We start from the raw sequence: 108531 nt of genomic DNA, 5'->3' as shown, positions 1-108531 counted from the left end.
CCTGGGGTGGGGGTGGAGTCCACAAAGCCTGCATGGAATTAGCTTTAGGACATTCTTTTCCCCCTAACAGATTCACCAGAGACAGAGTGGGGAGCAGAACAGGCGGATCCACTGAAATACACTGCTGAGGGGAGCAGCGGGGAGACAGGAGAGGTCTGCTGCACCCTGTGGGTAGCTCCCTGGTGGGGTATCGAACTCGTGCTGCAGCGGCTGCTGAGAGCTTCATAGCTTGCGTCTTAACCCCTTGCACCACCAAAGAGACCCTTATTTTCTAATTCTAATGAAAATCATCTTAAGTTTTGCGCACAGAAAAGGCCTTTGAGAAGGAGACCTGGAGCCGGGGAGAAGTCACCCCTGGGGAGAAGAGGCCGCAGTGGGGTGAGCCGGCCTCGGGGCCCAGCCCGGGGCTCCTGCGCTGCAGGGCGAGCGCGGCAGGTGGTGAGAACCACAGCGGACCCCAAATCAAAGCAAAATAAAGCCAGTGAAGCGACGGTCCAGGAGAGCTGCCGCCCCACCGACGACACGGATCGATTTTGGGTGAATTTCCTCTTCTGACTCCCGGCGCTGGTTGTCTGCACCCCGCTGACCTGCTGTGTGATTGCTCCGACACCGACAGCCTCATTTTGTGGTTTTTCAACAGAATTATTGCCACCCCCCCCTCCCCGGTGGCAGCTTTCGGACAGCAAGGCGCCCGCCTGCCCGAAGGTCCCCCTCACAGTCCGGGGGCGCAGGAAGCCACCCCCCCTCCACGGTCCGACTGCGCCCGGGGCAGCCACAGAGACACCTGGCCAGGACCCCCGCTCGCAAGCACCCGGGGTGCAGGGGCCGGCTGTGGGCGCCCCACCGCCCCCCGAGCCTGCGAAGCGTCGGGGACACGCAGCGGCCGGACGAGGCCCCGTGGAGGACCCCCTGGCCGGGCAAGAGAAACCCCAGCCTCACCGCCGGGCGCCCGGTTCTCCCACCTGTGGTGGGGTCCAGGCCCGAGCGCCCCTCCCGGGGGGCCCCCAGCGCCCCAGCCCCGCGCCGGCCGCGAGGTGGCGGCAGCAGCCGGCTCTGCAGACGCGCTCCCGCTCCCCAGCAGAAACACCCGCTGTCCCCCGAACTGGCCGCGCGCCCCACCCAGCTCCCACCTCGCCCTGGCGGCCCTCGCGCCCCGGCGGCCCCGCGGCCCGCGCGCGCCCCCGGGGCAGGCGCCGGCTTCGCGCTCAGCCCCCCGATGGCGCCGCGGCGGGGACTCGGGGTGCGGGCTCTGCTGCCCCCTCGCGGCGCGTCGGCGGCTCGGGCGGCCGGGGAAGGCGCCCCGCTTCCAGGGAGGCCCGGCGGCCGGGGGTGCAGGGAGGCGCGTCCGCGCGGGCGCCTGCAGGCTCCGGAGACGCCCTCGGGGAGGTGGTTTCGGCGCAGCCTGTCCGGAAACCTCAAGATCTTGCTTGCGGCCGCTCAGCACCCCGAGCTTGCAGTCTACAAGGCAGCACCTCCTCCTGGCACCCCTCTCTCCGCAGGAGCAGCCTCTGCAAAATGAGGCTTTTAAAGCTTTTTCCCCCCTGGAGAAGAGTGTTGGCTGCGCCCGAAGCCCGATGGCCCTTAAAGGTCCTTTTGGATTCCAACTGTCAGGAGAGAGACCCAAGAGGGACAGGTACCCGGTGCGTGAACAGGGTGTGCTTGAGCCCCAGGATCTCTGCAGGCTGGGGGGGTGGGGAGGGCAAACAGAAATCCAGCCTGCAGGGGTGTGTTCTCCGGAGCCTCTCCTCTGCTTGGTGATTTCCTTCGAAAAGTAGGAAGCACCTGAGACCCTAAGGCAGTGTATGCACAAGAGAACGCAGGCAAAACACTGCATGACATCAGCCTCAGAAGCAGCTCTGAGGACTCATCTCCAGAAGCCAGGGAAGGAGGGAGAAGATGAACAGCTGGGGCTGCAGCAAATTGAAAAGCTGCTGTACAGCAAGAGACAAAAACCAAAACCAAGAGGCACCCTTCCGAGTGGGAGGAAGTATTTGCACAGCACACAACTGATAAGGGGCTGATAGCAAAGATCTACAAAGAGCTTACACAACTCGACAAAAACAAAGCAAAAACACATCAAAAAATGGGCAGAAAAGCTAAAGAGACACTTCCCCAAAGACGAAATGTAAATGTAAATGCAACAGGCATAGGGAAACGTGTTCAGCATCATCTATCATCAGGGAAATGCAAATCAAAACCACAATGAAATAACATCTCACACCGCTGAGAATGGCCCATATTAAAAAATGCTGGCGAGGATGTGGGGGCAAAGGAGGCCTCACACTGCTGGTGGGAGTGCAGACTGGTCCAGCCGTATGGAGAGCTGTGGACGAGCCTCAGAACACAAAAACAGATCCACCATATGGATCTGTTCCACTCCCAGGAATCTACCCAAAGGACACAAAAACACTAATTCCAAAGAAAGCCTGCACCCGTGTGTTTATAGCAGCGCTGTTTGCCATAGCCAAGATGGTGGAAACAACCTAAGCGCCCCCAAATACAGGAGTGGAACAGAAAGCTGTGGTCTACAGACACCATGGAACGCTGCTCAGCGATCAAAGAAGACAAACTCATGCCATTTGTGGCCTCATGGATGGAGCTGGAAGAGACGATGCTCAGTGAATTAAGTGAGAAGGAAAAAGGTAAATACCGGATGTTTTCACTCCTGTGTGGAATATGGAGGAGCCAGACAAAAGGATGAGAAACAGACACAACTTGCAAGCTGACCACAGATTTTGGGCATCCAGCAAGGGAGGGGGAAGGGTCAAAATTGTCGAGGGTGGAGCACAAGGGGCTGTGGTGATGGACCACGGGGGTTATGGTGGTAGAAGAGCTACGGGGATGACACCTGAGGGGAGAAATCAAATATCGTGCAGAAATTAACAATTATGAAAAAATAAATTATAAAAAATAAAAGAGGAAAGTGAGCAGAACTGTGCACAGTTATGTGGTGATGTCCATGCAGACACGGGCTGTGCACACCCAGGCAGGGAGCCCTGGGCACAGAGGAGCTGCCTCAGAAAAAATACTGGGGTTCTGATCTGATACCCTACCACCTGTTGAAGTTGGGGGGATAAAAGGTTGACTCTGAGCTTAAGTGACCAATTTGTGGGAAACAGCTCCTGATAGGCAACGTACCATTAAGTGACCGAGGACCTCAAGTCCAGGGTCCCCTCCACAACATTAGGTTGCAAGGGCTGCAGGACCAGGGGCTAGTGCCAGGAAGTCACCCAGCCCTGCCCACAGGGCCTAAAAGTACATCCGTGGGGCAGCCGCGGGATAAGGAGCGGGCTCACGACAACGGGAGATCGCAGCATCTTGGGTCTCCAGGCACTTTTGTTCTGTTCCCCCTTGACTGAAGATAATACTAGGAGGGGCTCCTCTAACTTAGCTAAGGCCCCCCTCTCTGGGACAATGACAGACTGGAGCTTATTGGGTGGTGTGGGGGGCACAGACAATAAAGAAGCCCCTTCACTTGGCAAAGAGACAGTGACACTGGGGGGTTTTGACACCACTAGTAGAGGGACAGAGAGGACCTCTCTGGCTCCCCTCGCAAGGACGCACATGTGCTTGAAGCTGTTTGGTGGGCAGCTTCATATATTTGGTCATGTAGGTAGACATTTAAGGGGCCCACGATGGCATGATGATCCCAAAGCATTAATGAGAACTTTGCAAATACAGGAACTTACCCAGGGAGAGTCCAAGTTATAGAATTTCTGAATCATGGAGCAGAACTGGCCTCGGGCAGATTTCTGTGAGCTCAGGGGAAACGTGTAGGGAACTGGAGAGACACCCTGCCCGCCTCTCGCCTCTCCCCCTCCTCCACCTCCCCTTACCCCGCCTCCCCCCACCATGCCCAGGATGGGCATCCAGGCAGTGATTAAGGCCTGATTGCTGTTGCTCAGTGGCAGCTCTTTTGTGTAAGTCTGGAATCCAGAAGCTGGAGGAGCCCAGGCCAGCTCCAGCACTCAGAGGAGAGCCACCCCCTCTGCATACAGGGATGGCACCAGCCAAGCAGAGGGTCAAGAGTGGATGCTGAGAAAGCGGGGTCTCTCTCCTCTCCCCCCCCTTACCCGAGCAGCCCCACAGTGCAGTGGATGCATCTGAAGGTCCCTGAGCGACAAGTGAGACTGGGAAGGGGACACGTGTCCCACACGTCTCCACATATAGACACACACATTCAAATATACACACATGTTCCACAATATTCCTGACAGCATAGTTCACAGTAGCAGGGGCCTGGGGGCAGCCTAAGTATCCCTCAGTGGGTCAAGAAGATGTCATCCATATAGGCCATGGAATATTACATAGCCACAAAAAATAGCCAATTTCAACAAAATGGAGAGTATTCAAGAGAATTATACACATCAAACTAAGTCAGAATGATACAAACAATATTGGATATTCACATAACAATTAATCAATGTAAAACACTTTCAAAAACTAGTGGACGTCCACTCACATCCTGAGGGCTCTGAGGTTGAGGGGAGGGGGTGAGGAAGAGGGACAAGAGGATACAAGGTACGGTGGTGGCGAAAAAAAGAGGCCAGGAAAGGAGGAAGAAGCAACCAATAATAGAAGGGAGAAATAGAAAACAAGTAACAGCATGGGAGATTTAAACCTAGTCCTATCGATTACTGCATTAAATGTAAATGACATAAGTGCTGTAGTAAAAAGCAGAGATTGTCAGGCCACACAAAACAGCAAGCACCCACTGTATGCTGTCTACAGGAAACTCACTTTAGATGTAAAAGTCCAGATAGGACTTTATCAATGAAAGGATATATCCATGCAACAGTAAATATAAGAGAGTTAGACTGTTACGCAAAGTATTATATTAATTATAATTATTAATTCATTTGTCATATTAATACCAGACAAAAAAAGCTTTAGGAAATGGAATATTATCAAGCATAAAGGGAAGTCAGTTTCCAGAGCTAACAGGGTCAGTTCATCACAAAGACATATCAATTCTAAATGTGTATACACCTAATAACAGAATTTCAAAATGCACAAAGCAAAACTGACAGAACTGAAAATAGAAACAGACAAATCTACGATCATGGCTGGAGAGTTCAAAACTCCACTCCCAGTGATTGTTAGAACGAGTAGACATGTTTAAATAAATCAAACAACTTGATTTAACTGACATTTTTTTAGAAAAGGAAAGAAATAACATACTGGAAACATTATATATTAATAAAGTCTGTTTCTCCATTCCCAGACATACTCACATAAACCTTCTAAAAGACATTTCAGATTTTCTTTTTAAGTTGGTCCAATTAGGTGAGAAATGGAGGACAGAGAGGGGAGGGAAATGCTTGAGGAAAGGAAGCTGGGGTAAAGGAGGAAGGAAATATCATCAGGTGCTGCCTGGTCACCATGTGTCATCTTCTTGCTTTCCTGGATGTTTGTTCTTGGGAATTCTGCACAAGACTTCAGTTCCGCAGACAGTCCCAACCCAGACCATTTGGAGCCCACGGCTACCGTTTGCTAGCTAATAAGTAGAAAGGAATTTCATGGCCTGGAGGACAGAGAGTGTTTCTTGTCCTTATTTCCCATTGAAAATTGAGTCAAATTAATTATTGCTAAATACTTGTGAACACTGAAATAGGAGTTTTCAAGTCTGTACTATGTGATAATTCTTATCATAACCCAAGAGAAAGAATAAAATCAACATTAGAATCAATACAAATGCTTTATTTTTTAAATAAATTTATTTTCTTGGATTTCTCTTCTCAGGTGTCATCCCCAGAGCTCTCCCACCACCATAACACCCGTGATTCATCATCACAGTCCCTTGTGTTCTTCCCTCCCCTGTTTGGGTCAGTTTCCCTTTCCCTCCCTCACTGATGCCCAAGATCTATGGTCAGCTTGCAAGTTGTGTCTGTTTCTCATCCTTTTGTCTGGCTCCTCCATATTCCACACAGGAGTGAAAACATCCGGTATTTACCTTTTTCCTTCTCACTTAATTCACTGAGCATCGTCCCTTCCAGCTCCATCCATGAGGCCACAAATGGCACAAGTTTGTCTTCTTTGATCGCTGAGCAGCGTTCCTTGGTGTCTGTAGACCACAGCTTTCTGTTCCACTCCTGTATTTGGGGGCGCTTAGGTTGTTTCCACCATCTTGGCTATGGTAAACAGCGCTGCTATAAACACACGGGTGCAGGCTTTCTTTGGAATTAGTGTCTTTGTGTCCTTTGGGTAGATTCCTGGGAGTGGAACAGATCCATATGGTGGATCTGTTTTTGTGTTCTGAGGCTCGTCCACAGCTCTCCATACGGCTGGACCAGTCTGCACTCCCACCAGCAGTGTGAGGCCTCCTTTGCCCCCACATCCTCGCCAGCATTTTTTAATATGGGCCATTCTCAGCGGTGTGAGATGTTATTTCATTGTGGTTTTGATTTGCATTTCCCTGATGATAGATGATGCTGAACACGTTTCCCTATGCCTGTTGCATTTACATTTACATTTCGTCTTTGGAGAAGTGTCTTTTTAGCTTTTCTGCCCATTTTTTGACTGCGCTGTTTGCTTTGTTTATGTTAGTTGTGTAAGCTCTTTGTAGATCTTTGATATTAGTCCCTTATCAGTTGTGTGATGTGCAAATATTTTCTCCCACTCAGTAGGATGTCTCTTGGTTTTGGTTGTCTCTTGGTTTTGGTTGTCTCTTGGTTTTGGTTGTCTCTTGCTGTACAGCAGCTTTTCAGTTTGCTGGAATCCCAGCTGTTGATCTTCTCCCTTGTTTTCCGTGCTTCTGGAGATGATTCCTCAGAGCTGCTTCTGAGACTGATGTCATGAAGTGTTTTCCCTGTGTTCTCTTCTATATATTTTATGTTTTCAGGTCTTACTTTCAAGTCTTTTATTCATTTTGAATGAATTTTGTGTATGGTATGAGGTGGTAGTCTAGTTTTCTTCTCTTGCATGTGGTGGGCCAGTTTTCCCAGCACCATTTATTAAAGGGGCTTTCCTTGTGCCATTGTATATTCTTTGCTCCTGTGTCATAGATAAGTTGACCATATATGTGTGGTTTTATTTCTGGGCTTTCAATTTGATTCCATTGGTCTGTGTGTCTGTTTTTTTGTTCCAGTGCCATACTGTTTTATTAGTATGGCTTTGTAGTACAGTTTGACATCTCAAAATGTAATATGTCCATTCTTCACCCTTTTAATCAGGAGAGCTATGGCTATTTGAGTTTTTTTGTGATTCCATATGAATTGCAGCAATATTTGCTCCATTTATATGGAATTTGGAATTTATTTAGAATTTTTATTGGAATTAGAATCAATACACACACTTTAAGCGTAATTTTTCCCATTCTTGCTTTATCTCATAAGGATGAGAATATAGTGCATTGTGAATTCATTTCGGGGAACGATATACACATAATTTGGAGTTAGAAAACATGCAATCTAGTGGGAATAGAGAAACTTGGAGAATAACAAAATGTCTTTACTTGCATAGTCATTTCTACCCTGTTTAGGGGACCATGGAGACATAAGACCTATATTAATCTGTGTCTATTAGCTTCACCCATTATCAGCCATGTGGGCTTGGGAGGTGAAGCCTCCTTAACCAGAACCACCTCATCTCAAGTGGGTGGTAAGAGCTGCTTGTTTCCCGGTTTAGTTGCGCTGAGTGAGTGCCACTGGGTGGAGGGCTGGTGCACAGAAGGTTGTAGGCAATCCGATTTGATGTCTACCCAAAAGAAAGGGAAGGAAAGAAGAGAGAAGGAAACTAGACTAAGTGGGAAAGGTGAGGACTGTGGGTGAGGTGAGGAATCAGAAAATAGGGCCCATGAGTAGCTGGCAAGCAGGGGGCGGCAGGTGGGGGTGGGGGTGGGGGGAGGGGATCTGCTGCCTCCACTTCCCAGCAGCTATTGCAGATTCTACTCTCAAATGTTTCAACATCCTCTCATCAGGTGATGTTTGACCCCTCCCGCCTGCAGTGGGAGGGCCCTCGCAAATAATTAACTACTGATGGATCTTGATTGATTGTGGACGCATTTCCTCTCCTGCAAGTCACACATTTTGGGATTGGGACAGACGGCTTGCTGGAAACTCTAGCCAGTCCCAAAATGGAACATAAGGAAGTGGTCCTTCTGCTTCTTTTGTTTCTGAAATCAGGTAAGATTTAAAGTTTTCTTTCACTCTAATCAATAATGTTTTCCTAGCACTGTATTAGACAGAGACAGCCCATGTCTTTGGGTGCCATGTGTTCAATTTAATATTGACTCATGAGATTCCTGATTCATAATCAGGAATTGATGAATTTTTTTGATTGATGAATTTTTTTAACAATTTATTGATGTATGTATACAAGAGCTGGGGTACAGGCCAGAGGTGTGGGAGTCGGGTGAGAGGACCCACCAGGAGCAGAGTGTGAAGAAGAGCAGGAGGATCTACTGAAACCCACTGCTGAGGGGAGCAGCGGGGAGACAGGAGAGATCTGCTGCACCATGTGGGTAGCTCCCTGGCCGGGGATCGAACTCATGCTACAGAGGCTGAGTTCTTAGAGCTGAGACTTAACCCCTTGCGCCACTGGGGAGGCCGATGATGAATTCTTCAAGAAATAAATTTAATTTCACTGTGAACAGTGGGAAAAAATGGCAGAGAAAATGAAGAATGACTTTTCACTTCTAAAAGATTGAACCTAAATGATGGTTATTTTAGCAGGAAAAAAAAAAAAGCCTGTGTAGTTCACCATCCCAAAGCTGTCAGTCTTCTTTCCTTGTCTGAGCTTGACTATATAATTTTTGTTGGGGTGTCACATGCTCCTCACTTTCTATCTTAAACAATGACCCATCTCCTGACTATCTGCCATTCCTGACCAGCCTCTCATCGTCTTCGCTAGTTCCCTGTTTGCCATGGCTTAAGCAAAGCTCCAAACATACATGCTTGCTTCTTACACCCGCAGAAACCACAGGCATCTGTGTGCCCTGTGACGTAACACAGCAAATAGTCCTTTAGTGCCAAGGTTTGGTTTTGGTAGCAAATGTATCTATATTTGCTCTTGTGCATAAAAACACTTTGTTTTAAAAAAGATCTGTTAATATTCCTTTTTTTCAAAAAAAAGATTTATTTATGCGTACAGAGGTGTGGGGGCTGAAAGGATTCCCTAGAGACAGGGTGGGGAGCAGAACAGGCAAACTGACTGAAATCCACTGCTGAAGGGAGCAGCGGGGAGCCAGGATCGGTCTGCTGAGCCATGTGGGTCACATTCCTGGCTGGGGATTGAACTGGTGCCTCAGTGGCTGTGGACAGCTTCATAGTGCTGACGCTTAACCCCTCGCACCACCAGGGAGGCCCCAAGATCTGTTAATATTTCTTGGTCAACAAATAAACCACAGTACACCCCATTGCCATATGAGCCCTGGAGTTGGATTTAAGAAAACATTAAGAGAAAATTTTTCAAACCAAACGAGAAAAGAATAGTGCCTGCGAGGCTATTTCCTGGGATACCAGCTGCGGGGGCGTCTCGGCGGCTCTAGGCAAGGAACGTCCTAAAGGGACGCAAATGGGAGTTCTCATGTTTGGACACCGCAGCCACTGGCCTGCTCCGAAGTCTAAAAACTCCTCAAAAGGCTTAATTTCACTCTCCTGGGGATACCATTTATAGAGTTTCTGCATTTGTACTTTATATCACATGGACAGATTTACCAAAGCACAGTCTTCTGGAAATGAGAGCACAGACCGGGAGAAAATGCAGAAAAAGTCCTGACTGTGTGTCTTCATGTTTAGTTCTCCATCATCTTTTTTTTTTTTTTTTTTTTTAAAGAAGATTCACATTTATTTATTTATTTATTTAAAGATTTATTTATTTATTTATACAAGCACTGGGTATAGTCAGAAGCGCAGGAGGGTGAGAGAACTCACCAGAGCCAGAGGGGAGAACAGAGCAGGCAGAATGACGAAGTACACTGCTGAGAGGAGCAGCGGGCGGCAGGAGAGGTCTGCGCGCCATGTGGGACCCTCTCCTGGTGGCTGGGGATCGAACTGGCGCTGCAGAGGCTGCAGGCAGCTTCGCAACCCAGCGCTCAACCGCTGCGCCACCGGGGAGGCCCTAGTTCTCCATCATCTTTGATCCACTTGATCAGGTGCTTTTTGGTGGCTTAAGCAAAATTGCCCCAGCCAACTTCCCGGGCAACTACCCCCTCTGGTTTGGGTATGAGCAAGGAGGGCGAGGGCAGAGGTCAAGGACTGGGGTGCCTTCGTCTGAGTGTCCTGGGCATGGCTCTTGGGCAGTGTGTGCCCACCCGGGTGGGTGGGGATGGCCTCCCTGAGGATGAGGACCTGACCCTCGACGCTCCTTTCTGTTGGGTGATTCCCATCACGATGCCAACAGGCTCTAGAATGCCTCGTCTCAAGTACAAACTGTTCCTGCAGATGCTTTGAGGAAGTGCTTCCTTCACAGCAGCCTCTGCATGACCTGTCTCCTCCAGCTGTCCCAGCGCCTGTCCCTGTCCCCCTCCAACCCGCTCAGGCTGACTCTGGGCCCAGCCCCCTGCTCCCAAAGTGGTCAAGGTTGCCATGTTGCCTAATCCCATTTTGGCAAACTTTTGGGAAACTTGTTAGCTTCATTTTCTCAACTTGCTTTGGCCTCTCATCCTGTGAAAATGGAGAGTGTTCCTACCCAGAAGGTCAGAGGTCGACAGCTCCAGGCTTGGGACAGAGCTGTTGAACTGGGTCAGGTGCGGCCTGGGGCCTAGGGTGGGAACACGCTGTGTGGACCTGCATGGCACCACGCAAGGTCCCAGGGGGGTGCTCGGCCTCAGATTTGATCTCACTGAAAAATGAGGCCCAGCTTTTGTCCCAAGCTGTGGTCTTTCACAATTTCTCCTAAACACCTGGCATCAAGGTGAAAACCATTCTCTCCTGTTATTAATGGTGACGTGTCACGGGACTCAGCCCAGCAAAGATGACCTTGTATTGCAGCTGAGATTCAGTGCAGGTTTTATTGGTTCTCAACATGATCAACTCACCCAAATCTTTGTTATCTTGAGGTGGAACCATTGAGAGATAGTTAATTACATCCGTTACCGTGAGTGTCACAACCGAAGCTTGCACATTGGAAATCACAGACGGGCTCCAAGTTCTACCCTTCCTGGCGTGGGTAACTCCAGGGCTGCCACCCGTGGCAACTCCCTGTCCACCAGGACCCGGATGTGCATAGCAAGCAGATCACGTTTTCTTATCCAAGAGCTCAACCCCATTAAAGTTGTCACAAAGAAGTTGCTGGATAGTTCTGATCTTTTACTCTGGAGACCCAGTCTTTCTTTCAGTATCACAGTGAATTAATGGAGTGGATTCCTGACCAGATAATCTCATTCCTAGCCCCCCATTCTCTCCTAATAAAGCACCCAGTTTTATGATTGCTACAATGCAAATAATGGCAAATGATGATAATTACAGAGTGCTATTGACTACAGGATCAATTGTCCCACTTTCACCCCCATGTACAGGTCAGGGAGACCCCCTGGACGACTATGTGAACACCCAGGGGGCCTCGCTGATCAGCACCACGAGGAAGCAGCTGCACCTGGGAAGCATCGCAGACTGTGCGGCCAAGTGCGAGGAGGAGACTGGCTTCATCTGCAGGTACTTGCACTCGCGTTGAACTTAGGCCGGGATCTCGCATTTTGAGGCTATCGTTGTGGCAATACGAAATTTGTTTGTGAATTTATTAACAAACATAGGACTTAACAGGAAGGAAGAACTTCACAGGACCAGTTTGGAAGCTGTATTTGTTCCTGTCTGGTACCAAAACAACAGTTGCTAGCGTCTGCTTTAGAACAAGGATCCTGAAAGAAGTTATTTCCTTTTATACATTATATCAGCCACTATTGTTCTGAGCTCTAGTTTTTAGTATATCTTGTAGGTTTATTTATTTATGCATACAAGAGCTGGGGTACAGGCCAGAGGTGTGGGGGGTGAGAGGATTCACCAGAGACAGAGTGGGGAACAGAACAGGCAGACTGACCGAAGGACACTGCTGAGGGGAGCAGCAGGCGAGACAGAAGAGGTCTGCCGCACCATGTGGTTTCTCCCTGGCTGGCTGGGGATCGAACTCATGCTGCAGAGGCTGCGGATTGCTTCATAGTGCCGTGCTTAACCCCTTGCACCACCAGGGAGGCCCCAAAAAGCATTTTTTAAAAGGCAGCCAAAGAATACAAAGTACCAGTAAGCATCATATCACTACATATGCTGTGAAGGTTCAGAGGAAAGAATCCCCAAGGATGAGGCAGCTAGAGAAGGCCTGCGGGCAGGCGGGAACCCAGCGAGGTTCTAGTGAAGATGACATGGAGGGGCCTCCCAGGCAGAGGGGCAGTGTGGCCATGAGCCTGAGGGAGATACCAGGGACAAACCAGGCTGTGCAGGAGAGGGGCTGCAGAGGCACGGGATGGGCCTGGATGCCAGGTGGCATAGCCCCGAGGCCCATGAGGATGGGCGAGGGAGGGTGAGGTGAAGGGGAGGGGTCGCATGTAGAGCTGGGGGTCAACGGGAGATGGTAGGAGTCAGGCGTCATTTAGAGCCTCTGGGGAACGGCTCAGAGCGTCAGTCACCTCCTCCTAGCACCAAAGCAAATGCTCTGCACTTCATTGGGATGAACAAGTGAGTGATGAGTCGAAAGAGAACATTTGGAGAGGGGTGGTGAGGGCATGAGGTGAGGAGCTGCCTGCTCTTGTGGCATAAACTCTTCTGCGCTCCTTCATCCACCAAGAGATACAATCGCCTCTGGAGTTCTCTCATTTATTATTACAAACTTGCTTCCCTTAAATAAAGGCAAACCTCTGCTGTGCTTGCGCCTCTGCCCGCAGGGCTTTCCAGTTCCACAGCAAAGAGCAGCAGTGCGTGCTCATGGCTGACAACAGCAAGTCCGCCCCGGTGATCCGGAGACGGGATGTCATCTTATTTGAAAAGAAAAGTGAGTCCAGTGTCTTTCTCCTCCTCTGCCTCTTTTCCTTTTCCTCCCTCCTAGCCTTGCCTCCCCCATTTTTTATTATCTGTGATTTATCGGAGCAGAGATTATCTTGAATATATGAACAGAATTTTTGTTGGTCCATGCATTCTTTTTTTTTAAATCGATGTTGCTGATTTACGGTTCACCCACAAAGCTATCTAATTTGAGGAGCCCAGTGCCAGGCCCCACCTGCACGCCAGTGTCGCTCACGCCACCAAAGCTCTGGTGTCTGGGCACCAGGACATCTCCCCACCCCCCTGCCCCCGCCCCTCTGCTAGCCACCGTGCTTTCCAGTGTCGAAGAGCTTTGCGTGTGCCCTCGTCTTTGATACACTTGATCGGGTTTATTGCTATCTGACGAGTGTGAAGTCATCTGGTTTCCCGACCGTTTCACTAGGCCTCGCCACCCCCAGCTGCAGCCACATCGTGCCCTGCGGGGGTGGGAGGAGCGAGGCTGAGCTGAGTCGGAACACTGAGCTGCTTTTAATCCTCAGTATCCTTTGGGTAGAGAGGGGTCCTTATTTTTATTCACAAAATTCTACTTTTGGGGGGTCATGATCTATATTTCTCCCAGACTCTGAAATGCTATTGGGAAGTGTGTAGGAGTTAGTAGTCCTTTTCCCTAGTTTCCCTGAATTTCTAGATAAACAGTCCCAGCGTGTAGAGTTCCTGTCTGTCTTTTTATACACGTGCATGTTCCAGTAAGGAGGACGTGTGGTGCTTCCCCTTCCCATCTGTAGGATCCAATTAGCCCCCAAGTTCTATACCACAAGTGTTAAAGATAAGGAGAACTATCCTGCCTCGTGGATTTTTGACAGTGACTTGCTACATTCTAGTGTCATCAAAAAAGAAAAAAAATTAAAAGTATTTAGTTAGTTTAGGGTTATTCTACACACTGGCTCATCCTGAGCTCTGCGACGGTATTGCTGCTACTGCCACCTCCACCGCTTGAGATTACAGAACAGAGTAAATCTGACATTTCTGCGGTGACGTTATATGTTCTTACCTATAGCGAGTTCTTCCATACAGCATTACCTACTAGCCATCAAATGAAAACAAAGAAGGTCCAGTGGATTCTCCCTTCAAAATGCTAATATTTAAATATGACATTTGTGCCATACATCCCTGCAATTCCACTCCTAGGGATCTACCCAAAGGACACAAAAACATTGATTCAAAAGAGCACCTGCACCCCTATGTTTATTGCAGCACTATTTACAATAGGGAAAACCTGGAAACAACCCAAATGCCCAAAAATAGATGACTGGATCAAGAAGATGTGGTACATATACACCACGGAATATTACTCAGCATTCAAAAAGATAAACACATGCCATTCACAGCAATGTAGATGGAGCTAGAAGGAATGATGCTCAGTGAAATAAGCCAGAAGGAAAAAGAAAAATATTGGGTAGTGTCACTTATAGCAGGAATATAGGGGAACCAAATGAGATATAGGTGTAAAAAATAATAATAATAACAGTACAAACCACAACAAAGCAAAAACAGACAATTATAAACCAGAGACATCCTGCAGGGGAGGAGGCAGAGGGGTGAGAGGGAGACAGGGAGGAGCACAGGGGACTGAGGTGATGGTGCACGGGTGCCCCGGGGAAGGAAGTTCTGTGGGGACTCAATCTGAGGGGGTGGGGGAGAAGCAAATATTGCCTAAAAAGACGTAAAAAATGATAAATGTTAAAATAAAAAAATTAAAAAAAATAAATATGACATTTGTAAATTGTTAACCAGAAGGAGCATCAGGAGTTGAATCGTTGCTGGTTGTCAAGGTGGTGGAGAGGAGCGAAGGTTATATAAACGCCAGCAGGTACATATAAACAGAAGAGAGGTGAAAAGTCAAAAGTCATTTTTGATGCTTGTTTCTTTACTGTGGGCTATCCACCCACCGCGGCCGCGCTGCCAGGCTGTTCCGGGAATAGTCAGGTCAGTTCCCATTTACATCTGCCACCTGCCGCCCTTGGGTCCTAGCCGCGTTGTCACTGGCTGGGCCCCCGAAGAGGCTGGTTGGTCTCCTCCCTGATGCCCTTGGCATGACACTCAGATACCGACCCAATGCCAAGGGCCCTCACTTCTACACTGGCAGGGATCTGGTCCCGCCCACTTGCCAGGCCACCTTCTTCTGCAGGGGACACCTCTATTCTTCCCATGGCCAGATCCTCCCTATCTCCCGGGTCTGAGGCTTCCAAAGTACCTTGAGTTTGCACTTTTGATAAATGTAGCATGTCTATGGTGACAATACCTCTCCATGAAGAGCTAGTGACAACATCACATGTCATGCTTGGTTGAACGCATCAGTTTGCCGTAGGTGCCCTACAAGTACTGACCCCAGATAATTGATCAATTAATTAAAACATGGCTAATGTCGGGGATCATAAGGGATGACACATCCACCTTAAATTCTTTACATGCTCATTGACAAACCCAGTTTACCTGGGTGTTTCTCATGAACAACAGATGCTTTTTGCTTTTTGTTTTTTCACCTCTGGGGTCACCAGCAGAAGGTATCTGGTGTTTTCTTGCATAAACCACACTCTTGTGCACTGCCTGTAATAATACATTTCCTCTTTGAAGTGGAGCAAGGTCTAGAGACAGCTATTGATCGCTCTGACTGTAGAATAACTTTTTGTTATATGAGTTTCTCTCACACTCTGAGTCACTCAGGTGAGGGGGTTGCCCTCGGTGGATGTGATAGCAAATCTTGAAACAGTTCATCCCTTTCAAGTACTTAAAACACTGATCTTAAGCTATACTTTTAAATATTCTTTTCTCAGTTTAGATCCTCTTTAATCAAATCTAGTTGTATAAACAGTTGACAATAAAAGCAACTGAATCTCGGAAGCATACAACCCAAGTGGTGGGAGCAGAAGTGGGTGGGCACCCTGGAAAGTGACTGTCGGTCACAGGCAGGTCACCAGCGGGCAACTGACAGTGTGTTTCAAAGAGAGGATGGCGCCCACTGGCCGGTGGGTGGCTGGGTGGGCAGCCGAAAACATGTTGTAAATATGTAAAGTGGCTAACAGTTTGATAGCCCATTCGGTACCTTTTCACATTCAAAATACTGAAACCTCAAAAAATAGGAGTGAGTTTGATCTCTGCCTAAAACATCTCAGCCCCATTCACTCTCTCCTCAGGGTGTTGTTTCTGCTACCATATATCCCCTCATTTTATAATTTGTGTCCTTGATGGCTCTTGGACCAGCCCCTGACTCCTCTAGAATGTGAGCGCCGCCAAGGAGGGTCTTGCTGCATGTTCCCTGCGTCCCCAGCAGCTGGCAAGCTTGGCCCCAGGGGGTACCACGTCCAGTGCATGAGCCACAGGCCAAAAGGCTCGGTGAACACAGCTCTTTCAGAACTAAACAGGGCACTTCCTTGCTGCTGAGAGCCTTGATCTGCCACCTACTATCTTTAGAGTTTATCATTTGAGTCTGTTATCACTTGAGGTCTAAATTTCTTCATCTGGAAATGGGAAGATCAGGAATCGCTAGAGGAACCTTCTAGCCCTTACAACGTTGTGTTACTATAATGTTTAGGATTTGCTGCACTCGACCCATTCATATTAAAACATTATTTTTTTTTTCTTACTTTAATAGGCTCATAAATTAATCAATGACAAGTTTCTTTTTTAAAAGTATATATTTTTTATAGTGGACACTTATGGCTTGTCATTATTTAACACCACCACTAGGGCCACACCAGCACACATTCAGGGGACGGCAGTAAGATAAATGCACCAGTGGACAAAGCTGGCGTTCATGAAATACTTAAATTGCTGGTAAACAATTGTATGAACTGGAGGCACCAAAGCAAATATTTATAAGCCGCGCAAAACCTCCCAGTTGGCAGCACTCGCTCTTTAGATCAGAGGAAACGGTGTCTCCCACGTGCAAGCCCTTTCTGTCAACCCGTGCAGGGTCTCTCCCTGGTGTTCTTGGGAAGGCAGCTGACCACTTCTTCCTTTCAGTGTATCTTTCAGAGTGCAAGACCGGAAATGGGAAGAACTACAGGGGCACGATATCCAAGACGAAAAATGGCGTGACCTGTCAAAAGTGGAGCAGCTCGTTCCCACACAGACCCAGGTAAGCCGCTCTCTCTCACCTCCAAGTCCACCTGCCGGACAGAGGCGGAGCCCATGAATTCTAGGTCAAAACAGAATATGTGAGCAACTAGGTTCAGAGAACCTTCCAGAGATGACGTGGGAAGGGCCACTGATTTGTAGAATGAAAGTGGAAGATGGTTGCTCTCCCGCAGTCTTGTGTATGTGCCCCCCCAGAAGACTTAGAACAAGGACCAAGAACACCATGGATTCTAGGCCGAGTCTGAGAAAAGACCAGAGATCACTGTGTAGGGCAGATCGGCCACAGTCAAGCTCATCAACTCAGACCCTCGCCTGTGTTCACCGGAACATTTTGGAGCCAAACAGGAAATAAAACCTCAGTGAAAAACAGATTCTCTCACAACTCTGCTCTGCTTTAGTCTCTCTTTTTTTTTTTTTTTTTCAGACTTTCCCTAATACGGTGTTAGGAGGCCTTATGTTCTCAGTATCTGCTCATTCAATAGGAATTTAGTGTCTGTTAGCTGCCCTCAACCCCCACATCACCTTCTCACATCCCCATGAGAAGGGCAGAGCTAATATTTCCAGGACATCGAGGTAAAATAATTCAACCAAATGGTCAAATCACTGAGCCAGGGTCCCGGGCTCACGTGGGTCTGCTCCACCCAGCAGCGGAGGAGACCAGATCTTGAAAGGGTGCATTTTACCAGAAGAACCAGAACAAACGCTGCCTTTCCAGATTCAAGTCTTGGGCTATTGATCTAATTTTTTCTCTCTCTGTAGCGGCTCACCCCCAGAACTGACAATGAGCATGAAGCCCTCCCCCTATTAACTCTGCCGTGTTTCAGGGGAGCACTTAGGGACCAGCAGCTCCAACTCTAAATACCTCACTTGCCACTCACTTCTCATTCAAGCTCAGGCAAGATTCATTCTGTTTTGTGTTGCTGCTTTTCCATATCCTCCTCTGTCAAACCGGGGTAACCCCATCCTGATGGGGATTTTATTAAGACTAATTGAGAGACGGCACACAGAGGTTTCAGCGTTAACACTCGGTACGAAGTCCTCACAGACATGAGGTAATGACTACAGTTGTTTTTACAGAGAGAAATGCGCTGCCAGATGCAGGGTTTGGAAGGTTAGGAAAATGATAGGGTTTGAGACTTTCTTTCTGCCCACTTCGTGGAAAGGTGGCCCTCTGTCTCAGACGTGGTGTCAACATTGCAGCTACGGTCACACCAGTGACTGTGCTGGAGACGCCAGTCCGTGGGGAGACAGAAGATCGCACAGCACAGAGCTCAGCGCTCAGCCCAAAGATTGTTGGACGACAGAACCTGCAGCCTCAGATAGAAGCTTCTCGTTTTGCAGATAACACACGGATGTGCAAACACTGTCAGTGATTGCTTTCCTTCCTCCGCAGGTTCTCCCCTGACCAATACCCGCAAGAGGGCCTGGAGGAGAATTACTGCCGGAACCCGGACAACGACCCGGACGGGCCCTGGTGTTACACCACAGATCCTGACCTCAGATACGACTTCTGCAACATTCCCCAGTGCGAAGGTCAGCGGGGTGCTCTAGAAAGTCTGTCCACGCCTGCCTGCACGGTCACTTGCTGTCCGGCAGTCTCCCACGGGGTGTTATTAGCTACCAATTAGCACCTGTCGGGCAAGATGGAAAGATGGGCACACCTCCTGGAAAGCACCAGAAGTTTGCACAGACCTTTGTTACGGTCACGATTATTTTTATCAGTGTTACTTCAACACCTCCAGATATAAAATGAGATATAAACTCCAGAAATAAACTTCTGGTGCTTAAAGCTCCTATACCACCAAACAATTGCTGAACTAATTTGCAATTAAATAGCTCAAATAGAAGCACCAAACTCAGAAAACTCAAACAACAGTGACTGAAGGCAGTACACGTTATTGTTTGGTTGAAGCTAAGCAATGAACTGGATTTCACATCAACACTTCATTGTTTGAATAGCCTGACCAGTCAAGCAGTTCACCCGAAAAGTCCTTGCTAAACGGACTGAGTTTTTAAATAATTTAAGAAAGCCCAAATCAGTCAGTTGTGCTTCTCAAAAATATAAAAAGGAATGACTGTCCTTTGAGACAACAGCATTCTCCAGCAAAGCCAAGAGCACAAGCAGAATCTCCCGCTTTAAGTCCTAGGAGGGTCCCATCTTATTTTGTAACCACCCATCTGATCAGAATAATTTTATAGAAAATTATAAAGATCATGACTGAAAATGAAAATGTCAAAAGTTAAAAATCCTATAGAAGATCGACAGACTTCTGAGAACACAGGACCCTAGTCCCCCAGTTTTCATCCTGCCCACCAGGGGTCAGTGTGCCCCTGTTTGCAAACAAGGCATTGTGGAATGTGTGGGTTTGTTCGTGAATCTACTAGTTGATGGGGAGGGAGGCGTTTGACCAAAATATGCTGATTTTACTCTTTGAAGAAGGACGTTTTAAATTGTATTAGAGAATGGGGTCTTCATTGACAATTTCATCACCAAGCAATTGTTGGAAAGTACATACGAGCATGTGGGAAGAGGTATTAGAGGCCTTTCTGTGGGAGTCTAGTTTTTACCCTTGTCTGCTTCATCCATTTGGCTTTTTTCATCCTCTCTTTCCTTCTGCCCCTGTCTACCCAGATGAATGTATGCACTGCAGTGGAGAACATTATGTGGGCAAAATTTCCAAGACCATGTCCGGAATTGAATGCCAGGCCTGGGACTCTCAGACCCCACATGCCCATGGGTACCTCCCTTCCAAGTAAGAACCAGCTGAGGTTACACAGGTTTTAGGAGGCAGGATTATGAAAAAATGAATTCAATTTTATTGTTTGAAAAGCAGACTGAGGGCAAAGAAATGGTGGACTTGGCTAAGCTTCATTGCCCAGTCTTTGGGCAGTTCATCCGTAAGTATGAGGAAGCTTTTCTCACATATCTGAGGTTTTGAATTTCTAGAGTGGGTCCCTGCCTCTGGGTAGGATGCTTCTCCTCTGCATTCTCATCTCCAGCTGACCCTGGAGCTCAGTTCAAGGTCATTGGCTTCTACTTGCTCAAGCTGGGTCAGTGAGATTCAGAATCTGCTTTCTGTAAATACAAGCTTCAAAAAGTTTGGCTAACTTTTTTCTTTCTTTTGCACTCTTGGGGTCTGGAAAACAATGGCACCAAAGCTCAGTTTCAGTCTCACAGTCCTAGCCACTGACTGCGCTAAGGGGTGCACTGTGGTGTGAGCTCACAGAGGCACAGCTTGTCTGTGAGTTTCTATAAATCTAGAAGCTAGCAAGACTAGAATCTGCTCTACCAGAAGGACCGTTCCTTTAAGCTTTGAAGGTGCCAACTTCTGGCTGTACTTCTTGACTATTTCTAGTCAATGAGTACTTTATGTTTTAAAAATTGTTATTATTTTAAAAAATTGTGATTATTTGCACATGAATAACTGGAGTTTGCTTAAATCACTTTTCCAGATGGAGATAGTTATTGATTTGCTCGGTAATGTCGTACATGTAAACTAACTAGCATGCTTCTTACGAGACTGGCACCTCTTTGAGGATGGCCTTTACCCCACCACCGACTCGGGTGCTTGCCCTGACCAGCATGTGGCAGGTGCTTCAGACGGGCTCACATGACACTGCTCTCACCATGAGTGTAAATGTTCGGTGCTGTTAAAATCCTTCTCACCTATTCAGATTTCCAAGCAAGAACTTGAAGATGAATTACTGCCGTAACCCGGATGGAGAGCCCCGCCCCTGGTGTTTCACCACAAATCCCCAAAAACGCTGGGAATTCTGTGACATCCCACGCTGTAGTAAGTATGGCTCCACCCAGTCTTCAGGGATTCTGGCCTGTCCTTCCCTTGGCACAAAGAAAAAAGATGTATTAGTGTCTGCAGGCCAAGTTCCACGAGATGTGACTGGTCTTTATTTTATTACTCTTCTAAGGCGATTTATGGTTATGAAGGCAATTGGCCAGAGCATCTGCTTGTTGTTTTCCTTTAGAAATTCCTGCCTCTTCAGAATACAGTTGAATGTGGGCTCTAGGAAGGCATCTCTGATTTCCTACTTCATTCTGGTGCTAACGGGAACTCAGATACATACCTTCTAGAACGTGGGTTTCATCGTCAACTACAGTCCTTCCTAATTGTTGCTTTGTAAACAAAAAGCTTCACTGGGTGTCATTTGTTCAGTATTTCCAAGGTGTTGGGAACAGTGGCAGAGTTTGTGGAAAATGAACACCTCGGCAAGAAAGACTTGGAGGAAAGAACTTTATAGTATCACCCTTCGGTGAGAATTTGAAGGGACTGAACTTCTAGACAAAGACAGTTGTCAGTGGTGAGGTGGACTCAGCTGGCCTGCTGTCCTCAGCTCTAACAATCATTCTGTGGGACGTCAGAGAGCTATAGAGCTCTGAAGAGAGTCTCCATTATGAACCTCAGTTCCTTTCTCACCGTCTTTTAATTTCCTCAAGAATATCTTGATACCTGCATGCATGTGCTTTTTCCTGGAGACATTTTGTGTTCTTTCCGAGGACACTCCTGTCTCTTGTGTGGTCTTGTGACTGCTGTGTGTAATTCAGTCATGGACATTCAGTGGATAATCTACTACTCACTAGGGAGCTGAATGATTGATGTATGTCAAGATTTGGGGCATGGGTTTTACACAGTTTGATCCACACGTGACTGACTGAGCAAAGCAAATAGAGAAAGAAGCATCCACCCAGGACTTATATGCCCAATGTGCTCCTCATGAGATGGGTTGTCAAGGGCCTGGCTCTGAGGAGGAGAACAAGCAGACAGGCTGCTGCTCCCTTCAGCATAACCTGTGCATTCTTTATGTAAAAATTTATTCAGTGTAATTTATTTTCCCCACTCAAGCAACACCTCCACCACCATCTGGACCAACATACCAGTGTCTGAAAGGAAGAGGTGAGAGCTATCGCGGGAAGGTGGCTGTCACGGCATCTGGTCACACCTGTCAGCGCTGGAGTGACCAGACCCCACAGAGACACAATAGAACCCCGGAGAACTTTCCTTGCAAGTAAGTCTCCCTCTGGTGTTTCACCTGTTCACTGCTATGGACTGCGAAATCCATTTATTTTCCCTTAGGTTTAGTTACTGTCAAAATCCTTGAGCTAGGATTCAAGTATTTTGGAATAAAAACTAGCCCAGTAATTAAAGTGAAAATTAGCATTTATTGTCCTAAAATACTGATTCTCAAATTGTGGTTCCCTAGACCAGCAGCAGCAGCATCAAGAATTTGGTCCAAATCTAATTCTAGGGCCATATTCCAAGGCTACTTACTAATCTGGAAATTCTGGGAGCAGATCCTGGCAATGGGTCCAAATGAGGACTCCACCCCATGTACACTGTGGTTCAAGAGCAGGCCAACCCCAGGGCTGGATGCCTTCAGTTGCATGGCTCGGGTGTTCACTTTTGGAGACAGCAACAGTGTGGAGATGGCCAGTGTGCTCCCAGCCCATGGCACAGTGCCCGACATGTGGCCAAAGAGACTTCTTTGGTTTAACTCTACACAGTCAAGGAATCTATTCCAACACTGATCCCAGGGAAGAGAAGCATGTATGTCAGTTTGATGAGATCTTGTCATTCAATTTGTGTCAGCGTAGTGACTACATATGTATCTAAATTGCCATTCATACAGTGTGTTCATATAAGAGTGATAGGGTCAATACAGTATTCATGTTAATATTGAATGAAAGTCAACTTGTTTCTATATTTAACCTTTTTAGAAAACTGGACTCACAATCACTTCTTTTCCAGAGATTTGGATGCAAACTATTGTCGTAACCCTGATGGAGAATTAGCTCCGTGGTGCTTTACAACCAACAGTTCTGTGAGGTGGGAGTATTGCAACATCCCATCCTGTGACTCCCCGCCCTCATCCACTGAACATATAGATGCCACAGGTGAGCAGGGCCATGAACACTCAGCCACGTCCCTAAGTGCTGTCTTGGCTTCTCTGCCTCAGTGGGGTCACCATGAGCAGCAGCTTCATTGACCACTGTGCTCTGCTCTGCTCAGGCATATGCTCTGTTTGTTCATTCCATATTTGTTGAAGTGCATATTATGGTTCTGATAATGGCATTTTGGGTAAGGTTTCCTGTGCTCTTGAAATGAATGCACCAGCAACTAATTATCAGGTAGAATGTTTCATGAAGCTCAATTAGGTCAAGTCACTTAGGGCTCTTCAGCTGTTCTCTGTCCTTGCTGACTTTCTGTGACCTGCTCTATTGCTTGCTGAGATGAGTGGTGATGTCCCCATCTCTTGCTGTGCATTTGTCTATTTCTTTTTGGTTTTGTGTTTGTTTTCTGTCTTCTGGAGCTCTGTGTTCGGCACAGACACACTGAGGATTATCATGCCTTCTGGAAGAAATGACCCTTTCTTTAAAAAAAATCTATGCATACAAGAACTGGGGTACAGGCCAGAGGTGTGAGGGGTGAAAGGATTCACCAGAGACAGTGGGGAACAGAACAATACAGTGCTGAGGAGGAGCAGCGGTCGTGTCAGGGGAGGTCTGCTGCGCCATGTGGGTTGCTCCCTGCCTGGCCGGGGATTGAACTTGCACTGCAGTGACTGAGGATAGCTTCATAGGTTGCATCTTAACCCCTTGTGCCACCAGGGAGACCCAGAAATGGCCCTTTTCTCCTTATGCAATGTTTCTCCTTACCCCTGGAACCTTCCTCATTCTGGTCTGCTTTTGATGATATGGATACAGTCATTGCTCCATCATTTTCACTAGTGTTAGTCAACTTTATCTGTTTTCTGAGCCTTTTTAATTGAGATATCTGAGTCATTTACATATAATGGCATTTATAGGATTGGATTGAAATTGACCAGCCATTTAGTTTTGCTTGTCCTATTTGAATTTTTTTTTTTTTTAAAGATTTATTTATTTATTTATACAAGCTCTGTGTACAGTCAGAAACACTGGAGGGTGAGAGAATTCACCAGAGCCAGAGCAGGGAACAGACTGATGAAGTACACTGCTGAGGGGACCAGAGGGTGGCAGGAGAGGTCTGCGCTCCATGTGGGACCCTCGCCCCGCAGCTGGGGGTCGAACCGGCGCCGCAGAGGCTGTGGGCAGCTTCGCAACCCAGCGCTCAACCGCTGCGCCACCAGGGGAGGCCCTGTCCTATTTGAATTTTGTCCCTGCCTTCATCTTTTTGATTTTTGTTTCACTGAATGTTTTCTATTGTATTTTGTCACCAATAGTTGCTCATTTGTTGAAACAATTTTTCATATTTTTAGAATTTTTCTAATAGTTCCAATACACAGTTTTAAGTCACAATCTGCCTTCAGATAATCTTATCTCACTTGATGTATCATAAAACTTATAACATTGTACTTCTTTTTCCTCCCTCCCCTAATGTTGTGCTGTTATTCACACACAGCTTACTTCTATTATATTGTAAACCTCACAATATATTGATTCTGTTTTTGCTCTGAACAGTTAGTCATGTTTAAAACTGTATATAAAAAAATCTTTCTTGGGCCTCCCTGGTGGCACAAGGGGTTAAGACATAACCTATGAAGCTATTCACAGCCACTGCAGCTTGAGTTCGATCCCCGGCCAGCTAGGAGGCAACCCACATGGCGCAGCAGACCTCTCCTGACTCGCCCACTGCTCCCCTCAGCAGTGTATTTCAGTCAGTCTGCCTGTTCTGTTCCCCACTCTGTCTCTGTTGAATCCTCTTAACCACCCCCCTGCACACACACCTCTGACTTGTACACCAGTTCTTGTATGCATAAATAAATCTTTAAAAAAACTAAAAAAATCTTTCTTGTTTATTAAAATACACTTTTATTAATTGACATACTTTTAAACATTACTTTTGCTTTTCATTTCTTTTTATAGATGAACATTTCCATCTGGTGTCACATTCTTTCTGTAAAAATTTTCACTTTCATTTATCTTGTTGCACAGGTCTTTTGTAGCACAGCTTTTATATGTATGAAAGCATTTTGCTGTTCATTTAAAAAATAATATTATTGGTTATAGAATTATGGATGGACATTTATTTTCATTCACTTCCTGAAAAATTGTAAAATATGCCACCATTATTACTTAATTCTTTTTCCTGCTCTCTTCCTCTCTGCTTCCTCTTTTGGGCTTCAATTACCCAAATGTTAGACCAGTTTATATTGTCTCATGTTCTCTTATATGTTTATTTCACTTTATTTCTGACTCCTTCTTGTGTCATTTAGGATGATTATCTATTACCTACTTTCAAATTCATTGATTCTTTCCTCAGTTGTGTAAAATCTGTTGATCAGCCCACTGAAAGAAATCTTCATCACTAGTATCTTAATTTTTACTCTAAGTAAGAGTTGCATTTTATTCTATTTTGCAGTTTCCATTGCTGCTGAAATTCTCTTTCTGTTCCCACTGCTCATCTGCACCTCAAAATTCTTTAACATATTATTTTATCACACTCTCAATGTGATAGTGTCCATAGCTAGTTGGACTGAGTCTGGCTCTGTTGATTCCTTTATTAAGAGCGGCTTTTGTCTTTCTGGTTTGGGGATTTATTTGGCAACTTTTTAAATGAAATATTTGACATTATGTGTAGAACAGCTGAGATCACAGTTGATATAATTTATACACTGAAATGTGCCTCCTCTGCCTTGGTCAGCATGTTGTGTGCTGACCACACATACAGAGAATCAATCTCTGCAGTAGATGAATTGAATTTGCATTTTGTTGTTCCTGCCTTTAAATTAGGTGAACCAGGATTCAAATTTTTGCAGCGATAGTCTGCTGTTATCTTGTATCTGAAGAGGGGACCCAAGAGCTGGGGCATTTTCTCAATATTCCTAATCATTTCCTAGTTTTCAGCAGTCACCACATGCCTGCAGCCAGAGGAGGTCCCTCTCTCTATGCAGGAAACCCAAGCTAGTGGTGAAACTGCTATTTCTTTTTACTCAGCACTAAGCTTTTTGTGGAAGTAGATGTCTTTACCTTTGTCTTCAAAAACCATGTAGAGCTGGGCTTCGAGGGCATGTTTGTCATTGTTCTTACCTCTTCTTCACGTGGAGCTGAATGCTCATTTTTGTCTGTGGTGGGTGTTGAATGGAAGAGAAGCAGACTAGTTGTTCATATGGTAAAGGATCCTGAGCACAAGAGGATTCACTTTCACTCCTCCAGGGAAATAATATTTTTGCCTCTGCCTCTTCCTGAGAAGCAAAATATAATCCTGGATGCAGAATCAATTCCTGCTCCATCTGCCAGTAAGTTAAAGCTTTGACTTTCTATAAGCAAAGAGTCCAGGAAAATACGTAAGAGGTTCTGGTCTAGGCCTATCATCACCTTCATCCTCACCACAGAATGTGTCTCCCTCTCCTGATCACTTGTTTACATGAACACCCAGCAAGGAGGCATAAAATAAACATTGATACAAGGGCAATTTCCAATATAAGCATTCTGACTTTTTAATCATTTCCTGCATTGAAAATTAAATACTAACCCCTAAAACTAGGCCATTAAATGGGGTGGACCAATTGTCTTTGCATGTCCAGTGGCCAGTCTGGAAAGAAGGCACTGTTAATTCCAAGCTTCTGTTCTGTTTGTGTCTAAAATTGCTCCAGATATTTCTCTGTTCATGTCATTATTCAGCTGATTTCTTCGGTTTTAATTTCAGTACCGCCTGAGCAGACTCCCGTGGTCCAGGATTGCTACGAGGGTAATGGGGCGAGCTACCGGGGAACATCTTCCACGACCAACACAGGAAAGAAATGTCAATCATGGTCATCAATGAGACCACACCACCATACAAGGACCCCCAGCAAATATCCAGGAGCGTACGTATTCATAAGACCAGCAACAGGGCACTGAATTAGCTTTTGGAAGGGTCATGCTTGAAGTTAGGACCAAACTTCTCTTTCCCTCTGGATGTGAGACAAATGCCTCAAGCATCTTACTTTTTGAGCAAATGACTGAAAGAAGAGAAGTCAGAGGATAATTCTCTTTTCTGCATAGTTTTATGGAAGCAGGGTTGGTTGGGCATCTACGGAGCTGTTGAGGTCACACTAGTGGAATGTTCAGAACAAAGGACCAAAGCTTAGAGAAAGCATCACTCCATAGCACCTGCTGCAGATGTAGTCTTTCATCTATGAATTTTATCACTCCAACATCCAATCCCTAAGACAAAGTATATTTTTCTCGTTGGACATAAGTAAAAATGTGTCTTTTGACTTGGGAAGACATATTGGCCCTGAGCTCCTGTGGTCTGAAAGGATATGAGTTGCTAGGACATGAAAAGCAAGAGCAGGACGGCAGATGAGAGCTGGGAAGTATACAGACGCTGATGGGTGATATTGACAGATAAATAGGCTAAAGATCAGGTCTGAACAGATCAGCATTTCTATAATAATTGGCTGTCAAGTCAATGAAAAACTATTTTCACATTATGGACAACAGGCAGCACAGGATTGAGGCTTTTTAGAATGGGAAATAAATAGGATGAACCATACAATTACCATGGGTTTAAAAGACTATAGTGCCAGGAGTTGGATCCAAAACAGAACCCAGTGACCTATTCAACTGAGGAGAGAGAGACTGGAATGGGTTTACTGAGGCAGCTGGTATTTTTTTTCTTTTTAAATTTGTAAGTTTCGAAGTTCCATTTTCCTTCTTTCATATGTACATATGTTCCATTCACACTCCACGGAATAACCCAAGCCATACCTCATCTGTCTCCCTCCTCCATCCTTCCTCTCTCCCCTCCCCCCTTCCTGCTGGTAACCATTATGTTCTTTCACAGAGCTCAAGATCTAGTCCTACTATATTTTACCTGTGTATTTTTTTGGTTATTTATATATATTCCACAGATGAGGGAAATAATTGATATTTATATTTCACTTTTTATTTATTTCATTTAACATATTCATCTTGAGGACAACATATTTTGTCTTAAATGCCACTGTTTCATCCCTTTTCACAGCTGTGTAGTACTCCATTGAATATATATACTGTAAGCTGGTTAATAATTATACAGGATCTGTGCAGAGAAGGAGTTCCAGAAATATGCATAGATGTCTTCAAAAAGTATTTGGCTGAGTAAAAAGCTGCATTTGTGAAGGGAGAGACTCCAGCAAATAGGAAAATAACAGCTACCAGGAAGTGGTGAGATAAATGGAGATTACAAAATTCATACATCTCTGGGAGAGTCTGTGTGTGGAGATTTGTGATTCTGATCAGCTAGAGAGGAGAGACCCTGTGGAATATTTGTGCATTCAATAGAGACACTAGAAATGTAACATTTTAGCATTAGGGTATAACTAGAGTAAAAATTGCTCTAGAAATACCCTAGTAATGATTCAAAGCAACTACAAAAGCATCAAAGTAAAGTAACTGACTTCCAGAAGAAAACTCAATACTCTTGAGAGGAAAACAACAAAATTAAGTCACTCAGGAACATGACATCCAAAATGTCTGGCATAAATTTCAAAACCACTAGATACACAAAAAACATTAAATGTGATCCTGACCTAGTGTATAAGCAGTCAATACAAATAGAAATTATAGAAATGATGGCATTAGCAGACAAAATATTTAAAAGATTTTATAACTGTGCTCAAAGATTTAAAGGAAAATATGAACATTAAAAAAACAAATGTGGGGCCTCCTCGGTGGCGCAGTGGGTTGAGCACAGTGCTGTGAAACTGTCTGCAGCCTCTGCAGCACTGGTTCAATTCCCGGCTGGCCAGGAAGATTCCCACATGGCACAGCAGACCTCTCCTGTTGCACCTGCTGCTCCCCTCAGCAGTGCATTTCAGTCTGTCTGCCTGTTCTGCTCCCCACTCTGTCTCTGGTGAATCCTCTCACCTTCCTGCGACTCTGGCCTGTACCCCATTTTTTATTTATTGTATAAATAAAAAAATAAATCTTTAAAAAAAACAAATGGGTAACCTAAAGAGAAAGGAAAGGCATACAAAAAGAAGCAGGATGAGATAGAGCTAAAAAAGACAGAAAAAGATAGAAAGGACCTCAGATTGGAACATATAAGGAAATTAGTCTTTATTCACAAAAAATTAAGTTAATGGCCACAAAGAATTTTAAGGATTGATGTCTATACGAGGTCAATATGTAAAAGCTGACTGTATTTCTATGCCCTATCAGTGACTAGTTAGGATCAAAAATTGAAAATTAACATTACTGACAGTAGTATCAAAAGCAAATGAATTAGTGATCATTTTAACAAAGTATGTTCAAGAAACTATATACTGCATATTACAAAATGTTGTTGAGGAAAAAATTAAAAGATCTCGGTAAAGATATACTATGTTTATGGGTTAAGAGAATCAGTATCTGATCTTTGAATTCAACCCACACCAAGTAAACTTGCAATATTTGGGAGGATAAAGGATGACAAAAATATGCAAGGACTTAAAGTCACCAAAATCATCTTTAAAAGAAGAACAAATTGGCAAGACTTGCGCATCTGAGTTAAAGACTTCTCATCATCTAATCGAGAGCCAGGCAAAAAGGTAGGCAAATGGGAAAAGCAACAGCCAGACACCGACACACATGTGTGAGTCAATTGATTTTCAATATGCCTGGCAAAACAGTCCAACAAAGAAAGAAAATTTTTCCCCAAAAGGTTCTGGAACACCTGAATAACCTTATAGGAGATAAAAATCTTGATTCCAACCTCAAATTAATTTGAGAAATCTCTTAGACCCAATAAAGCTAAAATGAAAGCTGACATATACAGCTTCTAGGAAAAACCGTAAGAGAATAATTTCACATTGTAAAGGAGACCTTTTTAGAAAGGATCCACAAACACTATAAAAATGCACAACTAGTACTTTCACAAACAGATAACTGGTTCTCACCAAAAGTCACTGCTAAGAAAAGAGACAAATCAGAGCCTGGAAAAAAATGCTCTCAGACCTTGTATCTGACCAATGGCTTGTGTCCAGGAGTATAATCACTCTGAGCTCTCAGCAGAAAAAGTCAAACAACCTGAAAAAAAAAAAACGGGCAAGTGGCTCCACAGGGCATGCACGGAGGCCAGTGGCCAGCGAGCCCCTGAACGTGCTGGACACATGAGCCGTCAGTATCAGTCAATAGACACGGAGATACCAACTCACACCCAGGGCAGTGGCTGGATGGACAGACAGACAGCAGCACCTGGGGCACGCATGGGGCAGCCTTAGCTCTCATGTGCTGGTGGGGGCGTCGGGGGACAAGCACTTTGCAGATCAGACGACGGCTGCTCGTAAAGGCCAGCATGCATCACCCGTGGGCGCGCAACTGTGTTCACAGGAAGTGAAACGAAAACTCAAGTGACGACACGGCCCACAGAGGATGCAGGCAGACTTGCTCCTAACCACCCTGGAAGGAAACAACTTTGATGCCTTTCTAAGAAAATGAAGGAATAATTGCTGGCATATTCATAAACCAACATGGTTCTATTCAGGAATAAAACGAGGCACATGAGGCACAGCTGCTTACAAAAGCATAAACCAAGCTCCAGCCCGCAGCACTCAGGAAAGGAGCCAGGCAGAGTCTACACCACCAGGCCTGCACAAAGGGCAAAATCCACTCGTGGTCAAGGAATCAATAGCAGTTGCCTCTGGGGGCAGCAGAGGTGGATGGGGCAGTGACCCAGGGACCTTTCAGGGTGAAGGAGATTGTGAGTCACACCAGGCGAGGGGGCTGTCAGGACGATGCTCATGAGGGCGCATCAAACCACCCTACGCGTGTGCGTCTCCCTGTGTTGGTAGAACTCAGGTTATAAAACAGAGCAGCCGCCTGTTCAAATGCAAGGCCTGTGAGCTGGTCCAGCAGGACACGGAGCTGCTGACTGGCGTCCCTGGACTGGGGGTCGGGGCCTGAGCCCGCGTCCTGCGTCCCTGGTATCTCCAGACAGGGTCTGGATCCCCATAACCACAGCACGTCCGTGCCCTGTGAGTCACGGCAGGGAGACAGTACCTATGCTTAGAGAAAATTCCAAAATCTGTGCTTCAAAGTCCTCGCTGGCCATCCCTGGGGAATGCCTTTAACAATGTGGACAAAGACATTACAATGTATGTATCATCTCTGTTTGCATCTGCAGTATATCGTACTCTGGATTTTAAGTTTATAATCTATTTTAACATGTATCCAGTAGCTGAGAAGTTGTGACCCTCTGAGTTGTGGCAATACAGTGACACCGGAACTTAGATGGAAATATTTCAAATATGTGACAGCACTTTGTGTAACAAGATTCAGAGGGTGCCGGGGGCTGCTGTAATTCTCCCTCTCCTGACCGCAATTATTATGGAACTTGCAGTGACCTGAGGATGAACTACTGCAGGAACCCAGACGGCGATAAAAGCCCCTGGTGCTACACGACCGACCCCAGCGTCAGATGGGAGTTCTGTAACCTGAAGAAATGCCCAGAGACAGAACAGAGCGGCTCAAGCTCTCCAACTGTCCAAGTTCCAAGTCCACAGGATCCTTCAGAAGTAGGTAAGCGTCTCTGACCACACACCTGCATCCTTGGGCGTCAGGTTGAAAGGAGCAGGAAGGGCTCAGGGATGCAGAGGCTGTGTTCTGCAGGGCTCTGATGTGTTGGCTGAGGGGCTGCCGTGAGGAAGGAGGCACTGGGGTGTCAGAGCTGCTGCTGGGGATGAAATCTGGGAGTGTGGTTTCTTTAGGATTTGAGAAGTCCTAGGTTGTGAGGGATGGATAAAATTGAGCCTGAGTGTATTGCAAGACTGATATGGTGGCATTGGCAGCGTTGGAATATTCTGGAAAAGCAAGTCCATGCCTCCTCCCTGGAGGAATAGAAATAACTCCTTTCGTTTGGAATGTACTGAACTAGGGCTGCTAGTCAGATGGCCAGGTGGCACTCTCCCACAAACACGTGGACAGTGGGGTGTAGCTCAGCAGGGCTGGGGGGTCTGAAAATGAGGCCGTGGTCACCATGTATGGTGGGAGGACACAGATTCCCCACTCATTTCTGCTGCCCTGGCCCTGCTGTGTAGCTGCAAGGGCCAGGCACCTGGCACCTGGGGTCAGATTTAGCAGTCCAGTGCTCTGCCATGCAGGAGGAGGAGACATGGGGGGGGGGAGAGGGGGAATGGCTGCTGCTGCTCCCCCTAAAATAGCACGCAAACTCAGGGTCTCGTGACTTCTCTGATGAGTTTTGCATAATTCAAAGTGCTCCAGACAGTCATGATTAGAAAAGAGAACTTGATTTGACATTCAGACCCTTTTCCTTTCCCCCAGGGCCTCGCCTCCCCCCAGTGCTAGTGTGTGGGGGGGCTCATACTGGTCCCCAGAGCAGGGAGAGCTCCTCTCTCTGTTTCTATCAATCTGACTGTCTTAGTGTCCTGCCCACAATTCCCAGTCTAACATCCTGCTAGATCTGTGATTGCTTCCAGGCCAATAAGCTTTTCTGTAACCTGTCAAACGAAGCAGGGCCCCTCTTCGTGGGCACCCCAGTGCTGGGGAGGATGGGCCCAGAGTCGGTCACCAGAGACCTAACACCCTGCACGCTCTCCTCTCATCTGGCCTGGTCCCGGTGATGACCCCCATTTTGTTTCCCCACAGACTGCATGTTTGGGATCGGGAAAGGATACCGGGGCAAGAAGGCCACCACGGTGACGGGCATCCCGTGCCAGCCTTGGGCTTCGCAGGAGCCCCACACCCACCACTCTTTCACCCCAGGGTCAAAGCCTCAGGCCGGTCTGGATGAAAACGTAAGCCCCTTTGCTTTGGATTCCGCTTTGCCTTCTGTTGGCCAGCCTTTGCCAGCACCGGCGCTCCCGGGAGGAAGGGCGGCCTGCCCGCCCGCCAGGCCGGGGTGTGGGGCGGGAGGGGCGCGGGGGCCTTCCGGGCCTACGCCTCCGGGGGTCTGCGTGGGAAAAGCAGCTGCCACTGTCCCGGGTCTCTCGCTGCCCTTCTGTGACGTTTCCTGCTCTGTTTTTATCGGGTGCTGTTTATCGTGTTTAGTGTTTGTCCTTCGATTTTGGAAATCAAAGATGACCTTTGTGACATTTTAGGAGGCATTTTCTAGGAAAAATTCCTGGGGTCATGAGGATTCCACGGAGTAGGATTTCCTGGCCTCACGTGCTTCCTGGGATGGTTTTTCTTCAGAGGGAGGATGAGTAGGGAAGAAGGAAGACATTGCCTTGGGGGCTTGACCCCTGGAAGGTGCACAGCCTGTGGGGAGCAGCCGTGGTGCCGTGGGGTAGAGGAGGCTGCAGCGAGCCAGGGGCAGATGAGCCGGTCAGGCCCGCCCTCCTCCTCTGCTGCTGGGGCTCTGAAGAAGTCCCCTGCCCAGGCTGCTGGCCTGGGTGCTCATGGACATCCTTCAAAGTCCCCACCCTCCCCTGGAGTGTGACCTCAGAGTCGGAGCGTCTTTGCAGCAAGGAGACGTGACCCAGGTGCACTGTGCATCGGAGTCTATACAAGCATCCTGAAATTAACTGCACCCCAAATAAAAAGGGGGCTTCCTTTCCCTGTCAGGACAGCAGGGCATGCCCGTGCTCTCTTCTGCCCCCGTGTACCTGACTAGCCCGCTCTTCTTTCAGTACTGCCGGAATCCCGATGGGGACCCCAATGGGCCCTGGTGCTACACCATGAACCCAAAGAAACTCTTTGACTACTGTGACATCCCGCATTGTGGTGAGTGCTCTCTTGGGAAGGAGAGGACTTCTCAAGTACTGCAGCTTCACCTCTTGAGGGTGTGCCAGGGAGGGTTGGGAGCTGAGCACCTGGTGGGGGGGAGGGCAGGACTGCCTCCCTTCACCAGGGGCATCTGGGAGAGGCAGGTCTTACTGGCGGCCCCATGTGTTAGGGAATCTCCCTGTCCCCAACGCCTTAAATGAAGTAAATACAGAAGAGGGAGCTCAGGGGTGACCCGGAGGCGTCATGTCCTACCTGGACTCTGCACGTCTGATTGGACGCGTGAAGACAGATTCCAAGGCACCACCCCGGGGACGTTCCCTGGCAGCTCTGAGCAGGACACTGCGAGGGTGTCGCGAGCCGTGGGAGACCGTGCAGGAGGTCCAGGGTGCAGCGGGCAGAGTGTTCCTTGGATGCAGGACTTGGCGTCAGAGTGACAGCCCGTGCAGTCCAGGTCGCATAGAAAAGCTCCCCCCAATGCCTAAATCTACCAATTCCCCCCCAAATAAGTGTAACAGTGGTTCTATGTTTTTGAAAGGGGAGGGCTCTGCGTTGTCTACCGCCACTCTGGAAACTTAGAGAGAGTATCCCAGAGACGCGCTTTAGTTTGGGGGGGAGGTCAAGCTCCAGGTTGGGCTCGGACGCGCCCTCCCTGGGGACAGGGCCGCCCTGATCCTGAGCCGCCTGCTTGTGCCGCAGCGTCCTCCGCGTTCACCTGCGGGAAGCCGAAGGTGGAGCCGAAGAAGTGCCCGGGCCGGGTGGTGGGCGGCTGCGTGGCGCACCCGCACTCCTGGCCCTGGCAGGTCAGCCTCAGAAACAGGTAAGGTGCCCGGCGCCTCGCCCCGCACTCGCTGCACCCGTGCAGCTCAGGAGTCGGGACCTGCCACTGATCCTCCCGAGGACAAAGACGCCTATAAAAATTAAAAAATATTTTTCTGGGGTTTCTTTTTTGAAAGTAGCCGGCGCCAGAAGGCCTGGTGTCCCGGGGAGCCGCAGGGGCACCCTGGAGGCTGACCCAGGAGGCCATTGTCTCTTTGTAAAATAGGAACACTTGGAGACGAGGCGCTTGGGGAGGCGCGAGGGTGAAATGACTGTCCCCCCGGCGGGCAGCGCAGGTTCTGTGTGCATGAAGGACGCGGGCGGGGCTCCCCTCCCAGACACGGCCCCGCGGGGGCTGACCTCACAGAGCTGGGCCAGTCCTGCAGGCCCGTGGCTGCTCCTTGGAGAGATCCCGCTTTCCAGGGGCCACCTAGAACCTGCGCTCCAGACACAGCTCCTCCGACAGAGTGGGGAGCAGGACAGGCAGATCCACTGAAATACTCTGCTGAGGGGAGCAGCGGGGAGACAGGAGAGGTCTGCTGTGCCCTGTGGGTAGCTCCCTGGCTGGGGATCAAACTCAGGCCACAGAGGTGACCAGTGCTGGGACTGAACCCCGAGGCCACAGGGAGGCCCCCTCATACTCTTTCCCTAACTGCACTGCAGCCCCCTCCCCATCACACGCCTGTGTGTGTGTGTGTGCTGTTTGTGTCCTCATCCTCACAATCAGCCTTGAGTCATTTCTGTGAGCCACCGCCTGCCCAGAGGGTCCTGCAAAGTAAACAACTCGGGGAATTTTCTCCGGTAATTCTGCAGATTCCCACGAACCACCGCGGCCCAGGCTCGCCTCTGGCTTCCTAGACAGGTCCTGCGTGTCTTGTCATGGAGAAAAGGAAGTGACTCGGGGGGTGCCCTTAGCTGGTCCCCCCACTGGAGTCCAGGCCAGTACCTCAGCCACAATGCCAGCTTCTTGATGGAGCCACGGGGCCTTGCGCCCCTGTGGGCAGGCCATGCCTGGCCTTCCCCAGCCATCTGGTGTGGATGGAACCTTCCAGAAAATCCCATTCGTGAAACACAAAGTCTCGGACTAACCCGGAGCCAGTTGCTGCTCCCAGGGACATCACCGCTCTGGAGACTGAGCAGACTCTTCTCTGCAGAGAACTAATGTCCCGGCACCTTCCTTTCTAGGTTGGGGATGCACTTTTGTGGAGGCACGTTGATAGCCCCTGAGTGGGTGGTGACCGCCGCCCACTGCTTGGAGAGGTACGTCCAGGGTGACCGACAGGAAGCCTGTCCTAAAGGCTCCTCTCTGCTCCCTCTTCCCTCCCTCCTCTCTTCTCTCTCCCCCCCTCCTCTCCCTCCCACTCAGAGGCCTCAGTGGAAGGCGTGGGGTGCAGTGTCCGTGGCTCAGAAGGCCCCTGTGATCTGGCCCCGGCTCTGCTCCTGATACCACCGTCTTCCAGGTCCTCAAGGGCTGCCTCATACAAGGTCATCCTGGGTGCGCACCGGGAGAAGAATCTTGAACCGGACGTCCAGGAAAAAGAAGTAGCCAAGCTGTTCCCAGGGCCCATGAGAGCAGACATCGCCTTGCTGAAGCTGAGCAGGTACCACCTTCCCCGAGCTCCACCTGGATCAACACTGTTTGTGCCCTGGCTTGAGGGGGGATAAAGGGGGCGGCACCGTCTAGGGTACAGAAGGCACATGGATGAGCTGGGCTTGGCCCCACGCTGCCACCCTCCAGTGGTGGTCGCGGAAAGCCCTGGGCGGGCTTCCCCATGAGGACAAGACTGAGCTGACACATGAGGCACGCAGTTACCCCTAAAACGCTCACTTAATTTTACTAGTCAGCTAGCATGCAGTCGCAGTCAGAGATGATTCCAGCATCTCAGGTGACAGTTCTCGCCACATAATAACACGTTGGGAGACTCAAGTGGGAGGATGTATTTCAAAGCTCCTTACACACTGCAGAGCATGCGTGCATGCGCGCACACACGCACACACACACACGCACACACACACACTTCACCAACGCCAGCTCTCCTTCAGTCTCCCTGTTTCTGTGGAAATGGTGTTTTATGAAGCCGGCACAAAGGTCACCTGGCTTGTGCCACTTCAAGTTAGAAGCATTTGGAAACCGGTCCCAGCCAGCTAAATAAACCCGTGGCTACTTTGAGGAGGGCACGTTGGGGTCTGGGGCAGGCCCAGGGCATCTGGCAGAGCTGAGGGCAGTGGACGCTGAGCTGACCGGGGGACTGGGCTGGCCCAAGCCCATGCCCAGGGCTCCAAGCACTGCCCTCTGGGCCTGCCAAGCCTGACTGGGGCGACTCTTGGGTGTTTACGACTCTCGAGGGAGGAAAGAGAGGGGCTCCTTGGTTGGGCCTAAAGGGTGAATTCCTTTCCTGCACTCAGGTGCTTTCGCACCCGGAGAGGGCACACCTCGTCTTCCATCTGTTTCCATCAGAACTTCCTAAAGTAGAATGAGGCTTAGGATCAAAGCTCTAGTGTTGAAGAGGCCTGAAATCTCAGGTCGTTGTGCTCGTGCAGGCTGCTGGGCTCCCACCTCACGCATTCTGTGGGTTTGTGTCACACGCGCAGATGAGGAAACTTAGGCACCCAAAGTCCAGCCACTCGCGCAGGCCTGGCCCCATTACTGCTGTCACCACTCGGGGGCATTTCCTCCAGGCCTCCTGTCCACGCCCAGCCTCCACACTGGCCTGACCACGTGCTTTTCTGATGCCCGACGCGCCCGGGCAGGCGTGGGCAGCGAGTCTTTGCCATCCCTACAGCCTCCAGTTTCTTGTCCACATGGATGCCTGCGTGACACACTGGGTCGTGGGGTGCGCTAGGCCGACAAGAGGTGGAACAGGGCCTTCCACCAGCACAGGGTCAGCGGGATGGAAGTCCCGGCCTTCAGGGCTCCAGGCTCCTGTGGGCGGCTTCTCGTCCAGGAGGACCAGGCCCTTGACCCTAACTCTGCTCTGCTCCAGCCCCGCCATCATCACTGAGAAGGTGATCCCCGCCTGCCTGCCGAGCCAGAACTACGTGGTGGCTGACCGGACCTTGTGCTTCATCACCGGCTGGGGAGAAACCCAAGGTGAGAGGGATTTTGTGACTCACAGAAGTAACTGGTCGTTGACCTGCCATCTCATGGGAAAAGAGAGAGTTTTGGAGAAAGTTGGACAAAATCCATAAATGAGGCCCGCCCACCTGCCGGGGGTGCCTGCCCGTGAGTCCACAGTGGCTGCAGGGGGAGCCTGGTGAGGGAGGGGACAGTCTGGTCTCTTAGCCCATAATTCCAATGTTAATGTGTCCTCTGGCACGCAGGGTTTTGACACAAGACCGCAAATTAAGAGTGCTACGTTGCTTTCCACGGGCAGTGAGCCAGACTGAATTCCCATGGTGTAAAACAACAACAGAAATTACAGTTCAATTAGTCTCCCCAAATACCTGCTCCTCTGGCGTGTGTGGGGGCGGCCGTGCAGGCTGGGACAGACAGGACAGGAAAGGACAGGAGAGAAAGGCCCTGCGCTGTCCAGTTTTGCTGTGGCCCTTGGGGGAGGGAGAAAGAGGGACTGTTTATACAGGGTCCCGTATGCCCCTTTTGGGGATCCCATCTTCACTCTGTGCTGTGCCCTGATAATAACTGCATGTGCCTCACTGGGGTGGAAGCAACGGGTGAGGACGTCTTGGGTCTGCACCTCGCCCTCTCAGAGGACTGGGGAGGGCACAGCAGCCAGGCCCTGGGCAGGGGCTCTGGCTCTGCCACTCTGGGGCAAACTGACCACGTCACCCCCGACCCCCTCTGTACCAGGGCTGTGTGTGTTTCCAAACTGTGTTTTCTGTGATAGCTTTTTTGCACACTTTTTCATTAGAAGAAAGATTTTGTGGCTTAAAAAAAGCTCAAAGCTAGTGGTCTAGATAATTCCAAACCTGTCTTCCTTCTTTCTCTGCTCTTGCTCTTTTAAACCTTGCCTCTGCATTTCCTGCACCCCCTTTCCATGCTCTGGAGTCTGACCATGGAGGCAAGGGAAGGGGAAACTCAACAAACAAGGCGTCTCTGAGGGGGTGCCGGGTTGCCTCCGCTGTTTGCATTTAACAGCTGTGTGTTTAACCACCACACACCCCTGTACACGCAACATCTTGGTTTCCATTGAGCAAATGAGGGGCCTGAGAAGGCTCACCCCACAGACCCCAGCCGGGTGTGGTGAGACGCACCCGACTCCCTCTTACCAGCTGCAGGTCCTCGGAAAAGCACAGCCTCTTCGAGCCATTTCCTCTGCAGGACGTGGGTACGGGGCTTTGGTGGGGGATCCCCGAGCAAGGCCGAGTCCTGGCGGCGCCAGCGAGTGCAGTCCACTCCTGCACGGCTCCTCGCAAGTGGGAGAAAAATCCAACACAAATCGAATGACGCCACAAAGGGGTATTCTTAGGGAGCTGGGAACCGGCTGCCTGTCTTGGCGTCCCTGGAGCCAGGTCCCCGCCTGCACCCTGTGGGTGCTGTCAGCCACCCCAAGAGCACATGGTTTGTGAGCAGGTGCCAGGGGCTGCAGCTCTGCCAGGAGAAGGAGGGAGACCGGCTTCCCCTCGCAGCACTCACGGTCTGTCAGGCCCGGACCGGTCAGGGGCTGCCCTGGTGCCCATTTGCATTACCTGCATTACCTGCACCTGAGAAGCCCCTCGCGCCACGCCCAGGACAGGCGAAGGGCGGCTCCTGCCACAGGATTGGGGATGCAGGAGGGAAGGTTTCCCGGCAGCCAGAAAACCAACAGGCGCCCTCGGTCACAGCTGAGTCAAATCAGTTCTAAGCACAGTGCTGTGGACGCTGGCGTCGTCGTAGCCCCGCACCGGCCCTGCGTCAGGCGTCTCTGGGCCTCCTCTCCCCACTTGTGTGCCCTGGGAGGTCACTGTGAGGACTGGGCTGCGCGTGGGGCCCTCAGTGCTTCGGAGAGGGTGCTTTGGAGCAAACACCCCTTCTACGTCTGTTGTATCACCACCACCACCACCACCACCATCACCATCACCCCCAAACCATCATCACCATCAAGCAGCACCACCATTACAGTCTCCCCCAGAGCTCCCCATCATCATCACCACCATCCCCATCCCCATCCCCATCCCCAGCTCTCATCGTGAGGGCCGCTGTCCCCACCCCCGTCATCACAGTAATCACCAGCGCGTCACCCCCACCCTCCCCGTCATCATCACCAATTAACAAAACATAGACCTTATGTCGTCGACGCTGATGGAACCCAGGCCTGCCTGGCAGCCAAGTCCTCTTGCTGTTTCCCCTGTCCCAACCGCAACCCCCACCCCCGTACAGTCTAACCATCGTCCTGCACTGACTCCCTGACCCCATCACCTGTCTACTGAAGAAATGGCTATCAGCTGATTGATTGGACCAGGAGTCACAAAACACAAGTCAGGCCTGTTTTACCAATTTCCTAATCGTCAGCGGTGATAGCTGGTGAATCCGTATTTTTTTTAATTGAGGTAACACTGGTTTACAGCACTATATAAGATTCAGGGCAACAGGTTCTCATACCACTTCAGATGCATGCTGCCACATCACACCCACCACCAAAGCACCCATAATCCTGCACCACAGACCACTGGCCCCTCCCTGCTCTGCTCCCTATCCCCACTCTCCCCCTCTAGTAGCCTCCGTTCTGCAGCCAAAGTTCTACTCTTTGTTTTGACTTAGTTTTTTTCTGTTTCTTTTTTTTTTTTTTTTTTTTGTATTCCACACGGGTGAAATTATCTAGTATTTGTCTTTCTCCTTCTTAGCACAGCCCCCTCCAGTTCCTTCCATGTTGTCACACATGACAAGAGTTCATCTCTTTTTCTAGCTGAGTAGTATTCCATTGTGAGTATATATCTCATCGCCTTGATCCGCCCGTCTGTAAATTGGGCACTTGGGTTGTTTCTATAGTTTTGCTATTGTAAATAGTGCTGCAGTGAACCTAGGTGTGCATGTGGGCTTTTGAACTAGTGTTTTTGCAATCTTTGGATAAATACCAAAGGATGGAATTGCTGTGTCATCTAGTAGGTGTGTTTTCACACCTACTAGTAGGTGTGTTTCAGGTATGGTTTCCTACCATTTTGAGGAACCTCCATATTGTTTTCCATTGCAGCTGGACCGGTTGCATTCCCACCTCCAGTGTATGAGGCTCCTTTTTCTCCACATCCTCGCCAACACTTGTTGTTTCTGTGTTTTTTGTTTGTTTGTTTGTTTTTTGATATGGCCTTTCTCACAGGCCTGGTATCTCATTGTGGCTTTGATTTTCCCTGATGAAAAGTGATGTTAAACATTTTTTCACATTCCTATTGAGCATCAATGTGTTTTCTTTGGAGAAGTGTCTATTAGCTCTTCTCTTTGGGGAAGTGTCTATTTAACTCTTCTTCCCACTTTTTTATTGGGTTCCTGGTTTTCTTACTGTTCGGTTATGTGATTTCTTTTAGATCTTGGCTATCAGCCTCCTTGTCAGATACATAATTTAAAAATATATTCTCCCATTCAATAGGGTGTCTTTTTGTTTTAGTGGTGACAGTTTCCTTTGCTGTGCAGCTTTTTACTTTGATGTAATCCCGTTTGTATATTTGCATTTCTTGGCATTAGAGTCGAGTCCCCAGAGACATCACTGAAGCCAGCGTCATGGAGAGTTTCGCCGATGTTTTCTTCTATGTTTTATGGTTTCTAGTCTTACCCCCCATCTTTAATCTATTTTGGGTTAATTTTTGTGTGTTGTGGTTTGGGTTCAACTTTCTGCCTGTGGCTGTTCAGTTTTCCCAATTTGTTGAAGAGACTCTCCCCTCTGCTATGTACACTCTGGCCTCCTTTCATAGATTACCTGTCCATAGAAGTGTGGATTTATTTCTGGGCTCTGAATTCAATTCCATTGGTCTCAGTGTATATTTTTATTCTAATACTTTACTGTTTTTATTACCATAACTTTGTAGTATAGTCTGAAGTCTGGGAGTAGGAGCCTTTCCTCATCTTTTTGGTGAAGATTGCTTTGGCTGTTCAGGGAAATTTCAGTAATACTTGCTCTATTTCTTTGAAGAATGCCATTGAAACCTTGATAGGTATTCATTGAGGCTAGATATTGCTTTGGGTAAGATGGCCGTTTTAACACTGTTTTTTTTGTTTTTTTTTTTTTTTAATAGAGGCATGTTTTATTTATTTATTTGTTTGTTTGTTTTTTGTTTTGTTTTATACAAGCACTGGGTACAGTCAGAAGCGCGGGAGGGTGAGAGAATTCACCAGAGCCAGAGCGGGGAGCAGAGCAGGCAGAAGGACCGAAGGACACTGCTGAGGGGAGCAGCGGGCGGCAGGAGAGGTCTGCGTGCCATGTGGGACCCTCCTCGGGGGGCCGGGGAGCAGCCGGGGATCGAACCGGCGCTGTGGAGGCTGCGGGCAGCTTCGCAACCCAGCGCTCAACCGCTGCGCCCCCGGGGAGGCCCCGTTTTAACACTGTTAATTCTTCTAAACCATGAGCAACGGATAGCTTCCATTTCTTCTTCCATTTCTTTAACAATGCCCTTCAATTTTCACTGAATATATGTTTCATCTCCTTTTTTTTTCATTCCTAGGTATTTAACACTTTTTCATACTACTGTTTTCTTCATTTCTTTCTCTTCGAGTTTGTTATTAGCATATAGGACCACAACAGAATGTTGTTTGTTGTAACCTGCCATCTTACTGAACTGATTTATTGTTTCTAATTTTTTTTTTTATTTTAGGGGCGTCTTTAGGGTTTTCTATGCATATTGTCCTGTCATCTGCAAATAGTGAACAGCTTCACTTCTTTCCCAATTTCTACCATTCTTTTGCCCAATTGCTGTAGCTAGGACTTTCAATACCATGTGGACTAGTAGTGGGGAAAGTGGACATCCTTTCAGTTTCTCATCATTGAATATGACATTAGCTGTGCATGGCCTACATGGCCTTTATTATGTTGAGGTATGTTCCTTCTATCTCTTTTACTAAGAATTTTTATCATAAACAAGTGCTGAATCTTGTCAAATGCCTTCTCTGCATCTATTGATATGATTATATGATTTTTGTCTTTCCTTTTGTTGTGAATTACTTGGTCAGTCAGTGTCCCGGTCTCGCTGACATCTGTAGTCTCCGCTTCTCCACAAAGTCTTTCCCAACTTTGATATTCCAAATGCAAAGTAAGTGTGAGGCCTAGGACTCATTTGGATGATCCCCTCATCAACAATCACCAACCCCGTGGGACTCCTGCTTCCTCTTCCTGACCCCATGGACTCCCCATCAGAGCTCCTATGTCCTGGTCACCCGCTGTCTTCCTGCTCTCAAAAATGCCATCTCTACTGTGACCACAGGATGGCAGCACATCTCCACTGACCACGTCAATGTCTGTCAGGGTGGACGGCACACTGCGTTAGGGAGTCTGTCTCGACCAAACAGCAGATAAAAGATCAGGACACTCTAATAAATCGATTTTCAGCAAAATATTTTGAGAAGGCTGCTCCCCCACATGCCCACTCGAGTCAAATAGTGCACCCACCCTGCTTCCTCCTTGGCCTCTGCCCCGCAGGGGCTGGGACTAGCCTCTCCTGCCAAGCGGGTGGTCCTCTCAGATACAGTTTGTGTTAACTCGAGGTGGAGCGTACATTTCCCAAACTCAAGAAATTATGCTAGTTTATTCAGTGTCTTTGAAGAAAAGATAATACTCCCTGTCTTGGCTCTTCCAACTAGCAAAGTAAAGGCGTTTGCTAAATTCTGGTGAAAACTGAGCTTGCAAAATTGGAAAACTAGATTGTTTGTGAAAATGCTGGTGTGTCCATCTGGAAAACCAACATTTCTTCTGGAATGTTGCAAATATCCTACTCAATTTGGCAAAGTGAAAAAACAAACCAAAAACAATTATTCACAAAAGAAGAAATGCAAGTAAAACAAGCTTACAACAGAATGTTATTCTCCAGAATTATAAAAGAATGAACTTCAAAAACGAATAGAACAATTTCCACCTATAGTATCAGCAGATATTTGAAAAATATTAAGTACCCATAAGGGTGTGATGAAGTGATTGTTTTCTCTGGTGACCTTTTCCACTGCCATACCTTTGGGAAAATAATTTGGTGGTGCTGGTGGGAACCATACGTGTGTTTATATAATTTCTGGGGACTTAAGAAATTTCTGGGGGCTTAAGAAAATATTAAGGAATATGAATAAACTGTGTGAGCACAGCTGTGGAACATGGGAAACAACTGCAGGAGCCTGTGAAGATGATGGTGAAGAATTTGGGCAATGATGCCATGGTCCTAGGTTCAAATCCCAGCTCCACCACCTATTTTCTGGGTGACCTTGGACAAACTGCACACCCTCACTAGGTCTCAATTTCTTTAACTGAAACAGGAGTGAGAAAGTGTCTATTTCCAGGGCTCAAGTTAAGGACTGAGATATAGCACATGAAGAGTGTGTGCCTGGAAAGGTTAGTAACAGCTATTCCTCTTCCTTTTCTTACATTATTTGTTGTGGTAAAATACATCTAACATAAAATGCACTCTTTGAAGAGTACAGTTCGGTGGCGTTCAGTAAGCTTGTCATCTCGGTGAACCATCACCACTATGTCCAGGATGCCCTCACCCGGAAAGGAAACCCCAGCCCCACAAGGCAGGCACTCCACATTAAAATGTTAGTTACAAAGATGGTGGGATAATAAAAAAAAAGTTCTTATTATATAATGTGTGTGAGAAAAGCAAGAGATATGCTCATGCAGTGTATTAAAAGAAAAATAGAAAAAGACTAAGAGAAAATATATAAAAGTAGCAGTCACTGTGTTTCTCAAACTCTATATCCTAAAATGTAAAGACAACAAAATAACAGCAACAGAAATCCTACCAACACTGTAAAAAAAAAAAAACCCAGATGATAAAATTCAGGTCCTGGGAACACAACATCTGATGAAATGTTTACATATTTAAGGGTCAAAAAGAGAGAAGAGTGTTCCAGCAGTGTGGACACTGTCCCCTTGTCTTGTCTCATCCAACCTCGAGGACAGGGGAGGTCGACCACTGCTTCTCCGCTGTTCTAGAACTTTCCTTGTGAGCAAGTTTTGGATCCAGTAAACTTTACTCATTTCTTTCATCTTTTTAAACACAGGCACCTTTGGTGCTGGCTTGCTCAAGGAAGCCCAGATCCCCGTGATTGAGAATAAAGTGTGCAACCGCTACGAGCTTCTGAATGGAAGAGTCAGGTCCTCTGAGCTTTGTGCTGGGGACTTGGTCGGAGGCACTGACAGCTGCCAGGTAAGCAAAGTCTCTAGAGAGCAAAGTTGATCTTGTGCTGACCTGCCTAGGGCTTCTTGGCTATTTCGGCCCCAAAGTGGCAAATTCATGAAGGATTTGTCAACCGAGGTCACAAACTAGGACTGATGGATCCCCAAACCCCATAGGCCTGACCCCCAATCCTGATGCAGGTCATCTCAGGTGATTTCTGGGCCTGGAGTCACAGGTTGGGTGTAAGTAGGTAGCTCGGATCCATCACTGTCAAGAAACACATGCTGCCTGGGAGCGTGCTGGGTTGAGGGGGGGGCGCTGAGTAGGGAGGGGCTGTAAGACAAGACCAGCTGCACCTGCCCCACAATAGTTCTTGGGGCTACTCTGTCTAGGAGAATCCCCACAGTGGGAAGGGATGAGTAGACTAGTCACGAGGGATTTTCTTCGTCAGGAAATACTAAGTGGTGTGGTTTTGTTGAAAATATTTTGCTTGGTACTGAAGCACAACAGATGTTCAGATGATATGTTGAGAAGGTCCTTTCTGATTGTAAAGGAATGTTTAAGTGCTGGGAAAACTCACACCCCATAATAAAACCACGATGGCTGACTCCCTCCCTCTGAACAGGGCGACAGTGGAGGACCTCTGGTTTGCTTCGAGAAGGACAAATACATTTTGCAAGGAGTCACTTCTTGGGGTCTTGGCTGTGCGCGCCCCAATAAACCCGGTGTCTATGTGCGTGTATCAAGGTTTGTTAACTGGATTGAAGAAACAATGAGTCGTAACTAACAGTTGGGAGACAGCGGAGCATCCACCAATCTGGAAGCTGAAATATGGAGAGGGAATTTAGTATGCTCAGAGTAATTGACATTAATCAAATGAAGAAACTTCTTGTTACCATCTGCCAAATCGCAACATTTTTTAATATTGTTGTGGATAAATTTTTCCAGTCCCGTGGGTGCACAGGCTGTGACAGGCAACACAGTTTGGACATATGTTGAAAATAAACCATGTACTTTAAGTTTTTGATCTTCCTTGTTTCCATTTCTTTGTTCATCCTACCAATTTTCAACAGAGTAGCTAACAGATTTTGCTCTTTTCCCTCACGTATAGTCACATAAAGACTGCGGAGCCTGTGGGACCATGGCGATGTGAGCCCAGAACTCCTAAGTTTGTTGTGTGTCTCTCTTGTGGGTGAAAGGTGGCTGGACACACATCTTCCATGTGTTTATTTTTGGCAATGAGATAAATGTTTTCAGAGCACAACAGGTATGTGGCGGGCGGGGGTCATGAGAACAAATTCTATTCTTGGGAATGAAATCTGTTCCTGACAGCTCGACCGTGGCCAGCACAGCCGACACCGGCAGTTGTGCGCTGTGAATTGGGCAGTGGGTGTGTAATCCAAGACCAGCTAGAGTCTGAATGTTATTCTGGGTCACATCTGAGTCTAGAGATGGTGCCAAGTGCTTACTAAGGAACAAGGAACATAAGTGACTCCTTAATTCCCACTGCTGACTGGCCACCGGGGTGGACAGCGCTAAGGTCACCCAGGCATAGTGTATTTACAGGGACATGTGTTTGGGAGGAAGAGCAAGGATGGACATTGATTTTCCTTGGCAATTTAAAATTTTTATTCTTACCAGAACCAAAATACAATTCAAAGGTGATAGTATCGAAGAGCAAAAGAGAAGGAAGCAGAGGCCCAGTGTGTGTGGATGAGGGTGGATGCCCGGCGCACCCCGCACGAGCTGTGCTCCTTTCAGCACCAAACAAGATGCTCCTCATCAACTCTGGTGGGGGTTTTAAGGATCAAGAAGCTTATTTTACAATCAACACACACGACACACGTGTTGTCACCTGTTCACACAGGAACTCTCCTCCTCGGCCAGCTTTCCCTTCCGCGCCCATTTTGCCCATGAGCACAAAAGAACCCATTAAAAAGCTCTGCAGAAGCCACGTGCTGAATCTGAAAATATAACAAATGTGATAGGAAGCAGACCTCGGGCAAGGCAGCATACTGTAAAGGCACACCTCGGAAGCCTCGGGCACTAAAAAGATCCAATCCCTCGGGGGTGCTTAAAAAGTCACTTAGAAAGCTTCTGCTCATTCTTGAAGCATGGATCCAATGGGCCTTTTCTTTCCATTACCACGGCAGCTTCTTCCTAAGACAAAAGCGTCCAGCTAGAATGAGAACTGTCTGTGGTTTCCCCGCTTGACCACAGATGCCGTCACCCTCACAGACCTGACCTCACAAATACAAGACACATATCCCTTTGTGATTAAAATCACGAGGCTCATGCCATCATAATCCACAATTTTGTTTAGTAAAGAGCTAAGGACGGTGCTCACTGTCCCCTAAAGGGGGCCCAAACCATCCTGAATCTCAGGACTGAAAGTGACTTTAAAGAACAGAGCCAACCCCCCGAATTGCACTGCAGATTTGTTCTTAGCTATGGAAATAGCCGGAAGGCAGCGACCCCAGGTGCCGTGGGGCCGCAGAGCTCAGGGCCAGGAGAGAAAGTGGTGGCTCAGTGCCTCGTGCCCTGCGGGCCTTAGATCCTGTCTCTCCACAAACAGGCCCCCCAGGTCGCCCTCCTGCAGGTATCTTCAGGCCCTCAGCTCAGAGTTATGTCTTGGGGATCGCTGACGGCCCCATTGTTGTGCAGACTCCCCAGATCCAGGTCCTGCAGTCTTGATGCAGCTGTGATGGGAACTGGACGGGGCTTCACTTGTACCCGGGACCAAATGGGCCAGGCTCCAGGCTCCAGCCTCAGGAGGAGCTGCGAGCACAGCAGCTTGTCTCTCGCCGTCCGCACCTGGCGTGGGCTCGGAATGGAGATGCGTCTTGACCCGGCCAACATTGTATAAAAATATCCAGATAGGTTGAGTGTCTGTACAGTATTAAGAACACGTAGAGCTGCACAGCTCCCCGCAGCGTAAGTGGACACACAAGTCTCCGCAAGGCATGTCGGGTCCTTGGGGGATCAGTCAGACAAGTTTCCTCCTTCGTTTTTCTCAGGGGACCTCAGAGGCGGGAGCTAGAAACTTGGGTTTCCTTTTTCCTGCCACACGTACAGGCCTGCGGACTAACTGGGCCAAGGAGAAAGGAGAGAGTGCGTAGGAAGGATGAGAGCACTGGTTAGAGCCGTGTTTCACTCAACACCCTAGTTGGTTTTGATCAAACACACTCGCAAAAACCCAACTCACGGGAGACGTAAGTGTCTCCCGGCTGTCAGCGCTGACTGGCTAGTTAGCGCCACGACACATACGCTCTTTACGAACTTCCGAGCCACAGGGTTTGGAAGGAGCCGCCGGCGTGAATGAAACCGCAGAAAGGACACAGCACTGCCGTGCAGGTGTACAAGGGAAAAGCTACCAGGATTCATGGTCTGGAGCTGAGTGGGTTTTTCCCAGAGCGCATAACCACGGACACCTCCGGGCGCTTAGCGCCGACAGCCGTAAATCACTCTCACTAGCTGTTTCTCCAAGGGGAGAGATTGGGCATAATCAACTCCTTCACCCAACTTTTTATTATGAAAGTCACAAGCATACAAAAATTAGAATTTGTGTCTCTTGAATTTGGGTCTATTCTTCGTGTGTGTGTAGCTGGGGGATGACTCTCCTGGGGGTGCCCCTCTCCACCCGCATCTCTCTCTCCCCGTGTCTCCCTCTGAGGTCACGGTGATGGGGAGCAGAGCTCTGACCTGCGACCCCTCGTCCTCCTCGCTATTGTTTCCTGATGGGCTTGAAAATCTGACCCCAACAGCTTTGGGAATCAAGAGAGTGTGTCGCTCGCTCGGTGGAAGGGCAGCATCAGGCTGGCTGGTAGAGCCCCTTGGGCCGGATGCTGGGATGCGTGAGCTCCCACGTGTGGGCGGCCCGCGTGCAGGAGAGCAACCTGCCTGGCGCCGCCACCCGCAACCGGGGCGAAAGCGCGCGGACGGGTGCGGTCCCAGCCATGGCCGCCCAAGGGTGATGTTTTCTCAGCACATCCCGTCCCCCGCGAGCGGAAGTGCGGCTTTCGTTTCAGATGTGCTGAGCTGCATACAATACCTGCCGAGTTTTTCCACATCGTCCACTGTCTCTGGCAAGACGATACCCTTGGTTTCAGGCAGGAGCATCACGAGGCCACCGCAGACAGAGGCCAGGATACCTGGAAACAGGGGGGAGGCGTCACCCCAACAGGAGCACACAGCTGGGCCCCTCAGCCCTCCCGCTTACTCCAGAAGCAGATGTGCTCATGAAGCTTCACGGGCCCCGCACCAGCAGCCGGGGTTCACACAGACCTGGGGTCACACAGACCTGGGGTCGCACGGCCCCACCGCAGCAGCTCAGGTCACCCCAGCCGGCCCTCATTGATCTCGCCACGTTTCCGATGTTCTCTGTCTTCCTAAACCTGTGCCCGTCGGCCTGCACTCTTGATATATGTCCCCTCGCTCATCCACTTACTAATTACTGTCTGTGAGTCTACTAAGTGCAAAGCTCTCGGAGAAGGTCTCACCTCCCGCTTCACCAGAAGACAAGCCGGCAGAGAGGGGTCGCGGCAGCTTCCCTTGGCCACACTAGAATTCCCCCCACGCTCCCCTGCCCTTCCTGGTGGAGCCTCTGTGAGCTCTTCCCTGCCCAGTCCAAGGACGATGCCTTGGAGTCTTCGGGGCACCTCCCTGGAGAGGAGCCCCCTCTGCAGTACCTTCCCTCGCCAGCGGAGGTGCTGCGCCATATGCAAATCTCTCTTCTTTGTAGAACCTTCTATCAGGCCCACATTGTCCTGAGTTACCAGCCCCTCTCTCTGTTCTTGAGAGCTGACTCTTGAAACCCCATCTTCCCACACGCCTTCCTAGGCTGCCGCCACACTGGCAGCTCGCCGCGGCCACAGACCCAGCGACCCAGCTCCTCCTCCTCGCTGCTGGCCTGGCCCAGTCCTGGCTGGTGACCGCACTCGCTGGGGCTGGCTTTCCTGCCCCGTGCCCTCTGCTTGCCCTGCTGCCGTAGCGGCCCTCTCCTTCCCGGCTCTGCTCCCTCTGCTGTCCCTGACGCGCTCCTCGGGGCTCTGTCCCAGGCCTCTTCTTTCCTCTCTGTGCTATATGCTGGGTGAACTCGGTCACTCCCACTTTCAAAGTCTGTCTAGATCAGATGGCTTCGAGACTCCTCACCTGCGTGCAACCCACTGAGGCCTCTGGCTTCTCCGTGTCTAGACGGGTTTCTTGCAGCCGTTGTGTCACCGTGTCATATCTACCCCCCTGGCACTCACCAAACCAGAGCCTGGCCTCGCTGACAGTTTCCCAGCAAAAGGCCTGGGCGTCCCGCCTCACTCAGCCTGTCTTGCCAGTTTTACTTCTAATATATTTCTTGAATCGCTCTCCAACTCGCCATGCCCCGTCTGCGCTGTGAGTCCACCATTAACGACCTCTCACCTGATTACGTTCGTTTCACTGTCTTGCCACGAACATCGCCCCCTCCAATTCAGCTGCATCTCTGGCATCGCTCATACTTCTAAAGGCAAATCTCATACCATCAGCCCCACCGTAACACTCTCCAGCAGCGCCCACTGCTGTCAGGAGAAGGGCGACCCTTCACAGTCCGCCGGGACCCTTCCTGGTGTGCCGGCCTCTGCCCCCAGCTGCCGCTGCCTGGCGCACACGCCCCACCCTTCAACTTCCCCCTGCCAGAGGCCACCTCCTTCCTCTGGCTCCAGGCCTTCTCCCCGCCCACACCCTCACCTGGAGAATTTCCCCTCATCTTCAGATCTCAGCCTAGATGCTGGTCCCTCCTTCCTGACGTTCCCCTCACTCAGCGGCATGGTCCTCCCAAGCGGTGCTCCCTGCCCCTTTTCCTCCAGGCTTTATCACACTCTTGTTGTACCTGCTGGAAACCTGGCTTTCTCCCCAGCCAGACTGTGGCACCAGAACCCAGCTTACGCGCCCTCCTTGCAGGCTGCCATCGGAACGCCTGGGCTGCTGGACCACGCGCTTGGCTGAACGAGGGAACTCTGTTTGCTTTGCCGCGCTAGCTAGAGAACCAACACTGAGCTTCATGTTCAGATTCCACGAAATAATTCGAACTGAGCTCTTATTGAATCCCCGGGTGTTAAATCAGCGGAAGCTGACTTTACTGTCCCGAGGACTATTAAAGGGATTTTGTATCACGCAGGATATAAGATCGACTCAGTATTTTCATTGAATTGAACGATGCATGAAAAACATTCTCTGGCAGGAGTAAGAAGTGCAGGTGGGGAAGGGAGGTGAGGAAGAAGCTGATCTGCTTCCTTTGTTGCTGAGGAGGGGAGGGGGTTGTGAGGTCCAGGTAGAAAGAATGTACCAAAAGCTGACATCTGTGAAGTCGTTTGTAAAAGGGGGCTGGGATCCATGACAGAGAAATTGCATTACTTGTCTCTTTTGAAATAGTTCAAAGGCCTTTGGAGCGGGCCAGAAGTTATTGTTTTATGCAGCCATCAAGCAAACAATTGTTGATGACTCTGGACTTGGAGTGAGAGGACAGGCTCAGTCAGGTCCTTTTCATCCTCTCGACAATCGGTAACTGATTATAAATAACTGAGAACAGACTGCTAACATTAATCAAGGTTTTTCTTTAACCACTTAACTTCATCTTCCTCTTTCGCTGCCTTAGGATGTCCCAATTTTATCCCTCCTTGGAGCATTTTCATTGAATTGAATGATGCATGGAAAATATTCCCTACTGGAAGTAGGGAATGTTTTAAGTTTCCTACTTGGACCGGTACCCTGAATTGCAATTCTTTGACCCCAGATTAAACACACTTTGTCTTTGTAGTGACTGCCTGAATTTTTAGGTTGCCAGTTGAGACAGCCCTGGCCTGGATGTCCTTAGGGTTCCTCCTTTGTGAAGGTTCCTGCCTTCGTTGGAAGCAGGGAGCGGGGAACAAACTTGGGAATGACCAAGAGGCGACCAGCAGTGCACGGGGATTGCGTGGCTCTGCTTTCAGTGGCGTGTGCTGGGCAGCAAAGCGAACTGAGATATGCTGTGGACAGAGAGCACTGAGGCTACATTAGTTTTCCGGCTTATTGGGAAACAAACTGAATGTGCGATTCTGTCCCCTGAAAACCACTGATTCTGATGCCCAGTGCCATAAAAGTTTCATAGCATTTGATCCTAAACTTGGAACCTAAACAAAGAAAGCTAAATTGAACTCTGTTCATCCAACCCTGTAATATAAATTGAAATTATTTAGGGTTTCCCGTTTCATTGCAATCAGATTCTCCTCAACAGGGAAAAAGACGTCCTAGACTAGATGGCTGTCCTCGGAGTCAGACAGAGCAGTCACTGCAGAGCTCTGTCAGTGTACAGAGTGATGATGAAAGCATTTCAGAACAATCTGCCAGGCGAGTTCTTACCGAAGATGATGAGCGGTAGCTCTAGCCAAACAGCTGCCAGCCGGAAGAGCAGAAACGGGGCCACGATGCCCCCAAAATCACATAGCCCGGAACACAGCGAAACTCCGAAGTTCCTGTGGGAGAAAACTGTTCTCAATGAAGAATATTTAAATAAACTCAAAACAAACAAAACATCCAGACATAAAGAGGAGAGAAATTGTAACCATCTCTAGAAATTTTAACCTTGAAAAGGGACACGATCGCATACTCTAGCAAAACTTCCCATTTCACATCTGGGTGGGTGCTGAGTCATGGTGAGGAAGGAGAGGATGGACAGGATGGTGAGGAGGGACAGGAGGGACAGGATGGTGAGGATGGAGAGAGGATGGTAACTCTCCAGCAGCAGCTCTCTACCCAGCCCACACCGTGACATTTCCAGGTGGGTGGACAGAGATCTGTGCCCATGGTTTCCCCCCAGGAGAGCAGCCCATTTGCAATAGTCCCTGCACACAGCTTCATTCTGGCCTCTGGCAGTTGGCTCTCACGGGCTCCAGACCTTGACAGAGCTGCAGCCTTCCCCAAGATGACGCTGAATGAGCACAGATTTGACCCACGAAGCAAGCGTACTAACTAGGGGTTCTGCTCCCAGCTCTCGTCCTCGCCACAGAACCAGGGTTATGTCTAAAGGTACTGACACTAGAATTGCGTCCATCCCCAAATGCAGGAAATAGTAACCAGAGAGCAGCTGTGACTCAACTGGTCCTTTGCACTAACTGAGCACGGCCAGACAACATCAGCGCCAAACCAGGGGGACTTTCCTAGTTTTGAAGTCAAGGTAAGACTTTTGGCTGCAGAACAACTTTCAGAAACCATGACAAACTTGTTGGACTTGCCGTAATGTCGTCGGGTACAATTCTGAATTCACCAAATAAACGATTTCAAAGGCCATGGTTATCCCGAGTCTTCCCAGGGTAGCAACAGTGGTCCTCAGCCACGGTATTCCTGCAACACAGAAAGTGTAGAAGAGGAGAATCAGGGGTTTGCTTTCAGCAAGACTTTATGTACAAAGCACGCTTGCTCCATGTCCTCCCATCTCTATGTCTTTGCTAATTTCAAAACCAGCCAGTAGATACTTTCTAATGTTGCAGCCAAATTTCAGCAGCAGCAACCCCTGGGATGATAGCTCATTTTACAGTATTTGGGTCACTTTTCTGAGCAAGAGTAAATTCTAGAAAGAGCATTCAAGGCCACTGTTCAAGCAGCCAATGAAAGCGATGTTGCAGGCACTGCCTTCCTGATGGCTTGGAGTACACGGGAAGAAAATCTCCACTTGCGATCTTGAAAGCCATCACCACAGTCTGTCGTCCACCTGTCCTCTCTGTGTGGACTCTTCCCACTGGCTATTCCCAACAGGAAAAGTCCAGATGAGGAAGCTGACTTTGGTCCTGTAGAGTAACGAGTCTTCAAGGCTGGGATCATTGGGAGGGACCATCACTAGCATGTTCTTATTGCCTTGCTCATTCCCAATCTTGCTGCTGCTTCCACATAATCACCCAGAAGAAGTCAGATTCTTAAATACAAGTCGGTTCATCCATTTTTCAAATGAGCTCTTCAAGGGCTGCTGTAGCTGCATAAAGAAACTTTTTTTTCTCCATAGTAACGGGTAGGAAATGCCAACTCTTCTCCATTAAATATTTTCTTTTTTGTGTGCTTGAAAGGAAGGAGTAAACCATTTTTGTTCTAAAAAGTCAGTGCTCTAAATTTCTTAGGAGTTGTGCAACCTGCACCATGCTTTCATAGCGGGCTTGGAGTGAGGACACCCGATGCCAAGAACAAGCGCGCCCCTACTCTCCAAGGCAAGGGGAGGGCATCAGGATGTGTCTGACATTCATCTTGGAAACGAAGCCTTTCCTTTTACACTCACACTAATGCTCACTCAGCCCTAAATCATCCTTGTGCTTCCAGAATTATTACACTTTCTTGACTATATAATTTTTCAGTTGACATGTAGACATGAATGATGAGGGTGAAAAAAGAGAATCAAACTCAGTGGACTCAGAATATGCAACTAACAAACAAAAAAAAAGGCTGAAGCTCATGAAGTCAACCACTTAGCCTCAGGAAGGCAAGCAGGAGGAAAGATGGCTCAAGAATCCAGATCATGGCTGGGAGGATCCAGCTCAGTGCAATCTGACTGCAAACAGGCGGCGGAGGTCCTGGTGTCCTCGATGTTTTCCCCAGCGGAGAACACCTGCAGGTCTCACATCAGGGGAGGGAGTCCCAGGCCGCGCCCGTGTGCCGGGCGGCCATCTGCTCTGGCAGGGAACAGGTGTAAACACGCGCTGTATTTAGGCTTTGTTTTTTCATTAAGACTAGGGAGCGGGGAGGAAATGCCTTCCAACCCCCTTCAATGAGCAAGTGGTGCAGCGCCAGGTGGGAGCTCATGCCCAGATTCCCTGGGTCCCGGCCCGATGGGGCAGCCACCCACCGCTCTCTGGCCGCAGGGAGTGTCGCCTGCAACTGTGGAAAGAATTTGATGATCCAGGTTAGGTCCCTCAGTTCCGGGGCTTTTCCCTACTGAATGAAAATTGCTGTGTAAACGAGTCCCACCGGCAACCTCAGTGACAATTTAAGTTGACAACAGAGAGCAGGAATGTGTTCTTGGAAAGAAGCAACCAAGCAAGAAACCAAATTAAAACACGCACACCAGGCAAAACGTACACAGTGAGCTCGGTGACTATAGATAGACAACCGGACAATTCAGTAAGATAGTCAGAAAGCCCTATCAAGTTGGCACTGTCGGGGCAAAAAGCAAATCATCCTGTACCTCTCTGGCTTCTTCTAGGCTGGAAAATAGTCACACAAACACCAGACAGACTGGTAAGAATAAAAAGCCAAAGAGACGTTCAATAATAACACGTGCACCTCCTAAATACATGGGGAGGGTCCAGCATGAAAAACTTGCCCACATGACTTCGGACACCATTTAAAATAGGGCCCCCGGGGGGCTGAGGGCCCGGGAGGAGAGGCCAGTTAGGGAGGTCACCAGGGAAGGCATAGCAGACAAAGGTATGCAGATTTAATTTCTGACACCTCCATTGAAAAAGGTACGTCATCCAGTGCATGCCCTCACAGAAGTTCACAAGTAAATGTCCTTTGCAAAAGCAACCTCCATGCAGCCTGCAGAGTCCCTACTATGAAATCAACCTTCTGCCAAAGACATATTTGGGGGAGGCAGACTTTTGCTCTCCCCCAGCAGCCTCTCACGCACACGGTCTGTTCCACGTGCTGACCTTACTCTGAAAGACTCTCAGCTCATTCCAAGCAGTGGAGGCCAGTCTCGCCACAGAGGCTCTGGGGCTGACGCGTGTCAGGAGAGAGAGGTCCCACAGGCACTGCACTGTGGGTCAACATATTTGACAATGGACTAGGAAGTGCACATTGTGTGTGAGTATAATATGTACACACCAAAACAATGATCATCCCAGTAAAATGTTTGGTTCATCCTGGAGGGGCAGATGACATCTTTGGGGAGCAAAGACAAAAAACACAAGACAATTTAAAAATAAGCACTGTAATAAGATGTGATTCTTTGGGAGAGTCTCCCCTCCTGGCCTGGTAGGCCTGACAGTGAAACCACTGACACAGATTCACAGGCCCCACCTTGGAGCCCATGAGGGATCTGCAGCCTTTCAACCCACAGGAGTGCCCAAGGAACCTGATAAAGACGTAACAAGGGGCACAGCCCTGCACTGGCAACCTGGGGGGTGATTAACCCAGAGCTCGCCAACTCCGCGCGTGGGGAGCATCAACACATCTTTACGTCAAAACAACTTAGAACCAGAAGCTCCTCCTGTCAAGAATAATTACATTTTTAATGCTGGTGACTCACTTTTCCTACTTACATAAACTAAATTAAAACTTGAGATTGTTGGAACAGTTCTCGCTGCGTAAAATCCGTCTGACTACAGCTGGGATGGAAGGCTCACTTTGATTTTCCAATAAATTCTTTGTCTAACTGTCATGGAGACTTTCTCTCCGCCAACAGCACTGCACCATCCTTTGAACCTCGAAGCTGAAGCTCTTCTGTGGAGGCAGGCGATTGCAGAGAAGCAGGGTCACTCCGAAGGGGGTTTTGGTCAAGCTAGTAAAGCCTATGGGGAATAATCCCTCAAGGACGGAAGAAAGGATGCAGGATTCTAAGTAAGTGCAGTTTGCCTCTCTTCTCAGTGGGACCTCTGCTCAGAGCTCTAAAGTAAAATTTAGGGGACTCCTCGGTGGCCCAGGTTAAGTCTCAGCGCTATCACCGCTACGGCCTGAGGCTGAGCCCTGGCCAGGGGGCTGACCCCTCCTGTCTCTCCCGCTGCTCCCCACAGCAGTGGATTTCAGTATATCTGCCTGCTCTGTTCCCCGCTCTGTCTCTGGTAAATCCTCTCACCCTCCACCCCCACACCTCTGGCCTACACCCCAGCTCTTCTACATTAAAAAATAAATAATAGGGGCCTCCCTGGTGGCGCAAGAGGTTAAGACGCAACCTATGAAGCTGTCTGCAGCCATTGTGGCATGAGTTCGATCCCCCGCCAGGAAGCTACCCACACGGCGCAGCAGACCTCTCCTGTCTCGCCCGCTGCTCCCCTCAGCAGTGTATTTCAGTCAGACTGCCTGTTCTGTTCCCTGCTCTGTCTCTGGTGAATCCTCTCACCCTCTGCACCTCTGGCCTGTACCCCAATTCTTGTATGCATAAATAAATCTTTAAATAATAAATAATAAATAATAAAAATAAATAAAGTAAATCTAGTGAAAGTTCCTAATAGAGATATGTCCATTAAAATCCATGGAATTACTTTTCACCTAAGGAGAAAAAAATATTGATGAAAACATTTTCTTTCTTTTTTTCTTAAGGCAACTCTTCCATGTCAAAAGAAAGACATAGCGAAACTGCTAGGTTTGTAGTCGCCCTGAAAAAACTTAAAGATGCCGGATGGGGGTGAATACAGAACGCGTTTTCTTTCTCAGACTTTGATTAGAGTTCAAAAATTTGGGTTAAAAGAGTGAGTCTTCAATGAGGACATGGCCAAATCTCTTTCCACATTTCATTCCTCAGACCATGAGAAGCTGTGGTCCGTGGAGGGAAGGCCAGCTAACCTGCTGGGGGTCATTCTGGAGCCGATTCCTGCAAAGGCCGATGGGCCTATTCCACGGGGGCTGCCACCCTGCTGATGACGTCAGCAACGGCTGCGCCGAAAGTCTCTCCAGTGATAATTCACCAGCCCCAGCAACCGAGTTCAGAAGCTCCTTTAAGTCAAAAGTAACTGGCCTGCAGCCCAGGTCTTCTAAGCAGAAAATCAATCAATCTTTAAAAATGAATAAATGAAAGTAAGGTCCTGTCAATCAAGGGAGGACCTGCTAATATCTGTTCTTCACAGGAGGCTCGAGGGATTTGAAAGTTCTCGCCAGTCCAACAGACCAGCCTGTGACTCTCATGGCAGCCCAAGGCGCATGATCTGCCCGTAAAATGAGTCCAAAGCAAGAGCAGTTAATTCCAACCGTGCTAAGAATGTTTCTAAACTTAAATTGGGAAATTTTATCTACAAAATAACGTAGCAGCCCAAACAGTTTCAGTATCTGAAAGTGTTCTCTACCAAAAGCTTGGCTCCAGCCCTCCGGTCACTTCAACACTGGCTTGGATACGCGGCCTTGCTTGCTTTCTGGGGTCAGGCTGAATGGCCGCCTGTTAAAGTGACCCCGAGCAGCCCAGAGACCAGAGAAGACTTCCAGGGCGAAGTTACACCATGAGGTGATGGGTCACACTGAAGTCATCAATCTCCCCACTTTCCTTATTTCACAGGCAATGAACCCCCAACTCCTGTTCCACCAGCAAGTCCACATCCGCATTCCACTCCTAGTCTACATTGTCCCGGGGAACTGCCTCTTACAAATAAGCCAAAGACCACATGGTGGCAAAGTAAAGCAAAAACAACGAAGCCCCCCGTGCTCTTGACTTGTCGCCCTTCTCTGTAAACGGCCCACGGTTCCCGGGCACAGGACTGCTGTCCACCTGGTGGCCGCTCTGTCCACTCTCTTAGCTTTGTGGTGGTCACTTACAACACGAGGGGGACAGGTGTTGCCTTGGATTGATGATACAGACCCCCCAACTCTTAGCATGTGTGACGCCCATGTAGTGAGTGGAGCAGTACCCCCAAATGCTTGCCTACAGCCTCTCGGACTGTGACGTTATTTGGGAACAGTCTTGCAGACATGAAAGGTGAAGACACAGAGACACACAGGGAGGGACAAATGAGGATGGAAGCAGAGGCTGACGGGATGGTGAGGAACGCTGAGGCCAGCTGCCAACCACCAGGAGCTAGGAGAGAGGCACCCACCGGACCACAGAGCCTCTGGAAGAAGCCACCTGTCAGCACACCCCAGAAGCTGCCAAGAGGCAGGGAAGGAGCCTGCCCTGGAGCCTTTGGTAGAGCTCAGCCCTGCTGGTGCCTGGCTCCAGGCTACCGGTCTCCAGGAAAGTGGGAAGAATGTTCTATTGTTCGTGGTCCTTTGTCCAGCAGCCCCAGAAACCAGAACCCTCCAGGGAGAGGAGGCAGAGGACCCGGCGCTGCCCGGCCCCCATTCCGAATGAGGAGGGCCTGTTCATCTCTTTTATGTTTTTTAATTCTGCTCTGAAGAGAGGCATTTCTGAAAAGCTATTTGGATTGGGTCTGTCTAATGTTGTGGGAATTCATCAACTTACACGTGGTCAACAGACTCATCCGGGAAAGACTGAGTGTTCCCGTGCACGATATGACCCTGGTGTTCTTTCCCGAGCCTCGGGGGAGTCTCAAACAAATAAAGGGTGGACAGCCTTGTGCCGCACAGAGGCCCACAGAGTCCCTCCGGGGAACCCCCCACCCCCAGGGCCTCCAGTGGAAACGATGAAATGCTCTAATTCACAGTGCTGGGTGCACCCGGCGCCCCTCCGGCCTGCGTGGACTCTGCAGGGATGAGCTGGGCCGCCGCAAAGGGCACCCAGAGTCACCGGTCAGTCCCCAAGTCCCCCCAAATGGAGGTCTGGGGCACCTCTTAAGCCGCCCTCTCCCCGCCAGGCCGCCCCCTGGCTCCTGATCCCAGCACCTGTCTCCACAGCCACCGTCAAAACTGCTGCAGCTGGAGGTGCACCCCGCTCCTCTGGAAGCCCTGGGACCAGGGCCCAGCCCCTCTCCACAAGTTCCAGCCAAGACAAAGGAGGTTTGGTCCCAGCCCTCGTCGTGTGTCCCTCCCAGGGACTGTCCTGTGCTCCAGAACAGTCATCCGTGTCTTCCCAGCCCCGCCAGCTTCTCCCTCCGTCTCACCAGCAGCTCCCGCCTCTGCGAGCCTCTTCCTGGCTCTGCAGGGGAAGCACACCATCCACCTGTCTCTTTTATTATTATTATTATTATTATCATTATTATTATTATTTTGCTACTTTTGAATCGTGTAAATACTTCCTATTCCCTTGATGCGCAAGTCCTGAGCGGCCACTGTGGCCGGTGCCTCCCTGGGTGACCTGTGGAGGCAACACCTCCTGTCACCTTCCTCTGCTCACCTGGGGCTGGGGTGGGGGGAGCCAGGGGGAGCCAGGGGCGGCTGCTCAGGGAGCAGGGGGTGAAGGGTGATGGCAAACGCTCATGAGATACGGGCATCAAAAGCAAACTACATCCCCACGAGCTAGATTTTGCACAACTCTATTGCCTCATAAACGAACCTAAAAACAGAAAACAGAAAAGCTGATGGAAACAATCTCTTACATCTCAGTCTCCACGGATGAAGCAGCAAACCGAGCGGTCTCACTAACGCGGAATTCAGAGAAACATAACAGAGAATCAAGCAAAGCAATAAACTGAGAACCAGAGGGGGCCTCGGGGGCGCCCCACTGACCGCATGGGGGGGCACGTGGCGCTGGGGTCTGGTGGTGAGCAGGGTGTGAAAGTGCACATTTGTAGAGGTTTGCACCCAACACCCCCAGAGCTCATACAAGAGGTACCCCTACCTTATCTCAATGAACAAAATGTGGGGGAAAATAACAACTGCGTCCCTGACAGCTGCGCCCAGCACCAGCCGCCACGGTGGCTCTCCCAAGGCCCAGGGCGCCCCGTTCTGGGTGACCAGACAAACTCTTCCCAAGGGCCCGGCCGCTAACGAGGCCGGGACACCTACCTTCGGGCAGGAAGGCAGTGACCAGGCAGGCGACACCCGCCACCACGTTGCTGGCCGCGAAGGGCAGGCGGCGCCCAAAGCGCTCGATGGTGAGCAGGATCAGGAGCGCCGCCGGCAGCTCCACCACACCCGAGATGAAAAAGTCGATGTAGAGGTTGCCCCCCACGATGCCCAGGCGCATGACGAGCCCCTGGTAGACCACCGCGCTGGTGAACCTGCAACGACACGGGGGGCTCGGAGAAGGGCGCGTGGCCGAGGACACCCCGCTTGGCCGCGCGCCCCCCGAGGCCCACTTACCAGGCGAACATGAGGATGAGCGTGCACCTGCGCATCTGGGGCGTCCTCACCAGGTCTAGAAAGGACGGGTTACTCACCTCCTCGTCCGTGACCGTGATCTGCGGAGAGAAGGGAGCTCAGAGGCCGCAGGCGGCCAGAAGCGCGCGCAGAGAGTGGACTCGGCCTGGTCCGAGGCTGCCCGAGCAGACGGGCTCGGTCAAGGCGCCGGGGGCTGTCGCTTTCCACACAAAGCCCGACAGTGCAAGCCTGGCCCTCTAGCCTTCCCACGAGGCCATGTTTTCCAAGATGTGGTCACTGCGCTGAGGATCTAGTCTTGGGGAGCTCTCAGCAGTTTCCAGGGCTAAACTGCTGAGTCCATGAGCAAAGGAGGTTGGGCCTCAAGTGAAACACCTTTGTGCATTTATTCACTTGGGGAAAAGAAGCATAAAAGCAGCCACAACAGGTGGGATCCCAACAAGTGTCTCTTTTTCAGTGGAAGCCTCAAACCTTGTGTGGACAAACAAGAGAATGGCACCAAGGTCAAGAGCAAGCACAGGCCAAAGGCATCATTTTGCTTCTGTGCATTTGCTGGAATCTGGTGTCCAGTTTCTGGTCGAAGGAAATTCAGCTCGTCTCTATTTGGTCATCCAAGAAGTTGGTCTTGTCTTTAGTTCAATTAAACAAACATTGTCTTTTTCCTTAATGTGTAAGGCACGAAGGGCAACAAAGCTCCCCAATCACAGCTGCTTCCAGGCTGGCGCTGCCAGCAGGGACAGGTCCCTGTGGAGACCGCCTTCCCATGCGCTGTTACCTCTTCTGGGAGGGCCCCAGACCACCCAGTCCTCGTTTCACCTCCCCTGGGGGCTCTTCTAGCCGGGATAGAACAAACGACTCCCTATCTATGTCTCTGCCCCCAGGCTTCTATCACAGCGCCTGTGCCAGTCTGGGAGGGCAGCGCCAGCCTGGAAGGGCAGCACCGCACTGCGGCTCTGCACAGCGCCCCTGGTGTCCACCCAGCTACGTTGTAGATGGAGCAAAGCCGCTGTCTCCTGCCTGTGATCCCAAGGTGGAGATTGAATGCTGAAGCCAGAAGCCAAGTGCCCGGCCATGTCTACTGTCTGTGTTTGTCCTTCTACTAAGTGAGAACTGGGCTAGGAGAGGCAGGCCCTGCCATCTACCTGCTCAAGCCCAGAGCTGGCCCAGACTGAGGAGCCTCTGAGACAAACTTTCCCCTAGGCCTTGAGCCAAAAGTCTCTTTATCAGCAAGAAGTCCCAGGAATTTAATCCACACGGATCAAATGAAGTTTAGTCTGGCAAACAGAACAAATCCATACTGAAAGGAGCTTGTCAACCCCCCATGCCAAACAATACAGTGAAAGGATCAACAAAAGTTTGCTCTTTCCTGGGCCTCCCCTGGTGGTACAGTGGTTGAGCGCTGGGTTGCGAGGCCCGCAGCCTCTGCAGCGCCGGTTAGATCCCCGGCCACCGGGGAGGGTCCCACAATAAATAAATAAATAAATAAATAAATAAATAAATAAATAAATAAATAAATAAATAAATAAATAAAAGTTTGCTCTCTCCTGCCTATGCATAATCTAAGGAAAGTCTCCCTCTCTCTCTCTCTCTCTCTCTCTCTCTCTCTCACACACACACACACACAAAGACTGCAAGATAGAAGTCATTAGATTACTTTCTTTCCTAAGTCTTTCCAACACCATTCCTTCTGTGCCAAGACGCAGATTTCCCATACCTTAACAGCTCTTAAATTGGGATGTGTCCTACAACAGAGCTGATAGGAAAACAATATGCCACAATTTAAATAGCATGGTTTGGGGTACATAAAATGATGTTGTATCTTCAATCAATTGTGTCTTAAGAGTCAATCAAACAATAGTCCCCACGACCCCACGGGTGAGAGACTGCTACCCGATTCCGCCATCCATCCCTTCCCCTTCCCTTGTGAAAACAGACTCCAGAGAACCGATTCAGGCACATGGTTGGCTAAAGGCACATCTTCTAGTCTATCTTTCAACTCTTGGTGGCTGAGACTAGGATCTCCGCAATGAAGTGAAAGTGGCAGCTGTGAGGGCCAGTTCTGGGTCCCATCCTTTGAAAAGGTGACGACTCTTCATCTACCATGCCCCCTTCCGCAGAGATGGGAGAAGAAATGGCTGGTGAAGGAGCTGGAACTTGCCTCCCAGCCCCAATGATGGCAAAGGAGCAAGAGAAGTGGGGAGGACCTCACAGGTGAGTGCTGGACCCTCCCTTCTGGAGGCATGTTCGGGAGAAGGACACTTTTCTCTTTCTGTCGCTATATTTTTGGAGTCTATTTTAGCAGCAAGATGACCTGTACCTGAACGAACACAATGCCTAGTAGAGCTAATTTTCTAAATTCTAAGACTGCGATGAAGCAGTTGTTTACCTCTTTGCTGCTCCAAAATTAAGGCAGGGATACTGAAAGTGGAAGATAAGAATGGAGTGTATTGTAACAACATATTACCATACAGTTGATTATCAAAATGTTTTCCACAACTGATTTCTGTGTATTGCCCACATTAAAATGGCCGACATCTATGGCTTTAAAATAGATTCAGGGCTAAATACTCTATGTGAATGATTTCCTTTAATTCTCATCAAAACTCCATGAAACTGGCTTTTTATTAATCCCACCTTATAAATAAGACACTTAAGGCTCAGGACATTAGGGTCATGAAATACCAGGAAAGTAGCCAAGTCAGGATGTAAACCCAGCCAGCTGATGGAGGGACTTTGTTCTTACTCTCCACCCTGCACTGCTAAATATATAGAAAACTTTCCATTCTAAAAAACTACTCTGTGGTAGATGGTCACTTCTGTATATCTTTAAGAAAAACAGCATGCACTTGTTTTTAAAAATCTAATATTTAGTTAAAACACCATTTGACTAAAATAATTTAGATTTTTAAAGATCTTTAAATTAAAGATTAAAACCCCCATAATCTGACAGCAGTTTTCCTTGATGGATGTATCCCTTATTCAGGGATCGTTTTCACTTAGGGTTTTTCCACAACTCAGACGTGGCTTTGTGGTGGTCATCAGGGGCGCCTGTCTCCAGGGAGACCTGGGGCGCGCGGGAGCACGCGGATGGCGGCCATCTCTTCTCCCCAAGGGCAATATTCACAGTTTATTCTGTCTCTCATTTCTTTTTCAAGCTTATTTTCCACTTACAGCTATGATTTCTCACTACTAAATAAGACTGAACAAATGCAATTTCATTCAATCCAGTGTCAAGATTCAAATTCTTTGGTCAATTCGGGTAAACAATTTTATATGTAAACAGTTTTGTGGATTTTTTCAATTATTCGTGGTGCTTCCCTGTTTCGAAGATAAAGTAGCTGCGTGTCTCTTACCTTCGCGTTTGCTCTGCAGATGCCACATTTTTCCGATCCATCTCTAAGTTGGGCAAGTCACTATATGACATGTTTGATTTTGACAAGACAGCAGAGGTCTCAGGGTCCAGCCAGAGGTCAGCAAACTTTCTGCAAAGGGCCTGATAATAAGGGCTTTTGGCTTTGTGGGCTTTCTGTTGGAACTAGCTAACCTAGCAGTGTGAGAGCTGCCTTAAAGTATGCATGGATGAAAAGTAGCTGGCTTCCAAGATAATTTTTTTTTTTTTTTTACGAAAACAGGAACAGAAAAGCTAAGTAGTTTACCAAGGAGAAAACACAGTTAATAGAGGAACCAGGAGGTGTATACTTAGGTCTGCATTTCTAACCACCATGCTACACTGTGTCTGCAATATGAGAGTATAATATTCATATATTGTTTAAAAGCATGCTTGTATCATCTCATTAATGGTTCTTATTAGATAGTGGAATTATGGTGGTCTTTGCTTGTTTCTTTTTGACTGCAAATCTTCTCTTAAAATTAAAACCTATTTTTGTAACAAGAACAAACAATTCACTTTTAAAGCAAAGGATTTAATTTACACACTAGTATACTTTTGGGGGGTGTTGATTCAGTAATTCTCCCTTTCTTTTTCTTAATAGAAGCCCCAACACACGCACTCCATCAACTTATGTTCTCAGGAGAACTGACTGCTGTTGTAGGGTGGATGCCTGATTATCCCCAGGTAATTCCACCTGCTGCGCCAGTGGCCGGACAGTGGTTCATTTTGAACCAACGAGGGATGGACATGTGACTGAATCTGAATCAATGAGGGATGGGCATGTGACCCAGTGTGGACCAGTGGGAAAAGGGCTTGTGGAAAAGTCCTTTAAATGCCCTCTAAGGTAATCATCACTCTGTCCTTGAGGAATTCATAAGGAATTGGTCGGCTCAAGTAGATCTTAGCGGCCCTCCTCCACCTAGTATGCAGGTGGGCCTGTCCGCAGGTGGAGAGATGGAGAGAACCATGGCTTGAGAAGGTGTTTGGGACCAGGCTGGGCCAACGTGGAGCGCTGCTGTAACTCTAGAACTCCAGCAACATGAGCCAGGAGATGTCCTCATGGTCTAAGCCTGTTCAAATTGGTTTTCTGTTACTTGTTGCCAAAAGTGGAATTATCTGCAGAATTCAATCCAGAACAATGCTTCAGTTTTATTAACTGAATACTTCAAGCATAATCATTTTGTATTAAGTCATTAAAATAATCGCTTCAGTATTCCAACTCACTCTGTAAAAAACTTTGAGTCTTAATTTCAAAGTCTTGAAACTTAGAATCAAGCAGTTACCTCATTTCCCAGAGCACGAGTTAGCGCCTATCACACATCCTCTACCGAGATTATGAAATGCTGATAGTAAGCAGAGCAAATGGAGACCTTGAAACCAATCCTTCTTGACCCGTGAAAGGATTAATAGTACTTCCAAGCAAGTAAGCATTTTGCCTCATTTCAGAACAAATCCAGCTGTTCTTTGATTTACTAACATGTTTTCCACAGTGACGCAGACATTCTAAAAGATGACCCACTTTCTGGGTCTCCAAAGACCTTGAGAGACTAAAAGCGTATCGTGGCCAGATTTCACTCAGTGACTTCTCAGCTTCCTGTGTCCAGTGGCTGCTGCAGCCATAGTTCTTTGACATCAGCGTCTCAATTTTGAGATGAAGCTGTGCTTAAATTATTATTATTGCCATAGTTAATTTGGTAACCAATTTTGCCGAGTCACAGTCAGATACAAAAGACTAGAAATGTTATAACAGGTTAGCATATATGTTTTTCATCTTACTTATGAAGAAACAGTTCAGCAATTTTAAGTGTACACTTCTCTGGGTCACACCGCCACCACCGTTGTGCAACGGAACATTTCCATTACCCCCAAAACATCCTCATCTCTGCATTCAATCCTCTGCCCCTACCTATAGGCCCTGGAAGCCCTTCATTTGCTTTCTGTCATCACAGACTGCTTTTTCTAGAACCTCCTAGAAAGGGAACCAGACAGGATGTTTTCTTGTGTGTCCAGCTTGGCATTGTATATCTGGTCATGTGTTTATGGCATCTACGTGGTGTCTGCCAGCTTTGATTTGGAGCAGAGGAAAATGGTGAAACAGTCTTGGGAGCATTTGTCTGTTTGGAGTCTTGTTGCCTAGCAACGTCACTCCTAGATAAAGGCATTGCTCACAGTTACACTGCACAGGTTGGTTTCCTCATATTTATTTACTGAGCTGATGGTTATTTGCTCTAGCCATCTCTTACTCATCTTTTAATTCTGCCAAGATTTTTGTTTTACATCAACAATGAAGGATCCTATGTTACAAGAGCATTTTATTCAATTAATCTAGCTCTATTTACAATTTCTCATGGTGTCTTTCTGAAATATTTCTTCTAGTTGACATTTTAATTAAATTGCCAAAGAGGAGAAAGACATTACAAACAATCTGTTGTAAATATGGGGTTCAGCACTTTCCTGATGGGGGACAGGTGTCTGGTCAAGAAAGACAGTAGCCAGGGCGGCCAGTGATGGGCTGCTTTATGGAGAACAATTTCTTCCCAGCACATTATCAAAACTGGGTGAGACTCAGTTCTCTCGTCAGGACCAGGAGAGTGACACTGGCCTCATTAGTATTTTGAATCATCAGCTCGATGCCCTTACGGAGAGGGTCATCACAAGTTCCCTACAGGCTCTGTGCTGTAGAAACTTCCAACCCCTAAGAAGTGTGTGCACATAAAATATTACTTGAGAATCTGGGGTCCACTGATTGAAAGGACCAGGCGCCACCCTCAAAGTTAAACCACCTATAGGTCTTTTGTTACAAGCATTGGGAGCTGGAGAGTGGGCCAGCCAGGAGGAAAAACATCTCAAAGTCTCTGGCACCCCCAGCCCACCACCTTGGGGACACACCCATTCATCAGGCCCAGGAATAAGTGTCTTACATCATAGTGCTTTAGCCAGGCTTCTAGGTAGCAATAGTGCTATAATAGTGATGATAATAAAAATAATAAATGATAAGAATAATACAGTGAGCAGAAATGGGAATTTGCCAAATTGTGCTTTGGAATTTTGAAAAATGTGGCCGCACCTGAGGAGAGAAATCCCGTATGTCAAAAATTAACGAGAATGTAAAACAATGGTACTACTTAGCTTAAAATAATAACAATAATAAATTAATTAAAGAAAGAAAAACCTCATTATACTTTAAAAGAAGAGTAGATAAAATATTTACCACACAACAGCTCATATGAGACCCTATGCAGGTATAATAAATTAATCTCACTTCAATAACAAATAAATAAATAAATAAAAAGCATTAAAACCAAATCTTAGTCATCTAAAACAGGGCTGTCAAATAAAAATAGAGTGCGACTCACACATATCAGTTTAAAATTTCTAGTAGTGCCATTAAAAAGGTAAAAAGAAACATTCAAAATTATTTTTAACAGATGTTCTTTTTCTCCAAATTATGATCATTTCAACATGTCAAACTTATGAAATCCTCCAGCTCTCTCATGTGCTTTATTTCATTCTCAATATTTGAAATCCACTGCACCGTTTCCTCTAAGAGCACCCCCATCTGAAACAAACCCCATTTCTGGGCTCCTCGCCCCAGTGGCCAGTGGCTTCTGCACTGACAGAGCAGGTCCAAAGAGTCTAGGCCCAACAGCTTTGTCAGGCTGCCTGGGGGAGAAGATCCCCAACTCTGCTTCCGCTGACCCGAGGGCACCCCGCACCCGCTCATTGGGCCGCGGCCTGCAGCAGCAACTGTGCGCCCCCAGAGACCCCGCCGGGACCCAAAGAGCAGCCCCAGTCCCAGCAAAGGTTACCCGGTTGCAACTGCGGGTCACGTGTTGGAACATTTCTTCATTTCTTACAAACAAATGTGACAGGGCTTTTCCCTGGGGCGGGGAGGTGTCACAGCAGCAGAGACTGAGGGGAAGACAGGAGAGGATGCGCCCTCACAGCGGTGCTCGGGCCCTGAAGACTGACCCGGGCAGGCTGGGAAGGGGCGCACCATGTGCCCTCAGCGGGGTCCCCGCGCGCCCACGCGCCAGCTCTGGTCCCTGGAGGCCGTGGGAGATGGGGCTTGCTCAGAACCTGGCTCAGAGTCACACTCATGTGGAGTCCAGATGAATTGGGGACTGCGCGTGACAGTGACAGCTGGCAGCTACTAGGACAGTGTCTGTGTGACCCTCGAGGGCAGAAGACTGTTTCTTAAACAAAACCCACAAGACAAACGCTCCACAAAAGTACACACTGATCCGCTCATATCAAACCAATGTCAGGATTTAAGGATTTTTTGGTCCAATAAAGAAAAAATAGGCAAAGCTAAGGGATAATGGGGGAGAGGGGGAGATGCTTACAGTGTCTAAAACCAGTAAAGGGGATAATGTTTAGGCTGTAAAAGGAAATCCCATAAATTCAAGGGGCCATGATACCAGAATCCAATAAAAAGGAGCAAACACAGGGCGAGGCATTGCAGAGGAGCCGCCAGACAGCAAAGTGAGGTGCGCGGAGACCGGCTGAATCTCACGGGTGTCCAGAGATGCACCCCTGGCGCGCTCAGGAGGATCCCCAAGTTTGAGGCTGGAAAACGCCTCTGTGGACCTGGCGGGGTGCACAGAGCACACTGGCCTGCGAGGTGCGGGCGTGGCTTCCACGCACCCTGGGGCCCAGCGGTTCTACTTCCGGACGTTATGGAGACATAACGTCCACAAGGGCCCAAAGGGGTACGTATGGAGACCTTTTTTTAATTTTTTAAAAAGATTTATTTATTTATTTATACAAGCACTGGGTACAGTCAGAAGCGCGGGAGGGTGAGAGGATTCACCAGAGCCAGAGCGGGGAACAGAACAGGCAGACTGATGAAGTACACTGCTGAGGGGAGCAGTGGGTGGCAGGACAGGTCTGCGCACCATGTGGGACCCTCGCCGGGGGCCGGGGATCGAACCAGCGCTGCAGAGGCTGCGGGCAGGTTCGCAGCCCAGCGCTCAACTGCTGCGCCACCAGGGGAGGCCCAAGGTATGGAGACTCTTATCAAAATTCTTGGAGGCAGCCCGGCACCTGTCCTTAGCCCCAGAGCAGTGCAATGTCATTCACGTTACCACACACACGCACAGCAAGCTCTCCTTCATAAGGGTGCGCAAAAAATCCAAGGGCCGGGCCTCCGTGGTGGCGCAGGCGGTTGAGCGCAGCACTGTGAAGCGGTCCGCAGCCTCTGCAGCGCGGGTTTGATTCCCAGCGGGCCAGGGAGATACCAACATGACACAGCAGACCCCTTCTGTCTCTCTGCTGCTCCCCTCAGCAGTGGATTTCATTAAATCTGCCTGTTCTGCTCCCGATTCTGTTTCTGGTGAATCCTCTCATTCCCCGCATCTCTGCCCTGCACCCCAGCTCTTGTATGCATGAATAAATAAATCTTAAAAAAAAAAATCCAAGGGTGGGCTTCACATTCAATTGGGAACCCGTTGAGGGAGAGAACAGGCACAGTGGAGGAAGGAAAAGTCAAAGCAAACAAACGCAGGCTCTTGCCAGGAGAAGCAAGATTAACTCAACTCTGCACTCAGAGAACAATGACAAAACCAAAATTGTCTCCTGCAGAGGCGCTCAGAGCATGGCGGAATGGCCTCCAGCTGCAGTGTTTCCAGATTTACCACCTATGCAAGTTTGTACCTCAGCAAGTCCTTAGTTCCATGCCTATTTATGTGCACTGGAAGTACTAAGAAACTCTTCCAAAGAAAGTCAGGTACAGTTGAATAGTAAAAAAAAAAAAAAAAAATGACCTGCACCTCAATAAATTTAACAATCCTTGGTGCATTCTGGAATTTGTAAGCTGCTCCATTTTTTATTTCTTTTCAACAAAATAGTTCCTGCATATCATCACTTATCGCTCATTGGTATGCCCTTTATTGCTCCAGGCCGGATGATCTTTCCAGAGGGGTATGCACCATCCTGGGATTCCAATTTGGGAGGTTGTTGAGAGAGAAGTTACGCAATCTTAGGGCTTGGTCTCTGGACCACACGAATGTACATTGTTCTGCTGTGTTCCCACTGGCCCTCCAGCATTGTTACGCTGTGTTCCCACTTTTCCTTGCACTGTGACTGGCTTTATTGAAACCCAAAAAATATATTGGTTAGTTCCTAGCATTAATGGATATGATGACCAAGAGCCAATTAGAATGCATACATGAACGCAAGGAAAATCACACACACTAAAATCACACACACTAACCCTACGCTAAGATTTCAGCTGTTCTTCAGCTGTAAATGAAAGAAAAAAAAATAGATTTAGTTCTACTGAACTTATTTATGCGATGAGAGTGAGTGTAGTGAAAACAGTTCAAAATAGAGAAAGAAGACGAAGCAGCCCCAGAGAACTGGGGGAAACAGGCAGCGTCTGGAATCATGTCCAGAGACATTTGTGAAAGTGAATGTTCCAGTGGAGGTCATTTTAAAAGTAGGTATTTGAGCACAGTACTCTGAGAGATCTGCTGAATAACTGGATGTACAAAGGAAGACAAACCTCTGCGATGTTGTGATTGTCCATATACTTTTGTTTCTGGGACAACCTCATGTTAGTTACATTTAATTGAATTTTCTAAGTAGGTAGAGACCAAATAAAACATTGTGTGATTCATTTATAATGTGAACGATATCTTCATGGCAATAATTAATAATCGACTTGTTGAAATTTAGAGGCTGATTATTTTTAGAAAACTAAACAGTTGACAGAACCCAGGGAGAGGGTAAGAAGTACTCCACGAAGCCGAGCTTATGTTTCACTCCGTCACCACCAAGGAGTCTGTCCTTGGCTAATTTTAGAGGGAGCCGCACAGTACAGTTACAAACGGCTACGAATACTGAAATTGCCAGGTCTAACAGAGAAGCAGGTAAGCCTGGAGACACAGGACCAGGGGGAGTGGGTTGGTAGAGGCAATCTCAGAGAGGCTGCAGGTTAAGTTCCCACCACTGCTGGGAAACCCATGTCTGGACAAGGCAGGCACTGATCTGCTGACGTCCTGGGGCACACGAAGTCATGTGTAGGCTCTGCTCTAGCCCCGCAGTGTGCAGCAGCTCGCGTCTAACACAACATTAAAGATCACTGTGTTGCTGAAAACTGCCAGCCATCACCTGAGCTACCTGGGGCGCCCAGGGACCAGCCTGACGCAGGGTGGCCCAAACCTTCCATTTGTAAAAAAGGGTAAGATTGACCAAGCCCGAGAAAAGCGAGGCCCATAAAACAGGGCTCTGCTTCACAGGAGCAACTGTCCTGAGCGTTCAGCCCATGCTCCTTCTGCCGCCCTCCCTGCGCCTGCACCAGGAGCGCGGGCTGGCCCTGAACTGCAAACAGGGCCGAGCCCCGCGCCTCCCGGCTGCGCTGCCCACAGGCCCTCCCCGCACACGGCCTCAGCTCCCCCCTCAGCAGGCGGAGCTCGCCGGGGTCGGGAAAGCAGAGTGTAATGAACTCAGCCTTGTTTTGTTGAGTCTGAACCAAACCAAAGCAAGTCTGAGAAGCTGTCAAGACACTCGGGGAGCTCGGCCTCGCGGGCCTCTTGACGCTGGCAGGTGCAGGTCACTCCCACGCGTGTTCGCAGACGCTGACGTGGGCCCTCGACTCTGAGACGATCCGGTGACGTCACTGGAAGTGACATCACAGGACAGGACTGGGCTTGTCATTTCTATTCATGGATTTCATTCATGCCATGGCACAAATTCGCTGCGCACTTAGCAAAGCCTTTCTATTCGTTGGTAATTATTAGTCACAGCTGCATCTACCTCCTGAAAAAAATAGGCACGGACTTAGGCGAGGTAGAGCAATGCATTCTGCAGACAGCTTGGCTGACGTGCTGTGGACGCTGAGCCAGCGCCACGGTCCCCAAGCCCCCTGCAGGGAGGGCGCAGCCACGGGAGGGGGCGGTGTTGGCGAGCAGGTGTCCTCTTGGTCACCTTCCACGCCCAGGACTCAGGAAGGTGACCCTGAGCTTTCACACGAAAGGTGCCTCGAGCAGAAAAGGGTTCTTGGCCTGGCTGTGATCCCCAACACTCCCTGAGCAGATGCAAATGTCTGGGCTCCTTCCGCAGCTTATTCAGCCCCCTAAAGAAAGGCGCTCTGGCTGGCGCTGGGGAGGGAGACTTCCTCTCCACCAGGCGGCCTTTCTGCACATTAAATTACACTTCCTTCCCTCCCGCAGCACCAGATTCAGAGGAAAAAAAAAAAGGGATCAGCACAGGTCGGCGCTATTTGTTCCAAACTGAGTAATCTAGACGTCTCCGGCTTGCGTGGACCTGGTCCCACAGAAGCGTCGCCATGGCAACACGCCCTGGCTGTTCGTCATCCAGCCTTTCGTGAGCGGAATCTTGATTTTTACTTTTTCTAGGAAAGCGAGTATGAAAAGCTCGCCCCTGGTGCCCGTTATAGCATCTTCCTGGAATGGGCCTCGTGGGGGTGAAATAAATGGATCTCAGTGTGTTTTCTTACTATTTAGCCCAATTTCCTCCTGTTGTGATGTGCGTCAAAGGCGCGTGTCTGCGGCACCAACACCCAGCTGAGCCCGCGGCGTGAAGTGACCTCACCTGCCCCAGGCCCAGCGCCTTGCTTAGGATTAGTCCACGAAGAAAGGCCGCTGGCCTGGTGGGGGTGCGCAAGCAGGGCTGCCCAGTAAGACCAGCCTGGATGGGGATGTGTTGGGGGAATTTCTGCCAGGGGAGGCTGGCCGGGCAGGGTTCTGGAAGTCGTACCCCTCGTCACCCCTCAGCAGGGAACACTTTCACAGAGTGCCAGGATTTTCTCATTTATTCACAGTCCTGGGATGGCAGGAACTGGTTTTGCCAAAAACACAAGAAGGGGCCGAGTGGCGCTGGAACAGAGCGCTGGTGGGAGCTGACCTGCCTCCTCTCCGGGAGGCTCCGAGAAGGCCTCCCAGGCCATTCCCTTGGCACAGGCTCAAAAAGCAAAGGGAAAGGCAGACACACTCCCCCCTTCTATTTTAGAGAGACTCAGGATGAAAACAATCAAATTAGGCATTTTCACAATTCCCACAAAAGAGAGCAACCACCATTCACAGGTTAACTAAGCGTGAGCGGCCTATTCATTTTGTTTTCTGCTTTAATTAACTGTGTTTGTGAAGCCACGAGAGCCAGGGAAAGGCCAGCACTTCTCTGCCCTGGGCATTGCAAGGGGAGGGCTGTTGGGGGTTGGGGGGAGCTGGTCAGGGCCCCAGTCAAATAGGCTGGGGCTCAGGACCCGATTAAAAATGAGAGCAGAAACTGGGGGCTAAGCAAGCTGTATACAGTTAACATTGCAGATTAAAAGCTACATGTTTACTGCATATGAGTCCACCATGCATCGACAAAGTGTTTTTTTCAAGGACTATCACTTTGTGTTGGAAATTCAAATAAAGTGTGTAAAAGTTAGAGGGAAGGTGAGAGGGAGGGAGGAACCTGGCAGGGTGGAGGGGGGCTGGGCAGCTTGACCTTGACTTTGGGAAGTTCTGGCCCATCTGCTGGGCAGGTGAGGCATCTTTTTACCCTCTTGGGCCTTGGGGGTCCTGAGCAACTGGGAGGAGCTTGAGGAGCATGCAAGTGCAAATCTCGAGTACCCTCCTCTAAGCATCCCTGGCAGTGCCAGACATGCTCACACCCCAGGAATGCCTCCACGGCCTGGGCAGAGTCCACCTGTGACCCCGCTTGTCGCCTCCTGTGTCCATTAGTGGTCCTGGGCTCTGCAGCTCTGAGTACTCCTGAGTCATACGTTAGTAACAGGCCATGGGACACCAGGACTGGCTGGGAGGACCCCAGGAGCATAACAGTGTCCTCTCCTGGTGGGGATGAATATGTTCCAAACTTTAACTTGTATTTTAACGAAATAGTTGAGATTTTTGACCGAGGCATACATACCCCTGCTCTGAGGACCCCCAGTGGATGAGGGGGAGGGAGTGGGAGAGAAAGCGCCATCTCCAGGCTCCCCACTCTGCGCACTGCTCCCAGGGAGATGCACCCCATTCTCCAAAGGACAGGGCACCTGGGTTTCTAGTTCAATGAAAGCCCTGTGACGCTCGTGATGCCCTCTCTCAATATCTGCCCTGGGCAAGAATTTAGGCTGAATTTCCTTTACTGGCAGGAACTCACTATCTAATCACCCAGTCTGGGAAAGGAACGCACCCTGAATTCAACAGTCCCTCTGTAGCGTTTCTATGACTTTTTTTTATTACAGCATAAATTTAAAATTTTTTCCCTCTCCATGTGACATCATCTTCTGATTTTCCAAAAATGAAAGACATCGAAAGTAATTAGCACAATCCATGTAAATATAGAATTTAAATAGAACTCAGGCTATTTCCAATATTTTTAATTTTATTCATTCTCAACTGCAAAGGTCCTTGTTAGGTTTGGAACCTCAATGGTTAGGGTTAGGGTTAGGGTTAGGGTTAGGGTTAGGGTTTGTGCATTCAAGAATACTCTAAATTAAAGCTAATGCAGTGGTGTGGATATTGCAGTAATTATTTTTAGGGGTCATTTTAAGGATGGCGGCGTTGCTGGTGGGAGCGCAGCATCCACTTTATGAACTGAAAGCAGGAAGATCTACCCGGGTCGCAGCAAGCCTGGTGAGCTTGCACGGCGTGCGTCCCGCATCCTTCACTTCTGCCAGACTCACACCTTTCCCACTCCTGACACGGCCCTGTTGGGTATTTCTTGGGCCTAAATTTCTTTCTCTGAAACTTTCAAAATGACTGCTACCCAGGGAGTTGTCAAGTGCCAACTCTGAGATAACAAACGCAACAGTTGACAAAGAAGCTCAATAATTGGCTGAAACACCACACAGTCCTGCTGGGTTTCGTGAAAGTCCCTCTTTTAGAACAACGACAACAATGTTTGTAAAAAACTCTCCCTGTGCAAGGAGATGTCAAACACATATTCCCAAGATGGAAAGTCCCTCTTTGCAGCCACACTGGCGTTGCACACGACTCGTCCAAGCGCAGACAGGACAGCAGCTGGGCGAGCTGAGCTCACTCTGGGGACCGAGATGGCCGGAAACTGGGCCCGACGCTCCCCAATGCCGTTCAGTCTTCCCGGGGTTGGAAACCACCGAGCGGGACCGCCGGCCATGGGGAGCAGACCCCTGGGGTTAGAAAGCTCCACTGTTGATGCCACGTAAACGTGCTGCCATGGCAACCGCCAGGGATGTTTGTGCATGTGTGTGCTGCTCGCTGGCCTACCTCGGTATGCGGTAGATTCGCTGTGAGCCGCACGATCTACGAGCGTGTCATGGAATAAGGACACTACGATCAAGCCTGATGGCTTCACTGGGCCGCAGGGCACTGGCCCCCTGGAGCCAGCCTCGCCCTGTGCTGTAGTCCCAGAGCGTCTCTGCTGACCAGGGGTGTAACCTACCACTTTGCTCGAGCTTACCCCACACCAGGGCGGAGGGGAGGGGCAAGGGAGGGGTCTTTACAACAGGACTTTAAGATTGGGGGGAAAGGATGCCAGAGACGCAGCCGCAGGTGCTACCTGTGGATGTAGCTGTGCACCAGGTCAGTAAGTGACATCCCTGCTGAGTTGGCTGTTGACAGACTGCAACAACCACCCGTCCTCGTGGCAGAGAATAATGGCATTACTGTGGCTCAGTGCGTGTGGGTTGGCTGGGAGCCTGCTGCTCTGGGTTTGGGGGTGTCTGTGCAAGAGCACCTCTGCTCCCAGGTCCTTAGGCCGCCTCTGGGACCAGAAGGCGAGGCTGGGAATGGTCCCAGGATGAGGCTGCAGTGCAGAGACCAAGCCCAGCCACACATTTCAAGACACCGCGGTGCTGGTCTGGTGCTCTACCGCTGGCCAAAGCAACACGCAAGGCCAAGTCCGCCCCCAAGGGCAGAGGGCACACACCACGTAGCGTGAGACCAAAGCAGGTCACCTTGTCTCGTTTAGTATCGAAGGAGCGGGAAGTGCTGGCATCCAGGGAATGCAAGGGAGGATGCCAGTGTCCCCAGACAATAGTCAGCTCTGCCGCAAGAAGACGCCATCCAGGTAACCAAAGGCGTGCGGGAGCACCGAGCCCTACTCTGAGCTTTGAGCCTAGTACTGTTCACACCGGCTACCTTAATTAACTGCCTGCAAAAAGGAACACCCTCAAATGCCTTCAGCGCCATGAGACACATTTGCAAACTGAAGCTTCCTGAGAAAGCAGCGACTTCTTGGCCTGGCCCTCGGAAGCTGTGGGTCAGCAGCCGCAGCTCTGCTCCCAGCTGCCGCTCTTCTCCTTCTGAGACCCACTGGTCTGCAGGCCGCCTTCTCGGGCAGATGGAGAGGGCAGGAGGTTGTCAGTAACGTGAGGTGCTGCTCATAGCTTCTGCTCTGAACTGGCACTGCCACTGCTGCTCCCCGGGCTGTCCAGGGGGGCGGCCATGCCTGACTGGCTGGGAAGTGCCCATGTGCAGGGAGGCGTGGCTGCCCAGCCCACAGCCCTGGCTGGTGTGTGATCTTCATTGGAGAGGAGGGGGACAGGTGGGGACAGTCCGTCTTTGACAAGTGGTGCCACTCCACACACAGGAAGGTCACTAAGAAACAGCTCTCTCCACTGACAGACAGACGCAGCCCTGCCCATATTAGGTTGAATGATCTCGCTCACACACATGCAGCTTTTGGGACTAGGCCCAGGATGACCAGGCAGACAGACACCGCATCCCCACGTCCCCATGTCCCCAGACCTCTCAGTGCATCGTTCAACCCAAACACAGTTCCAGCTCGGAGATCAATCACAGGTCTGGGGGCCCTTGAGGTCACCACAGAAAGCAGGGTGGCAAAAAGCCCTGTGAGGTGTGGGGTGACCATGCATTCAAGGCCACCCTCGTGCTGACATGGGGAACAGGCACCAATATGGAGTGGCTGATAAAGGCCGGGCCTGTGGTTCTGCAAAAGCTGCAGCAGGAACTCGAGGAGACGCCTCCTCTACTGACCTGTATCACTGGGCACGATAAAGAGGGTTTTGCACGTTATTCAGCTGCGTGGGGCCATTAGGATCTCTGAAACAAAACTACAGTTTGGCCTATAATGTGGCCAAATTCTGCAATTATTCTGGTGTTTTAAACAGCGATGCTAATTGCTTCTCTTTTTGAAGACGGGACTGACTTGGCTTCTCCTTTAAGTTGTACAATGTAAAAGGACAGGAGATGGAAGTTCAGGTTGAAGGCTGAAGTTCAGGTTGAAGTCATGGCTTAAAAAATCAAAGCACCTTTGGAAGTAGGTGGTCCGGGAGTGAAACTGGCTCCTATAGGATGAGCCTGGAAAGTATTATGGTGCCGAGAACCAAGGAACAGTCCAGAAGCTCTGTAGATGTGGCAGAGGGACTCAGGATCCAATGAAGATGCACTTTGTCTGCCCAAAGATGGGCAACGAGAATATCATGAGGATAAGGGCAGTGACAGAGACAGTGTGTTTATACCAGGCCCACGAGTCTATAAAAGCTCAGCACACAAGGCGTTGGTCACCTGGGGAAGGAACTCGTTCTTTGAAAAGGAAGAAAGATGTGTGCATCCTGTCTGGCCTGTAGGAACTATATCTTGGAGTAACCAGACAGCTGATGGGAACAGCTGATCTTCACATCAGCATTCCAGTAGCAAGTGAAGAAGTCATGCAGCCTCTGATGAATCAGTGGCTCTGGGCAATGGCTGTCAGTGGCAGCGAACATCACAGAAGAGAACTAGGCCTGGAACGGCCAGGCAGACAGACACCAGGCAGCTCTGAAAGAAGATGTACTAAGGAGATGCACTAAGGAGATATACTGAGCCACGCAAGGGGTCTTGCCAGCAGTACCAGACCTGAACCCGATGAAGGTCTAGCTCTCTCCGTATATGGGGAAGACCAGAGCCAGACCGGCCGGCTGAAGCGCTGAACATAATCAACATAGTGTAAACTACAGGAAAAACAAACGCAGCATTCTTTACCCTTAACATTGCAAGAAGAAGGAAAAGAGCCAAACCCCATGGATTAAAGTACGTAGAAGAGGCCTCTCAGCCCTCCCAGCACGCAAGTGGCATTAGGACCCAAATGCTAACAAAGCAGCAAAAGCCAAGAAGACAGTCAGGAAAGCGAAACGCAGGGCTCAGATATGCTCAGAGCTGGATGAGGACCCATGGGTCTTAGTGGTTAAAACAGATCAGCTTTTTCTTTACCATGTATTTATGACATAGAAACCTCGAGTACATCATCAGCCTCCCACGGTGACAGCAGACCAGGGGAAACCTTTGTAAACGTGGAAGCTACTGCTCGCTCCTGAATATAGGAGTGAAGGAAGAAGATAGACACCCACATATATATGACCCGGTTCTGGGCGGTGGGAGAGGTCACAATAGAACCAAGGAAACATTGGTTTTAGATCCTTATATAAAAAATTTAATCTGAGTGCGTCTATTGAAATACACTGAAAGAAAACAGTGTTAGCAACCTTAGATATTCCAGGGTTTATAGCAAAGATTCAGATCTTCCAAAAGCTGTTCCCTAGCGTTGCTTTTCTAATAATCCTCCTGTTATTCTGCGTTCACTTCATCTTTTCAGCTAAAGCTTTGCCATCTATTTCTTTGTATGCTCGTCTCGAATTATTCAAAGTTTGCATCAAATGTACATGTATGCCTTCAACCACATAGCAAATCTTCCAAAGGGCAAAGAATGAGATTTTACCCCATCCCCCCTTTTTTCTAATGCAGTGATCAGAGGCAACAAGAGAGGTTTGCCAGGGAGGGAGGGAGGAGCATCAGCATATCTAAATCTCAAGGCTGAACTATTACATTGCTGCTTAAACTCTGATCAAAGTAAACCATTACTCCCAATATAAAGATAAATCTTAAGACTAGGTTGAATATCAAGAAAAATGCATAGTTTGTGAAATCAGGATAAATTACTAAATACCATGGGCCCTAACCTCAGCTGTTAGGCCGTGATGCCACAGTTTCTTCTGCTTTAATATGCTAAAAGATTCTTCCCCAGCTTCCCCCCGCCCTTCTTTTAAAAAATCAAACTAAAAATGATGCAGCCACATGTTTAATCCTATGTGCTTAAATGACAACTGAGTTCATCCACCCGAACGATATTTACGAGGTGAACAGGTAGGCGTACCTCTGAGTAAGTTGGCGAGAGGTATTTCCCGTTGCATTTGGCAATGCGCCTCAGAATCTGCAGGGCTTTATCCCCTTTCTTCTGAGTAATCAGCCAGCGAGGAGATTCAGGAACCGCCCTGGTGATGAAAGGCTTTTGTGAGTTATGCCTCGGACCTTCGAAACCTTAGGGGTGGGGGTGGGAGGGGAGGGATTGGGGTCAGAATGGGGGGGCTGCAATTGTATGGGGAATATAAAAATAAAATTTATTATTAAAAAAAAAAAAGTTAGTGTCTTGTGTTTCTCAATCCAAGAACGTCTTGCAACGAGCTCAGGAGAGTCTGAGATTTTAGAATGGAAGGAAAACTGCATCCTTCGTCAGTGGATCATCGTTCACAATACAAATATTAGATATGACATTGTTTTTGCAAGACCAGGCTGTCCAAGAATACAGTGTTCTTGATCACACGTGAAAAGAAGGAGGTTTAAGGAGTATTTAAGTAAACTAGATGTAAGCAAATTTATCTGCCCATATGTTGAAAATTAAACTAGAGGCATAATTAAAACGTATTCATGCTGATAAGAAATGCATGTAACTGCAGCTTTCTGATAATTTTCTGATGCTCTTTACATTTGCTTACCCCTCAGAGAGTTCCTGAACATTGTTAATTCACTTGATTGAACATACAAAGGAGCAAATCGGTTTCATCGCACTCCATTTGCATGTGGAGATACTTGTTGCCTTATTGTTTTCAGGAAAATATGACAAAATAATGAAAGGATGCAATACGCTAGGGTTTTGCATTTTGGTATATTATTAATTTACTTACATAATGACTATTAACAAGTAATCAATCATTTCCATCAATTCTCAAACCCCACACCATTCCGGAGATGTTTAAAAAAAAAATCTCCATTTAAAAAGCTTCTATTTTCCTGCTGTTTTGGAAGCATGAGATTCTACATGTCTGTGGGGCAAGAATGCAAACACGATAATGACAAAGCCACATTACCAGAAATAAAGGAGGAAGAGGAAATTGGGCAGCGTTATGGCCAGCTGGATCCCTTGCCAATTGGGAATAAAGTAGGCAATTCCAGGGAGAATTATGATTCCAAGGGTGAAGAACATCTGAATCACTATTCCCACAATCCTCCTTTGTTTCGAACCTACAATTTCTGTCACTGAAGGAAAACAAACATAGAGGTTAGGGACACTCGAGGTCAACCCCGAAATAAACAGACATCTTACCTGTGACATCCACCAGTTTCCCCAGAGGACGCTGGAGTCGCGGAGACTGAGGCTGCCCGACCCACTGCAGGGCGGAGATGCGTCCCCAGATGGTGTGCATGCTTCTCCCCTCCCTCTGGCACAGCAGGGTGTGCAGAGAATTCATGTGTTGTTTCAGGAGAGCTTACATGGCGACGATTTTGAAAGGCAATGATAATGATCAAAATCTAAGTGTGCGAGCGGGCTGGGCTTTGCTGTTGTAGCTATAGATTTGCATGGCGGAGTCTCTTGAGGAGACTGATGAGAGGAATAGACTGAAGAAATTTTTTCATCATCTCAAAGAGTTTCTATCAAATAACAATCCTTTCCACTGTGTTGGCTTTTCGTTTATGTGCTATTTTTTTTTTTAAAAAACCACATGGGGTGTTTCTCCCTGGCTGCCTGTCTGTCCCTTCCCATGCATTGGTTCTACTGGCCACTAAGCCTGTTCTGGGGGCCCTGGAGTTGTTACCTCAGTGTCACAATTCAGAACTCAGGAGACCCGCCTAGACCTGGAGTCCGGAAGATGCTTTAGATGCCACAACCCTGAGCCCCCGCGCGCCTCCCGCCCGCTCCCAGCACATTCCTGCAGGGTCTCTGCGTGGCCCAGCCTAGAGGGCGGCTGGCGGACCGAGGGGGCAGCAGGAGCCCAAGTCCTGGAGCTACGACCAGAGAGCTCTGCCTCCCTGGTCAAGGGTCCACCTGCCTTCACCTGGGTGACCCGGCGTGGCCACCATGGGAACGAGAGGCAGGACTTCCCCAAGCTCCATGAGCAAACAGCAAAGGGATGTGTTTTCTTTCTTTCATACCTGGAAGGTCAAACCTTCTTGTTAGGAAAAATAATGAAGGTTATTTTCTCGTTTTTAGGTCATCTCTCACACGTGGCAAAAAGTTCTCCACGTGTGTAGAAGGAATACAATTAAAGCAATAATAGCTGAGAACACGGAAAAGTGGTCTCAAATTATATTGCAGAAATGAAGATGCTTCCAGATGGTTTCAGGGTCTACAACGAATGCATTCCTTTGTCACAAAAACATATTCCTAGTCAGGAAAGAGGCCAAGTGAGGCACTTCCACAGTTCTAGGCTCCAGGTCTCTCTGGAATTAGGATCTCCCATATTTGGTCCCCAAAGCAAGATGGCATTTTAATTGCTGAAGATACAGACTTTTGCCCCACCAGCCCCTTTTGCAAACTCCTCAGGCCTGCAGGAGCGAAGCCTCCTCACGCGCACCTGCGTGAGGCTGACGGCTTTGCCTGCCACGCCCTGGGTCCAGCATGAGCCGGCGCGGCCTTACCGATCACGTAGCAGGTGATCCACGTGCCCTTGGCGAACAGGCCTTGCAGGAAGCGGAAGACCATGAACATGGGGAAGTTGGGGGCAAACGCGACCACCACGCCGGTGCTGCCAACGCCCAGGCAGGAAATCAAGTAAACGACTATTCTGCCAAACCTGCAGAGAGAGAGGAGAGAGGGCACCTTGAACCATCCATGGCCCGACTGCTGAGTGTCGCCGCAAGAGCTCGGCTCAGGAAGTCCGTGCTCTTTAACTGCCCGTCGCCCCGTATGTAGAGACTGCAGAAAATTCAAGGTTTGTTTTATAGCCAAGCCAGGGCAAATAAAAACATGATATTACAACATTTAAAGCATGGAAGTCCCCTGCTGGGATTGCGTTTCCAGCAAGATCGCCCTCTGTGACACTGGCATTTCACATCTGATCTCCTGATCTCCCTGGGGATGGAGCTGTGACACTTTCTAGCATTTCTGTGGGTGGAATCCTAAGGACACAGGGACAAGAGGCACAGAGGAGTTCCCAACAGCCGAGGCCTGGGCTTGGCAGCCACAGACAGGCACTCCTCTGGCCTCTGAGACTCGGCTTTGTTTATTTGCTTGTGGGTCTTTTTCAACTTTTCTACAGTAAGACTGCAGAGAACCCAAGGAGAGGCCGAAGTGCACATTCCCGGCAAAGTCTAAGTTCAAGACCAGCGTGAGTTGTTCTGAAATTCTGACTCTCATTCTCCCCTTTTATTGTACATGTGGTTATTAACAGCTCAGGCAAGGGACAGGCCACTATATTCGAGACTCTGATCGGACGCTAAGTGGTTCGGTGCGGTCCTGCCAAATCATGGTTGGTGAAGTTTGTCATCCATGACCTTTAGGAGATTTGATTTGGTGACACTTTTCAGAGGACATTTTACAAAATCCACCCTGGTGGCATCCTGCTTCAGTCTTGGGGTTGAGGACAGAAGCAGCTGGTTTATCAAGATTTCCAAATTCTCCAGCTGCCAGAGACAGGAGCTCTAGACTGTTTCCTGTTCTTGCCTCCAAGGCCACGTGGGAGGGCCCAAAGGCGGCTGGCCCTGAGCTGAGGAAGACTCATTCATGACTCTGCTTCCTTGGAGGCTCAGGTCACCCCCCAAGGACAGACGCTGAAGCCCCTCGTAGAGCCTGGGAAGGAAGCCTCTCCCCAAGTGGAGTGACTTCAGTGGGGAGACACGTCTATTGACTGTGGAAGAGAAACAGGTAGAAGGAGCAAAACCTGACATTTAAATGAGGAAGAGTAACAACCACAGTGAAGAAACACGTATGGAAAACGCTTTTGCCTTCCAGATGGCAGCCGACGAGGAGAGCAAGTCCAATGTGGGGGAGGCCCAGAAAGGGAAGGCCACGTGGCAAAGCACAGCAAGTAGAAACAGGAGGGAGAGACACCAACGAAGGAGCGGACGGGACAGAGTGTCAGACATAAAGGACGAGGGTGTCACCCAGAGGAGGGCTGCGGGGGCAGCAGGGACAGAACAAGATGGAGGAAGGGGCGAAATGTCCCCTGAGACCCTGTGTGCTGGGACGTCCCGTGCTGGCCCAGGCCACATGAACAGGCTACAAGACCGAGACATCTGATGGCCTTGACTCGGCCGCTAGGTGCTGTCTGGGTGCGCTAGGCACCCACAGTGCTGGCCGCTGCAGGCGGGGGACAAGGGCCCACCCAGGCTGGCGAGGGTGGCCCAGGGCCACAGCTTTCATGGTCAGATTCGGGCTAGAGGAATAGTCGTGCGTGGGCACAATAACCAGCCTCGATAACACCGGGAAGAGGCGCCCGCGACTAGGGATGGCCACGGGCTTCGACACACGTGCTCGTGGGGTCTGCCACCAGCTGGCACACTTAGGAATGCTAAATAACAGATGGTTGATTTTGCATGGTTTTTAGAATGGCCTTTCCACAGTCTTAAATTTATAAAGGAAACTACAAGGATTTGTCTTTTAAAAATTAAATAGGCAGACTTCGGACTAAACTCGTCAGGTCACACCCCGTGATTTATAGGCACATGGGCATCGTCTCTGCAGCGTCCGGCACAGCGATCCCCAGCTGCACTGCAAAGCTGCGGCCTCCTGCCCTGCGGCCCAGCTGAGGTGCGGGGCAGCACCCTCAGCAGAAGCATCCTGTCGCTCAGATCAAGGAGGAAGGAGACCCAGTCTAAGAAGGAAAGGATTAGGCCAGCCAAGCAAGTGTGAATGGCACGAGGAGAGGAATTAAAGGCGGTTTCCACAGCTAGCAAGATTATTCTCATAGTGAACATCACACATTGTCACCTCTCCACGTACCCACGCGTGGTGGAGCAAGGAGGTCCCGTGGGTGCCTACCTGTCCGCAGCATAGCCTAAGGTGAACGCTCCGGCCAGGAAGCCCAGGTTTAGGATGGCTTGGGAGAGGTCCAGCAGCCAAGCATTGCCACACACGAGGTCAAACTGGGGAATGAGAGGAAACGCATGGGAGACACGTGGCAAGGCCCGTCCGCGCCGCACTCACACCTGCATCGGGCCTGCAGCATCCAGCTCATGGGCTCCTCCGCGGATTTTTAAAAGGGAGCACACGCGTAGTTAAACCTTGCTCAGTAAACGTTTCCTTGGTTGGTTTCAATAACTCCCGAGGATGGAATTTCCAGTCTGTTACGAATACTGACAACCAACTTATTTTATCATTCTTTCAACTAATAAAAGTCTAAATACCACCTGACACCCAGCATCATCCAGTAACAAGCTTTCAATAGTTTAAAATTTGATATCGACCTTTTTCCCCTTTGAATTCTTGCCTCCCCACACACTTACATCCAATATTTTATGTAGAGAATGTTTAAGTGTCTTTTGTACACTATATTCACAGTCAGGTAAATGTTGGTTTTATGCATAGATACAGAATTACGTGTGTGCATTTATGTACACTGTGGAATATTCACATATTATAGAATGTGTATAATCATCCAATCAGAAAAAGTTGAACTATTTAGAGATGCATTGTTACAAGAAATTTCTGAAAAATTAAATGTCAATTTGCCAACATAATTAATTATACATTGTCATGTGTTCATATTATTATACACATGTGTAATGTAATATACACAAAGCATCATGCTTTATTGGCCTCATTATACATCTGTCTGTAATAAGTTTATGACTTAACTTTTCACTTTAAACACTTTTCCTGTGAGATGCCTCCCTGGTGGTGCAGGAATTAAAGTCTCAGTACTATCAAGCTATCGCCATTGTGGCATGAGCTCGATTCCTGGCTAGGAAGGTGACCCACAGGGCACAGCAGACCTCTCCTGTGTCCCCTCTCCTCCCCTCAGCAGTGGATTTCAGTAGATCTGCCTGTTCTGCTCCTGTCTCTGTCTCTGGTGAAGCCTCTCACCCCTCCCCCACCGCTGGTCTACACTCCAGTTCTTATATGCATAAATAGAGAAATCTTTAAAAATAATTAGAAATTTTTCCTGTGATAAGACATTTCTAAATATAGATTTTTTTCTGATCAGATTATAATGAGTTACTTTTAGTCCATCGTTGATAAAAGCATAAGATATGATACATTTTGAGAAAGAATCACTACATAGAGTAGAATTTTGTTGGAAATGCGCCTCTCCATTTCTAGAGGACTGTTCGGAAAGTCTGGGGTTTTCCAGCTGTTCCGCTCATCTGCGGAAGACTGTTTATTACTAGAATAACTAGGGCTCAATATTAATCTGTTGTTCATTTTTATACATCTATGTGCCAAGAAGCCTTGTTGGTATAAATAAATTAATGGGGAGGGAGCATTTTGCTACAGCAACGTCACTCAATTCTCTTGCTTCCTTCTCGGTCCATGCCAAGATTCACAGAGCAATCGATCATCAAAAATACTGTTACTTTTCCATTAACCAACTCTCCAGCTTGGTCTACCTACACTCTTGCTGTAATGGAAGAAATAGAAGCCACCAGAATCACAAAGAGTCATTTCACCATGTCGTTAGAGTTATTTGCTTTCCCCCTTAATACCAGAACCAACATTCCAAGTCGGCCTGCTGTTAGGTTGCCCACACGCTGCCCATCCGGTGTCATCTCTTTTGCAAAGTGGGGCAAGGGGGTGGGGATGGGGTGGGTGGGAAAAAAGGGGAAAGGGCCCCTGGGACAGGGACCAGCATCCTCTTGCACAGATAAGTTTGCACAGACATAAAGGGAGGCTCTGAAAACTGATTCCCTTAGACGTTTCAGGCCCCCTGTCCTGAGTCTGTCCGCAGCCTCCTCTTTCCCCGAGTCTGTCTGCAGCCCCCAGGGGGTGCTTGCCCAGCTTGAGGAGCTTGCCCGGCGATTTAGACTATGGCATAAAGAAAATAATGTTGTTGGAACAGGAATTCTGAGTGGTCTCATAAACATCTAGTCATAAACAGCCCATTCTGTTTGTTTATAGAACTCAACTTCTCGTCTTGACTCTACAGCAACTGACCGCTGCTCATCTAACATGGTGGGGAAAGACTATGGGGCAGGGAGTGGGGGTGCGTGGGGGGTGGGGTGGTAGCTGGCCCATCTCACAGAGTCGCTGACATTAATGGAGATTAAAGAAGAAAAAACGTTACATTTACGCGTAGTAGTAGTCATCATGGTAATTCAGAAATATTTCATCATCAACTTGGGTACTGACTTCTCATACACACAATTTTATTTTAAGTAAACTTGCAGATGATCATTTATCTGAAATAATTTCCCACTGAAATTTATCTTCAGCGAGTATGGGATGGGGGTGCCCAGGGGCTAGTGCCAGATCAGAGGCGGGAGGGAAGCAGCAGGGGTTCAGCTCTGCCTACTGCACCTGCTCCAGGTCTAACGGTGGCAGTGACCACGGTGCTGGTGGCAGACGCCAGCCAGTGCTTGTCACCAGTCCCCGGCCACAGGGAGGCAATGCCGTGAGCAGGACAGGGGGTGGCCAGCAAGATACTGGTCTCTTTCCCCTCCTGGCTTTACAAGCCTTCCCAAACCACTGAATCCAAGTCCTTTTATTAATCCCTTCCTGCTGGAAATACCTAGCCTAGTTTCTGTTCCTACTTCTGGGCACTATCATCTTTCAAAAGACAAAATAAATTAACTCGACTTATGCACCTGTCTAGAAACACGAGCGGGTGCACAGATGTTTCCAGGTCGGGGAACACTCCTGCTGCCAGGGATGCAAGGTTGGGTTGATCCTGCTCAGCAGTCTGGGGGCTGCTGCTGCCCCTGGGGTTGGTTCTTCCTCGCCAGCCCTGAACTAGTTGCCAGAGGCCAGGAGCTGGGGTCTGTGAAATGTCTTTCATGTTTAAAGAGAGGTCGGCCAAGCCAACGTGAGTCATGTGTGTTGTAGGAGAGGAACTTTTTCCTGACGTAAAGTACTGGAAGTTTACTGTGATTCCCAGGGAGATCTAAAACCCACCTCTAGTCAAATTCGCCTAAGTAAATGAAAGACACAAACTTTTGTGTCTTTCTCCTAAACAATCAAACTAGAACAAGTGAGGCATCTCTATTTTTAAGTGAACTCATGCAAAGACATTTGAAGTTTTTCAAAATGCTCATAAATCCATGTGTACCCATTCTGTTCCCCATTAATCTTCAAAGTCACTTCTACACGAAGGGAATTATCCCCTTTGGCACGAGCAGACAGCCATTCTGATAAAAGACTCAAACAACTGTTCAAGTAATGCCAACAGGATCACAGCACTTCATTTTGCAAAAAACACGACCTCTCTAGTCTAATTAGACAGCTTTGAAGGGCTTCCAACCATGGGCTTTTCTTAGCTTTTCCTAGTTGTTAAAATCCAGAGACAGGATGTTCACTTGAGTTGTCATGAGACAATGCCAGGCAAGTTATTATTAGGTACATATCAAAGTTTTGATTTCTAAATTACCCTTAAAACTAGGGTTAGAGGGCCTCCCTGGTGGTGCAAGAGGTTTAGCCCTGCACTATGAGGCAATCCTCAGCCTCTGCAGCACAAGGTCAATCCCCAGCCAGGGAGCTACACATGGCGCAGCAGACGTCTCCTGTCTCCCCGCTGCTCCCCGCAGCAGTGTATTTCAGTCAGTCTGCCTATTCTGCTCCCACTCTGTCTCTGGTGAATCATCTCACCCCTCGCACCTCTGGCCTGCACCCCAGCTCTTGTATCCATAAATAAATCTTAAACAAACAAACAAACTAGCGTGAGAGGCTATCTGCAATATACAACGGTCAAGGTAAGAGGTAAAGTAAACACAATTAGGGTGCAAAAGATTTAGAAACTCAGGAGAGGCCTGCCCTGCCCTGCAGCCCAGGGAGCTGGTTTTCCGCAGACGTCTGCTCCGTCTCCTGCGTAGACCCCCCCAGGAGACGTCACACAGCCTCCGCGTCACACACTGACTCCTGTCAGGCCGTAAGGAACCATGCTCAGTGGTCGTCTGCGTTGTGGTAGAAAGGGACATGTCTGAAGTAATGTCTGGGCTTACGTGGCTGGGCTGCTTTTCTAAGGAGGAGTTATTACAAGTTGGACCATTTCTGACCAGCCCCAGCTCAGAACCGTACCCGTGAAGCCCCGCAGCAGTGATCGTCCTGACGCGCCCTTGGGCTCACCCTGCAGCAGCGTGACGGTCCTCGGGGAGGGCGCCCTCTTGAAACAGCAACAAGCCCAACAGCATCACAGAGCCCAAGAGTGGTTAAAGTTTATTATAATCACAAGGAAGATTCTCCGGGGCGCGTCTCCATGAGGAGAAAGGATGTCATCATCAATTTGGCACGATGAGAAGCATGTTAACATGGTCTGGGGGCATGATCTGCGCACCTTAATATCAATGAGTTACACTTTTCTAGGATGGATGGACCCACGATGAGGAGCCGCAGGCTCTAACACCAACACAGGTATTGGCAAGTGGCCGCCTCTGCTGAGCTTGGCTGCGTGCAGGGGAGGCTGGGGTGGGGGGTGGAGGGAATAGGAGAGGTGAGCCTGCTCACTTTCTGACCCCCTTAGGTGCTGATTACATGGGTTAGAGAGTCAAGGTCAATTTATGAGACGTACTTATGGTGCCCTTGAGACCGCGACTGGATAGAGTTGACTATAAATGCAAACGTGTCAGAGAAAGAAGAGGCTGGTGGGGCCCAGAGCAGCCGGAGACACAGAGAAGGTGGGACGTCAGCAGATCCTCAACGATGAACTGGGCACAGAATGGGAAAGCGTGGAGGGGAGCATAAGGAGAGTATTTCAGCAGGGGATGATCAGCCGGGGCACGAGCGTCAACAGGTTCAGGCCAGGGGGAGAACATGGGGATTCCCCAGCTGGGAATTCCCCAGCCATCCTCTGTCTCCCTCATGGGGAAGGAGTGTGCAGGGAGGTTCTAACTCAGGAAATCAGAGGCATCAGGGGAGCTCAGGACAGAGCATGGGGGTGAAGCTCAGAAAGAGAGAGGAAGCATCTGGAAGGTCTAAATGGAAGGAAAGGTCCAGAGCAGATGTCCTGGCCCCCAGATAGAGCAAGATTCCAGGGAGATGATGGAGAGCAAATCCAAGAGATGGAAAGCAAACCCAGAGCACCTGAGATGACAGCCCAGAGCAGGGAGGCTTCACCCTGCACCAGGAGGCTCCGTCACGTGATCAAAGCTTACATGAGATCCTCGTTTGTGTGTTCTCCACAGTTGACAGTGGCCACGCCTCAATGTAAGGCCAAGCAGGTAAACTGCAGAGTATGATGGAGCAATGTCCTTCAAAGGCAAGGCTGTTTATCTGACTTGGGAACTTGGGAGAAATGGGAAAAAAATGAAATCTATTTTAATATTAATGCCTGGTCGGTTACTAACTTATGTCCTTCCTGACTCACCCTCGAGCTTGAGAAGATCAAGCTGTTTTCTGCCTTCGAAGTAAAGATGCGCAGTTACTCGTCTTAAATGTTTACGGTTTCTCTAAGCAACAAACTGTCTAAGCACAGAGGAAGATGAAAGGCTCCAAGTCTGTGCGGTTGGAGGGTCCGAAGGCTGAGCCCGCCGAGAGCTGAGCTGCCCCAGCTGTCCCCGGCGAAGGCCTTAGCGTCTTTGACCCCACATCCCTCTCTGTGAAAAGGCGCTAAGAACTGGATTGATGAGCTCAGTGAGATAATAAGTGTTAGTACCCCAGTGCCTGAGAGGAGACCAAGAACTGAATGGTCAAGAAATGTTTCCAACTGCATCGCGATTAGGGATAAAACGATGATGATGAGAAATAATGTTACTGCCCGGGAGCTGCCTGGGCCCTCAGACTTGCTGGCTCCCGGTCAGATGGGACCTCATAACCCAGCTGTGAAAAGGAACCGCCGTGCCTTCCGACAGACTGGCCAGTGGGATGGGGATGGGGAAGCAAGGAGCGCTACCCCTCCAGGGCTGTTTTGAGGGGATACCCTGAAGCATCCAGCAGTGTCTGCTGTGGAGCCAGTGTGGGGTTGCACCCCTGGACTTGCTGTCCTTTCTTACCTCTTCTTCCCCCGCCAATTCTTCCTACACTGGGGTTGCAGCTCCTGATAGGGAAATCATGTAGAAGGTTCTGTTTTCTGGGGACCCAAGCCGAGCCATCAGAACGGTGGCTCACCAGCATTAACAAATTGCATTCTCTAAAACTCATGGCTCCAGGTCTCGGAGGAGTCCATTAAAAATTATGCCTTTTACATGGTGGTTTATCAGTTTTCAATTAATTAAAGGCACAAATACTGTCAATCACACACTTTTTCCATGAACATCTCATCCTGAGTTGCCAGCCTAACTTGATTTCATACCACTCCATGTAAAAGGAAAGTTCCTTCCAAGGTCTCATCTGCATTTCACACTCTGACCTCTGATCCCCTCTACACCGGTGCCAGCTCTGACCAGGATGACCTCAGACCTCAGGTCTACCAGGCAGTCCTGGTGTCACCAAAGTTCATTCTCTTCCAGGAAGGGAGCCCCATGCTACACCGGGGCACAAGTCTCCTGCCTGGCCCTGACCATATGAATATGAGCATGTGCAACACTGGGCCATGCATGGTCCAGGAAGAACTTGCTGGACCTACCGCACCCATGGGACAGAGGAGGGACACTGAGTAGAGTGACGTAGGAGTGGCATAGGCTCCACATGCAGGGGACATGTGTGGTTCTGTCACCCAGAATCTACTGTCACCTCCTAGTCACACAGTCTGATTCTGGAGAGTTTCTTTTCTCCCTCATCTCACCCCAAGTGAGCAGGAACTGTGTGTGACTCTCCCTTCTCTCATGTGGTAACCAAAGCTACCATGTGACCTCAGTTGGGTGGTCCTGAGGATTAAATGACAAAATCAGTGTCTACATTCTGTAGACATGCTACCTAAGTTTATTCATTGATTGGTTTAGCCGGTTGGTTATTCCAAGAAAATGGCACCAGATGATCAGTAATAGTACGAGACTTAAATTGATTCACAACTGAAATCAACTGCATGGAAGAACCAGGTCATTGCCAGTTACACTGTGTTGAAATTATTTTTTATCTTTGTGAGTTTCCAGCTCTTCTATCTGGAAAACCATTTTCCCCATCTCGTCTCTGCCTAATAACATCTTATTTTTTTGATCTTCAAAATCTAGATAAAAATGTCTCTACTGGATGGGAGATGCCCCGCCTATCACAGCCTTCCTGGAGATCTCATTCAGTGAAGTTAGACGCTTTCATTGTGACCACATATCCTGAAGTTTCCAGAGAAGTCCAACTCCATAAGGTATTTTGCAGTTAAAGAAAATTTATTGCTTTTCAGACCACATATTCCTATTTTTTTGTTTGTTTGTTTGAAAGCTCTTATTTCCTACATCATTGTCATTCTCTACAACCGGGTGAAGAAAATAATGAATTATTTTTAAAAGAGCATTTCCCACACTTAAAATATATATATATTATTTAAACATGGTGATTATACATAAATTAAAAGAAAAACAGCTATTTATTATAACCACCTGCAATTTCACTCTGGCATGAATATTCTTCTAGACTTCTATCTATGCATATATACATCAGTATGACAAAGATAAAGTGATATTCTTCTATTATTTTATAGTCTCTGTATGATTTGAGTTTTTGTGACTCTCTCTACTACACCATCCCTATTAGGGATTTTCCTGTAACACAAAGTGAGACTTGGCAGCTTCCTGGGTTGGAAGACCCCATGGGACCACGTCATAAGTCATCAGGGTTTCGGTTGGGAGAGACAGGTGGAGGAAGTCTATTAAAACTTGAACAACAACAATAGTTACAATAAATCATGTCTTAAGGAGCTGAGCCTCTCTCTGAGGGACATAAACAGATGACCTTCTCTAACTGACCTTTGGAGAGAAAGAGACTCCCCTTCCCAAGTTGTGGGGTCCTGTTAACGACAGGGGCCATGCCCAGGACATCGAACCTCTAATCCCCTTTAGAAATTTTCCATCTTGAGATGTCAATGCTTTCCTGGTGTCTATCACAATCCATGAGATGTCCCCTGAGGAGGAATTCTAGGGTACAGAAGGGAACTCAGAACATTCTTCTGAAACCTCAATTTCTGTTCTTCAAAATCATCTATAATTCTGTTCCTCCTCTTGGAAACCACAGTAACCAGACTTTCATAATCTCGTCAGAACATGCACGCCTTTAAAGTTCTGCCAAAGTCCCTATTTTCTAATAAAAACACATTCTTATGACATAGGCAGCCAAGCTGAAGAGGCAACGGCAGCAGTGGGATAAAAGTAATTCTTAGATCAGGGCCACAAGCTGGAGGTGGCCAGCAGCCTGCCGATGTTGCATGTCCACACTAAGTCACGGCATTTTCTCTGTTCAACAGCTTTCTTTTTTTAACTTCTGCAAAGCGTTGACTTTAATATGAGGATTAAAATGTTGTTTTATAATCCTATTACCTCCTTTCCGTCACCTTGTTCTAGAATCTTCTGAGCCATGTTTTTCACATGTCAAACTAGGGGACACTGAAGAGCCTTGGTGGCCTGTGCTTCCCTGTTCTGATATTTTCTGATTCTATGATTGTCAGCAACACCAGGTTACTGATATCACTAAGTAGAATCACTTTTAGATGAGGGGGAAAACAGACAATGAAAGCCTTTAGAGGAGAAACATGACATTAAGTTGATAAGAAAGCAGAAGCTATTGCCAGCAGAAGCCAGCAAAAATCACCACCAGGTTGAATATGGTAAACGGATCGACAAAATCAACAGAAATCTCTGCACCTCCTCCTGCGTCTCGTGCCCATGTCCTTTTGTTTTCTGTTCTCTTGGTGGTTCGTATTACAGAGCAAGAAAAAGTGGGATTTGCCAACAGGATTGTTTTCGTAACATTTCCAATTGATGGGAATCAGGAAAAGAGATGAGAAATGCTTCATCTTCAGAGGGCTTGGCCAGGACTTCAGGTCAATGGAAGTCCAAGGACAACAGGACAGTTGACAGAGCTCTTCCTGGAGAGGGCAGCTCTGCCAATGTTTCCCTGTTGGGACTGCAGAGTTTATAATCATTTGACTAAACTTTGTTGTGGACGTAACTGAATAATGTTTCTAGCACACACACACCTCCCCAGCAAACAGGCCTTTCCCCAAGTTCCTAGGATGCCCCTAAACTGTCTTTGCCCAGGTGCTGTGCTTGTTAGAAGACCCAAGGGTGCCAGCTGCCTTCTCCAGGCTGGGTGCACTTGGCCCTGCCAACCAGGCACCTTCCCGGATTGCCATTCTAGTTTGCCCCCGGGGCCTGAGGTCACGTTGCCTCCCTTGTATAAGATCCTACTGAAAACATTTGTTTCTTAAAGCTTTTCAGAAACAAATTGTTTTCCTTCTGACTATGTAGTTATGGAAACAAAAAACATAAATGGATTTCATGAAGACTCTGTTTTCAGGCCCCTTTAAGGAGAGGTGACGAGGGCTGTCTCCTGAACACATATTCACCCCAAAAGCAGGAAGCAGCAAGTCAGCAGCTTCAGCAGTCTGGCCACGTGACTCCACACGCCCAGGTGCCCGTGTGGACAGGCACAGAGATGATGCCGTCTGGTAAGCACTTCGCATCCCAATCTACTGTCTGAGCTGTGCCGACCCACACAGCACATTCCACCCGCCACGCTCGTGATCAGCAGCTCCGTGCCCTCCACCGCCTTTAGTCCCCAGCTGCCAAGGATGCTGACCCCAGCATCTCATTTCCAGAGGAGGAAACTGAGATGAGAGCGATCGGAAAACAGTCAGAGCTCATGTGCTGCTCGGTAGGTAGGGAGGAGGCTGAACTGACGCTCTGACTCCCCAGGTCTCCCTCTCAAACCCCAGAACACCCCAACCTCCCACTCTCTTCCCCCTGCAGACTCCATCACAGAAATCCATTTTTTAAAATTGCTGAAAAATACATTCTTCATTTAAGCAGCTGCCAGAGCTCATTCATAAACCATTTCACTTAAATCAATGTATAACAGTGTGATCTTCGTAAAAAGGGGAGGCTCCAGGTTCCCTGCCCCACCCGAGGGAGGGTGACTCCGAGAAGGCTGGGAGAAGGGAGGAGGGAGATCAAGGAGAACTGGAGTAGGGACATGAAGTGGAGAGACAGGTGAAGAAGCTGCACTTGCTCCTTGGCCTTGGGCTTGTGCCACGGACTTGGGGGACATGAAAGGAATCACTTGGAAGAGACAGAGACGTGGGTGAGAGACCCCTGGGGAGGCTTCAGTGACAGCCTTTACCTTGATTTATACTTTTACTTTGGTCCTTTTGTCCTAGACTCGCCTGGCTCCTTCTGCCCCGTCCCTTGGTTTCCCACCAGAAGGTGCCTCAGGCTTGTGGCAGGATTTCGGGCCTCAACAGTCCTGCTTTGGGCCAACCCTGCTTGGCTGGGCATTTACCATGAGGAGGTGGGTCCCTTGGGTGCTGGACTTGGAAACTACATTTTTCCCTTCTTCTCTCTGCTGCACACTGGTGATACTAAGGTGCTTTTCTACTGAAGGTCTTACACACTGAGAGTATGTTCGTGTTGATGTGGCAGATGGCAGAGCCCATTTAGAACAGACAGGTTTGGGGGCCCAGGGTGCCCCTCACCCTGCCCTGTAACAGATGTATAGATGTGTGTTGTTTTGAGAAGAGAAGCTTCTAGATTGTCATCTCAGCTGTTTCTTTTTCTCGGCTAAGACTGTGTTACGTTGAAATGACACTGCAGTTGAGAAGTGATGGGATCTGGTGGTTTGGAGCCCCTGACTCAAGCCTCTTCTTTCAGGAAACTGAGGAGCAAAGCACCCATGGTGCACATCTAGTCTGAGAAGTTTCTGGGGAGGGATGTGGCCGCCAAAGCTGCAGCTGACTACGTGCCTCCGACTGCGCTGGACAGTGGCCACACCCGACCCCGGAAGCCACTGCCGGGCTGTGGGGATCCCGCGCGGAGGGCAGAGACAGCAGCCTCACTGCTTTAGCGACTGGAGGCACAACCAGAGGCTCCCGCCCGCCCGGGCTGATCCCAAAGGCCGCCCTGACGCCAGGCCTTTCCTTTCCGTGGTTCCTCCCAATTCACACCTGCTCGCAACTAGGAAGCGGAGCCACAGATGAGAGGCTTGGCGGCTGGAAGGTGAGTCGTGGGGAGGGCCGTGTCCTCTCATTAAAGCGTGTGGGACTGCGGGGAGCCTGGGGGATTTCTCTGTTGCCCCCTTTAAAGCCTCAGAGAGGCACAAGCCTCTCCCTCCCTCATCCCTTCTCTTCTTCCTTCCCCCCACCTCCCTGCCCCCCCCTGGATCAGGACTCCAGCTGCCCCCTCGTGTGGGTACTGCAGGGCATGGGGCTCTGGTTTGCTGGAAGCTGGAGCTGAGCCCACGGAGCAGAATGTGACCAAGAGCTGGAAGGACAGTGAGGACACGTCCGCGGGGAGAGACGGGCTTCCGCCCGGAGGAAGGGCCAGGCGAGGCTCGGGAGGAGGCGCACCGGGACAGGGCCTGGAGAGAGGTGGCTGCATGCTGGGTGAGGGGCCGCTGGGTGAGGGGCCACTGGGCGAGGGGCCGAGGAGCCAGGGCGAGGAATGAGGGGGCAGGGAGGGGGTTGGATGGGTGCTGCTCGCTGGAGGCCTGGGCGGTGAGATGAGTAACAAGGAGTTTCCTGGTAGTTCTAGGAGGTTCCCGGTAGCTATTGTTTTATCTGATGTGTAGAAAATATGAACTTAAGTCTCAAGATTCTTACCAAGTTTTATTTTCATCACATCTCAGCTGGCAGGATCGCTGTGAGGGAGTGTAAACACTGCAAGAGGCTACAGGAAGTAAGGTTTAATGTATGTTTCTAGAGACTGGAAAGTACTGGAAGGTAGAAAGTATAATTTAATTATATCAAATATATGTATTGGTTTATCAATGCCCTATTCCCCCAACCAACTTGATAAGTAACACCTGAAGAGCTTTGCTGACCCCAGATCTAACGCCAGGACTGCGCTGAGCCCGCCGTCTCCGGGCCCCCGCGGCCAGGGCTGGGGTTCAGGCCCAGGTCCTCTCTTCTACCTGACATGGACCCCCAAGGCCCTTCTTCACCTCTCATGGAGGCCTGACTCGAGTCTCGCACAGCCAGCACCATGGGGGGGGGGGCATTTCAAAGGAAATTACCATTTTACCAACTCTGCCTCCCGAGGCCTGGGCTCCCACAGAAAGCCAGGCTGCGTTCCACACCGAGCTGCCACGCGGAGTCTCTGTGGAACCCCAGTTCTGCTTTGTGAAATCAATTACATCTCAACACGCAACCGCTGCAGTAGTCACTGGCACCCGCTATTTGACGGAATCACGTGGGGGACAACAGAAGCCCCTGGGCGGCGGCTGTCCCGGCAGGAGTGGTGACACCTGTGCAGGAGTGTGTCCCTAACACGTTACTCTTGTCTCTGACCTATTTTATAAACAAAAAAATAAAACAAAAAAACAAGAAAGCAGAGGCTCCTGCACTGGTTTTCAGACTTTATTAAAAATAAATATAGGACCTCCCTGGTGGCGCAGGGGTTAAGACGCAACTATGAAGCTGTCCACAGCCTCTGCAGCACGAGTTCGATCCCCGGCCAGGGAGCTACCCACATGGCACAGCAGACCTCTCCTGTCTCCCCCTGCTCCCCTCAGCAGTGTGTTTCAGTCAGTCTGCCTGTTCTGTTCCCTACTCTGTCTGGCAAATGCTCTCACCCCCGACACCTGTGGCCTGTACCCCAGTTCTTGTATGCATAAATTAACAAATCTTTTTTTAAAAAGTATAATATAAGCTAACATCCAAAGAAATGTTGTATACCCCTAAGTGCATGCTTATAAGAACTACTTTAAAATCCTAAATGTTTTTGCGTTTAAGTGAATGTCAAACTTTCAGACGAATGGGCTGGTGAGGCTCTGGTTTGTTTTTCCACATTGATGGTTCAACTTTCTGGTCCCAGCGAAAGACAGAGGCTCACCGGTCACTCCATCCCCTCTCTCCACCCTGCACAGTCCCCCAGGAGGGCCTGCCTCGGAGCCTGGGCTTGATGGCAGAGCAGAGGCCTTTGCTCCTCCAGCTTAGGGGTGCCCCATCCTGCCTTTGCCCAGGTAGTTCCCACTGTGGGGGTGACCTATGGGGCAGCTCCCTCCCTGGGAGAGGGGGAGCAGGACCTTTGGCAAGTTGCCTTTCTGGCAGGAGGATGACCTGGGCGCCTGCCCGAGCTCCAGCGGCTGCCGTCCACCCCAAGCCCAGCTTCCCCTGCTGACATCATGCGGGGCACAGCACGCCCGCCAGGAAGACAAGTGTCCGGGGAAGACGCCCTCCTGACTTCCGGATACCCATACTCTGTTTTCAGTACTTTCATCCCGAGACCCGCCACACGCCTGGACGGAGCCGAGGACCCTGAGTGCAGCGCCAGTGATCAAACAGGGACTGGGGGAAGCCGGCCGGGGACGACCGTGGCAGCTCATGGGGACATTGCCTGCTTTTGCGGTCAGCCCGTGGCTGCCCAGTCCCCATGAGGAAGCCCGGGACAGCGCCCCCCCCCCACCTGCCCACTGCACCGAGGCGCCAGAGATGAGACTCTAAGTGCTTAGAGAACAGTCAGCAGGCACCCCCATGCTCATCCCTGGGCCTCACTCATCTCCCTGAACTCAGTTTATAGTTAAACTGCACACTCGATCGTACACTGAGGGGTGCGCTGAGCTGCAACTGCATTACGCGTGCGGTTCCAAAGCAGGACTTTACTCATTTATTTATTCACCTACTTATAGGCCCTCGAACTACTTCCCTCGCCCCTTCTCTCTGTGGTCCCCCAAGCAGCAGTCCCAGAGTCCTCTAGGACAAGCGCAGAGAAGAATAAGCACAGCTGCTCTTTGAAGCCATGCCGCCCACCCCCCAGGTGCTGGCACTCGCCACGTTTGTGATGCCACCGTTACATGCAAGAACCTTAAGGAATGTTGCATCTCCTCACAGAATAGAAGTATTCTCTTCCTTGGCTATGGTTTAAGGAAGAAAAAGCAGGAGCAAGAATGTTGGAAAAGTTTCACTTTATTTTGAAAGGTGGGCAGTGTTTGCCCCCCGCAGGGGTGGAGGGCCTGCTCCGTGGCCTCCAGAACTGTGGACAGTCAGGAGCCCCATGTGCCCCTCACTGAGCCAAGGCCCAGGTGCTCCTGAGCAAGGCTCAGCTGATGATGGAGGAGCCAAAAAGCGCAGGGCAGCCACGATGAGCTCCCCAGCACCATGGACTGCTCACGGCAGCACATCACAAACAATGGCCCTGGCCGCAGCTCCGTCCCGTCCTGTTCCTTTCTTGTTCTAGGTCCCAACCCCCTCTTTGGAGTCTGGGGACAACAGAAGCTACATGCAGACAGAGGTAAGGATGTGGCCTGCTGTCCCCCTGCTCCAGGTGCACAGCTTGGATGGGGTCAGGGACAGCCTAGGATTTGTCCAATGTCAGGGATGTGAAGAGGAGGCAGTCAGAAACCTTCGGTGTTTTTTTTTTTTTAAAGATTTATTGATTTATTTATACAAGAACTGGGGTACAGGCCAGATGTGCAGGAGGAAAGCATCCACCAGAGACAGAGCAAGGAACAGAACAGGCGGACTGATGAAATACACTGCTGAGGGGAGTAGCTGGCGAGGCAGGAGAGGTCTGCTCGCCACATGGGACCCTCACCGGCCGGTCGGGATCGAACCTGCACTGCAGAGGCTGCGGGCAGCTTCACAGCGTGGCGCTTAACCGCCTGCGCCACCAGGGGAGGCCTGAAACCTTTGGTGTTTATGCCATTAAGAAGCAGCTCTGGGCCTCCCTGGTGGCACAGGGGTTAAGTCTCAGCACTATGAAGCTATCTGCAGCCATTGCAGCACGAGTTCGATCCCCAGCCAGGGATCTACCCACAAGGCGCAGCAGACCTCTCCTGTCTCCCCTGGCTCCCCTCAGCAGTGGATTTCAGTGGATCTGCCTGTTCTGCTCTCCACTCTGTCTCTGGTGGGTCCTCTCACGCCCCCACCTATGGGCTGTACCCCAGTTCTTGTATGCATAAATAAAGAAATTTGAAAAGAAAAAAAAAAAAAAAAGAAAGGAAACTGGAGTCCCCAGGGATGGAGCAGGGAGCTACAGAAGGTATTTCTGGGGGAGGTAACTAAAGTTGCCTATTTAGGTAAAAAGTGGAGCAGCCTAGTAAATACAAGGAAAGATATTTTCAGACAAGGAAACAGCATGTGTAGGAGTCAGGGAGGACCAGCAGGCATGTGTGCTGGGGGTGCTGGAGCCTGGCACCCAGGGGTCTGGACCCAGGAGGCTGGGTCCTGGTAGCCTCACCTGTGGCAAAGGAGAACAGTCTTAAAGGCACCAAATTCCTACCATCTTAGCAGGCGCCTGCGGCCTGCAGGAAACATACTAAAATGCTTTATTAGTCAGGTTAGGCTCATGGTGAATGTGCTAACAAACAGCCCCAAAGCTCAGCTGTTTTACACAGGGAAGTCTGTTTCTTATTAACTTCACATTCCAGTGCTGGTGAGTTGGAAGGGAGGAGGTGGGGTGAGGGGTTTCTGCCCTTCCGGCTTTTAGGAAGGGACCTCCTTCCATCTAAAGGACTCCACCTTCTTGTCGGGCTCCAGGGCTCCCCTCCGACAGGTGAGGGGATTTCAGGTTTCAAGGAGGGAAATTATACCAGGTCTGACAGTGTCACCAACATCACTGACCCACTAATGGCAAGGAAAGCTGGGAAGTATGACCTCACTGCATGACCCAGAGAGGAGAGGAGGGCCCTCCCTGGTGGTGCAAGGGGTTAAGACACAACCTACAAAGCTGTCCGCAGCCACCACAACACGAGTTCGATCCCAGGCCAGGGAGCTACCCACATGGCACAACAGACCTCTCCTGTCTCCCTGCTGCTCCCCTCAGCAGTGCCTTCAGTCTGTCTGCCTGTTCTGCTCCCCACTCTGTCTCTGGTGAATCATCTCACCCCCCCACCTCTGGCCTGTACCCCAACTCTTGTATGCATAAATATATAAATCTTTTAAAAAAAGAAAAAGAAAAGGAGAGGAAGGGCAAATTAGCCCCCAAGAGATGCTGCTTTAGATTTAAGGAAAATGTGTTAGTGACTCATTGTCCTGGAGCAGAGTCAGCAAGCTATAGCTCCAGGGTCAGACCTGGCCCTCCACTGACCCCTGCCTCACCCCCAATTTCACGAATCCTTGCATGGGACTAGAAACCAGTTCCTCTGAGTATGAGTTATGGCCAGGCACAAGGATGGGCACATGGTATGCATGTGCCAGGCTGGTCACTAAGGCAGGTGTAGTGACCCCCAGTCCAGAGCAGAAGAAACTGAGGCTCAGGGAGATGCTGTGATTCACCCTGGAAGATGAAATGTGGAATAGCAGGGTTTGAGGTCCAGATCTCTGTGACCCCAAAGGACATGCATGTTCTTTCCTCTGCTTTATGCCAAGAATCTTTAACCCATGCATCAGGGAGTATAGACATTCCTGCCATACTGTTGCATAACCCACGGTCAGCGCCCTTGCCTTTGCCCGGAGCTCCCCTCTGAGGTTGCCGAGACCCCAAGGGAGTGGTGCAGCTGTGGGCATGCCAACCCGGTCAACCAGAGGACATTACCGCCAGCTCCCATTCCCAGAGAGCCCCGAGCTTTCTGTAAATAAATAGCAGCGTTTCATCAGATAAAATCTGGGACTCCTGCCTTGAGGTGAAGGGATGGTGCTCCCATCCCAAGGACTGCAGGGCATTTGGGGGCACCAGTGTCCACGTAAACCATACTGCTGGTGCACGCACAATACTCTCTTACGGCCCTCACAGAGAAACGCCAGCATTGTCTGTTATGTGTGGTCCGAGTCTGACACCAGATGAGGCGGAGATTCAGGTGCTGGGAGTCTGCCCTGAGGAAGTTAAGTGTAGGTGGAAATCACCTCCCCAGGAGAAACAAGTCGGGGGCTCGAGGGAAGCTGCCTACACTCGGCACTGGTTTCCGACTTAACTCCTGGGAGCTGTTTCGCTTTCTAAGATGTCAAAAAGGTGGATGAGGTTTGAGGGACTGTCTGACACCTTCCCATGTTCCCATCGAGAGGGGGAACACCACCAAAGGAGGTGCCACCTCCCCATCTGTTGGCCTGTCTGATCGCAGCTCCTGACACCACGGAATGAAACAAGTCAGTTGCCAGAGGACCACAAGAGTGAGGAAACCAACACAAAGGGTCTGCAAATCTCCTGCAGGGGCCACAGCGTGCATGACCCGCTGTCGTGCTGTCTGGGGTTGTTTCAAGACGACTGCAATGCATGGTGGGAAGGGGAGCAGCTTACAACTAAGACCCTGGGGTTTGACCCCAACATGACTATGGTAAAATCTGGGATCTGGCAGGTCCTTCCACATCTCCTGCCCCACCGCCCTCTTACATCAAGCCAGGAGTGTGAGACCCCCACCCCACCATGGAGCAAGAACGAACCCAAAGGGTCCCATGGGGCATTCTGGACTCTGGCCTGTCCTTCTACCGAATTAGCTCCCCCCCCCATGCCTTTCCACGATTCACAGGTTAGACTCCAATCTCAAATCCACCTGGCACACAGTGTGAGCCAGCGAGAACCACAGTCCCCTTCTTCCCACAGAGAGAATATGAAGGAAGGAATCCAACTGGACCATGACCAAAGCCAGAGATGCAAACCGCTGTCTGTGCAGACCCCTGGGAGAGGGGCTGTTCCCGGGTGAGCACTCCTGAGAAGATGGTAGGTCTCCTCAAGAGTCAAAACAGGGCCTCCCCTGGTGGCAAAGTGGTTGAACGCTGGGCTGCGAAGCTGCCCACAGCTTCTGCAGCGCCGGTTTGATCCCCGGCCGCCGGCGAGGGTCCCACATGGCGCGCAGACCTCTCCTGCTGCACCCACTGCTCCCCTCAGCAGTGTACTTCGTCAGTCTGTCTGTTCTGCTCCCTGCTCTGACTCTGCTGAATTCTCTCACCCTCCCGCGCTTCTGACTGTACCCAGTGCTTGTATAAATAAATAAATAAATCTTCAAAAAAAAAAAATAAATGAAAGAGTCAAAACATTACAAACAACCCAGAAGAAGCGAACAATTTGGAATTAAAAAAAGGATCTTCCCAGTATTCTTTAAAACTTGCCAGTGACAACACCTGAGGGAAAAAAGCAATTACTGTACACAAATGAGCAACAATGTAAGAAAATAATTCAAAATAAAACCTTGTCTGTGACCTGCCAGAACGCATTTGCACAGCACTTTACTTTTGCTTGAAGATTTTCATTGTTGTTCTTAGCACAGGGAATGACCAGAGTGGTAGCACTCATAGTACTTGTAGAACTAAAAACTTAAGCTAGTCCCTAATTTTACAGATGCGAAAGCTAAGCCCAGAGAGGTCAAGCAATCCACCCAGGCCACACAGCTGACTGGAGACAGGACCGGCCTGGCTCTCCCAACCTTTCCCTCCAATTCCACACTTTCAGGAGCCACTGACCTTCAGGAGATCACCTGGCCCTGCTTGAAACAACCCCAAGTTCTTGGCATAAGCACTCTGGAACCCCAGCTTTAAAGTCTCTAGACCCTAATTTATGGATTTTTATGTCCATGGCTATTGTCCACTCAAGTCTGTGTGCATTTTGCTTTCCAGGCTCACTTTTCTCTTCTTTGGAGGTGTAAATGTCTACAAAAATCAGGACTCTGCAAGCAGGCTCCCCCCACCACCCCCGCCCCAGCCTCAGAAGCTTCCCTGTGCTTATTAGTATCCACCAGCTTTTATAAATATTTTGCCAAATCATGTAAGTGTCCAATATCTGTCTCTGTTAGTCTGACTTAATTCACTCACACAATTCCCTCCAACTCCTTCCATTTTGCTGCAGTGGCAATATTCCGTCTTTCCTGTGGCTGAATATATTCCACGGTGTGGACAGACCACATCATCTGAACCATGTCCTCTAGCAGTGGACACTTAGGTGGCCTCCACTTCCCAGCTATTGTAATTAAAGCTGCAATAAACTTTGTCGAACATGGTTTTTTTGAGCTGGTGTTCTTGTTCTTGGGTACCGGCCCTCGTGTGGGGTAGCTGGCTCATTTGGCATTTCCATATTCCGTTTTTTAAGTTACATCCAGAATGCTTTCCAGGATGGCCGCAACGGTTTACATTCACACGCTCCGACCACTTCAACCCTGAACTCCCTAACACGACCGCCAGAGCTTCCAAAGCAGCCACCAGGGTTTCCCACAGATTAAGTAGAAAGTAAAGTCCCCAAACACACACCCACCGCCTAGCTAGGCCGCCTCGGGGCTTGACCTCCAGGGAACACGGCACAGAGACAGCCACAGGTGGCATTCTAGAACACGGACCTGTCTACACACCCAGCCCCGCATGAGGTCAGCAGACCAAAGAGCACCAGGCAGAAGACCCCGGACTGACTCTGGGTCCAGTGTTCTCCCCGTGATTCAAGTAGATGCTTGAAAAATGCTTATGACAATAAACAAATTAAAGGCAGAATCCAATTTGCCCAAGAACATGCACTCAATGTTAGAAATTAAACTGATCATGGTGGAGGGTGACGTTGAATGAAACTGCCCGTCCCCGGCACCCAGCTCAAGGCAGTCCCTGCGCTGGGGACTCCTGACCACGCAAACTGCCCCCCAGGGTGTGGGGACACCTGACGCCACAGGCACTGCCTGCCTCCAAACGTGGGGGGGGGGGCACCTACGCTGCGCCCACCTGCAGCCACCTGCTGACATGGGAAGTCCCCCTTGTAAGGCCTGTAGCTGCCTGGCGGGGTCCTATAATGGGGGGTGGGTTGAAAGCGCTAATTCAGAACCCCGGCTTTCCCAATTCCTCTCTAACATCGCTCTTTGCCCCAAAGCAGTTTTACCAAAATCATTCCCCTGGGGAACCTCGACCTTTGTCCCCTTGCATTTCAGATAATCATCTGGGCAGCTGGAGGAAGTTGCGCTGCCTTCAGACTTCGCTTGCTCCTTCCCTTCGGCCCCTGGAGACCAGGCGCCAACCCAGACCTGCCCGCGCGCCCCGCGGCCGGCCCCTCGGCCCCCAGCCCTGCGCCCCGCGCGCGCGACGCGCCTCCCTCCACAGCCTCCGCGCCTGCCAAGGTGCGCGGGACCTGAACTTGGTTTCTGGAAAGTTTCCTTCCCTCCCGAAGCCCAGCATCTCTCTGCGACGCACTGGCTCCGGGATCAACCTGCGGCGCTGCCCGGGCGGCGCTTCCCAGGCACCTGGCGGGGCCCCCAGGGGAGCCCCCAGGTCCGGCCTCCCGGGGCGGGTTTTCGGGGTTCGCCCAGAAGAGCCCAGCGCCGTCCAGTCCCCGGCCGGCCCGACCCGCCCCGCCGAGCGCCCGAGCGCCGGAGCGCCGCCTGGGGCGTGCCGCGTCCCCACGCGCCCGGCGACTCGGGGCGCCCCGGCCCCCGGGGCGGGGGGCGGGGGGCGCGCGCCCTTACCTCGCTGACGATGGTGGCCTGGGCCTGGGCGTAGCGCCAGCCGCCCCGGCAGGGCACGAGCGGCGCCGAGCGGTTGGGGAAGGCGGCGAGCGGGTCGGCGCAGCTGAGCGCGCCCGCGGCGGGGGCGCTGGCGTTGGCCGCCTCCAGCAGGTAGCGCTGGCAGCGGCCGTCGCCGCGGGGCGCGGGGCCCGGGCGGGCGGGCGCCGTGCGGTTCCACTCCTCGTCGGGGCTCCAGCCGCAGCGCTCGGCCAGGGCGGCGGCGCTCGGCCCGCGGCACCAGTAGCGGTCGGGCCGGCTGCCCAGGAAGACCACGCTGACGAAGAGGAAGGCGAAGGTGACGCCCGTCAGGCACAGCAGCAGGAACACGCGCCGCTGGAAGCGCCCGAACTCGCCGGCCCGCTGCAGCGCCTCGTCGAAGGAGGGCATGGTGCGCCCCCGCGCCGGCCGCCCGGCCCCCGGCTCCGCGAGCGCGTCCTGCCGCCCGCAGCCCGGGCCTCCGAGTGACCCGCGGGCCCGCGCCGCCTCCTTTACCCGCGCCTCCCCCGGCGCCCGCCTCACACCCCCGGGCGCCGCGCCAGCGGCCGCCCGTCCTCCTGCCCCTCCGCGGCCCGGCGCCCCGCGGCCCCCGCCGCGCGCCCGCGGGCGCCCACCGCTGCCCGGGCCGCGCTCCCCGGGGCCGCCGCCGCGCGGACGAGGGGGGCGCCAGGTGGGCCCGGCGGCGCGGTCTGGCCGCGCGCCACGGCGCACCGGGGACCGGCCCGGACTGCGAGTGACGGGCGCAGCCTCGGCGTCCTGGCGCGCAGCTCCCCTCGGCCCCCCGCCAGCCGCCGGCGCTGCAGTTGGCCCCGGGTCGGGCTCCAAAGGCGGACAGTTCAGGTTCCCCCAGCTCCTCCCAGGGCTCCGCGAACCTGGTCTCTTCGCGCTCCCAGCACAGCCTGCAAAGGCCAACCGCGCGCGCACCCCGGGCCCCGGCGTCTGCGCCCCGGCGTCTGCGCCCCAGCCACCCCTCGCCAGGCCGCCTCTCCCCGCGCAGCTCGAGGCAGGCAGCGAGGTCCTCCCGCAGGGCTTGGCCTCGCCCTCGACCCGAGCAGCGCTGGAGACTTTCGGGTTCGATTTGGACGGCCTTTCAGGGATTGTCCAACTTTTTCCGAAAGGGCAGCAGGGCAACCAGAGGTAAAGCCACTTGCCCAGAGTCCTGGACGTTTCAAGGTGAGACGCGACCGCAGGCTGGACGCGGATCGCCTTAGCCAGAGCTTGCCCGCTTGCCCTCGGCCTGAAATCCCCACCCAAGGAGTGTGGTGGCTTGGCCACCAAGGTGGTGTTTACCGCCTTTATCCAAACTCCCCAAGTCCGCAGAGATGGCTGGGGCTCCTCCTCTGTCTCACCCCAGGCTGCTCCTCAGCCCAGGTCACCCGGCCCCTCTGGGCTGACCACAGACACTGCTGAGGGCCTAGCCCCCCACCTCTCCACAGCCAAGCCAGCTTCACCCCCTCCCCAGCTTGTGACCCCGGGCGACGTCATTGGCCAACCCTGACTTCTCATGGGGCTAATGCTCCCTGGAGTCCCTGCCAGGACTGAATGAATTAAGATAGATAAAGTACCAGAAAGACACATAGTATGTGCTCTTTTTTGTCTGACGCGTAGTAGGCATTTGGCACATGTTAGCTATCTTGCGGTTTTCTCATCGGCTGTTGAGGTAACTCCGTGGTCTCCGAGGGATGGCCTAAGGACGAAGGCTAAGTCATCCCATCAGAGCTCACCGAGTGAGTTTTATTGTCCTCTCCTGTTATTTCAACCTCTCAGACGCATCTGTTACCGAGTTAGCGGGGCCTTCTGGGTCCACAGGTCTCATGCCTCGGAGTCTAGTCCATATTTTTAAGTGTCTCTGCTTCCAGGGCAGTCTGTCCTCTCCGCCAGCTCCTCCTCCTGCTCTCCCGTGGACGTAACCATGGCCACTGGGCCATCTCAATGCCATTTCCGCTCCCCCCACTTCTCAGGTCTTGGCTCAGACGCTACCTCTGCGCACCCCTGGCTTTCCAGCCTCCCCACCTCCCCACCAGACACACCTCCCTGCTTCACTTGTCTCCAGCGTGCTGGCGGCCAGCCACCTCTGCGTTTCTTTATTCAGCAGTGCACTTTACTTATTTAATCTTTCTCCCCCCACTGAAATGCAAGTTCTGTGAGGGCAGAAGGTTCTGTTTTGTTACTTCTGTGTTGCCATCCTCTAGAACAGTGGCACATAGTAGGTATAATAAAGATTCATGGAATAAACAGATGCTTCTGCCACACACACCCCCCCCCTCGCCCACACACACAGGTATCCCCTCTCTCTGCATCTACCATCTCTGCTGAACCAACAGCACCCCTGGGGTTTCTTACCCGCCATGCTATCCGGTGTCCAGCCTGCACCCCTCAGATCAGCACTCAGAACAGCTCGGAGGGGCCGCCTGCAGTGGCTTGCCCTGCCTCCACATTAAATCATCTCCCTTCCAAAGTCCTAAACTATGTCTCTCACCCAACTGTACCCTTAAGTGACAGCCAAACAGAACTACTTGCTAATCCTCAAATCCTGCTAGAGCCTTTCTAAATCTACGGGTGCGCACAGCAAGTTCCCTCTCCCTGGAGTTTTGCTTTCCTCTGGGGTCCCAGCCCAGGGCCCAGCAAGGTCAGGTTGAATGTCTGCTCATACCTTCAGGGGCTTCCGCAGCCTCCTGAGCCCTTCCTACCCCAGCAACCTCAACCTTGTGCTCTTAACATATCTCAGAACCTTCTTTTGGAATTTCACTACATTTTTCCTAGTATTGTACATGTCTGGGTATTTTTATTTTAACTACTTTTATTTTTAGTGCTGTAACTGGGCAAGCAGACATAAGACCTAGAGTAGTTGCTAGGATCTTGGGATCTTGGACTTTGGATCCGGTCCTACTGGGTTCAAATCCTCTTCTGTTCCTTTTAGTTGTTATGTGTCTTCCATAAAATTGCGTCTGAAAGGGACCTTCTTCTTCCTTAATGCAAATCACTTAGAAAAAGTACTTGAAACATAAACGCTATAGGAGTCAGCTATTACTGAAGGGATATAAAAATACCACCCACCCTCAGAACAGGCCAATGTCATGTTCACTGTTAGTGACATGGTTATAAAGAGCCAACACTCAGACATAGTCGGGTATCCTTCCTGCCACCCCAGCTGCTGTCTGCTGTGCTCCCTCCCCAAGGCATCAGCAGGTCCATTCTTGGGAAGATGGGCCTGGGAAGAGGGTTCAGGATCCCTGAGCAGGGAGTCCTGGGGTTCCAGCTCCCAGATGGTGGGGAGGTAAGAGGGGAATCGGCTTCAGGTGGGTGCAAGACCTTGGCCCTGGGGGTGGGCGGCCAGAGTACGGTCCCCAAAGGCACAGGACAACTATTGTCCAGATGTAATTATTACAAAGTTGTTACACTTCAGCTTGTCCAAGTTTTCATCCTTTTAAAATACAGACAGAGTGAAGTGCTTCGGAATGTCGTAGGGCACCTATGACACATGTGCTTCAGTCAACTCCCTTTTCCACACAAGGTTGTATTTTTGAGACCCACAGCCTTGATAACCTGGTCTAGTTCATTCAGTCTAACTACAGTGTTTCCTCACACAGTCCACCCTGCCTGTGTCCATCCACTCAGTGACCACTTTGTCAACTGTCTACCATCACAAATCATCCTGCAGCATCACTGTTGTACAGGTACCCTTGTACGAGAACTGATCCAAGGTAAGGCCCTGTGCCTGGACAGCTGGCCTACAAAGCGCTGGCCAGATTCTGTCAAACTGCTTTCCAGGGGAATCTCCGATTTACATTCCTCCAGCAACGTGTGAGACTTTGCATGCCTGCACTGATGGTGAGCTTATTAGGCCACAGGCAGAGATCTGGTATAAGATGCAGACATGCCCTCTCCCGACACCTCCTTCTTTACCGCTTACTTCCAGTTGTCCTTTGGGAATGCTACTCGTGCCGTTATGTGTTCTGTTGCTTTGTCAGCTGTCTTCTCACCTCAGCCTGCAGCTTGCCTTTTAACTTCATTTTTAGAGTGTTGGTAACAATAAAAAGTTAAAATTCTACTGTAGTTAGATGTATCCATTT

The 108531-nt window shown here is 49.6% G+C and overlaps 2 protein-coding genes across 5 annotated transcripts; one reads left to right on the top strand and one right to left on the bottom strand.

Annotated features, from left to right (window-relative positions):
• Positions 1 to 8074: 8074 nt before the first annotated feature.
• On the top strand, positions 8075 to 45700 carry PLG (plasminogen). Of its 2 annotated transcripts, XM_037520688.1 has the most exons (20): positions 8075 to 8123; positions 11459 to 11594; positions 12815 to 12921; positions 16935 to 17049; positions 18442 to 18581; positions 19681 to 19801; positions 20724 to 20842; positions 21908 to 22070; positions 22811 to 22956; positions 25945 to 25950; positions 26690 to 26849; positions 31328 to 31506; positions 32593 to 32741; positions 33576 to 33669; positions 34369 to 34489; positions 35674 to 35748; positions 35949 to 36089; positions 37473 to 37579; positions 44615 to 44760; positions 45356 to 45700. In XM_037520688.1, exons 1-20 carry the CDS (start codon positions 8075 to 8077, stop codon positions 45515 to 45517), a joined length of 2436 nt encoding a protein of 811 aa, XP_037376585.1. In that variant the 3' UTR covers positions 45518 to 45700. The 2 variants fall into 2 exon arrangements, with proteins under 2 accessions (XP_037376585.1, XP_037376584.1); XM_037520687.1 differs by lacking the exon at positions 25945 to 25950.
• On the bottom strand, positions 44616 to 104867 carry SLC22A3 (solute carrier family 22 member 3). Of its 3 annotated transcripts, none has more exons than XM_037520689.1 (11): positions 104423 to 104867; positions 83936 to 84039; positions 81595 to 81749; positions 80046 to 80214; positions 79055 to 79172; positions 60565 to 60662; positions 60268 to 60482; positions 52971 to 53079; positions 52099 to 52211; positions 48782 to 48881; positions 44616 to 45554 (listed from the first exon to the last, which is right to left on the bottom strand). In XM_037520689.1, exons 1-11 carry the CDS (start codon positions 104846 to 104848, stop codon positions 45473 to 45475), a joined length of 1689 nt encoding a protein of 562 aa, XP_037376586.1. In that variant the 5' UTR covers positions 104849 to 104867; the 3' UTR covers positions 44616 to 45472. The 3 variants fall into 3 exon arrangements, with proteins under 3 accessions (XP_037376586.1, XP_037376587.1, XP_037376588.1); XM_037520690.2 differs by lacking the exon at positions 44616 to 45554 and adding an exon at positions 45636 to 47814; XM_037520691.2 differs by lacking the exon at positions 44616 to 45554 and adding an exon at positions 47781 to 47818 and having other exon boundaries at positions 104423 to 104848.
• Positions 104868 to 108531: the final 3664 nt, after the last annotated feature.

Source organism: Talpa occidentalis, unplaced genomic scaffold, assembly GCF_014898055.3.
Source record: "Talpa occidentalis isolate TD23 unplaced genomic scaffold, MPIMG_talOcc4v2.1 talOcc4.2, whole genome shotgun sequence".
NCBI lineage: Eukaryota > Metazoa > Chordata > Mammalia > Eulipotyphla > Talpidae > Talpa > Talpa occidentalis.
The sequence above is the reverse complement of the archived record's forward strand: the minus strand, read 5'-3'. Positions and strand labels throughout refer to the sequence as shown.

Excerpts from the sequence above, each read along its gene's own strand:
- PLG (XM_037520688.1), top strand. The coding sequence starts at position 8,075 with ATGGAACATAAGGAAGTGGTCCTTCTGCTTCTTTTGTTTCTGAAATCA. Across the intron at positions 8,124-11,458 it reads TCTTTTGTTTCTGAAATCAG|GTCAGGGAGACCCCCTGGAC; the intron begins GTAAGATTTAAA and ends CCCCATGTACAG. Across the intron at positions 18,582-19,680 it reads CAACATTCCCCAGTGCGAAG|ATGAATGTATGCACTGCAGT; the intron begins GTCAGCGGGGTG and ends CTGTCTACCCAG.
- SLC22A3 (XM_037520689.1), bottom strand. The coding sequence starts at position 104,848 with ATGCCCTCCTTCGACGAGGCGCTGCAGCGGGCCGGCGAGTTCGGGCGC. Across the intron at positions 81,750-83,935 it reads TTAGGCTATGCTGCGGACAG|GTTTGGCAGAATAGTCGTTT; the intron begins GTAGGCACCCAC and ends CTCTCTCTGCAG. Across the intron at positions 79,173-80,045 it reads CTCTTCCTCCTTTATTTCTG|GGCGGTTCCTGAATCTCCTC; the intron begins GTAATGTGGCTT and ends TTTCATCACCAG.